This window comes from Cavia porcellus, unplaced genomic scaffold (assembly GCF_034190915.1).
Source record: "Cavia porcellus strain 051 isolate PalLab524CR breed Dunkin Hartley unplaced genomic scaffold, mCavPor4.1 scaffold_1, whole genome shotgun sequence".
NCBI classification, from domain to species: domain Eukaryota; kingdom Metazoa; phylum Chordata; class Mammalia; order Rodentia; family Caviidae; genus Cavia; species Cavia porcellus.
Window position 1 is genome coordinate 78,320,083 of NW_026947484.1, and position 144,179 is coordinate 78,464,261.

General features: G+C 36.8%; 1 long non-coding RNA gene across 1 annotated transcript; it reads right to left on the reverse strand.

Annotated features, from left to right (window-relative positions):
• Positions 1 to 7,496: 7,496 nt before the first annotated feature.
• On the reverse strand, positions 7,497 to 103,323 carry LOC134476425 (uncharacterized). Its single transcript, XR_010048053.1, has 3 exons — positions 103,136 to 103,323; positions 12,860 to 13,078; positions 7,497 to 9,313 (listed from the first exon to the last, which is right to left on the reverse strand). It is a non-coding gene; the product is annotated as an uncharacterized LOC134476425 (long non-coding RNA).
• Between the last annotated feature and the right edge of the window lie 40,856 nt (positions 103,324 to 144,179).

Genomic DNA, 144,179 nt, shown 5'->3' on the forward strand with positions numbered 1-144,179 from the left:
GTTGAAGATTGTTTGTTACTGCAGCAAAATTTAGTACTTCCTGATTGATGCCAGAATAAGTGAGGCAGCTTATTTTTCATTGTGTTCCTTGTGTCTTAACACAAGGCCCAAGGCAGTGTTTGTGATTTATTTGATGAAATTTTAAAATCAAAAGTCTAGCCCTGTGGTAGGTAGCAGGGTCAAAGGATGGGCCTCTGTGGTTTTGTGTGAGATTTGGTCTTAAATCTTCAATACATTTTAGCGATCATCCCATCTGGAGGGAGGGAGAGTGACAACTGACTTAATCACAAAGGCACATCATTTCCTTCAAAGTAGGAAGCCCACTAAAAATCACAAGTACATTTCTTTCAGTGGGTAACCTGCTACCGTGTCTCACATACACAACAAATAGCTACTCTGTTAGCCTGTGGAAAATGGTGTTAAGTAAAAGAGGCAAGGTTTTGTTTGTCTCTTAGTTAAAAAAAAATAGAGGAATAAAAAGTTTTTGATCACAGAATTCTTTAAACAACAAATACCCTATTCTATTAGCCTGTGAAAACAGTGTTAAGCACAAGAGGCAAGGTTTTGTTCATCTCTCAGCTAACAACAATCAGGGAAAAAACAACTTTTGATCACAGAATTCTGTGCTTGGAAGGGCTTTGGAATTCCTCGAGTCTACCTTTCTGCTTGCAAGATGTGCTTTATTCTCAGAAGACAGGAAGCCATGGTTTGTCTAGGAAGCAAGATGATTGGATTAACCCAAAACTATTCATATTCTCTTTGTCAAATAAATATTTTACAGATAACCATATTTTATACTATCTAAGCATAGAGACATCTAAGAGCTAAGGAGGGTACTAACCCAAATTATATCAGGACAACCTATACAAACTGATATGCTCCTAGACAGAGGGTATGAACATTTTATAAATGGGGACACATGAAGATGGATTTGATAATATATTACCCAAGCATTAAATCCCTTGTTCTATGAACAGCCAGTTCACTGAATGATGAAACAGTCAAGGGAAGGAAATATCATTTTCAATTAGGATTTTGATGAATAACATCAATTTTCCATTAGTCAATTATAACTAAACTTCCTTAAAATATGCCCTAGTGGGGTCTGTGATCCCTGAGCACAAATATATGAACTATTTGCCTGGCCTTGAAAGTCCTTTGCTGCTCAGTAACCCGCTAACACCAAGATCTAAACTAAATGTCACTTCCTTGCAATGACTCCTCCAGCATCTCCAGATGTGACTCGCCTCTGGCAACTGGTTTCCCCCAGCACAAGGTAGACACTTCTGCAGCAGAACTCCCATATTATATTTATTTTCCATTTATGTCTACCTGCCCTTTTGGGGTGCTCAAAGGTAGAAATCATATCTTATTTCCTTTTATATCCTCCTAAGAAAAACTTATTTTTACCTAAATGAAACTACTCAATAAATTATTGAAAGATTGAACCCAGAGTACTACTCATTAAAAAAAAGAGAACACTCTGTTTATAATGATTTCCCAACTTGAGCATGAGATAAGATGAATGAAAAAAATGAATTAATTTACCAGCTGTTTTCTTATTCACAAGAAAAGAAATATAGAGTAATTTGGAAATGGGGGTAGGGAAGAAACAAAACATAGTTCTTTCATTTTAATTACATTGCACTGGGAAGCCATTTCAGGATAGAACTCACAAAGCTGTAACTGCTAGGAGCTGTGTGTTTTTTACTTAAGAGAAAACAAACGTAATATACTGATCTTTAAGAGATTTTTAAAAGAAGATGTTGTAGTATATATTCTAGGAATGACATGAAGCATAGATCCTATTTTTCCCAGTGGTAATCACAAAAATTAGAGATGCAAAGAAGTCGTCTGTTCAGGCTCCCAGAGCAGTGTGCACAATGTCACCTGAGCCACTTCTGTGTAACTCCTGCCACATCCCAGGAGTGTGCAAAGCCCTGAAAAGAGCAGAAAAGACTGCTTTGGAAATATAAAGCAGGCTCTAAATACTAGCTGGCCTTGGTGAGGAATTGGAAATTGACAGATGTTAAATTGGCAGAATTCTCCAAGTCATCAGGAGTTAAAGCTAAAGCCTGCACTACTGAGCAATCATGTATGTGTGACTTCTGTCCCAAGGGCAGGCAGTGATGTTATGAGGCAGGGGATGCTGGAGCTCTACAGGAGTAAATCTCTAGGAATTGGTGTGGTTTGGAGTAGGGAATTTCAGGAGGAGAAGCGTGAGCACAGGACGATCTCACATCTTGTAAACTGAGACGCATGTGAAGGACTCTGAACACCAGCCAGTTGTTCTGTCTTGATTTGGCCTGAGCATCCTCTCCGTGCACTGCAGACCTCATTTTTTGTTACCTTATGTGTTTGAACATGTCTGCATTCTACTTTGGCAGCTGATTTGATTGGCAATTTGGCTAAGATTACTTCTAGTCTGGAAATAATTTTCCTTCAGAATTCTGAAGGCATTTTTTAAATATGTTTTGAATCAGATGCTATGTACAATATTTGATATATGAGAAATTTTTCTTCTCAACTGGCCACAGAGTTTTTAGATTCTCGCTTTGTTCCTAGTAATTCACCTTGATGTGCTTTGTCTTACTATTGTTTCAGTGTGGTCAGATACACGGCACATGATTTACTACCTTAACCATTTTAAAGTCTACAGTTCAGTGGCATTGAGTACATTTACATGGCTATGCTCTTACTTTTCAATTCATAATTTTAAGTACTTGATGGACCTCTCCAAAATAGCAATGCATGTTTTTATTTCTTTAATTATTTTTTCTTCTGTTTTCTTTTTTCCTGGAATTTCTACTGGGTAGATGTTTGATCTTCAGAATTATCCTTTTATATGTGTGTCTTCTCTTCTGTTATCCATCTCTTTATTTGTGCTAAGATTTCTCTCCCAATTCGAGTATTTTACTGCATATGTAACTTCTGATAAGTTTAGTTTCCTATTTATTTCTTGCTTTGGATGTCCTTTATTTAAAAAATAACATCCCATTGTCTCATTGGTGCAAAGTATTTTTTCTTTAAGAATAAATTATAATGTTCTTGATATTTTTATGAGTCCTTTCTTTCCTCCAAGTAACATTTTTTCTGTTTGTCTGTCTCACTCTCATTTCAGGCATTTCCCCTAACGTCACCCATCCTTGGCTATTTGTATTTGGCTAAGTATGTGTCACTGGGAAGTTGAATGGAAGATCACTTGGATGGTTAGGGTTGCTTAGATCAATTAGGAACCTAGTAATTTTCCTGGTGAATTGCTTGTAAATATCAATAGGCTTTTCTTTAAGCTAGAATGTCAGCAATCTAAAAACTCAGCAGGAGAAGTATGGGAGTAGGGATTTCACTCCCCACTTTATGCTGTTTATGCTGTTTTTAGCACAGGGTTTCATTCCCTTCTGGACCTGATGTGCTTACCTTTGGGCCCACTCAGGTTCACACTCCCCAGTGAACCTCTCATCTGCTCAAAGCAGGAGGCAAGGAAGGTTATCTGAGTGTTACTGGTTTCTGGTACAGACTTTCAATGTATCCCTTCGCCTTAAAGTCTTCTGAGGCTCCAGGGACTCCTTATGCCTGAGCCTTTCTAGGTTTTTATCCTTAAATCATTTTCTCTGCCTATCAAATTTTCTCAACTGTACTGTCAGTTACCATTTATATATTATTTTCCAACATTCAATCTTCCTAAATTTTTTGAAATATGTTATCTATGGTTATGTTCTATTCCCATTTCCTTCATGTTACATGTGTTAGTATCTGTTGTGAGATTTTTCTGCCTAAAGTTTGACCTGTGTTTTTATCTGCCATATTTAACCAAAAATTCTTTTCCCTGTATAGGATCTTAGTTTTCTTCTCCCAACTCTCTCCAGAGCTTCCCTCATCCTACACTCTGTAATCTAATGTTTTGGTATAAAGGTTGCCAGACTTAACAAGTAAAAATACAGAATACCCAGTTAAAACTAAGTTCATACAAATAACTATTACATGAAACATACCTAATCTAAGACATTACTCATTGTTTTTCTGAAGTTCAAATTTAATTTGTTACCCTACATTTTTTTAACTTGTCTCGGTGTAGGCCATCATAACACAAAATATGCTGGCTGGCTTATAAACAACTAAATTTGTTTCTCATCTAGAGGCAGAAAGAGACTGGCTGTGTTCTGGTGACAGTCGTCTCTCAACTTTTTGTTACAACCTCAAATAGCATATAGAGAATCTGAGCATCTGAGAATCCTCTTCATGGCCTAGTTACTTTGATAGACCTCTATTTCCTAATATCAAAATTTCAACATATGAATTTTGAAATGATACAAACATTCACTTTGTACTAAACCCTAGCCAGAGAAACTTCTCATCTGAACTTTGGCTGTTTTAAGCCCAATCTTTCTGTCTAGCCCCATAGCTTGTGTCTGATTAGTCCCTCCCTGTTCTACTGCAGAAAGTGGTACAGTATGAGGTATCTACCCATGGTTCACAGTCTTCTGTACCCCTCTAGAGCAAGATGCATAAAACATCCATTCTTTACATTTTGCTTCTGTTAAACTAAACACTCTGAGTCCTGGAAAATTGCCAGATATTTTAACAATGAGAGCCATGACCAGATTTGGATTTTAAAAACAAAATTCATGTTGTGACATAGAGGCTGTCAAGCTTAGGGCAAATTAACCTTTGAGTAACTACTGCAGAAATTCAAACAAGAGAGAGTATTTGGAGCTAGGGGAGGACAGGTGAGAATGATGAAGAGAAGACGCATGGAATGTTAAAGAGGAAGGAGTTACTAGACATGCAAGCTGAATAATAGCCTTGAAGGGAAGCAAAGTGTTTCCTCCTTGGACAAAAGATGGATAAAATTTACCAAGAAAAATAATTCAAGAAAAGCATGATCTTGCGGAGAAAATGATCATTGGTTTTCTCCCAAATTGTTCTTATTTATATGGCAGATGTGAGGAAAAGGTTCTTTTGGGAATCAGGAGATGTCTTGCTTTTCCCCAGATATTAAGAAGAGGAAAGCATGAAGATGTAGTCAACATACAAATGTCATTTGCAAACTGTTGCATCTCTACTGGCTGTGAGCTCATCTGGTGGAGGAAGGTATTCCATGTCTCCTGAGATACTATCCTTTCGAGGGTGAGTATACTGGCTGGCAATGGTAAGCTCAGCACCATTAGAAATAAGTTGCATTTGCTCCGGCCCATGATGACCAACTGGAATGATGGTATATTCTATGATGTCCAACCTGAGTTGAGATAATGCATTGCAGACTGAGACTCGAGTAGGGCAGACTCTAGAGGGGCTATTTTCTGCCATCTATGAGCCATCTCCTTTGCTTTCTCTTTTAACTTTTTTGATAACATCATTTGCATCAAGTTCTTTTACTGCACTAAATCTTATCTTTGGAATAATTAAGTTAGGAATAATTTATCAGCCATAATTAGCACATATCACTTCCTGAGGAGTTAGAAGTATAAACTGTTTTTTACTCAACCAAGTCTCATTATTGAATCAAGCAAGGTGGTCAAGAGTTTAACATTAACTTTAATACCAGTACTCTGCCCTGTTAATAGCCAAGCCAATAAAGGTATCTGCTATCCCTGTTAAGCTAATGATGCAAGGGGGGAAGATTGGAAGGATGGCAGGTGAGGCTAGTTCTTTACTCAGTCTCTGCGTTGCCCTGGCAACTTATTCTGCAACTGTAAATGACAGTGTTTTGCTTTTCAATTGTTGTTTCCACCTACCCTGTGTTAGCAGACTGCCATTCCCCAAGGACTGGCCCCCACTGCTTTGTTTTCACCAGGAATCTGTAGGATGAATTGCAGTTAACCATTTTATAGCAATTTGAGACATAGATTCTTCATTAATTTCTGTTGCCATCAATTGAATTGATTTCTGATAAAGTCATACATAAATAATTGTGGAAGCACAATTTTGCGTATGAAATTACTAACACAACATAGCAAATGATTATAGTGTCTGAGAAAAGGAAAGTATAGAAAGACATTATAAAATTGGGGATGGGGGTGCTAGTTCCGTGCAAGCATATATCAACCTACTTCCAAGAAGATCATTAAATAAATAGGAAAAGGGTTTCCAAAACTTGCAGCATTACGAATTCAAAATGTATTACTGTGCCTGTTTGGCTCATCCAATACACTATTAAACATGTATCAAAGGACAAGGAAATAGCTAACCAAATATTTTTTGATGATAACTTAGGATACAAAACTTCAGTGGAAGCAAAAGGAAACATTAAACCTTACTTAGAGGAAACCAGGAGAAATGAACATTTGCCAGCTAGTATGGTGCTTTTTAACAAAAAAAGCAAATGAATTAATCATGGTATATATTGTATTACATTTAGTGTTGGGATGTCTTGCCTCCAAATGCATGCTAGCATTCACTGTATGCCAACAAGGCTGAGAGATGGTCCACTAGTTTTTATATAATGGTAAAGAATCTGGCCACTGAAATAAAAATAATTTGGGGGAAATTGCTCATTCTCTGAGGTCCCCTGTACTCCTCTGAAAAGCGTGTGGGGTGTGAGTGAAAGAAAAAGTCACAAAGCACCATGCATAGTATGTAGCCCGTTCCAGCTGCTGCATTGGTATTATCTTAGGTAACTTGCCTGTGAAGACTGAATCTTTTCCACTTCTTTGGTTCTCCAGTTGGAGAGCACCACACATTGTCCTGCTCCTTAGTTTCTTTGTGAAAAGTGCTTCTTAAATCCTTCCCCTTCTGCCCTGTGCTGCTGGCCAAGTGCAAAGCTTCCTAGTTCTGGGTGGGTGGAAGCTTGTTTATTTGTCAGACTGCTAGGAGGATTTCCCAGGAGGACTGTGTAAGAGGTGCTAATGACTCTCTGCCTACCAGTGACTGTGTGCTCCCCTGGCAATTGGGACAGAGAGAAACACCTTGCACAACAATTAGCTTTTCACAGCCATTAACAATTTGCAGTCATTAGCACAGCAGACACACAACAAATAACACTCAGGAAACAAGTACCACTGTGATCACAGCAAGGAGCCCAAGCTGCATCAGCTCCAGCAAATCAGGGGTCTGACATCCTGAGGCAATGGTGCCTGCCACTGAAGCTGATGGGTTTTGTGACCCAGGACCCAGTGTGTTTCTTTTTTTCTCATCCCATCTTTGAAAATGGCTATGCCAAGCTCATGATTTGTTTCAGTAAAATGTAAATCTTTTAGAGGAAAAGTCTGCAAGATATAGTGCATAATAAAGCAGTTCTGAATTTCTTCAAAGACCAAGAAATCCACAGAAAGTTGAAAAGAATAGTGTCAATAATTAAAATTTGGGTTGAGTGAAATGCCAGTGTAACACAATAATTTAGATCCAAAGTTGTTCACAACAGCATCTCTAAATATTGGAACCTTGTGTATCTCTGACAATGAGAATTGGTTCAATAGTTGAACTATACCCATTCAGTGAACTAGACTGCACACTTTAAAATTATATTTTTGAACTTCAGGTAGATTTCATCAAAAGGATTGTAGCACACAATTAACATAAATTTTATTGTAAAGATGACATACATCTGCTAAAGTTTTAGCAGTGATTGTCTCCAGGTGCTGAGAATGTGCATGCATCATTTTAAATTTTCATTTGTTTGTTGTTTTATTTTACTTTTTATTAAAGTGTATATGTATAATTCTTTAAAGGGAAGGGGAGAGCAGAGTAAAAAAAGTAAGTCCTGTCTAGTGAAGTAGTTGTGACATAACTGAAAAAATTTTAAGTAAATAGTTTTTGAAGCATAGTATCCAGACATAAACAATAGATACACTTTGATGACTTTTTACGCAGTATATAAGACCAAGTGAAGAATGAGTCTTGAATATCACGATGGCCAGGCTTGTGGATCCACAAATGTGAGTCTGTGTGGGAAATAGTTCAGATAGGATCAGGAATGCACACTGATAAATTAGAAGCCCACGGAAATTTTGGAAGAAAAGGTGGTAAATCTTCATTTAACAACTGTAGAAACTGAGCCACAAGTTGTTGTCATTAGTGGAGTCCATGTTTTAAAGTGAAACAGCTGGGATGCATTCCCAAGAAGTTAGGCTCTGCTACCAATGCCTCTGGATGAAGGACAAATATACATAAAATAGCAGAGGGCTAGACATCTTTAGATGCATGGTGATGTGAGAGTGGGCAGAAATGTTTTAAGAGATGAAAGGAAGGCTCATATGTTAGGAAACGGGCAGAAATATGAATTCCCAGCAGTTTCTACAAAAGGCAGATGTGATCACTGTGATGTCAGCTTGACTTGAATAAGAAATACCTAGCAGATTACAAAAGCGCTGGGTGTGTCTGAGGATAATTGATACATAGACCAAACTGAGGAGAAAGATCCATCTCAGATGTGAGTTGCACCAACCAACTGGCTTATAGCCTAGACAGAATGAGGAGGAAAATAACTAAATCTTCCCTTTCTTTCTTTGAGGAGCTCCAGTCTTTGTCATTCCCGTAGATGTTCATCTTCAATTCCTTGAGGCTTCCAGTGCAGACTCTTCAGCTTTCAAATGCAGACCCTTTTGTTTTTTGTAACACAGACTCATCCTGAATTCTGTGGTGAGATGCAGGCCTTCAATCTTCAACTGGCTCTTCCGGCCCTGCAGTATGCAGACAGGCACTTTGCATTCTTACACCCTTGATTTCATATTGTATGTTAAATCTGTTCTTTTAGTAAACCCTAACTAAGAAAGCAGACCAGTGATAAATTTAATAGCGTTCAGTTTGGTGACTTTGTGCACTTATGGTACATGTGGAACTGAGAGGTGGCCTTGAGACTGATGGGCCAATGATATTCTGCACCAGAGCTCTGGTCTTCATAGGCCATGGTTGGCTAAGAGGGAGCATGGTCTGACTTGTATTTTCTTTTTTTTTGATGATTCATAGGTAACCAAGGCACTACTCTTACTCCTCCCACTCAGGAAAGGCAGCCCAGTCAGCAAACTTGTTTTCCTTTTGAAGAGGCTCTGCTGAGTGAATCATGAAGAGGATTCCATGGCAAGGAGTTGGTCTGGAGAATGGGGAAAAGTCTTGAGGACTGAAGATGATAGTACAGTCACCTCCCAAAGCAAACTTGGCTAGGAAGGACCAAACTTGGGAAGTTTTCATAGACTTTATTTCATCGGCTTTATCTTTATTAACTCAGTGATAGCTCTGTGCTATATTGAGAGAATAGGATTTAAGACTTGTTAATACCTCCATGTGGGTCATCAGCCCTGTTTTGGCCTCGTGGGCCTTTCAAGCAAAGATGAGTGGTTGTTTGTTTATCCTTCATCTGCAGTCCACAGTGAAGTATCTAGAAGAGAGAACACAGTAAAGATATTGTACATAGACAAAATACACATTCTAAGGTTTTCTAAGGCAGCATTGCTTTAAATATTTCACAGCTTTATGTACACTGATTTCTGTACACTAAAATACTGATTGTCAGAGGATTAGGTATAAATGTGGCTGATGGGAATTTCTGGGAATTCTTAAGAGAGATTCTTAGCAATAGCTAATAGATCAGTCATTATGTATTTACCAACAGATAACTTGGTTTCTATTTACCAGCAGATGACTTTGTATGTTTCTATTGTGTATAGTCATTTTTTATGGTTCTTCCTAGTCATTCTTTTGTTCCAATAAAAGTAGAATCAGACAGAAAAAAATAACAGTTATGGCAATTGAAATTTTATGGAACCTAAAATTAGATCATGATTGTCATATTTCTGCAACTTTCAAAATTGTTGTCACCTAATATTGTTTTAATCATTTATTGCAGCCTTGATAAAGGCTGGACTTTTATTTAATGCTAAAAATACAAAAATCAATAAAACAGAACCTAGAAACATGAAAACAGATAAAATAATACAATTTGGATAGTATTTAAGTTACACAAAATGTGTTTGGTAACAAGCAATAGAAAAGAAAAAGTAGTTACAACAACAGGGATTTTTCTTCATTTCACAAATAATGAGAGGTCCAGAAATACGTATTTCCAATTTGGGTCAGCAGTTCAATGATATCATCAAAAACTCTAAGCTGTGTCTTCCAACTGTTGGATCTTTTCCCCTTTGACTTCTTGTGCTGTAGTCACAAAATGGTTGTCTTATCTCTAAGTACTTTGTTCTCATACAATTGGAGTCAGGTCAAGCAGAAAGGAAGTTGCTGTTTCTCTTACAATAGAAAACACATCTTTGCTGGTTGGGCCCCATCTAGTGACCCTGAGTGGCAGGGAAACCTCCTGCACTGAGGTGTGTGAACAGAAAACACAGTGAACACCACCTAGCTGTGCAACCTTGGCACCTCACATAGAACCTGGTAGGGCCTCGCTCAGCATCCTCAATCAGCCCAGGACCTTTGGGTAAGTCCCTCTGGGCCTGGTTGGGCCCCACTGTGTCCCCAAGTGGCCTAGGAATAACCTGCACTCAGTGAGTGAGCCAAAGGCCTTCACAGTGAACCCCACCTAGCATGCAAACTTGGCACCTCACTTGGAACCTGATAGGACCCTGCCCAATGACCCCAAACAGCTTCAGAGCGTTAGTGTGTTGTGTGGCATGAGCTGAAGGCCTGCATAGCATACTCCATCTAGCTGTTCAGCCTTAGCATGCCACTCAGAACCTGGTAGAGTCCTGCCCAGCAACCTCAAGCAGCCGGGGAGCTTCAGAGTACTACATGGGGTATGCTAAAGGCCCACCCAGTGTACTCCCCACATTTTAGGAGTCTTCAAGTGCAACTGGATTCCTGGAAAGGCCTGCCTAATGACCCCCACTAAATTGGGAAAATTCCATGCAGTATGGACAGACATCTTCAACCCAAGAAGCTACTGAGACCTTGCATTCAGCTTCTCCAGGGGAATACAGGAAAAATGACAAAATGAAAGATCAAAATACAATTCACAAACTTCCAGCCTATTCCAAACAAGCCTAGGACACATGGATATAGAAGAAAGTATCAACTATACACCTAAAACTTATGAAATGATAGCAACTGAAGTAAATAAACAACTCCATAAAGCTGTAAAGGATCTCAGGTCAGAAATAATCTCTCAGGTAAAAGAAGAAATGATAAACATAATGAAAGAAATGCTTAACACACTTAAAGAAAACATATTTTTTCAAAAACTAAGAAACACTGCCAAAAGATGGAAACCTTGAATGAACAATATTAGAAAGAAATAGAATGTATGAAACAGATTCAAAGATATCCAGGAAATCAAAAATTCCATCAAAAGCTGGCAAAACTGCCTCAATAAATGTGAAGACAGACTTCAGACTTCAAGACAAAATTGCAGCTAGTGGACAAGAAAGGAAAGATCTTTTAAAAATAACAAGGAATCAAGAAGTAACAATTGAACAGTTGCAAGATGATGCAAAGAAAAACAATATAAGATTGATAGGTATAAATGAAAAAGAAGGTGACAAAAAAATGATATGAAAAAGACATTTTACAGAAGTAAGAGCTGAACATTTCCCAAACATGGGAAAGGAAACTGACATGTAGGTAAATGAAGGATACAGCCACAACCAAAATAAATTGATATCCAGACATATAATAATGAACATTCCAGAAATTCAACATAAGAACAGAATATTAAAAGCTGTTAGAGAAAAGCAATAGATTACCTATGAAGGAAAGCCCATCAGAATCACAGCAGTCTTCTCAACACAAACAATGAGGTCAAGAAGAACATGGAGTGAAGTATTTCAAATCCTAAAAGAAAACCACTTTCAACTCAGACTGATGTACCCTGCAAAACTGTGCTTCAAAATCGATGGGGAAATAAAATACTTCCACAACAAAGAACAGCTAAAGAACTTCATGACTACCAAACCAACCTTGCAAAGAATACTAAAAGATATTCTAGATAGACATAAAAATAACTACAACTCCAACAATAACAACAGAAAAAAAAACACTAAGCAAGGAAAACAATTAAACAAAAGGGAAGGCAAAGAAACAAGAGCAGAAAGACAACTTGACAAAAGTAAGCCAATTTATATCAGTTATAACTGTTAATGTAAATTGCCTCAATTCAATTAAAAGAAACAGACTGGCAGAATAGATAAAGAAACAACATCCAACCATATGTTGTATACAAGAAATTCATCTAACCCAAAAGGAAATTCATAGACTGAAAGTCAAAGGATGAAAAACAGTACCTCATGCAACAAGATCCCCTTAAAAAAGCAGTAGGTATTCTTTTTGCAGACAATGTGAACTAAAAACCAAGAATGATCAGAAGAGATAAACAAGGTCACTACATAGAAGTTAGGGGAAAACATCAAGGGGAAGAGATAATAATACTAAATATATATGCACCAAATATGGGAGCACCCAATTAAGTAAAACAAATATTAATAAATATGAAAACTCAAGCAATAACACAATTATAATGGGAGACCATAACACCTCATTGACACAAAGAGACAGATGAACTAGACAGAAAATCAGCAAAGAAATATCAGAACTGAACTTGTGAACAAATGGACTTAGTAGACATGTACAAACTTTTTGACCCAATAGCACCAGAATGTACATTCTTCTCAGCTTCATGTGGGACATTCTCTAAACTAGACCATATACTAGCCCATAGAATATGCTTAAGTAAATGCAACAGAATCAAAATTATTCCATGCATGATAACTAGAAATTAATGTCAAAAGAAAATTCAAAAACTCCATAAACACAAATAAATTAAATAATATACTCTTGAACAATCAGTGGATCACAGAAGAAATTAAAGAAGAAATTAAACAATACTAAAAAAATACAAATACAATTCAGCCTGCATGCTGGTAGGCTCACCAGAGGCTCTGACTCTAGTCTTTCTGGAAGCCGTACAGCTTGCACAGCTTACCAGGAAGGCTGGCTAGTTGGTTTCTTGTTGAAACTTCCCGGTCTTAGCATGGCCGATTCTTGGGAGGCACTGACTTTTCTCTTCATCCAGTGCCATTTGTTAAAGAAGGTTTCTTCCAGTGAATGTATTTGGTTCCTTTACAAACAGAAGGTGACTGTGTTCAGAGTTGTTTCTGCATCTTCTAATCTTTTCCATTGACCTTTTGGTCTGTTTTTTGGCCTGTGGGACACAATGAAAGCAGTCCTCAGAGGAAAATTTATTGTGGTGAATTCCCACATCAGGAAAACAGAACAAACACAAATAAACAACCTGATGCTACACCTCAAACATCTAGAGCAAGTCAAGCCCAAAACACAAAGGAGCGAGGAAATTATAAAGATCAGAATGTAATAGCAACTAAGAAAACAATACAAAGAATTAACGAATCAAAGAGTTGGTTCTTTGAAAGAATAAATAAAATTGATAAACCCTAGCCAACATTATTTTAAAAAAGGAAAGAAAAAACTCAAACTCATGGAATAAGAAATAAAAAGGACAAAATCACTAAGACCCTGTGAAAATATAGATCATCAATACCTACTTTGAAAACCTTTACTCTCATAGCTTGATAACACAGAAGAAATGGACAGATCCTAAACACTTGAATTACCAAAGCTGGATCTAGAAGATATAAAACTACTGAATAACATAATTTCAATTAATGCTATTGAAAATATAATTATATCCTTACCAACAAGGAAAAGCACAAGTCCTGATGGATTCATTGTGGAAGGAAAGACCTAATTATAGTACTCCTCAAACTCTTTAATAAAATTGAAAGGGAAGCAATTCTCCCTCTTTCCTGGAAGTAAATACCCTAATACCAAAACCAGAGAAAGATCCAACCAAAAAAGAGAACTACAGGCCAATCTCCCTAATGAATATACATGCAAAAATCCTCAATAAAATTGTCATTGTACAAAAGAAAGGAAAAGAAACTGCTCTAAAGAATATAACTGCATATATATTTAAGTGTATAAGATAGATAACCACATAACTGAGTTTTGTTGGATCATTGAACAAAACTGTTTCCAGTCTCACTGTTTGAAAGTCCACTTTATATGCTTTAATTTTGTAACTTGAACAACTATTTCTAAGATAACAATATGTAATCTATTAACTAGTGATTTCCTACTGTTTATGTTTTCTGAAATTCTGTATAACTTGTACCCTTTTTCTATTTTTTTCTTTATCTTCTTAAATAAAAAAAAATCCTCAATAAAATACAAACAGAATGAAGCAAGTCATCAAGATGATTATATACCATGACCAAGTGGGATTCATACAGGAAGGAGGGATGGCTAAACATATGAAAATCAATAAACATACACCATATCAAAGAGCCAAAGATAAGAATCACATGACCATTTTCATAGATACAGAAAAAGTTTTCAATAAAGTCCAAAACTCATTCATGATAAGAACCCTATGGAAAATAGAAATAGATGGTCTTTACCTCAATATGATAAAAGCCATCTATCATAAACCAACAGCCAGCATCATATCAAATGGTCAAAAACTGAAAGCTTTAACTCTAAATTCAGGAACAAGACAAGGATGTCCATCATCACCACGCCTATTCAATATAGGGCTAGAAACATTAGCCTGAGCAATTAGACAAGACAGAGAAATAAATGGAATAGGGATAGGAAAGGAAGAAGTTAAATTATAATTAATTGCAGATGATTTAATACTCTATATAGAAGACCCCCAAAAGTCCATTGAAAGTCTCCTAGACATAATAACCAAATTCAGTAATGTAGTTGGGTCAAAGTAAACACTCAAAAATCAATCGCATTCCTATACACAAACAACAAACTCACTGAGAGAGAAATAAAAGAAGCCACACCCTTCACAATAGCATCCAAAAACATATAATACTTAGAAATCAATTTAAAAAATCAATTTAATTAAAACTAGGCCCAGTAAAAGATCTATTCAGTGAAAATTACAATACCCTGCAAAAAGAAATCAAAGAGGATTTCAGAAAATGGAAAGACATTCCTTGTTCATGGATAGGGCAAACCAATATTGTGAAACTGGCCATTCTCCCAAAATCGTTATACACATTTAATGCAATTCCAATCAAATTACTGTTAGCGTACCTCACAGATCTAGAGAAATCATTCCTAATATTCATCTGGAACCAGAGGAGACCTAGAATAGAAAAGGCAATTCTGGGTACTAAAGGTGAAGCAGGAGGCATCACAATCCTTAACTTTAACTTACACTACAAAGCTACTCTGATAAAATCAGCATGGTACTGGAATAAAAACAGACCTGAAGATCAATGGAATAGATTATAAGATATAGCTACAACTACAAACATACTCAGCCACCTTATCTTTGACAAAAGGGCCAAACTTTGACTGGAAGAAAGATAGCCTCTTTAATAAGTGGTGCTGGAAAAACTGGCTTTCCAAATACTGAAAATTAAAAGTAGGTCCTATCACCATGCACTAAACTAAAGTCAAAATGGGTCAAAGACATAAATATTAAAACAGAAACAGTAAATTTTCTGGAAGACAAAATAGGGAGAAATCCTGAAAACTCAGGGGTAGGCAGAGAATTCATGAACAATAAAAATCAAACTGCATGGGAAATGCTTCCCAGAATCAACAACTGAGATCCTGTCTTATTAAAAAGTTTTTGCATGTCAAAAGAAATATCCAACAGATTGAAAAGAAAACCCATGAATTGGGAAAAAAATCTTAGTCAATTGTCCCTCAGACAAAGGACTTCTATCTAGAACATATTTTTAAAAATGAGACCTTGAAATTCAAGGATCCAATCCAAAAGTGGGCATCTGAGATGAACACACAATTCTCAGAAATACAAATGGCAAATAAACACATTAAAAAATGTTCAGCATCATCTGTCATTAGAGAAATGCAAGTGAAGACAACACTGAGATTCAATCTCACTCCAGAAACAATGGTCAAGACCAAGGAAACCACCTATAACAGATGCTGGAGAGGCTGTGGGGAAAAAGGAACTCTTCTGCACTGTTGGTGGGAGTGTAGACTGGTGCAACCACTGTGGAAATCATTTTGGGGTTTCCTCAAAAAGCTGGGATTGGAAGTCCTATTTGACCCAGCTATTCCACTTATGGGCATATTTCCAGAAGAATTGAAAACATCATACCACAGTGATGTGTGTACACCCATGTTTATAGCAGCACAATTTGTAATAGTCAAATCTTGGAAACAACCTAAATGCCCATCAGGAATGAATAAAAAAGGTGTGGTATTTTTCTACAATGAAGTATATCTCAGCTATAAAGAAGGATCACATTGAGGCTTTTATAGGTAAACGGATGTGACTTGAGACCATACTCATAAGTGAAATAAATCAAATTCACATGTGTAAATACCATATTGTCTCCCTAGTATATGAAACTCAAAGAGTAAATAAGATAAAAATATTTAACAAAGGGTAAGAAACTGCTCAAAGGCAAAAAAAAAAAAATAACTCAGGGAAAAGAAAAAAAAGATACAAATTTTTATATGTACATATACACTTAAAATAGTTAAGTTGTACTACTAGTACTATTAGTTCTTGGAACAAAATAGTTAACATTCATAGCATTAGATCAATTTTGAATGTTTATGTCTAGTAAGCTGAGTAGCTCTTTTGAAGATAAATATGGAATATAATCTTAGTTATGTTTCTACCATCTGTTTTGAAAACCTACATTGTTTTGGCTTATTATTATTTGTCTCTCTCTTGTTTTTCTTATATTTTTGTTTTCCTTCATTTTATTTTCCTCTAATACAGAAAAGATAGATGTACATGTATAGGCTTATACATGCTTAGAATTTCTCCTAAACAATTTACAATAATTGATTTTTTACATGTGATGGTATGAACAGCTACTTTAAAGAAATGAGACATTATGGTAGCCATTGCGGATTTTTCTATCATCTTGTTTTGAAGTCCAGTAATACTTTTATTCTTTGTTTTGATTGGTTTTAGTCTGTTTTTTATTATGTGATTTCAATATATATGAATGAATGGACAGCTATTTTGAAGACAATAAAAGACATTATGTCAGCCATTGCTGAGTTTCCTATTATCTGGTTTTGAAGGCTGGTAATGCTTTCATTCTTTTGTTTTGGTTGATTTTCTACTATTTGGTTGTGTTTGAATTCATTGTGTGTGAAGATATGGAAAAGTATTTTGTAGAAAACAAGAGAAATTATGGTAGGCACTGTTAATTTCCAGTTTTCTTGTTTTGGAATCCTGTGTTGCTTGCACTGTTTTGTTCTGATCTGCTTTGTTCTGTTTTGCTTTGTTTTATTCTCTTTAAAATAAAAATAGAAAAGAAAGCAGGTCTGAGAATAGACTGTTTGTTTATATTGGCTAGAATTAGATTATTTCCCTAATCCCAAATTAATCATGGAATAGGGAGAATGGGGTTTCCATACTTGGCAAAAGTTGATTATGCTTCTTCCTATGAGGCTGGGAAAAGACTTCATCTCCCTTGAACATGTTTCATTGTCTCCAAAATACAGGAGATTCTGTATTCTATAGGAGATGAAAAAGGAGAATGGAAATTAACCAAAAATGTTTGCCACAGAGTACAAATAGAATTGTGTGTCACTGTACCTATTTTTTCTAAGAAGTGGAAATTTCTCATCTCTTCCTGAAGTCCAGGAGCCCAAGGGTACTGGAAAACCTTTATCTTTTTTGACACTGCACGGGACTGGACAGACTCAATGTAGGGAGAGAAAGAGGCTGTTAGACTCAACTCTTGTCCTGTCCTTGAGCTCTAATAACATTAAATTTTCATAATTCCAATCAACTCTACAACCTAGCTTGTTTAAGTGAGTCAGAGTTCGGAATGTTGGAGAGGAAGGGTGAAATTCATGTCAAAAAATGAGATTTAAAGTGATTTTCTGCCTGAAATGCAAGGTTTACCTCAGAACTCTGAACTCAGATGGCTTCTTCAGAATGAAAAGAGGAACACATTTAGGGAAGAGTAGGATGGACTAGCATAGATGTAACTGAAGGTTGTTTCGGATGAAAAACAAGCAGGCATTGGGTTCTACTTTCAATGCACATAAGGGAGCTGTAAAAGGCAATCTGAATCTGGGACAGAAAGTTAAGGAATTTACTGGAAGAGAAATCTATGGAGGATTTGACTTTGGTCAGTGTATCCACACACACTAGTTTAACAAGGCCACAATAAATACACTACTGCCTATATATACTGCCTATATACTGCACTATATAGTACTGCTACATAATTATATGTATCATACCACATTGATTGATACAATGTAACATGATATTGTTACAGACAGCTGAGCTAGTTAGAAATATTATAGGCAGTCAGACAGGGCCAGGCCCTGGAAGAAGCCAGCACAGAGGACCAGATGTCTGATGACCTTGGAGGACACACACATCTCTCCCTGTGGGCCAGATCTCAGGACAGAAGGCAAAACAAATGCAACCACACCCTTAAGTATAATCCTTAGGGATTAAATCTGGATCACCTTGAGAAGTCAGGAGTAACCATTCCAATCCCTAGGCAAGAGTCACCAATCTCTAAGAATGACCGCTTTCTACGTTATTTGCTTCCCCATTTGTTCCCAATTTAATCAGTTTTACCTGAACTATTAATCTTACTGTCTAAACATCTCTGTCCTGTCTCATGCCTCAAGGCCGCCTACCACTTCCTGCTTCTTCCTCAGCCTTAATTGCAACTCCCCTTCCTGTTTGCACAAGAAGAAAACTCCAATCAGCTGCTCCTGCATCATCAATGCCCGCCCTAAGCACCACCCCCAGTCAGAGGTTATATGTATATCAGTGCCCCGCTAAGAGCCACCATCCGGTCAGAGGTGGTAGACTGTCTATGGTCATGGACTCCTCTCCACATGCTTGGAATAAAGGCTATTTTTTCCCCTCTTTTATCGTGCCGAAAACACTCAATTTGCTCATGGGGAGTAAATATTTTACTGGCTACAGAACTAAAAGAACACAAAATATTATTTTAAGTGCTCAAGATATAAAATAATTTATAGTTTTATTGTTACAGATTATGTCTGAATGTTCTTCCAATATTCATAGGTGGGGCTTGGAGGAGGTGGTTGAATCATGAGGTGCGTTACTCATCAATGAATTAGTCCACTGATGACTTTACAGCTGGTGGTGGAAGGTGAAGCCTGGTCTGAGGAGTAGCTCACTGGGGGTGTGCCTGGGGGAACATATCTTTCTTCCTCCTCCCTGTGTTGCTTTTTGCTTACTGCCACCATGCCTCAAGCTGTTTCTCTTCCCTGCTATGCTTCCCTGCCTTGGAGCTGGCCAATCTAGCCCAAAAGCCAGCCTGAAACCTCTACAAACTATGAGCCAAAATATACCGTTCCCCCTCTAAGGTGTGAGTGTTGCATATTGTGTCACAATACAGGAAAGTAAGACACCTTGTTCCATAGATTTATGAAGAATAAAAAACAAAAAAATTACATAAATAGAAATTACATAAACAGATTATCTTCCTCCATCATAGAATCTATCCAAATGTATGCATCAATTACCAAGGTTTTGTAATTTCTTTTGCATTTTCAGCATGAATTCTGTAGCCTAGATAGCTGTTTGCTAACTCAAACACTTACTCCTTTCATTCATTCATTTACCTAGTGTTTCTTCAGATGTTTATGCAGACTCTTTCATGCACTAGGTACCAAGGGTAATGGAGCCTTAAGAATAATGGAACACTGCTTCCTACCTTACCTGGGATGGAATTTCATATAGTCACAAGATAATTTCACCTTCACGTTTACTCTCAGCTCTCAATTATCTGTGAATGAGGACTCATATGCTTTATCCTCCTGGCGTGGTACTTGTCAGGCTAAACTAGGGCATGACCAAGACCATCGAGGCAGGCAAGATTGAAGCAAACAGTAATAACATTATTGCAGACTGAGAGTGGTCAGGCCAAGGGCAAAAGACCGTTGATCCTGAGCAAGGGGTAAAGGCATGTTTTTATAGAGAGTTTACATACAGGAGGGGTAGGTCCTGCTGCGAGGGAGATCTTGCTGAGAGAGGTAAAAATCTGGGGGCTTCCCAGTAGACGAGGGTTGGGGAAGGTACAGGATATCATTGGTGGTTTTTGTCACTGAGCAAAGGGTAAAGGATGTTTTCTGTGGGCTCCCTGCACAAGGTACCAAGTGTGTATGTGGGGTGTGTGTAAGGGTTTCCTGCAAGCAAGGTGTGAAGCATGAAGAGTTTTTTGATTTGGTTTGGGCCCAGCCTATGAACTTAACTACTGCCACAATCTAGGTAGTTGTCTCTAATTGGTTGAGGACTAGGACTAAATGTTCAGAAGATGCAAGACTTAGAGTTTGGCTAGAGAAAATTCACATTGAGAGAACCTCTGAGAGAACCTGAAATATTAATATCATGTAGGACTTGAAGATATCAAAACTTCTAGGAACTGATTAACTCAGTGTGGTCCCTTGTAAGATTTCATTTCTACCTACAGAGGAACTATAGTACCAAAGGTTCCAGGGGAAATATTCATCCTTTGATTCCCCCATTCCCTCCAAAAGGGGCTCATCATCTAACTCTGCTCCTGTGGCAGATACCTGATACCCTCTCTTCTACTTCTAGCTTTTTCGCTTAACTCCTGGATCCTAGTGAACGTTCACCTCTCCAACACTTTCCATTGTATACAAAAAAAAAAAAAAGCAGCTCTAGAAGTGTTTACACTTCTATATACCTGTTATGGCTTGTGTCTAGATGTCCTCCCAAAATCTTAGAGGTCATAGGTGAGGTGGAGATTTTTTAGAGGTATCTGGATCTAGAGTATATGATACTGGGATTGATTCATGGTGCAATGCTAGGATCAAGAGTGCCAGGATTAAGGTGTGAGTACTACCCACCCTAAGTAGCTTAGTTAAAATATAGGGGATGGCAAGACCTATGGTCATCCCTTGTGTGCTTTGCTGCCTAATACCTGCCATGAATGTTTTTCCTCTGCAATGCCTGTCTGCCATGCCACCCTGCCTTGGATCCAGCTGATTACGGACTGAAATTTCTATCAACTATGAGCTAACATAAACATTTCCCCCCTTAACTTGTGGGTGTTGGTATTTTGTCTCAGCAATAAGAAAAATAACTAAGACAATACCGCTCTAAGATTCCTGTTTCACAAAGCCCCCAAAACTAGGGACTCCCCCCACCAATAAAACATCTCATCTTGATCACTAGTAATGATCTATATAAAAGTGGCTCTCTATAATTATGACAGATTACTATGTCTGAGGCCATAGGTTTCTGGAGGAGATATTTAAGTATGATGTTGCTCCAAAAAGACATATATGAACATGATGGAAAAGATTATAGAATGGGACCAAAGAGACATACCTTACAATCACTACCACCAAATCCTGAACATTTATTCCTAATCATTTCTGTGTCCAGATTGTCTCCTTTGCAAAAGAAATAGGTAAAACTAGGTGAAGCTTTAACTCCTATCAAGTTTGGACAATCTATGTCTTTCTGAGTACAGTATGTGTTATCTGGTTTTACAGATTGTGCCGAGAACTAAATTTAGAACTAAAATCAGGATTTGGCAAATCCTGATATTCATTCATGTTATATTCTGGTTCTGTGATAAGAACCGAACATGAAAACTCAGGGATATCTGGGTTTCTGGGGTGACCAGGAGACACGGCATCCCTAGCCCAGTCCCAGGGAAGATAAAGAAGCAACTTTGCGAAAGGACACTTTGGTCTCAGTAAGAGCCAGTCTGACCCCTTGGCAGAGGGGGCTCCCAAGGAGGAAGATGAACTAGAGCCCAAAGTGCTGAAGCCTGGGCAGAATGCCCCATTGCTTCATAATTCCTAGTACCCATGAATGAGATAGGAGAACAGGTAGTCCCAGCATGCATATTTGGTATCCAAAGTCCTGTTTGATCTTAGAAATCAAGAAACCTTTGGGACTTGGAAATGCTAATGCCCAGAGGCTGTGCAGTGTAGTGGAAAAAGAACTGGCTATGGAGTCAGAAATTCTGGCTTGAATGTCAGTACTGTGATTAGCTACGTGACTAGGAGCAGGTCTCCTAACCCTGCAGCGAGAGGGTTTTCTTGTCTGTCCAATGAGAAACATTAGTTCTTTCCTAATGACCTCATAGGGCTGGTTTTTCTTGGTTACTTTTCCCGCACACATTGATGTTTTAATCACAATATGACAACAGTATTAGGGCAGGACAATGATAAAATTTATATTAATTTTTGTAGCAAATATAACATAAATCACTATTGCTACTGTTTGGTTCTTATTATGTTTCAGGCACTCTGCTAATGACTATTTCATTGCACAAGGTCACACAGCTGGTAAATTTTATGGTATTACTCAACTCAGATACCTCTGAGTGCAAAGCCTATGTATTAACCCCATGTGTGCTTTAATAAATAGTCAGGTTTATTTAAATTCTGGCTTTCAGAGATTGATGACCACTGTGCTGCTATTTAGCAATGGGTTTTAAATTCTGGTTTCATCAACAATTTGTACTATGACTTCGGGCATTTCACCTCACTGGACCCCAATTTTCTCATTAATATAATGAATAGTGGAAGCCAGTGTTTCTCCAACTGTGTAGTATAGGACATTAGTTCCTCAAGATGCACTGTGAGAAATTATTGTCAGGTCAAATAGATTTAAGGAATATTATAAACTTCAAGTCTCTCCTCGAGGACTTGTCAAGGCCCAGGAGCATATTAAAGGCTCTGAAAAGTCACATAATGAGGAAACATGTTTGACTTTCTTTAGCCTGATATTTTCTAATCTTGAGAGCTGAAATTCGTATATCTAAGTATTAATCTATGGCTTTTAGTCAGCTTTCTATTACTACAACAAAAAAATCACAGAGAATCAGCTTTTTAAAAAATGAACAGCCCATTTTAGCTTATGGTTTCAAAGGATTCAGTTAATGATCAGTTGGCCCCATTGCTTTTGGGCCTGTGGCAAGGCAGCAGATCACGGCAAGGGTACATGGTGGAGGAAGCTGTGCAGCTCATGGCAGTTCTGAAGTAAAGCAAGAGGAAGATGAACTAAGGTCCTTTCTTTCTGTAAAATTCAGTATCACTCATTTGATTATTCACAGTGGCCAACCCTGTGCCAGTTCCCATGTCACCAGGAGTACAGAGAATGCAAACAAGTTTTACCACATCAATTTTAACTTTCTTCTAAGTATTTAAGGATAAAAATTGTTTGTTCTACAATGAACCATGTTTCCAGAGCAATAGAGAATTGTAACCTGGTTTCTGGAACATTTTAATAACTTTTGAATTAGTTAAGAACATAATTTATACAAATTAAATATGTTCTAGCATTCTTTTATATATAATAGCTCTATGGAAACATTGTTCATGTATCGTACCTACTTAAAAGAAAGAAATCAATATTTTTTAATATTTTCCCAGAACTGTACAACCATCAGCAAATCAATCTTAGACCATTTTTTATTACAAACAAAACCACAGCCATGTATAGAAACTCCTCATTTCCTGTGGTCTTCCAGTCTCAGCCAACCACCAAACTTTTCTCTGACTCTATACATTCACTTACTTTGGGCATTTCATAGAAATGTAATTATATATTCATGTACAAAAGATTGTGTAGACACATGCTTCCCTTCTCTGGATATAGACCTAGAAGTCAAATTGTGAGGACTATGGCAACTTTATGTTTAAAATTTTTGGAAACTGCAAGTCTGGTTTACAAAATGTCTGGCCACATATAAGAATTCTAATTTTAATACTTTAAAAAAAATTACGTTTAATTATAGCCATCCTAGTGGGTATGAAGTTTTACCTAATGGTTTTGATTTGCATTCTCTTCATAGTTAAGGATGTCTAACATTCCTTCATATGATTACAGGATAATTAATTAGAAAAGTATATTCAAATATTTTACTTATTCTTTAATTGAGTTATTTTTCTTTTACAATTGAGTTGTTTAAAGCTCTTTATACTTTATCAAATATATGATTTACAAACCTGTCCTGTGGATTGTCTTTTTAACTTTCTTAATTTCTCATAAAAGTTTTTTACCATTTCTTTTGTTGGAATTTTGGTGCTATATCTATGAAACACTGCTAATCCAAGGTCGTGAAGATTTAAATCTATAATTTTTCAAAGTATTTTCTGCTTTTGATGCTTATATTTAATTTATTGATATGAGATTTAATTTTATAAACAGTAAGCAAGAGAGATCCTACTTTATTCTTTTCCATAGGAATATCCATTTGTCTTAGCACCTATATTGAAAACCTTATTCTTTCCTGCATTAAATTGTCTTGTAATTCTAGCTGAAAGATAGTTAAATATAAATAGGAAGGATAAATCTTGATTATTTGGTTTCTATATCTATCCTTATATCTGTATTATACTATCTTGATTATTTTAAAATTAAGAAATGATAGTCCTCCAACTATTTTTCCCTTCAAGGTATCTTGGCTATTCTGGGTCCTTTGCATTTCTTATGAATTTTTGGATCATATTTTTAATTTTAGCAAAAAGCCAGTTTGGCTTCAATAGTGATTATGTTGAATCTATATAATTATTTGGGGAATATTGTCATCTTACTATCAAGTCTTCCAGTGCATGAACACAGGATGTGTTTTGATTTAATTGAATTTTCTTTAATTTCCTTCCGTACTGTTTTATGGTACACTTATGTTTTACACTTATTTTGTGAAATGTATTCATAAATATTGTATTTTTTATGTTACTGTAAATAAAGTTATCTTTCGTAATTTCTTTTTACATTACTCACTACTTTTGTGTAGGACAGCACTAATTTTTTTCATACTGACCTTATACCTAATAACCTTGATGAGCTCATTAGCTATCATAGTTTTTAGTGGACTCCTTTGAATTTTCTTTCTATATCTCTTCAAACAGTTTTACTTCATGCAGTATAATCTGATGTCTTTTAATTGTCCTAAACAGAACTTGTACGTACAGTGTTATGTGTACTAAGTTGAGAAGCGATGACAATAATATGGTCATTTTCATCTTATTCTTAATTTTAGAGAGAAATAATTTAGGATTTCTCCTTAAAGGATGTTAGGTTTGAGTTTTCCTAAGCATCTTTTTTTGGGGTTGTGGCTGTTCCTTCTTAGTTGAGTGTTTTTGTCATGAAGAGATGCTTTTATTTGTCAGGTTGTTTTTCCAACAACCAACAAAATACCTTTCATTATTTATTCTAATAATATGTATATTATATGACCAACCTTGCAATCATGGGATAAATCTCATTTGATCCTAATACTGAATCCTTTTTATATCTTGGTCATGATGTAAAATCTTTAACATAATATATGTTGGTCTATTAACTTTTATTAAGTTTTGTATATTTCTGTGTATATTTATGAGATGCTAGTCTGATAGTTTTCTTTTCCTATAATTTTTTTGTCTGATTGAATTGATTGGATATTATGATTTCCCTTTGAGAAGTTTCTTTCCCTTTCACTGTATCTATTGTAATTTTTGGAACTTATTTACTCTTTCAACTTCTTACACTAGTAAGATAATATATTTACACACGTGAGTCGGTTTATTTCATTTATGAGTATGTGCTCTACTTACACCCATAAAAGCCTCAAGTTTATCTTTCTTTACAGCCGAGTAGTATTCCTTTGTACAAAAATACCATATCTTTTTTATCCATGCCTCAGCTGATGGGCATTTAGGCTGTTTTCACAATTTGGCTATTATAAACTGTGCAGCTATAAACATGAATGCACATATATTACTGTAGTACATTTTCAATTCTTCTGAGAAAATACCCAGAAGAGTAAGAGCTAGGTCAAATTAAACCTCCAATCCTAGCTATTGAGGAATCTCCACACTGATTTCCATAGTGGTTTTACCAGCCTACACTTCCACCAACAATATAGTATTCCTTTCTCCTGTTAGCACATCAAGCATTTGGTATCTGTTGATTTATTAGTGTTAGCTATTCTTTCTGGAGTGAGATGGTATCACACTGCTGTTTTAATTTGCATTTCTCAAATGACCAGTGATGCTGAACAGTTTTTTCATATATTTATTTGCCATTTGTATTTCTTCACCTGAGAATTGTGTATTAATCTCAAAAGCCCATTTTTGGATTGAGACTTTGAATTTGGGAGGGCCTATTTTTTTTTTCAATTCTTTATACATTCTAGATAGAAGTTCTTTGTCAGAGTGAAAGTAGGCAAAAATCTTTTTGTAACCTGTGGGTTTTTTTTTCACTCGGTTGGTGATTGGTTGTGAAAAAACCTTTTAATGAGATGAAATCCCATTCATTGATTCTATGAAGCTTGTTTTTTGCTCATGAACTCTCTAATTACCTCTGTGTCCTTGAGATTTCTACCTGCTTTGTCTTCCAGTAGATTTAGTGTTTCTGCCTTAATATTTAGATCTTTAATCCATTTGTCTTTAGTTTAGTGCATAGCAATAGGCATGGATCTAGTTTAAGTCTTTGGCATATGGAAAGCCAATTCTTTCAGTACCATTTATTAAAGAAACTATATTTCTTCCAGTGAACTTGTTAGGTCCCTTTGTAAAAGATAAGGTGGCTGAGTGTGTTTTTAGTTGTATCTGTACCTTTCATTCTGTTCCATTGTTTCTCAGGTCTGTTTATTTGCCAATACCATTGACTTTTATTATAGCAGCTATGTAGTATAATTTCATGTCAGGGATTGTGGTACCTCATGCCTTGCCTTTATTGTGCAGCAATGTCTTTGCTATTCTATGTTTTTTCTACTTTTAGATGAGTTTTAGGAATTTTTTTTTGTATATGTGAGGTATGCTAATCGTATTTTTACCAGGATTGCATTAAATTTGTATAGCAGTTTTGGTGTTTGGCCATTTTCACTGTATTGGTTCTTCCTATCCATGAGAAAGGAATGTCTTTCCACTTTCTGAATTTCTCTCCAATTTCTTTATTCACTGTAATTTTCAATGTAAAAATCTTTTACTTCTTTTCCTAGGTTGATTCCTAAGTTCTCTATTTTTTAAAATGTTATTGCAAGGTATTGTTGCTCTAATTTCCCTCTCAGTGAGTTTGTTGTTTGGGTATAGGAATGCTACTGACTTTTGAGTGTTGATTTTGTACCCAGTTATACTGCTGAACTTGCTTATTAAGTCTAGAAGCCTGTTGGAGCTTTTGGGGTCTTCAATGTAAAGTATCATATCACCCGCAAATAATGATAATTTAGCTTGTGCTTTTCCCATCCTTATTCTTTTTATTTCTATCTGTTGTCTAATTGTTCTGGATAATGTTTCAAAACTATACTGAGTTGGAGTGGTGATAGTGGACATCTTTGTCTCCTAATTTTAGAATGAAGGCCTTCAGTTTTTGTCCTTTTAGTGTGAGGTTGGCTGTTGGTTTGTCATAAATGGCTTTTTTCTTTTTGTAATTTTTATTTTAAAGAGAATAAAACCAAGTAAAACAAACAGAATTAAGCCAGTCAAAACAAAATACTGCAAGTAACACATGACTTCAAAAGAGGTTAATAGGAAATAAACAATGGTCATCATAATGTCCCTCGCGATGTTCAAAATACCTGCCTATACCCTCAGACATAGTGCAAATAAAATCAAACAGAACAGACTAGAACAAATAAAAAAAAACAATGAATGCAATAAAGACTTCAAAACAAGACAATATTAAATCCAAAATGGCTACCATATTATATCTTGCCATCTTTGAAATAGCTGCCTATGCCATCAAATACAACAAAATAAAACAAGACAAAACAGGATAAAACTCAACCAAACAGAACAATGAAAATGATACAGGACTTCAGAACAAGACAATAGGGAATCAACATGGCTACCACCTTCAAAAGGAGATACCCCATAGATGCTATATTGTGCATTGTTATCCTCAAATAGATATCAGAACACCAGCTTTAGACCTACAAAGTCAGTGAAACACTAAGATTTTTATCAGATGGAGGTAAAGACCATATATTATTACTTTCTCCATTGTTTCTATCATTAATGACTGTGAGATTTTATCAAAAGGTTTTCTGCATTTATTGAGAAAATCAATGTCTTTGGTTCTGCTGTCTTTGGTTCTGTTAACTCTGTTAAGTGGTGTATTGTGTTTATTGATTTGTGTATGTTGAACCATTCCTGCATTCCTGTGAAGAATCCCACTTGGTCATGGTGTAAAATCTTCTTGATGACAGGACTGGGGACTTAGCTCAGTGGCATAAGCTCCTGCCCTGCAAGTGTGCGGTCATGAGTTCAATCCCTGGTAATATTTAAAAAAAAAAAATCTTCATGATTTGCTGCATTCTGTTTGCTAGTATTTTATTGAGGATTTTTGCATCTGTGTTCATTAGGGAGACTGGCTTATACTTATTTTCTTTGGTTGGGTATTTCTCTGGTTTTGGTATCAGGATAATACTTTCCTCCAAGAACAAGTTGGGGAGAATTACTTCCTTTTCAATTTCACTAAAGAGTTTGAAGAGTATTGGTGTTAAATCTTCCAAATAAATAATGTAATGTTGAACCTCAAACTTCTGGGGGAAAAAAGAGTAAATCAAACCCAAAACTGATATGAGAGAGAAAATTATAAAGATAAGAATATAAATTAATGAAATTGAGACTAAGAAAACAATACAAAGAATCAATGAATTGAGGAATTATTTCTTTGAAAGATTAAATCAAATTGATAAGGCTCCAGCCAACCTTATCAAAAAAAAGGAAAGAGAATACTCAAAGTCAAGCAATTAGAAATTAAAAGGGTAAAATTACAATAGATCCTGCAGAAATCCAGAAGATCATCAATACCTACTTCAAGAACCTGTGTTCTAATAACATGAAAAATGCAGAAGAAATAGACAGATTCATCTATGCATTGCCAAAACTGAAAAAAGAAGACATAAAACTTCTAAACAACACAGTATCAGTCAATGAAATTGAAAATATAATTAAAAACTTACCAACAAAGAAGTCTAGGCTCTGATGAATTCACTGCTGAATTCCAAAAGAAATTTAGAGAAGATCTAATGCCACTAATGTGGCAACTCTTTAATGAAATTGAAAGAGAATCAGTACTTCCAAAACCATTCCTGGAAGCAAATATTAACCTGATATTAAAATCAGAGACTGCCCAACCAAAAAAGAAAACTACAGGCCAATCTCCCTAGTGAACATAGATGCAAAAATCTTCAATAAGATATTGCCAAGCAAAATGAAACAAAAAATCAACAAGATTGTACACCAGGGCCAAACAGAATTCAGCCTAGGGATACACATATGGTTCAACATATACAAATCAATAAATGTAATGCGCCTTATTAACAGAGCCTAAGACAAAACACTCATGATCATCTCAATAAATGCAGAAAAAACTTTTGACAAGGTCCAACAGTCATTCATGATAAAAATAAGTCTACAGAAAATTGGAGGAGATGACCTTTACCTCAATTTGATAAAAACCTCCACGACAAATCAACAGCCAACATCACATTAAAGTTTTTAAATTAAAAACTTAAAGTTTTTACTCTAAAATCAGGAACAAGGCAAAGATGTTCACTGTCACCAAACCTATTACATATAATTCTGGAAACTTTGGTCAGAGCAATAATAAGACAACAGAAAGAAATAAAAAGAATAAGGATAGGAAAGAAGGAAATTAAATTATTATTATATGTGGGTGAGAGGATATTCTACATAGAAGACCCTAAAACTCCACCAAAGACTTGTAGATTTAGTTTTAAAAATTCACTAGTATAGCTGGACACAAAATCAATAATCAAAAATCAATGATATTATCAATAATAAACAACAAATTCAGTAAGAAACAAATTAGGGAAATCTATCCTTCACAATAGCATCCAAAAGATGAAATACTTGGGAATCAATATAACAAAGGAAGTAAAAGACCTTGATACTAAAAACTACAGTACTCTGAAAAAGATCAAAGAGGATATCAGAAAATAGAAAGCTATCCCTTGCTCATGGATAGAAAGAATGAATATAGTGAAAATGATAGTATTCTTAAAATTGTTAATGTAATCTCAATCAAAATAGCATTAGCAGAGCTCACAGAACTAGAGAAAATATTTCTAAAATTCATTTGGAATGAGAAAAGAACTAGACAGAAAAAAATTCTTGGCAACAAAGGCAAAGGATGGGGCATTATAATTTCTAACTTGAAATTGTACTACAAAGATACTGTGATAATAATAATACAGTACTGGCAAAACACACACACACACACACACACAGATATGAGGATCAGTGGAACAGAGTAGAAGATGAAGAAACAATTGCAAACACATTCAACCAACTTATCTTTGATAAAGGAGCTGAATATATTCACTGGAAGAAACATACCTCTTTAATAAATGATGCTAAAAAAATTGGCATTCTACATGCCATGACCAAACTAGTCCTGTGTCTTTCATCATACACTAAAGTGAAAATAGATCAAAGATCTAAATATTAAAACAGAAACACTAAATTTGCTGGAAGACAGAAAAGGTAGAACTCTTGAAGACACAGGCATAGGCAAAGATTTCACACTGATCACATGGGAAATAATGCAAAAATCAGTAACTGCAATCTTATCCTATTAAAAACCTTTTACACAGCTAAACAAATCACCAACAAAGTAAAATGACAACTTACAAAATGGGGAAAATTTTTTAACTAGTTGTCTTTCAAATCAAAGACATATCCAGAACATATAAATAATTGAAAAAATCAAACTCCCCAAATTTAAAGAACCGATATAAACATAGGCATCTGAGATGAATATACATTACTCAGATGAAAAAATACAAATGCAAATAAATATATAAAAAGTATTCAACATCACTGGTCATTTGAGAGATACAAATTAAAACAACACTGAGATTCTGTCTCACCCTAGAAAGAATGGCAGTCATCAAGAAATCAACCAATAACAAATGCTAGTGGGGCAGTGGGAAAAAGGAACCCTTCTCCACTGTTTATGGGCATGTAGATTGGTGCAACCATTATAGAAATCAGTAAAGAGATTCCTTATAAAGCTGTTCTCCTTCTGAGTATCTTCCTGGAAGAATTAAAAACATCATTCCACAGTAATATATGTGCACCCATGTTTATAGTAGCAGTTTATAATAACCAAATCTTAGAAACAACCTAAAAATGCATCAACCAAGGAATGGATACAAAAGATTGGTCTTTTTATATAATGAAGTACTACTCAGCCATAAAGATAAACTTGAAACTTTTATAGGTAAATGGGTGCAATTTGAGACAGTACTCATAAATGAAATAAAATCAGATTAATATGTATAAACATAGTGTCTCTCTGGTGTGAGAAACTTTCTGAAAGAGTAAATAAAGAAAAAATGTACAATAGATATTATGAAATGGGAAGAAATTGTTGGAAAGGAAAGAGGAACTAGGTTTGGGAAAGGGAGAAAGGAAACGGGAGAAAAGAGGAAAAGAGATAAAAATAAGAATAAACTATAAACAAAGCTTTGTGAATTAGGAGAATAAAGAGGAGATGGTATTGGGAAAAATCAACAGATCAAAATATATCATGTACAGTTACAAACTGCCTATAATGAATGTAGATCTAAAATGTATCAATAAATTGAATTAAATAAAAAAGAAAAGATATTCCTGTTATTTGTGACAACATAAATGGGACTGGATGACATTATGCTCAGTGAAGAAAACCAGACACTTAGAAAAATACTGTATGATCCACTATATATAAAATGTAAAAAAAGGTGAAACCACAAAATATGAATATTTTTCTAATGAAGGCATGCAAATGATGAAAAACATACTCACAAAAATACCTGCCTGGTCCTTTTAATTTTTACAAAAATTATGTATTTACTTTTTATGGACAAAATTAAAAATGTTTATGAGGTACAGTGTGTTATTTTGGGACATGTGTTTATTGTAAATTTATCAACTCAAGACATTTAGGTTATCAATCACCTTATTTATTATTTATGATGAGAACATCTTAAATCCTCTTTTAAGCTATTTTGGATTCTACACACAATATCGTTGACTATAATCACGATAACAGAACACTAGAACTTTTTCCTCTCTTGTGGCCAGGACTTTATGCTTGTGAACCAGTTTCTTCATAGCCAGCTGTTTCCCTACATTCCCTGGTCTTGCGGAAGTACTGTTTTACTATCCCTATAAGTTTTGTTTTTTGGATTCTGCCTGCGGGTGAAACCATGTGGTACTTTGTCTCTCTTAGTTTCATTTGTCCACTTTTAAACTGATTATTAATATTATTTTTTGCCATTCACTTATATGAGTTCCTTATTTTTTAAAGTATTAATTTCTTTATAGATATATACTTTGCTAGTATTTTCTCCTTCTGAAGATCACTTTTGCATTTTGTTTAATTTTTTCTTTTAGCAGGAGGAAGGCAGGGCACAGTGACATGTCTGTTATCTCAGCCCTCAGGAGAAAGCGGCAGGAGGATCCCTGTGAGTTCAAGGCCAGCCTGATCTAAAAACTGATTTCCCAAATTACATTGTGAGACTACATAAAAAAAATAAAAAATAAAAAGCTGTAATCCCATTTGTTTGTATTTTCTTTTGTTGCTCCTATCCATAAATATTGCCAAGACAGATGCCAAGACACTGCTTTCCTGATTTTTTTCTAGGAGTTCTATGTTTCAGATCTTACATTTAAGCCTCTAATTTTTATTTTTAGTTCATTTTTGCATCTAAAATAAAGGTGCATTTTCCCTCTCTCTATAAACTTTAAAAAAATTTTTTGAATGTATATATAGTTTCTCTTGCACCATTGATTCACTAAATAGAATTTACTTTCCCCTTGCATATTCTCAGTGTTTGTCAAGATTAGTCTACCATATAGATTTTCTTGAATAAACATTTATTTATTTGTATGACTTTAAGAATTTTGCATAGACTTTAAACAGTTGCTAGAGTTTTAAAAATGACTACTAGTTAAGACTGTTTGGTAGAGAAGCCTATCTCTAGAGCTTTCTTACTGCCATTCTGGGAGTCATAGCTCTACAATTTTTTTTAGCTGAAGTATAACTGATTAAGGGAAAAGAAACAAATTACTGTAAATAAAAAAAGAATAAACTTGAAGTATAGCTAATTTGTATATTAATGGTAATTAGTATTTATATATAGATCTATTAGTAGCTCATTAACTGAAAACTTGCTTCATTTGTGCTGTAATTTGTTAATCAGAAAAGTATATTTAGTGATGGGGCTATAACATGGTTTGAATTTTTAAATAAATTCCAAGATTTGGATGTCAAATTGCATTGGATCATTAAACACTGCAGGGGTTAGAAGAATTCTTGATTATATGCGTTTTTCTGTAGTACAAATACTTTGGTATTTAGGTGTCAACGGCCTATATCCTTAGTGATTAGACACATCTTAATATGTCTTCTCTAGCCTGTATCTGATATCTGTACAATTTGCATAATGAGAAATCATTTTGTATAAACTGCAAAGTATCTGAGTTGGTTAAAAATATTCAGAGTACCTGCAGCCTAGAAAATTACTGTGTGTTGGAAGATACAGATAATACAGCAAATGTAGTACATGATACCTGTCTCTTATTGAACTGGGCATATATTCTCTAAATACATTTTTAAAAATAATTTCTTAGTTCAGTTTAGTGACAGATGAGTCACACAGAAGGATCCAGAAGACAATCAGGCTCTTTTGGGTTGAAGTTGTATTTTTCAGTTAAAACAGGGATTTAAAATTAGCAGTCATTCATTTAATTCTCATAAATCTTTATTTTGGGCAGAGGTTGGTGGGAAAGGGTTATCATGCTTCCTTGCCGTGTTAATTAGGAAGTGATGGGGATGATTAAATGAAGGCTGGAGGATTTGCTCCCAACATGCTCCCTCATTCAGCTTCTTGGAATTATAAGTCAACCTTTGCCTTTTTTGAGTTCTCCTTGAATACTGATTAGATATACTCCTATGTTCAAGAAGGGGGAGTCTGAAATTTTACTTCATCCCATGTTTGTAAATCTGAATTCAGATCCTTTCAGATGATAGTAAACAGTTCCCTCTTCCTGTCTTTGTGGGGAGAATAATACTCATTGGAAATTAATTAGGAGAAAGATGAGTAACTCTGGACCTCCAGCAACCTAAAGCAGGGTTGGGGAGCAGCAAAAATATGGCAAGGAGAACAAATTTCGATTGGAATTACAATAATTTTCTCAAAAGAGCTATGTGGCTTTACTCACAATCATTTATTGAGACTGAAAACCCCATTAAAGACTGCCAATGATTTTGCCTTACTAATTGGTAGAGGGATTATTTGCTGCCAAAGGGGTGCATTGATAGGGGAGAAGACAAAGCATGACTAGAAGGCAACTTTGGTTTTAGTTAAGTTGCTTTCAACAGCAACACTACTGGTGAGATTCCTGCTTCAGAAGCTCCAGGGGGTTGTCTCTAGGGGGAAGTGACCTCAGCACCTGACCATCTTCAGTGACAAGGAAGCAGGTTCAGAGAAGCTAAAGATGTGGATATTTTGGCTTGGAAATATCAACAGGCAGTGGTGTGAGGCCCTGAAATGAAAAATAGGAACTATTCTTTGCAGGTCAGTGGTCCAGCCTGTCTCCTGTTAAGCACAGGCCTTAACACTGAAAAGAAGATTGACCTTTATTTGACTTCAAGGAGAAAGTAAGAGCATGCACAGTAAGAAGAGTACGAGCCTTGTAACCTGCTTGAGATGGGTTTGCATCCAGGCTGCATTACTTAAATGTTCCCAATTGTGATTTGTCTCAGTTTCTTTGTTACTTTTGAAAAATCATAGAATGTTACAGAGAAGCCTGAATGAGAAGAACTAATTCATTCAATAGAATATAACATATTATATAATAATTATATTCCTTCATATCTGGAACTCATGTGAAATGTAAACTTCAAATGAAATTTCAAAAAACCCCAATCAATGATTGAATCCTTAAATTGCATCATATCTTCCATGTTTCTGTAGAATTAGTCTACTAAGATATAATCTAGGAAAATTGCTAAAGTTCTAGAAGCAAGTCCTGTGCTTGTGGGAGCCAGTGCATTATTGCAAGATGAACTTGCTACTGATGCTAGAGATTTCATGAGCTGTAGAAACTGACATTCCCACAGTTCTATGTTTTTCCAACTATGACTCTTAAAGAGACATAAAGACATTAAAATTCAACTAGCGAAAGAATCTTAGTCACAAAGAATACTTCCTCCACTTAATATATGAAAGAGGCAAGCCAAATTTCTCTTAAAAATCTGCAGCTTGATTAATTTTCTTTGCTCTGTGTCTGTGTATAATAGTTAGATGTTTTGGATATCACTTTGCAATTCAAAACCTGGAGGCTTCCATATATGCTTTTCTGATTTGATGTTCCAGGTGGCTAAGAAGAAAATGGACTTTAAGTGATTGCTTGTGGCTTTGAAAGGTCATGATTCATTTCTTTTTCAGCAGGATAGAGAATGTCAATCTGCACCTGAACTTCATGCCTCATATTTTTCTGATTATGGATATAAATCATGTGAGAGTAGCAAGTAGCACACTCTCATGCATATCCAATTCTCAATTAGGGGGAGCTCAAAGCTGGTGGACACTTGTGTGACTGGCAGTTCATAGGTTCATATATTTTAGTTCTACACTGCCCTTCTTAAGTCCACAAGCAAAGAAACTTGACAAATGGTGGATGATTGAAAAAGGGGAAAGCTATTACTTTATATGTAATCATGTATACTCTTAGAGCTCTCAAACTGTATAATACATTCACAGTTCAATTTTTATATATATTTTATTTACTAAAGATAAGCTATGGCACACTTCAACAAAATATTGCAAGAATTATAAACAGTACTACTCAATGCATTATTAGATAGTACAAATAATAAAATTTATAGAGCATTTATTATTATTATTTTGGTTCTTAGCATTATGAAATATCACTTGCATCTAGAATATAATTCAGATAGCCATATAATTAAAATGTTTTCACACGCTACATCATTAATAACTCAAGTTCAATGAAATTCAGATGTTTATTTAGCAAACATTTGATAAACATTTCTTTTTGCCAAGCCTTGAACTTGAATTTTATTTTAAAAGTTCTGCTCCTAGCTAAATGTGCAAGACAAAAAATTCTGTATATATACATAATATATCACAGATATATGTATGTACAGAGATATATACAGATATATATATATAGATGTATACATAAAAATATAAATCTATATATACAGATACATATGTCAGAAATCATATAGTAAGTAGCATGCAGGAGTGAAGGAGTCCCTAGAACTTAAGTAAAGTCACATTCAACCTGAGACCTGAAGAATTAGGAGCTAACTAGAGAGCAAGAACAGTATTTCAGGTTTAGGAAAAGCAATACAGACTTGTGGCAAAGGAAGAGAATTTGGCTGGAAGTGATAAAAGAAACATAGATGAAGATTAGATTGATTTTGAGTGTATTTTCTGATTATCTTGTAAAGATGTAAGAAAAGTGAGCCTCAGAGACTTAATTATTGAGGCACACAGAGGCAATAAGTGGCAAACCTGGGCATGGAATTCTGGTTGTTATGGTTTACACCTAAAATGTTCCTCAAGAAGCCTGTTGTGTTTGGAAGGTGATTGAAACATGTACACACTGCAGTCATCATAGGTGAATTCATCCACGGATGAGTTCATTGGCTGAATATGCTGTTGGACAGTGCAGTATGATAGAACTTAAATCACTGGGGACCTGACTTAGAAAAGTATATTCTTGTCCCCAGATTTTCCCTGTTTTCTGGCTGCCACAAAATGGGCAACTGTCCTCCGTCCAAGCCTTTTTACCATGCCATTTCTTCCTTGCAGTCAGCCAACCATGGACTGAAACCGTAAGCCAAACTTGAGAGTTGTGGTCCTGTGCCCCTTCCTCTGGCATTGTTTCCTCTCTGCTCCCTGACTGCCAGGAAGAGAGCAGCCTTACTCTGCCATGGTATTTCTGCCTCGGAGTCAGCCAGTCACGGACTGAACCCCAGAGCCAAACCTTTCTTCCTTTAAATTGTGGGTGTTGAAATTGTGTACCAGAAATGGGAAAGTTGATTGAAACTACGTTTATTATTCAGTTTGTAAAACCTAAGCAAGTAGACATATACCTAGGAGTACTGGTTTCTGAATCCCTTGGTATTTTGTCTTCATTTTGACATAAGATAATTTTAATTAAAAGATGCTTCTGGAATTAGATATTATCAAGATGCCCCCAAAACATGTCTCTTTGCAGCAGAGAAATGGAATAGTGATAACCCCTGACATGTTGCAACATCACAAATTACTAAGAAATTCACCAGTGGCCAAGAAGGGTGGGATACTGGTACTCATAGACTTCCCAGTGCATTAGAGATGGGATACTAATGGCAGTTGTAAGAGTTATGAAGTTAACAGGCTTAAGCTGATCAACTCTTAATTTAGGGCATAATGTACAAACTCAAAGACATTTTAGACCACTGCAGTCAGAAGACTGTTTTGCCTGAAAAGCAGACCATGACTTGACGGTAAGAGTCAAATTGCAGAGAAGGTTTAATATGAAGCCTTATTAAACCTCATCATCTGAAGTCAGGGCCTTGCTAGGAAAAGACTGAGACTATTAGACCAGGGTTGAGGATATGTGGGTGGCAGAATTTGAGAACACTGAGTCCTCAGAGTCTTTGAACTTCCAGGCCTCTTGAAGGATCTATAATTCTTTACCTCCAAAAATCAGGCACATCTTGAGGCAGTCACTTTACAATATCATAATATTTTTTCAACAGATATGTCACTACCTCTCATGACATGAACTCTTTCAGAATGATTAATGTATGATTATAATCAACAAAATGCAAAATAATCTTTCCAATACTATTTCCACTTTATACATCCAAAATGTTTCTGTTGCTCAATACAATTTTAGAACCCCACTAGTGGAACTGCTTTCACATTTTTGTGGTGCTTATGTGGCACTGAATGACTACACCGTGACTTTTTGTGAAGGCGACTGCTTAAAAGCTCTGGAAGTCCAGAAATAAGACCAGACCAACACAATATTTACTATGACCTCACAAAAACAGATCCTTTCAATGACAATAAAATGTTGTACCTTAGTTCCTAATATTATATTTATGTGAAGTCACTAAGGAAGACTAAGCTTTTTTACTTTTCTGACTTGACTTTTAGCTCTTCTGTAATATAATCAGGTTCTCCTGGATAATTCTATTTCATTTTTAAGGTATATACATTATGTTGGTGGATAAAGTGAGGTATCCATATGCTGAGCACAATTTTACAATGTTCTTTGGCATGACAGATACTACAGAAACAAAAGAAAATACTTAGAATAAATGGCAACATACAGGCATAACTTCCTTTGGAGCTTTTCAAATCTGGAAATACTATGTTAGGGAAAAAAAGAGTTTCATGGAATTAGTATGTGATTCAGCCTATTACCTGGATTGTTCTCTTCTATCTTAAACCACATCAAATAATCCAAATACATAGGATGGTTCAGAGAATACTGGAAACAAATTTAGGTCAATTGTGGAGTAGTTTGTGGTTTTCTTTTTGGGGGTGGTGGAGATTTTATCCTTATCATCACAGGATGGGAAGTATTCCAGCTTGCTTTGGCAGGGCAGAAAAGACTCTATAAATACTTGGTGAAAAATTCAGGTCAGACAATGTTCCCAGTGTGGGAATACAAAGATAAATAAGACACTTTCTACCCTGGAGCACCTCACAGTTTGGCAGAAAAATTAGAGAAGCTAACAAAGGGAATAATAAATATGATCTAAGTAAGTTTCTTTGGAAACCTAGTATTGACTAAGATTAATTGTTAGGTAGAATAGGGCAGGGTTCAGAGGAAATGTGATATCCTTAGAGAACCATTAGGAAGAGAAGAGAAAGAGGAGGAATTTTAGGAAGCATCAGTGAGAGAAGGACTGAGTACATGCATGGACCTTTAGACATCTTGGTTTGAATGAAGCAGGAAGATGTGGGAGGGGGGATAAATTAGATCTGGGAAAGCAAGTTGAGGCTGGGCTGTAAGAAGCTTCATAAATCATGCAAAGGAGTTTGCATTTCATTTTCCCCTCTGGAAATTCAATTTTGAATGCTCCAGATTGCCTATAGGACTGGGGTTTCTGAAAGCTATTCCTGGGCATGCTACCTCTGTAGGATGTTAATAAGTGCCCTACTATGGCACCTGGACAGCTTTTAAATGAAGGTAAAAGGAGAATTATCTGAAGCAGAGAGTAAGGAGCAGTGGTTGTAAGAAAAAAACATTCATAGACAATTTCCTGAAATGTTCACATCTTGTACATCACCTTGGACAAGTTAAAGCAACATTACCTTCATAACCTAGACCCAATAGTTTGCTTCCTCCTGGAAGGGGTTTTACAAAACCTTCGTATATTTATTTGATGATACTGAAGGCAATTTATGTCCTCTTTCATCATCTGGGGGGATGCTGAAATTTTTGAGAGAGACTCCATCACAGGTCCTGGCATTAGTACATACCAACTGTTGTAGTTGGGGATTGCAAGAACAAGGCAATGCGAGACACATTAATTTATAGTATTATTATACAATGGTCACCCAAAGAGTTAAATACAGTAAGTGCAGGAAATGGATCCACACACTAAGATCCAAAGGATTCCTCTGAGGGCCTCAATCCCATGGTAACATCCTGCATGAGTCTGTTTGAAGACTTTGAGCCCATGAAAATGATCCCATGAGTCTAGCTGGAAGCCTAGATCCCATGACAATGTCTCATGCAAGTCTGTTTCACAGATCTGCACTGGGAAGCCCCAAAGGTCAGTGATGGAAGCTAAAAAGTCATGCAAGTATGGTGAAGAATCTGTGCCAGTAAGTTGAGGGTTCTGCTCTGGAGCCAAAAAGCAATGCTCAAAGTAAGGACCAAGGCTCCCCAAAAAAGTACTGCAGCCATTCTCAGTGACAGTGAGGTCCCAAGCTCCTCTGATGATGAGAACGGCTGAGTTCATATTAAGAAGCCAGCATGACAAACTTCTCCTAGAGCTTGAACAGCACACTATCTTCCTCTATTGAACCAGGAAGCAGTGAAGACCAGAGCTCTCCCAAAGTGAATCACAGCCATTCTCAGTGACAACAGGGTTCCAAACTCCTCTGGTGATGACAACAGTCAAGTTCATATCAGGAAAGAAGCTGGACAAGCTCCTCCAGGAGAAGCAACAGCAACAAGAGAACCTACAATACCCTAGAGAACTAACAATACTCAACTCTTCTCCAGGTCTCCTTTTTGATCTTGGCAACAGTCCTCAGGTGGGTCATTTATGCTCAGCACCACACGGATTCAGTTTAGCTGCTATTACAAGTTGACCACTTGTAATAATTCATCCCACAACCAATATTTTTTTTCTAGTATGGTGATTTTTATCAAGCCCTCCCACTCCACTGCAGTCCCCCACATTGACAGAAGGGAAAATGTGAAGTGTCTGACCTCCTCAAGTGTTTCCTAAATGCTCTGAAGTACCATTAAGGACATCAGGAAATGCACAGAAATTAGTTAAGCAGTTACAAGGCCCTGAATCTTGTGCCACAAAAAAGTGAGTACTCTACTTCAAAGAGATGGTAAGTGGAACTTCTAATTTGATTAAGGAGATCACTATGAACCTTGGGATCCTCATCTGTAGAATGGGAATAGCAGTGCAATCTAATGCATGGGTGATTGTGAGGATTCTGAATTTATACATCTGAAGTGTCAAGAGTAGTGCCTGACATATAATAAGTGCTCAGTTAATATCAGCTATATAAATAGCTACTACTACTTTTAGTTAACTTTCTATGTGGGCACCATCAAAATACATAGGTATTAGGGGCTTGAGGTATTCAAATAACAGGTAAATCATTTCCAGATCAAGCCATTCACTAACGCTTAGGTGAGATTTGATTTGGAACTTGGGTGATGGAGACAATTCAACAAGGCAGAGAGGAACATGGAAACTGGTCCCTTTAGGTAGAAGTCTAGTGAAACAAGGCAGGGGGATAGTGTCCCATCAGGAAGAGCTCTCACAGGATTAGGGATTCAAGGAGATTAGTGAGTAGCAGGCCAGGCAACGCCCCTGCCCTCTCCTGCCTCATCAGTATTATTATCCTGCTTCCTCAAGGCTTCCCTTACCATGTCCTGAAAGAAAATTCAGTGCTGTTCTCTGAGACCTCTGAGCTCTCTCCTGCATCCTCCATCTATTTTAAAACCAACAGGAAAGTTATCATGGGGTGTGGTAATTATAGGAAACTACATATTCTATCCACTCTCTCATGGAAGCTCTACACACAGACTTGAAAAAAAACCTGTAATTCTATTTTGTGCAGTTGAATGCTTAGCAAAAGGTACAGGAAATGTTAAATAAGAAGGTGGCAAAAGAATTTCCATCTGTGTCTTCTGAGAGGCCTTTACTAGGAACGCAGTGAGTTTCTGCTGCCATGGCTGTGCTGACTTTGGGGGACAGGGTGCAGAGATGGTGGCAGCTGATGCCATTTCAAACACAAGCACTCCTTTCCACACGTTTATCTGTTTGTTTAAAGAACATGAAATGTGTTGCTTTTGAAATGTCCCAGAGTCTGGTATTTTTAGATTTCTAAAAATTTGGAGGGAAAAATCTTACCAGCTCAGAGACGTGCACATAGATAATTAATCACCATCCTCGTCCTAAAAAGGAAAACCAGTGTAGAACTGTAGTGGTAAAGTGTGAACAAAGTGTGAGTCCATAACATGTATGGAAGACTCGATGGTGTGTGCAAGGCAATAAGATTACACCCTCGGGTAGCAGAGCCCTAAAGCTGATAAGGAACGAAGAGTGAAATTTCCTTCCCAATGTGTTTACTTATACTCTGATTAATTCCAAAATTATTTGAGCTTGCTGAAACTCAAGTTAAGGATTCATACTATCTGAAGAACACCTGTGACATTATGGAGGCGCATGTATTTCTTAAAGCAAATGCTACTGAGGAAATTTTTGTTAAAATTTCGCTTCCTGCCATGGGATAGCATTCTGAGAGGAAAAAGAACATCCATCTAGCTGGCATTTCACTTCAGTCAAGTCTGCACTCTATTTATATGACTGTCCTAAATACCACAGAGAAACATGGTATTTACCACGAACTAAACTTCTTAAAATTAAAATTTTAGTGAAAGTTTCAGATACAGAAATGGACACAAATCATTAATAGACAACAATGTAAATTTTTCAGTATGAAAATGTCCATGTATCCAGCACCTACACTAAGAAATAAAACATCACTTTGGTGCCAGTTGCTCGTATCAGCTACTCTGTCTTTCAAGAAACTACTCTCGGGAGTGAATTTTGCCTACTTTTGAGCTTATATGAATGGAATTATACATCATTGATATTTTGTCTTTTTTTTTTCACTTAGCATCACATTGCCACATGTAGATGTATGATTCATTTTCAGTATTGTATGGATTTTACTTAGTTTAAATGCCATGATTTACAATTTCATTCTCTGACTAAAGTGATTGCCAGTTTGGGGTGAATACAAAGAGCACTGCTGTTAACATTGTTTTACATATCCTGCCAGTGCTGGGATTATACCTACGAGTAGAGTTGCCAGATAAAATTTTGCTGCGTGTTATTGACCGGAAACTATGCACCTAGGGTGGTGATTGGAGTAAAGGCTCAGGAGCACAGGAGGCAGTGAAGGAGAGCCACAAGCCAGCAGACACTACTCAGTGTTATTATGGGTTCTATGTGAGAGCACCTTGAGCTGAAGCGGGGAATAGTGGTTAAAGTAGACTCAGGCTGGTCTTCTCCGTAGATATGACACTCAAATTGGTTAACAAAGCATCAGATGGCATCCCCTAAGGGTAAGTGGAGAAGTCAGAGAGAACTGCATCTGGAAGAGGGAGATGAATGAAAAGGCACGTTAGGTTTAGAACCCTGGGGTCAGCGTAAAAGAAGAAGGTGGGACATGGGTAGAGAAGATGAAGACAGCTCACAAGTCGGGGGCCCCCCATGAAGAGCCCTGCTTGCCATCTGTGGAATACATACTTTATCCTGAAGATGATGGGAGCTACAGATAAGTCCTGGAATGGCCCTGTAGGTGTATTTAGCTGGCTACGTGGAGTTGGAGCTGGAGAAACTAAAGGGCTTTTTGTGGAAAGCAGGATGTGGTGTTGTTAACAGATGGAGAGTCCTGTGGGGTGTCCTTTTAGGTTTTTGCTATTTCAAACAAAGAACTGGGCAATGCACACAGGAAAGGCAGCAGAAGCATACATTTATTGAAAGCAGAAAAGCAGCAGAGTCAGAAAAGCCCTGTGGAGAGGCCCACAAGTTTTCTCAAGGACAAGGAAAAGGGGTCTTTTAGTTTTGATTGAGTCCAAGTCCCTCCCAGAGGGCTGTCCTGGATTTTTCCAAGCTCATACTGTGTCATGCCCTCTTGTTAACAGCACAATTCTGTTAGAATTGTATCCATGAGACACAACTCATGTGTGTGAGTAGAGAATGAGTTTGTCTGTGGTCAAATGTCACTTTGGGGTGTTTCTGCGCCTGTGCGAGAGTTGGAGATTTCCCCAAAGAACTGATTTATGAGCTCCTATTTTGACTGTGGCTATTGTTTGGGAGTGAGAGAGGCGTGTCCCTAAGCAAGCTTAGGACCTTAAAGATTGATGAGGAGGTGTTCCTTAGCCTGTGACTGATGGCAAGGCGTGCTCTAGCCTGGGCTAATTACTGCTCTAGTGTGTTGTTTGATAATGGCAAGTAGGTGATTCTCTGAAGGAAGCCTGGCTTTGGCCCAGCATCCACACCAAGAATCTGCATAGTTTCTAATGGAACACAGAGTATGTAGCGGGGGTGGGGGGGGGAGAGAGAGAGCACTCACATGCATAAGCCAAGTTTCCATGTGCAAAAGCTATAGACAGTAATTCATGCAGAAAGCTTTAGGGGCCAGAAGGCCACCTGCTGTCCCCCAGCCTGGTGCAGATGAGGAGCCTCTGCTTGCGAGCAGAAGGGCAGTGCACATTTGTAAGGATGTGAAGCCAAAAACACGAATGCATCAGAATACAGGGCCTGCAAGGAGTGCTGGGACCTTCAGCAGCTCCCACCTCCTCTTGGGTCTAAGGTAGGAGGCTGAGTGGAGAGGAGAAACATCTACTCCTACCCAGCTTCTTGTCTGAGCCAAGAGGAGGTTAGAAGGTCACAAATTCAGTAGGAATGTAGTGTGAACATGTCCCATTTAATGGAGTGGATTGGTGGGGCCCCCATGTGTGTGTTAATAGCTACTAGAGATATTTGGTACAGCAGAGGGGTACACAAAATAAAACAGAAAGATGATATTAACTGACTAAGCTCAATTTTACATTTTAAAAATAATTTTTTTTTGGTTTTGCTAAGTATAAATTTGTTAAAATATGACACAGGAAGAAAATTTATAAAAGTAGAAACCATTTTCCCAAATTCTACCAGCTAAAGAAAGCAGTTAGTAGGAGAGAATTTCCTTCCCTTTTTTGGTGTAACATTGTGGATTGAATTCTAGGTCTCTGCACTGGACTGTGGCCTCAGCCCGTACCTTTTTAAAGCTGTCATTGACAGGGTCTTAAAGTTGCTAAGTTTCTCAGGTTGAACTTGACCTTGTAATCCTCCTGCCTCAGCCTCCCAAGTGCCGAGGTAGCAGGTGTGTACTACCACACTCCACTTGGCATTTATTTTTAATAATGAAAATCTGAAACTGTTTAAAAATATCATACACTAGGAACTGATAAAGAAATTAAAAGACATGACAGAATATTTGACAGGTAGATTACATAGATCTTTTCATACTCCTGGGGAAAGGGAGCTAAAGATATGCGTCACTGTCATGATGAAGTCTGAACTGGCAAACTGCTTCAGCTCAGATCCCTGTCTCGGGCTGTGTGACGTGGAGAGAACAGCTTCCCATCTCTGGGCCTCAGTTTTCACACATAAAAAATGAGGAAACCACTGAGGTTGCAGGATCGTAAGCATCAGAATTAACTCATGGATAAAGTGTTTATAGCAAAAGCTGATTAACAGCCAGGTAGTAGGTGAATGTGAGCTATTGGGGGTATTAATAATTGCAAAGCAAGCTAATGTCACCTGCTTATGTCTGGGGGTTGAACTTGTGGTGCTCGAGGTAAAGGATTACTTTCATTTTTCAGTTTATACAGTTTAGATTGGTTTTACTGAATATAATGATTTTATTTAAACCAATTCATTAAAATTATTTTAAAATGTACTGGATAAAAGACGTAGCCTGATCACTCATGGAAACCGAGGCAGGATCTCAAGGTGGGTACTGCCCAGGCAATTTAGGGAGACCTTGTGTCAAAGTAATAAATCAAAGGGGCTGAGGATATAGCTCAGTGATAAGATTACCCCAGGGAACAGACTCAGTATTGCCAAAGCTAAATAAACATATGTATGAGGGGCTGGGGATTTAGCTCAGCGGCATAAGCGCCTGCCTTACAAGCAGGCAGTCGTGAGTTCGATCCCTGGTACCGATAAAAAGGAAAAAGACAAAAAAAAAAAAAAAAAAAAAACCATATGTATGTATAATATACTAGATAAGAGACAGTTGTCCTAAAAATTTGGTATATAATAAGGATTTTCTAAAAAACAAATAACAATATTCAGTCCTCTGGAGGCTGAGGCAGGAGGACTCCTCTCAGTTCAAGGCCAGTCTGGTTCCCAGAATAAGACCCTTTTTGAAAAGAAAAAAAATGACAATAATTACTGACGAATGTATAATTAATTCATTATGAGCTAATTAATACAGTATATCTATAATGCATTTTACACTTAGCAAAACTATTTCCATATTTACAAAGTCATATAATCTAACAATTTGCTTGTGAAACAAATTTTCATTCATATTATGAGAGCAAAAGAGATAGAACACTAATTAGCTAGTTTTTTTTTAAACTTATACAAAAGCTGAGTAGTCCATAACATTGGAACTTGTAGTTTTGAGGCCTTCTAATTTTTTGAATAACAGAATTAGACAATAAGAAAAGTTTCCAAGGTGAAAGTTCTTTCCTCCAAACCATAAGAGATCTCTGATCTGGGCCACTATAGCAACAACAGCAACAGAAAACACGTTCATAACTCATCCCGTCATATATGCTATTTGGTAAAATGTGAGTCTTGGAGAATGCACAAAAGAATGCTCAAAATACAAGTTCTGAAGGTTTGTAAAAAAAAGTTGTGACTGACTCAGGATACTGATGGCCTGACCCATGACTGATGATGGGTATAACAGAACGTGTATCTGGCTTTTGCCCATGGTGCCCTCAAGCTTGATAACATCAATGAGACTAAATGTTCCCCGTGGCTCCAAAGAAAATAAACTGATCAAATTTGGTGGAACCAAGAGGAAAACTAAAGATAGTCGTGATGTGATACAGATGAGGGCCCTGCAATAAGGAGCAAATCTAAAGTGGACCAAGAGCCTCCTACCAACGTGGTTGTTGGAAACTCCTTTGTATATCTGCTGTCTGGTTTTCTTACTGGGAAAATGAATAAATCAATAAATAGACAAACAAGCTAGGCAAAGCAGCTTCTATAAGGAATCCCACCATCATACAAATTTACCCATTCAGTAAATAGGTACTGAGCGCTTTCCTTGTGCAAGCCATTAATGATGCTGTGTTTGATGAGGCTGATTAGGTCCCTGTTCTTACGGAGATTGTATTCTGGTGGGGGAAAGACAAGTTAAAAATAAACAAGTAAGTAAGAAATGTGTTAGATATGTTATCCCTAGATGAAACACAGGCTGATGGGAGAGAAAATGACTAAGTAGATGCTCTATATGGGAGTCCCGAGAAAGTCTCCCTGAGGAGGTGACATTTTAGATGGAATGACAATATAGGAAAGAATGTACCATGTGTATAGCATGAAAGAACCACAGAAGAGCTGGTTCAAAGACAACATGGAGGAACTGAGTTGGTGTTGTGAGAGACCAAATTTGGAGGGTTACAAACAATGGCCAGTGCATGGAAGTTCCAGGGGTCTCAGAGACCTGGGAATGGGGATGATGGAGAAGTTGATATTACACAATGATATGATAGGATTCATGCTTTAAAAAGTTTGTTCTGGTTGCTATACAGAATATTGGAAGGAGAAATGTCACATAAGAAGGTACTTCAGAGGCCCAGAAGAAATCTCATGCTTCAATAAGGTAGCTGTCATGGAAATGCAGAGAATGGACATGTTCTAGGTATTGTTTGGATGTCGAATCAAGTGTTGATAGATAAATGACATTTCTGGGTTGAGTAAAAGAGATTTTTGGCTTGAGCAATTGGCTGGATTTTAGTAAAAATTTCCAAAGAGGGAAGAAAGAGGCATGGAAAGGATATTCAGATAGGAAAGACTGGAGAGCTCAATATTGGTCACACAAAATGTCAGCTGCCCCTGAATGTCCTACATGAAGATGTCAAGCAGGCAGTGAGGATGGAAGGTTTGAGGCTGTGACATAATGAAAAGACAAGATCTGGAAGTTATAAACATATAAAAATTGGATTGATGGAATCCCATAAACAGACTGGGTAGAATCACATACAGGACAAGAGACAGGTGATGAGTACAGAATTTTGGTGCATTTTCTCATTAGGAATCAAGAGGAAGAGATGGACCTAGCAAAGGAGACTGAAAAGAAAGGTTAATGTGATAGTAGACTAGAAACCCAGCAGAATGTGGAATCCAGAAAAACTTCTGGAAGGAGAAGACAATATAGTGTATCAAATGCTGCTAAGAGATCCAACAAGGTAAGAATAGAAAACAAAGCATTCGATTCCAAAAAAAGAAAAGCACATGTAAGAGTTCAGCAATATCTGCAACCATAATATTCTTTCATTATTTAAGGGCTTTGGGAGGACTCTAAAGAGTCCTAAGTTAATATCATCCAACAATATCGTGGTTTCTCAAAAAACTATAAACATAGAACTACCATTGGATCAAGCTATCCCACTCCTTGGTATATACCTGAAGGAATTAAAACCAACATACCATGCATCCTTATGCATACCCACATGTATTGTAGCACAGTATACAATAGCCAAGATATAGAACTAGCCTGGTACCCATCACAAATGAATGGATGAATAAAGCATGGAATATGTACATACGGAAGTATTATTCAGCTGTAAAAAGAACATAATTTTGTCATTTGCAGAAAAATGGATGGATCATCGAGTGGAATAAAATAAGCCAGAATCAGAAAGACAAGTATTACATGCCCTCCCCAAGATGTGGAATCTAAGAAAGATGACAAGACAGAGATGGGAGGCTATTATTAGGAAGAGAATAAAGAAGGAAAAAAGGAGTATAACAATGAGTCCTCGGGGACATGAATGTGCTCACAATACATTATATACATTGAAGATCTCCAAAACACATGGGGAGGGAGTAATGGGGGGTTTATTAAAGTATGTTATACAGATGTACCAATCTGCCAAAATGAAGGCCATTAATCTACTTAGCCAACATGTACTAATATAAGGTAGGAAAACTATTATCCAAGAAGTCTAGAGACTTAAATTGAAAATTAATAGGACTTTTTTATATGGCTTACTAGATGCAAAAATGTCGAGTACTTTCAGCAAGAAGGTAAACATATGCTTTTGGCAGAGTCACTACAACAAGTGGATTGATATAACAACTAGAATGATATAGCTCAAGAATGTAAATGTAATTATCTCTATGAGTCATAACAAGTCGAATAAATGCTACATGTAATTACAGCACATCATCAGGAAATAAGAAGTATACGTAAGTTGGTACCAATCTAGAAAGTAGGCTTATCAATAGCTATCTTATAACTGTTAGAGTCATTATTGCAATAACTGGTGTTTGGGTATGTGGCACACATGGAACAATAATTCTGTTTTCATTAAGTGAAAAACTAGAAAAGCTGATTCAGGGTGGTAAGAGCTTTGAAGACACAAGTCAGCATGAATGTAACAGCTCTACATTAAAAACAAACAATAATTTTCCAGTGGGGGAAAAAAGAAGACAGAAGACCGTACTAACAAATATTGCTGGGAAGTAGAACTCAATTTACAGAGACATCAGAGAGTCTGGGAACCTTCAGTATCTCACATTGAATTTTAAAGTTATAATGCTATAATATAAATTGCCTCATTCTTATCAAAACCCTAATATAATTTGATACAAGTAAGTGCCTCATGTTCCAACAGAAAAGATCTGTAGTTTCTAACCTTTAGGGATTTCCAAATTATAAAGCCAATTCATTACCCAGTTATTCTACAGTTTAACTTACAGTTGAGGAACCAAGTACAAAGAACTTGCTATCAGCATTTTTAAAATCTAACTTTTAATATATGAACAGATAACCAAGAAATGCCATTTAAAAGAAAGCCTGTAACACAAAATATAAAAATATCAGAACAGAAGAAAGACTGTAACATAAAAGATAAAAACATCAAAGCAGAAAAAAGGAACTACTAAAGAAATACCAACAACACACTCGAAAGAATACTTTAATCAAGCTATGTTTAATGACTTCAGAGAGATAAGATAAACTATTGTCCTTAAAACAAGGTCAGAGTGTTGTTAAGAAAAAAAGAATAAGCAGATAGTGTTATTAGAAAAAGAGTTCTTAGAAATTTAAACGTGATGGCTAAAATTGCGTGTGTTAGGGGACTGCGTTTGAAAGAGAAAGCAACAAAAAGACAGATTTAGGAAATCTTCACACACAGATTTAGGAAATAAAGCTTAGGAAATGGTTCAAAGTCATTTTTTTTAAGAAACAGAAAAGAGATGATATTAGAATGCCAATTCAGGAGATCCAACATTCTACCAAGGAGATCCAGAGAGAAAAAAATAATTAGAGATGTCTCTTGTTATTTTCAGGATTGAAAGGATAAAATTCGCTGAACTAAAAAGACTCACTGAGCACCCAGCAAAATACATGAGAAATGACCCATTACTTTTACAAACATTCGGTACACCAAAGAGATACTAAACATTTCAAGACAAGACACGATAGGTCACTTGTAAATAGAGAGGAGGAAAAGAGGGAAAAGAAAAGGGAAGAGGCATTTAGATGTGTTATATATGTGTACCAATTATCTACATTGAATGTAATGATTGTGTACTATGAACATGTACTACTAAAACTTAAATTTTTTAAAAGAATAAGAATGTCCACAAATCTCCCTGTTGAAGGAGAATACAAATGTTTCCTGACATTTAAGATCTATTTTATTTATTTATTTGGTACCAGGAATCAAACTGAGGACCTTGTGTTAGCCAGGCAGGCGCTGTGCCCTGAGTTATATCACTGGCTCTTAAAATCTAAAAGAATGTGAGTACTCAATGCAACTCTCTCATGAAATCCTCTACAAGATGGGCTTCACCTAAAGTGAAAGAAACTAGGAAAGAAGAAGCAATACCCAGGAAACAATGAACTAACACTGGATGAGGATGAAAAAATCCCCTATACAATAATGAAAATCAGTTTTAGCATGATGACAATGCCTAGGTTTAGGAAACAAGTGATCCAGATATAACCAAAGGGCAGAGTTATACAAGAGAAAAGCCCAGTTAAGCAAACATCAAGCTGGTTGGATTCTCTGAAAGATCTGCTGGTGTAGAGAGTTATGTATCAAGCAGCTGTACTGTGCCTGGACATGGACTCAGGAGCCAGATTGCCTGGGTTCCAGTCCTGTTCTCAGGATCTTATGCAAGCCACTTAAATACTCTGTGCTTCACGTTTTTCATCTATCAAATATGAATCAGAGAGTTAGCCTCAGAGCATTACTGTGAAAATTAAATATAACACTATATATAATGTGTTTTAAAAGTGCCTTGGATATTATGGGCTATGGAAGAGCTGAGAAAACTGAATATGCACAGAGAAGACTGAGTCATTTTTTAAAATAAGCACATTATCAGCTCTAAGAAAAATGATAACTGAACAAGAAAGGAATTGTAATGATGGTATGATTCTTGGCTCAGCAATATATATTTCTATTGTAAGAATAAAGCAAGTTCTGAAATTAGAATACAAACAATATGGAAGGATACAGAAAGGGTAAAAGGATGTAAGAAAGAAAGCTTTGTCTACCATAATAGGAAATGAACACAGGTAGCATTATATTTAGATAAGGAGTTAAATAGTAAAATGAATGGCTCAAAATGTTTGAAGTAGGGCTGAGATATAGCTCAGTGGCACAGCACCTGCTTGGCAAGTGCGAGGTTGTGAGTTTGATTCTCAGTACCAAAAAATTGTGCGTGTGTGTGTGTGTGTGTGTGTGTGTGTGTATTTGAAGTAGTCACAAGAGAACAAGGTTTGGTTAACTATGGCCATTTGCTCACAAAACATAAAAAGAAAAAGAGATGCAGGAGGACTGAATTCTGTTACAGTAATGCCACAGCAACAAGTTCCTCAAGGTGAGGAGCTGGTGAAATTGTTTGTCTACAGTGGGGTTTTCACTGGTATAGGATAATGTCAGGAAGGGAAAGCTGCTCACCTTCAGAATTCACTCCACAGGTGTGTTAGTTACTTTTCTCATTGCTGAGACAAAATACATGGCACTCAAAGTTAAGGGAGGAAAGGTCTATTTAGCTCACAGTTTACAGAAGTTTCAGATCATACCTGGCTCCAAGGCAGGGTGGCACATGACAGAGGGGCAACAATTTGTGGCAAGAAAAGGCAACAAAAGCAACAAGAGTAATAAGGAAAAACGAGTCTCTTTCTGCCCTTTTTCTGTATTGAGGCTGCTGGAATTTGGGGCAGTGCCAATCCAATCATTGGACTGATCTAGCCATCAGTCACCCTTAATTCCAGCACCCTTAATCCTAGCTTTGAACCATGAATCAATCGCACACTTTAAATTCAGCTACCTTGGGAAAAGCCTTATCTTAATGTGCATGACCTTTGGGGTAACATCTAGGCACAAACCATGACAACAGGTGCAGTGATGGTTCACTGCCACGCATTACCCTGGAAGGTTGTTTTCCAATGTGAAACAGGAACCCACAGGGATAGCTTAATCTTGAGTCAGGGAAACCTTTTTTCCTTTTCTGACTTCTACCACACAGGACATGAGTTTGATTTATTACTATAATTACTCCTAAACCAAACAAAAAGAATACATTTTGGCTTAAAATGGACATTTAAAAGCACCTGACTAGCATATAAATAAAGGAATAAATATCACAGATATTCTCTGACATTAGATGGAGAAGGAAAGATTCTGCCAAGGAACAATTACAAGGATGAAAGAAAGGCCACACAGGTTGTCCATGTAAGGACTACGTGACAGGAGGGCCAATTTTGCCTGAGCTCTCTCTCTCTGTGTCACTTCAAGGTCAAGCTGGGCTATGGACACTCAGGGGTTGGTGGCATATTAGCACCTCTGTGATTCATCACCAGGTTTCTTTATCCCTAGCAGCTCCCTCTGAGACACTTGGTTCACACACTATTGTTAAGAGCTGAACAAAACTGCAAGACTAGCCAGTATAAGCTAGTCACTTCATTAGACATTTTCCTGCCTGGGGGACAGATGTGTTTGGATTGCAGTGAAATTGCTGATATTTCAACAGCTGAGCTAGAGACAGCTGCTCCAGAGACCCAGGGGCAGATCATGAATGGCATCTTGTATTTTATGTGGCAGCATGGCAACACTCTTCCAGCTGCTAGCTCACAGCAGAGGCCCAGGACCTCTGTGATGGGCCTTGAGATGATCATATTTCCAGCTGTTTCCAGAAGAAACCATTTGATTTAGTCTCAGAGATGTCTTGCTTGGGTCATAGAAACAACCAAGAAACCACATGAGAATAAAATCCCGCAAAAATATAGGACAATATACATTTTATAGCAGCTATAGGAAGTGAGGATTTATAAGAAGCAAAATAAATGTAGCTGAAGTATTTTAAAGATCTGAAATTCTGAGTATACACATGGCCCTTAGATTTATATTTCTCATGGATTTTGGTGTTTTCAAGAATAAGCAGGAGCTCTGAGCTTTGGGGGCTAATTCTTCTAGGAACTTTTTATAAAATCAATTCATGCTGACCCTTTTTTTCAAGGAAAACATTGCGGTTTATGGCCTCATGTTTTCCTTTTTACTAGAGTTCATGGTAAAACCAAGGGATATTAGGGAAGAAAACAGAGTTTTTATCTTTTATAAAGAGCGCACCATGACCTCCTGCATCCCTTCATTTCTTTTTTATTATTTATCATTTACTTATTGTTATGGACTCTTTGACCACATAATCATAGAAAGCTCTCATAATTCTAAACAAGGAATGCTTATTATGATACACATTTTAAACATGGAAAAACTAAATATCAGTTTACAATATGTCTAAAATTATAAGGCTGATGAAGAAGAATATAGCAAGATTAACACAATGTCTTTATGAATCTTACATGTTCGTTTTGACAACTTTACTCCCATGTTCACTGTAACTATTGACAAACAACAGAAACATCCATCATCAAATGCATAGAAAATGTAGCATACAAAGTGTAACCAAAACAGATGGTGAATGTTTAAATAAAAATAAAAAACCTAATTACAGTTAAAAAAATTGCCATTAATCTCTCTCAAAATATTTCCCAAGGATTCAAACACATTTAATACCATAATTCTTGCCACTTAGTTCTGGAAGTCCTCTTCTATGAGTGTTTTTTGGTGACTGCCTTCGAGTTTTGAATGGATTAAAAAGGTTTATGGTAATTTTTGTCAAATAAAAACATAACTAGCAAGGCAAAGTGGTACATGCCTGTAATCCCAGCTCTTAGGAGGCTAAGAAGCAAGTTTGAGGTCAGACTGAGCTACATAGCAAGACCTTCAATAAAACTAAACAATATTTAAAAATACAAACATCACAGTGTAACCTCGTCCACTTTTTTTCACCAGATCTGGTACCATGTTATTTCTGGCTCTTTGCAAAAGCCAAACTGACCATGAGAGGTGAGTACAATAAATTGATTCAGGACATGAAGGCAGCCATGCAGCACAACTAAAGATGATCATGAAAGAGGATTTCCAAAATGGCTTTAGAAAGTGACAAGAACATTGGAATAGGTGTGTTCAAAGAGAGGGGGATGAGTGCCATACTCCAGAGATGTGTCCTCACTAGCTGTACAGTCCAGAGGTTCTCAACTCTACCCAGCTAGGTGCAAGCCCCCAGTGCCATAGTTTGGGTGTGGGCCTCAGCTAGTCATATGGGTCCTATAGGTTCTCAACTCCACTCAGGCTGGTACAAGGCCTGACATCACAGTCTGAGGGTGTACCCTGTTAGCTGTGTGAGTCCTAGAGGTTCTGAACTCTGCCCAACCAGGTACAAGGCCCTGACACCATACCAAGCTCTGCCTAATCCAGAATACCAGAACCATTCATCAGATAGCACCACCAGCTTAGCCAATGGGTCATGGAGATTTCAAGATCTACCCATCACAGTGCAAGGCTTCAGCACCATAGTTCAGGGGTGTGCCCTGGCTAGACCCATAGTATCAGAGAATCAAAGCTCTGCCCAGCCCAGCACCCCAGTGCAATCCATCAGAAGGGGGCCTGGCCATCTGCACAGATGCCAAAGGGAAATGACAAAATAAAAGAGGAAGATGCAGTCTCAGTCTTCCAGCCCATCAAGAACAAACTCAAGAGACACTGAAATAGATGACACTGGAAATCACACAACTGAACTTTCTGAAATGATAGAAATTAAAGTAAAGAAACAACTCCATGAAGTTATAGAGGAAATCAGATCAGAAATAATCTCCCAGGTTTAAAAAAAAAATGAAATGGCAAACGTATGAAAGAAATGTTGAGTGTATCTAAAGATCTAGATTAAAAAAATTAGAGGAACATAGAAAAATGATGGAAACCTTGAATGAATAAAATAATACAGAATTAGAATGCATGAAACAGACACTTCGGAGAACATGGTGGACAGATAGCAGCAGCTACAGAGGCTCTCTGAAAGACATAACTTAAATTCAGGAATGGTGCAGAGTAAGGAATCACAAGCAAGAGGAGATATGCCCTGCTGACCCAAGAATGAAATGGGCTAAGAGAAACCAACTGGGAACACAATCCTGGTGCTATAACAGGAACAGAAAAGCCTCAGCATAGAAGCTGAAGCCCGCACCACTGGAAGCCGCGATTTGGGTTTCCTGCCACCACTGTTGCGTCTGCATCAGCTTGGCAGGGAGAGAGACGTGTGAGAGCTCTGAGAATGGGAATCGGTGAATGGAGTTGAAAGCAGGACAGGCAGGGAGCTGTGCATCAACCTGTGGTGAGTGAGAGAAACTGGGACTCTTCCACGGTCTAGGAGGCTCCAACAGAGGACATTCTGGGACCGGGCAGACTTGCAGTAACAGGTAGCTGTAGTGACTTCAGTCATGTATCCCCCTCTCAAGCGGGATTGGTGAGCAGTGCCTAGCCTACATGACGCTGCTGGCTGAGACCCAGTAGGCTAGCACAACCCAGGTCCCAGCGCCTGAAGGTAGGTTGACCTGGAGGGGTGGGCCGCGCATAGGCTGCCTGGTCTGCAACTTCCTGGTGTGCTGCAGTGGGCGGGAACACCTAGCCAGCGAAATTCAATCAGACTGTGGCTGACAGGGAAGGAAACTGGGCCTCCTATATACGCTTGCATATATGAGGAACAAAGAATATGGGAAGAGGGAGCAACAAGAAAGGCTCCTCAGCCCCCAATCCTGAGAAAGAGGCAATAGCAGACACAGCACCAATAGATATAAAAGCGCTATCTCCAGAGCCTCCTAGACGAGTTCGGGAATGAAGTTATTAATGACCTGAAGCTAGACATAAGCAGAATAGTTAGAGAAATGCTAAGCACCACCAAGAAAAAACAGATGGTGGAATGGAAAAACAGAAAAAGAGGGGAGAATTGTTTGATGGAGAAAATAGAGAAAGCATAGAATACATGAAGCAGGTTCAAAGAGATTACCAGGAAACTAAAAACTCTATCGAAAACTGGCATAACAGCTTGAAAGAAACTAAATACAGATTATCTGAACTGGAGGGTAGATTTGTAATATGGGAGCATGAAATGAAAAACTTCTTAAAAATAACAAAGAAACAAACAGCAATAATACAAAGACTAGAAGATGACAAGAGGATCTATAACTTAAGAATTAAGAACATAAAAGAAGAAGTAGGGACACAAACAAATGAACTACAAAAGCTACTCACAGAAATAATCCAGGAAAATTTTCCTAATTTAGCAAAAAGCAAAGATACTCAGTTGTATGAAACATACAGGACCCCAGCCACCTACAACCCAAACAGAGCTACACCCAGCCATATAATAATCAAAATTCCAGAAATCCAATACAAGAACAGAATATTAAAAGCTGTCAGAGACAAGAAACAGATCACTTACAAGGGAACACCCATCAGAATTACAGCAGAGTTCTCAGCACAAACCATCAAATCATGAAGAGCGTAGGGGGAAATAATTCAAGCTTTGAAAGATAATAACCTCCAGCCAAGATTGATATATCCTGCACAACTATCCCTGGAAATTGATGGAAAAACAAGATGCTTCCAGGATAAAGAGGAACGAGGGGAATATGCAACCACCAATTCAACTCTACAGAGAATAATGCAGGATATTCTAAAAAAGAAAAATACAAAGAATCCAGAAATAGTGGCAGAGAGGCCACAATGAATGGAACAGAAAACAAAATGAAGAAGACAAACTGACAACTAATGACAGAAAAAGAGCTCAACAGAAATGAGGCAGAGAAGATTGGATGACAGGAACAGCTATTTTGGAGAAAACGATGTCATAATAGGTAATACTGATTTAATATCATCTTGTTTTGAAGTCTCATCAAGCTTTTGTTCTTCTCTCTCCATTGGTCTAAACAGGTTGTATCTTATTGGATTTTATTATATATGATAGTATAAACAAAAACTTTTATAGACAAGGAGAATATACAGAAACCATTGTTCATTTTCTGTTAGTTGATTCTAAATACCCTGTAATATTGTCATTCTCTTAAATGGTTTTACATTGTTTTGATATATTTGATGCTACAGTATATGAAGTTATACTCAAAGATTTCAAGGAAAGAGACAACATGGAAACTACTTTTATGTTGGGATTATCCTGTGGTGAAACACTATTTTGCTTAAATGGTTATGTTTTGATCTGCGCTGTTTTGCTGTTATGCTCCCTTTTATCTCAATCTCTATTTTATTATTTACTTTTTAAATTTTTATCCTTTTAATTAAGGGAAAAATAAATTTAAAAAATAGCAGGATATATTATGTAACCCACTTTGACTTTCCATTATCTTGATTTGAAGCCCTGTATTCCTCTCACCATCTTGTTTTGACTGATGCTCCTCTATTCTGTTTTGCTTGATAGTACCAGGTTTGAAAGTTTAGGCAACAGCTGTGAAGATAGTGGGATTCATTATGCCCATTCTGGTTGACTATTATCTACTTTTGAAGACCTGTAATGTCTCCAATATTTTGGTTTTGTTGGTTTCGTTCTTTACTGCTTTGTTCAATTTTTATTATAACTGATGATATAGGAAATTCTATTATAGATAACGGGAGACATTATGGTAACCATTGTTGATCACCTTGTATTATGTTTTTACATTATCTATTATGTCCACCCTTTTGATTTGACTGACTCTGTTCTGTTATGTCACATTTGGTTTTCCTCTCTTCCAAAAAAGTAATAAGAACTGTGGGAGCAACGAAACCCAAAATGTGTAATTGTCATTGTACAAAAGAGAGGAAAAGAAAGTGCTCTAAACGATATAATTGCATGTATATTTAAGTGTATAAGATAGATAATGATATTACTGAGTTTTGTTGGATCAGTGAACAGAACTGTTTGCAGTCTCACTGTTGGAATGTCCACTTTATAAGCTTTAATTTTGTAACTTGAACAACTATTTCTAAGATGACAATATGTAATCCACTAACTAGTGATTTCCTACTGTTTATTTTTTTTTCTGTAAACCTGTATAACTTGTACCCTTTTTCTGCTTTTTTTTCTTTATCTCCTTAAATAAAATTTTTAAAATGCAAAAAAAAGAATGCATGAAACAGACTCAAAGGGATATTAAAGAAATTAAAAATTTCATTAAAAGCTGACAAAATCACTTGAATGAAGCTGAAGATATACTTTCAGACCTTGAAAACAGGATGGAAGCTTATGATCACTAAGGAAAATGTCCCTTAAAAAGTAACAAGGAACCTGGAAACAATTGAACAGCTGCAAGATATTGCAAAGAAAAATAATATAAGATTGAGAGGCATCAATAAAAAAATAAGGGTCAACACAAATGACTTACGTGGACTATTTTACAGAAACAATAGCATAAAGTTTTCCAAGCATGGAAAAGGAATCTGATATACAATAAATGAGGCATATAAACCCCCATTGAGCCACAACCAAAACAAATCTTAACCCAGACACATAATAATTAGGATCTCAGAAATTCAGCACAAAGAACAGAATACTAAAAGTTGTCAGAGAAAAGAAACAGCCTATGAAGGAAAAGCCTAACAGAATCAGGTCAGACTTCTCAACACAACCTTCAAGTCAAGAAAAGCTTGGAGTCTAGTATTTCAAGTCCTAAAAGAAAACAACTTCCAACCCAGATTGATGTACCTGCAAATCTATCTTTGAAAATTGATGGACAAAGAACAACTGAAGAAATTAATGACCAACAAACCAACATTATAAATAATACTGAAAGATACTCTACAAAGAGATAAAGATAACTACAATTCCAAGAACATCAGAAAGAAGCCACTTAGCAGGGAAAACAAACAAAAATAAAAAATAGAGAACCAACAACAGAAAGTTACCATGACAAAGATAAGTCAGTACATATCAGTTATATCTATCAATGTAAATGGCCTCAACTCACCACTGGCGGAGTAGATTAAGAAACAAAATCCAACAACATACTGTATACAAGAAACATATTTAGCTCAAAAGGAAACTCACAGACTAAAAGTCAAAGGATGGAAAGCAATATTCCATGTGACAGGAGCCTCCACAAAAGCAGGGGTAGCTATTTTGTTTGTAGTCAATGTGAACTTCAAACCAAGAATGATCAAAAGAGATAAAGAAGGTCACTACATACTTGTTAGGGGAGAAATTCAAGAGGAAGAGATTACAATCATGAATGTATATGCACCAAATATGGGAACACCCAGCTATGTAAGACAAATCTTAACAGACATGAAAAATCAAATAAGCAATAATACAGTTATAACAGGGAAACTTAACACTCCATTGTTACAAAGAGACAGATCAGCCAAACAAAACTTTAGCAAAGAAATAACAGAACTGAATCAAACTTGTGAACAAATGGACCTAGTAGATGTGTACAGTGTACAGTAGACTTGCAGGCTAATCTTCCTAATGAACAATGTTCCATCCAGCAACATGAGAATACACGTTCTTCTTAGGTGCACATGGGTCATTCTCTAAAATAGACCATATACTAGCCCACAGAACTTGCATAAGTAAACGCAAAGAAACTGAAATAACCACATGGATATTATCTGACCATAGTGCATTAAAATTGGAAATTAATGACAAAAAGCCCCACAAGAGCCCCATAAACATGTGTAAATTAAATTACACTCTCTTTATCAATGGGTCACAGAAGAAATTAAATAATATTTACAACTGAATAAAAATGTAAACACAACTTGCAAGAAGCTGTAGGACACAATGAAAGTGGTCTTTAGAGGGAAATTTATCATGGTAAATTCCCATTGCAGGAAAATGGAACAAACACAAATAAACAACTTAATGCTGTACCTTAAACTTCTAGAAAAAGAAGAGCAAGTCAAGACCAAAGACCAGAGAAGGGAGGAAATTATAAAGATCAGAGCAGAAATCAATGCAATTGAAAGTAAGAAAATAATACTAAGAATTAATGAAATGAAGAGTTGGGTCTTTAAAAGAATAAATAATATCAAAAAGCTCCTAGCCAACCCTATCAAAAAGAGGAAACAAAAATCCATGCAATAAGAACTGAAAAAGGTGAAATCATTACAGAACTTATGAAAATACAGAAGAGCATCATGAATACCTTTACTTTCATAGGTTCAATAACAGAGGAAATGGGCAGATTCTTAGAAACTTATGAATTACCAAAGCTGGATCAAAAAAATGTAAAACTGGTGAATAACCCAATTTCAGTTAGTAAAATTGAAAATGTAATTAGAACCTTACCAACAAAGAAAATCCCAGGTACTGGTGGATTTTACAGTTGAATTTTAGAAGGCATTTAGGGAAGACATAATGCCAACAGTCCTGAAACACTTCAATGAAATTGAAAGGGAAGCAAATCTACCTAACTCATTCCTGGAAGCAACTATTATCCTAATACCAAACCAAAGAAAGACTCAAAAAAAAAAAAAAAAAAAAAAAGACCCACAGGCTAATCTTCCTAATGAACATAGATGCAAAAATCCTCCACAAAGTATTCGTATATAGAATGCTGCAAATCATCAAAAAGATTATATACCACAATTAAGTGGTATTCATCTCAGGAATATAGGGGTGGTTCAACATACACAAATCAATAAATGTAATACACCATATCAACACAGCCAAGAACAAGAATCATGATCATCTTAATACATTCAGAAAAACTTTTGATAAAGTACAACATTCATTCATAGTAAAACCCCTACAGAAAATCAGAATAAATGGTCTTTACCTTAATCTGATAAAAGCCATCCAGGACAAACCAACAGCCAGCATCACATTAAATGGTCAAAACCTGAAAGCCTTTACTCTAAAATCAGAAACATGAAAAAGATGTTCATCATCACCACACCTATTCAATATAGTGCTGGAAACATTATCCAGAGCAATTAGACAAGACAGAGAAATAAAAGGAATAGGAATAGGAAAGGAAGAAGTTAAATTATAATTAATTGCAGATGACTTCCTACTCTACATAGAAGACCCCCAAAAGTCCATTGAAAGTCTCCTAGATATAATAATCAAATTCAGTAATGTAGTTGGTTACAAAGTAAATACTCAAAAATCAATAGCATTCCTATACACAAACAACAAACTCATTGAGAGAAAAATAAGAGAAGCTAAGAAAGGAAGTAAAGTAACTATTCAGTGAAAATTACAATACTCCAAAAAAGGAATTTAAGAGGATTTCAGAAAATAGAAAGACATTTCTGGTGCATGCATAGGAGGAAACAACATTGTAAAAATGGACATTCTCCTAAAATTGTTATAGAGATTTAATGCAATTCCAATCAAAATACCATTAGCATACCTCACAGATCTAGAGAAATCATTCCTAATATTCATCTGGAACCAGAGGAGACCTAGCATAGCAAAGGCAATTCCAGACAACAAAGGTCCAAGGCAGGAAACATCATAATCCCTGACTTGAAATTATACTACAAAGCTACTGTGATAAAATCAACATGCCACTGGCAAAAAACAGAACTAAAGATCAATGGAATAGATTATAAGATAGAGCTACAACTACAAACACAGTCACCTTATCTTTGACAAAGGGGCCAAACATGTTCACTGGAAGAAAGATAGCTTCTTTAATAAATGGGGCTGGAAAACTGGGCTTTCCATATCTCAAAAACTAAGACTAGACCCATGTTTATCACCACGCACTAAACTAAAGTCAAATGGATCAAAGATCTAAATATTAAAACAGAAACACTAAATCTACTGGAAGACAAAATACGTAGAAATCTTGAAGACATAGGGGTAGGCAGAGTTCATGAACAAAAATCAAACTGATGAAATACTTCCCAGAATCAACAAGTGGGATTTTGTCTTATTAAAAAGTTTTTGCCTATCAAAAGAAATCTCCAACAGAGTAAAAAGAAAATCCATGAATGGGAAAATATCTTAGCCAATTGTCTCTCAAACAAAGGATTTTTATCTAGAACATATACAGAATTTAAAATATCAAGCCCCCAAAATTCAAAGACTCAATAAAAAAAATATGCATCTGAGATGAATACATACTTCTTGTGTGAATAAATACAAATGGCAAATAAATAAATATATGAAAAAATGTTCAGCATCATTAGTCATTCAAGAAATGCAAATTAAAACAATGCTGAGAGTCCATCTCTCCAGAAAGAATGGCTGCCATCAAGAAATCAACTAGTAATAAATGTTGGAGGGGCTGTGGAGAAAAGGAACCCTTCTGCACTATTGGTAGTAGTGTAGGCTGGTGCAACCACTGTGGAAATTGTGTAGGTTCCTCAAAAACTAGGATTAGAGGTTCCATTTGACCCAGCTATCCTGTTGCTGGGCATCTTCGCAGAAGAATTGAAAACATCATACCACAATAATATATGTGCAGCCATGTTTACAGCAGCACAATTTGTATTTAGCCAAATCTTGCAAACCACCCAAATGCCCTTCAAAAGAGGAATGGATAAAAACAATACAGTATTTTTATATAATGAAGTACCACTCAGCTATAAAGAAAGATTGCATCAAGACTTTTATAGGTAAATGAATGCAACTTGAGACCATACTCATAAGTGAAATAAATCAAACTCATAGATTCGATCAATTTTGCATGTCTGCATCTGATAATCTATACAACCCTTCTGAAGATAATATGTATTATAACAATCATTGTTAAATTCCTATCTTTTTTTGAAAGTCCATATTTTTATTGTTTTTGCTTTGTTGTTGTTTACATCTTTTGCTTTTTGTTTTTATTTTGTGGGTCCTTTTACCCCTTAAATAAGAAAGACAAAGTTAGGGAGATTAATGGCATTGTGCCTTTAACTCCAATATGTCTTTTTTAATTTAAACATTTACCATATTATTTGATCACATCTCAAATAGACATAACAGAATACTATTCAACTTTTAAAAAGAGAAAATTCTATCATTTGTCACAACATAAATGACATTACGCAAAGTCAAACAAGCCAGAAACAGAAAGACAAATCCAAAAAATCAAACTCATAGATGCAGATAGTGGAATGGCAGATATCAGGGCTCAGGGACAAGGAAGAGTTTGAGGAATGGTTGACTAAAGCATAGAAATTTTAGTTAAGTTCAAGAGCTCCACTGAATGGCATGGTGGCTATACTTACCAATAATGCTTTGTGTACTTGAAAATGAATGAGTGTAACTACTGTGTTCTTATCACAAAAACTATTTGAAATAATGCATATGTCAATTGACTTGATTTAGTCATTCTACACTGGATTTGTTTCCAAATATCATGTTATGTACCATAAACATATATAATTTTTAAATAGTTCATTTAAAAGATAAACATCAATAATACAGGTGGAAATAAATGAGGAAAGGGAAATATCTGCTCTTTTCTTCTGATGAACTTCAAAAGCAGACCCTTTGTCTTCTCCCAGTGTTGCCAACAAAACAATATTTTTCATTAATCCTTGCAGCAATATGGGAGAGTCCATAAATTCAAACTGTGGAAGTGAGTGCAGTTATCTCTAGTTTATCAATTAAGATTCCTGCTGCAACACATTTCTCTATTTTGCCAATATATAAAAATCTTTATTCATTGCTTCTCACCTTGCCCAACTAAAACTAGCAGCGCTGCTATCCTCACTTAATAACCAAAGTTACCAAGGTAACAACCTGGATTAGAAGCTATGATACCCAAAGCTCACAGATAAGTGCTTTGAGTCTCTGTCTAGACTCAATGACTAATTCAGAGGTCTAGTTGGTGGAAATCTAGTTAGCAGTCTGGCAGGTTTGATTGCTTTTGCGTTGTGGCTTCCTGGACACTCCCCTTGTCTATTTCCCTTTTATTGCTCTGCTCTCTTCTCCTTAGGGAAAGTCTACTCATTTCCCAAACCCTTAAGAATTGTAACAAGTTTCTGGTTCCAGTCTTCTTGATTCTCTTTCTTCATTCAGTCAAAAAACATGTGAGCTCCCATTATGTGCCTGTTTCAACTCCCTGTTGGCTTCCAGGTCTATTTCTGGATCCTGCTTATATGCCCCGATTACCCTTTAACTTCTGGTTACTTACAACGCTCCTTGTCAGCCCATCTGGGTAGCCTGTACTCCTGCCTCCTGTCAGGCAATGAGCTCTGATAACACTCTTCTTCACTGGCCCTCCAATCCTATGGGGATATCATCTTCCAGCTGTTACTAATCTCTGGTTGCTTCATTGCTCTTTGTCTGGCTTCTCAGATTTTCCATCACCATTCAATCAACTGTCTGTATTAAATTCCATCTGTTCAAAAAACCTAGCAGAAATACTTTCCTGAATGGATCCCGATGGCTATATTCTCAGTTAAAGCCATAGAAGCCAACCCTGACATGTTGGCCCAAAAGGAATTTCTTGCAAAAGATACTGGCAAGCTCAAAAAGCCTTTGAGAGTACCAAAGAGCCAGGTTTTGGAGATAAGCAAAAAGAAAGGCTCAAAAAAATCTCAGAGTTTTCCCTGAAGCCATTATTAATGCCATGCTTCAAGTCTAGGGTTGTATCACAGGAGTTACCAACAGTAGATGCTGGAAGCTATCATACCATTCAGATTGTTGTCTCTGCCATGTCATCAATAGAATGAATTCTGTGCATTCCTACTTCTTCATAACATTACCTTTCAGTTTAGAAACTGGAATGAATACAGGTCAGTAATCCTCAGTGCAAAGAAACTTGACATCACGGCTGCCACTTTTGGTGCCCATCAGAGGAGACAGCCCCCTCACAGGCAGAACACACCCTACATACAAGTCAGAGGTTTACCTGCTGGATGATATTTTAGTTTGGGGAAAACCTCAGACAGGATTCAAGTGAAAGTGGTTTGTTTGCAAAGAGGGGAAATCCCAGGAATCACTGGTAAGCAGATGGGGGAAGTAAGAAGGAAAATAGCCAACTGATGGTGAATCATCAATCAAGTTTCCACGATGGGTGATGAGTTAAACACTATGGGGACACCGGGACAGCCTTCCTTCAGAGTTACCCCCACCCAAGGCCAGGGAATTGGGGAAATTATCCATCACCTGTTATCTGACCCCTGTGAGAGCAGCTGAGGATGGAGCTCAATTCCTCCTCTTGCCCAACCTTCCTTTTCTGTGAGCTGAGCAGGCCTCACAGCAGCCAGAGAAAACCTCCAGGCAAGTACGTGTGTATGCTAACAGCTGAAAATCAGGCAGATACAAACTGAAAAGTTAAGGGAAAGAGAAACAACAGAACATCAACTACATCTAAAAGATGAATAATAAGATCAGCAAGCACTAGGACATGCTGAGCATTAAGGAAACAATAGCAAGAGAAACACATTCCTGGCCTAACTAAGCAGGTGGTCTTGAGATTCAGATGGGTAAAGAGGCAAGTGCCAACCAAACAAGGGGACAAAAGCAACAGGAGAGATACACAGGGAACTGGAGCTAGGTTTCTAGACGTCAACGACCCAGGTGATGGGGACAGCACCCTACTCATTTTTTAATCCCACCATCTAGGGTGTTACTTACTCAATTTGTGTTTTCTTACCCTACACTGAACTATCGGCATAGTACTGATGTGCCACATTCACTGTCTCTGATTCTTAACCTCTAACCCAACAAGGTGAGTATGGCTTCATTTTACAGCAGAGAAAGTTGAGACATTCCCATTTACTCCTGTCTGCTCCTGGTTGTTCTTCACATCTCAGCTTCTGTGTGATTCATCTGGAAGTCTAAACTGTGCAAAGTGCCCCATCTCTACTCAGGGTCATCTCTGTCACAGAAGTAGGTCCTGAAACTGGCAGCTCATTCTCATGTGCTCTCATGAGCTGCCCTCTCTGAGAGCAGGACCTGGGACTATCTGGTTAACAAAGTAGACTAGTATCTAGCTACCTGATGGGATGTGAGAGATGGAAACCTCATTACCTCATTTTGAATGATGTCAATAAGTGTATAGGCTCAGACATGTTAACAAAACTGACTAGTCACAAGAGGTGGCAGAACTGAGCCTTGAAATATAGTTATAGCCTGAATTTCCTGTATTTTCCTAAGCATTAAGCAACTTACCTGTCTATGTGGTAACCAGAAAACTTAAATTGCCTTAAATACTGCTATTCTAAGGTTAGAAGGCAGGGCATGTCAATAACTTCTGATAATCAGAAGGCTGAAGAATTACAAACAGAACTCTGGACTAGAAGCTAGAAGGATAAGGTACTTTAGAGACAAGGCCCCCTTTCCAAAGCTTTAGTTTGGCTGGACAAGCTTTAAAAGTTTCCTTAAATTTAATATCCCAAAATTCTAATGCTTTTAATCTAGTTTCTGGGTAAAAGGAAATTGTTCCCTCTGGCACCAGAAACTAATTGACCTCACTAGCTAAATAAAACAAAGTAATTTAAAAATATTAGTGATAAAGTAATCTTTAAACACCAGGTGCATTTTTTAATTCTCCAGGAGATATTCTGGAAAAGTCACCTCACATTATCAGTTGTCAGACATTCACACACTACATTCAAATTGAAGGGAAAGGAGGATGTGAAGGACCATCCGGGCAATTCTCCATGAAAGAAGAGCAAATATCTCTGTTTTGGCTAAACCTGCCCCTATTTCCATTTAGGGATATGTAGAGAGCTGCAAATCCATTCCATGTAGGGGTTATGCAGAGAGAGATATGAAGTCATTCTAGCAGAGATGCTAATGTGTAGTTTTTGAAACAAAGCTACAGGTTAGTGTTGTCCTGCCCCACAGTTCCCAAAAAGCAAATGTGAGCTGGGAAGAGAGGGGAGCCACATTCAGTGCTGTTGGCTGAGAAGGAGCCTTGAGGTAAGAGGCCATGACTTCCCAGCACCTAAAAAATTACGTATCAGTGCTAGAGCACCAACCCCAAAACATTAGATATTGCTTCAAGTTGTGTTACCCAGAGTACTCTTTCTGCATATCCTTCTCTCTGCATATTGTAGAGGTGATCTCTGGCCCCCGAGTACCCAGCTCACAGCACTCACCTACTTCATACCACTCACACGATGACACATCTGTGAGCCACTCCCCTCTTCATGAATTAATAAAACCTATGTTTGGTCCTGGTTTAGGGCCTTGGTTCCTGTTAGCCATCATTCTAGCTGGACCTTGGCTCCCCAAACTACAAATGTGCCTTAGTGTCTTTACTCTCACTGTGAGTTGCACTGGAAGTGGTAGATAGGAATTATTGGAATTCCAATAACTTTTCCAAGGGATTACAAATATAAACTGCCTAGACACCAATGAGGTCTGAGAAGAGCTTTCTATAAGACAATGGTTTGTCGTCTGTCTTACTTAGCCAGACAACATTCTCACTCCTTTGGCTTGTGAAGTCATAAGAATCATCCATCCTCCACATTTCAGAATAACCTCATTCTAAAATAACCAAAAAGCAGTGGATGTAATAACAGCCTTTTCTGTCCTAGGAGTCAGCATGGGAAGTACAGGCTGGGAGGGAAGAGATAGATCAAAAAGGAATGAAACTTGAAATGGCCACAATAATTATAATGTATACATCCTGATTTCAGAACGCTAAAATGAAACCCCAAGAAAACCTTTGCATTGAAAAATTATGCTAATTCCAAAAGTATCTTCAAAGAAAACATCTTCAAATGCTATTTGAATACAATTTTGCCCAAGTGATATTTCTAGACTTAGCTAAATTATAGAGCATCAACAACAGGTTTTACATAAATTATATTTTACATATCATAAAATACTTAAAGTATTTAGACTTGTTTCTAAAACTAGTAAATGAAAGCATACACACACATAATCATGTGAGCACTTTGATAATCAGTATAAACTTGTTTAGTAAGAAGTGAAATACATTCTAATTTCTACTTCAGTTCTTTTTCTTCTGGAGAAAATCATCTCTGTGCCCCATCCTCTCAGATGGAAGTCCATAAGGGCAGAAAATCAGATTAAGAGCTCACCAGTCATCCCTTGGACTTGATCATTGATTTAGAAACTCAGAGGCGAACAACGGGTGCATTTCACATTTTCCACCATTTCACTAATTTCCAGCACAGTCCTGCCACATCACCCACCAAGAGAATTCAAATGCAGCCCAAAGCAAAATAGCCATGTTAAAGGATCAATTCTGCATCCGTCCTTTAATGATCTCAGTTTCAAGCCATCACAAGAAGAACAAAGATTAGGCCAAAGACACTAAATATGTGTATATATATTTGCATTTGCATCACATAAGCTAAGGACAGAAAACAGGTGGCAATGAAACTCTGTGACCCCATCTTGTGCCTACAGTAGCTTAGCTCTCATCAACCCATCTGAACATACCTCCTTTAAAAAGCCACTCCAGATGAGTGAACATAGAACCAATCTTCGCCCACATCATTGAAGACTGAACAGATCAGGATATAAATGTCTCCCATATCCAATATATCCTGGCTACACTGAACTACTCTAGACAATTTTAAGCATGTAGAAGACTGAGGGTGAACTTTTTAGAGCTTTTTAAAAAAAATTTTATTTAAAGAGAAAAAAAAACAGTAAAAGGGTACAAGTAATACAGAATTTCAAGAAAAAAATACAGTAAGAAATCATTAGTTAATAGATTATATACTGTCATCTTAGAAATTGTTGTTCAAATTACAAAATTAAAGCATACAGTAGACATTCAAACAGTGAGATTGCAAACAGTTCTGTTCAATGATCCAACAAAAACTTTAGTAATATGGTTTTCTATCTTACACACTTAAATATACATACAGTTATATTCTTTAGATCACTTTCTTTTCCTATTTTTTTTACAATAACAATTACACATTTTGGGTTCTATTACTCCCACAGTTCTTATTACATTTTTTTGAAGAGAAAAAAACCAAAATGTGACAAAGCAAAACAGAGTCAGTTAGAACAGAAGGATGGTCATAGTACACTTTTTATGATACAAACAACCCTTTGCAGCACACATACAGCAGGTTCGCCATCAGTGAAATATCTTTGTTTATTCAGTTTCCCCTAGGTGAAAACATCTTTAATCTACTCTTCTACCTGTGAAAAGATATTTTGTAGCTCTCCACACCAATTTCCACTCTTTTGAGGCATGTCTAATTCATTACTTCTAACCATATGGATTGTTGGTAGTTGTTCACTTAGGGGAAGCGACCTAGGAATCCAAAAGAAAAGCTCAGACCAAACATCTTCATAATAATTGTCATTACTATAATGGAGCACATACTCACATATTTCATCAAAACACAAAGCTAAGGAGGGAAATATGAGATTTATAAGCTTAAATGCCTTTCCTTGCTTTTTATGAGAATATGACTTATCCTCTAAAGTGAGTCACATAAAGTTTAGTGTTAGCCTAAATTCCTATTATAAAATATAATAATGATAGAAATTCAAACATAGTATCATTTTGTCCTGAGTTATAAAACCTTCTATCAAGGCAGAACATCTTACACCACAAAAATTATTTTAAGGGTTAGCAAATGTTCTAGTTCAGTTATTCCCACACTGGGCTGATACCCAGAATCATAAGGGGAACTTTTGAAAAATATAAATTTCTTGGCTTCATACTTGTCCTATGAATCAGCATCTTTTGGGTGTGGGACTCAATATTCTTATTTTATAAAAGTTCCTCTAAGGGTTCTGAAGACCGGTTAGGTTGACCATCATAACTGATGAGTTTTTGAAATTATCTAAATTGGAGACTTTATATCCCTTACAAGTATGTGTCAGTGAATATACACACTCAGACACAAGAATATTTGGATTCCATTTATGCTGTAAATTTCAGTGGTGACACAGGCCATTAACTCATTTTGGCATTTTTATGGGAGGAGATGGGCTGCTAAAAGTTTCAAACCTTAACAGACTCTTGAAGTATAAAATATCGCCTTAATAAAATATGTCTCTTGGGTATCTTCAGTCTAAACAAGAAAATACCTGAGAAGAAAAAATTGTTAAAATTCAGTTCAATCCTGATAAAAGTTACTTTCACCTTTTGATTGATTGATTGATTTGGCATTTTGAGACAGGGTCTTGCTATATATTTTAGGCTGGCCTTGAACTCACTATGTACCCCAGGCTGGCTTTGAATTTATGGTGGTCCTCTTGCCTCAGTCTCCCCTGAGTGTTAGGATTACAGCTGTGCACTACCACACCTGGCTTTGCATTTTAAAAGAGAGTACAAAAGCCTGCTTTGCTTTTTTAAAAATTTGATTGGGTTTATTATATATAGTAAATTTTGTTTTGGATGGTTATTGTGCCAAAATAGTATATTTAAGTCTTCTGTTACATGATTCCTTCAGTTTCTCAAATGAGGAAAAATTTATGTTCAAAGAAATTAAAGTTATAATAACAGTATTTATAAAATCAGAATCCCTCTAGATATAAATTATAGCTTGTTTAGGTCTACCAATTCACACCATAAAATGAATGTTTTCTGACAATTCTTTAAGCACAGATGTATGGATAATCCATAAATGCATGATGATTAATCTCCATTAATAGTATCTATGCACTAGTTAGAACTGAGGACAGTGGGAATACAAACAGATCAGTTGATTAAAACCTAAAAAATAAATAATATGAGCAGTGGATCTGACTCTGAATACAGTAAGTTTAACTCAGCTTTATATAAAGGAAGGCCAGTAGATACAAAGGACAGAAATGTGCATTTTTTGAAATGTTATTGAAAACATTCACTTTCATTCATTTCCCTTTGTGTTTAGGAAATAAGCTTAGAAACAAAAACAAATACTAACAACCTGTGAGCTTTGGGGTTAAACCAGAAAAAGGTAGATGTTTCCCATCCTTGGAATATGTTAATTTGCCTTGTAAATTAAGATAAATGTGAGAGCACCTAGGACAACTACAAATCATGGCTGTGGTAGGGATGGGAAAGATAACAATATAATATAAAAATTCTTTGGTTTAGAGAGGAAGAGATAGAAAGAAGGTGATGAATGGATACTAAGTCATAATAAAACAACAGTAAGAAGTCATAGCATGTTAATGCACGTGTGATGTAAATGGCAATGCATAGCGAAAATGTAGCAAACTTTTCAAAAAGCTAGAAAGAGTTTGAATGTTTTTACTATAAAGAAATGATAAGCACAGTATTATATTCAACCTGATTTAAACATTACACAATATGTACATGTATTAAAATATTATATTATACTTCATAAATAACATGCACTTATGTTTTTATGCATCAGCTAATTAAAAAAAAATGTTTTGTTTCCACATAAGTATTTACAATTCTCATATGCACAAATGTAGTTGTGGAGAAAAGGTGAAATTGTAATTCTAATGTCCAACTATGGAAACTAAGAGAATCTGGCTAATTCTTCTTATTTTCAGTACAGATAACACCAGAAAGAGAGGGCTGTTTGTGAAAAATTACATATATATTTTAAATGATCACAAGAGTATTTCTGACCCCATCTATTCTTTTTGACTTTTTGTTATTTATGGGTACTGGGGATCGAACACACAACTACCTGCTTGTAAGGCAGGCCCTTATGCCGCTGAGCTAAATCCCCAGCCCCCAACCCCATCTATTCTTGTAGAAGTTGTTACTTACCCATTGAGAGTCACTTTAACAGTAAGAAAATAGAGGAAGTTGTGCTGGGTGACTTCCAGGATTAGGTCCTGAAAGCTGATGAGCTTCAACCCAGTTCTCTCTTGGGATGCTCACTGTTCAAACTCCGCCTCACAAGACATATACAGCCACATCAAAGGACCACTAAGAGTGGCTTCAGCCATAGCCTCTGACAATGCCAGCCAACAGCCAGCATCAACCCCAGACAAATGAGTTCAGGTCTTTGCAAATGATTCCACCATTCAGCCTTTTTGTTACCATGCCTAACATCAAATAGAGCAGAGGCAAAATTTTCCCAGTGTACCCCAATCAAATGCCAGATCTACAAGCAAAATAAATTTTATTATCCTTATAAGTCACTCTTTGGATAGTTCATTATGGGGCAGCTGCAATACATATCTGGCCTTATTCTGTTTGATGTTCTTGCAATAGTTTAATCATTTTTAAGCAGGAAAACAATTTTATAATAATTTAGCAGTAGTTGTATCTACAATGATTCAAATATTGTGGTATCTGTTTTTGTTGTAACACCTTGTATACAACATGTGTTGGGTCACTTTTGACCAGCAGTATGTAAGACCTGTACTTGTTCAAGTTGTACAATGAGGTTTTTTTGTAATTATAAAAGTAATACATATTCATGAAGTCCAAAGTTTATAGACTTCTCTATTTCTGTGCATCTTACACATGAACACATGTGTGCACTTACATACACTGAAATATGTCTTGCATACAACATGAATATCTTTTCAGCATGTTGGTAACAAGCCTGTGAATAATGAAAAAAGGTGATTGTGATTAATTGATGTAGATGGTGGTTGGGTAATAGTGATGATATTGCCACTTTCTGAGTTCTTACAATGTGACAAGCTATTAACTTTTTTACATGCATTATTTCACTTCATACATTGCCTATTAAAATGCATAAAAATACATAAACGAAAAGGGTTCAGAAAATAAATTTGGACAAAAAAAAATAAATTCACCACTCCTCAAATCTTTGTGATGCTGGTAAGGCACATTACTATTCCCTTATACAGAAGCAAAAAGCCCCTAAGGAAAAAATAGTGTAAACCACCATATATGTGCTAGGAAAATGCATGCTGCCTGAAGAGCAAGGTTGGTGATATAGGGTTCTCCAACTATCACTGCATGCAAATTACTGCAGAATGGCTACTCTAGGCCAGACCAGAGCCACACATCTACTTTGAAGTCTTAAAGATGCTTCAAACTTATCAAATCCAAAACATATGATACATCTTAACACACACACACACACACGCACAATGTTCTTATAGTATGGATCCAGATAGTTGTGCAAACCTCAGACAGGTAATATATTGACTACTAGCCCTTATTAAGTCCTCTCAATTTAATATCTTAAATATATCTGCAATCTCACCTCTCCTTTACATTTTATAAGCATCCCTTATACCAAAGAATGTTAACAAATTACTGATTGCCTCCTGAATTTCCATTTGAGTCAATTTCAACTCTTTATCCAACTTCAACTTCTTGTAGTTAGAGTGATGGATGTAGTTTATTTCATTATTTTACTCCGACTTAAAACTCCTCAATGGATAATCCTTGTGTTATGGTTTTGATATAACATATTTCATATGCTTGGAATGGTTTGGATTATGAGGGTGCTGCACTCACCAGTGGATATGTTTAGTAGATAAATGTGGTATTTGCAGATGGGACCTATTTGGGGTAGGTCACTGGCGATATGACCTGGAAGGGTGTATTCTTGTTCCTGGATCCTCTCCTTCTCTTTCCTACTTGGCTGTCATGTGTTGAACATTTCTCCTCCACCGTGTCTGTCTGCCATGTTGTTCTTGGAACTAGCTGACCAAAGACTGAAGCCATAAACTAAAATATACCTTTTCTCCTTTAAATTACAGGTTAAGTATTTTATCCCAGTGATGGGAAAGCTGATAAAACATCTTGCTTTTATCATAAAAATCCACAACCTTATCATAGCTTATATAAAGTTATAAGCCACAGCTTATAAACCATACAATTCCTCCTATGGCTTCAAATTGGTCACATCCTCCTTTTATTTTCAGCTCTCAGCCACAAATACTAATTTTCTCCACATACACCAACTTCTCTATTACCCCGAGCTTTTATGTAACTACAACTTATGTCTGAAATGTTCTCCCCTTCATCTAGCAATCTCCTTTTGTGCCTTAAATTCTTGACCTAAACATCAGTTTCCCAGGAATACTTCCAATGTTTCCATAATTGAGGTCATATTCATTTATTACATTTTATTATAATGCCACATTCCCTTTCTTCATCACTCACATCATATTTTGAAGTTACACTTTTAAAGAAACAATTTTTTGGATACAATGTATACGTCTCCCATTTGACCATAAGTTCTTTGAAGTCAAGGGCCAATGGTGGGCTAAGATCACACTACCTTGCTATGCATGGCTGTGCCCATATCTTCTGATCCTGCAGGACATCAACATCTTGGAATTGGTTAGCTGGGAACATTTATACCATAGAAATTGGCAAATACTACAAAATGGAAGTTTTCTTTGTTTGGAAAGCCAGTTGTTAAACAGCAAGGTCTATATTTGCATCTATGATAGTGCCCAGAACATGGAATATTCTCAATAAATATTTGTTGAATAGAAAAATTAGTGAATGAGAATTCTAATCACAGTCTCAGACAACATTCTTGTTGATCCATGCTTGCAATGAATGTAACCTACCAGTTTTATGAATGAGTATGCTTCCTGATAGCTGCTATTTTTTTCTTTTTCAGATATTTCATTTGAAAATCTGGATTACCTTCTCTCTTAGCTACCCAAGCCAATGACAGAAGTATAGTATGCAATTTACTGGGAGGCACAGTCCCCAAATTGTGAACTGATCATGGTATACTACATGTGAACTTTAACAAAAAAGGTATTATTCTTTATCCTCTCCCACTCAGTTTTGCAGCATTAAAGGTGACAACAATTTCAGAGGTAAATACATTTTTTAAAAAAGTATACTGGTAAGTTACACACACATGCACATATATATTCCTATCATATATCTATACTGGAATATGAGAATGAGCACACACATATATATCAGTCTTTTCAGAGGAATCTCTCTCTCTCTCTCTCTCTCTCTCTCTCTCTCATATATATATATATATATGATATATAAATTATATATATATATATATATATAAATGAATTGCAGCTTTATAGTCTGTCAAAGCCTGATAGCAAGCAGCAGATTGTTACCTCCTAAATTCACCTAACTACCCCAATAAATATGAGTAACATATGCACTTTAGGTTTAAAGGCACGGTGAAAACATGGTACTAATCAGTTGGGAGGACAAAAGAAGTCCTCAAAAATAACCATCTATTTAACCATTGTGACTGTTCCAGGTTTTAGGTCACAGGCAATTATTATGATTTACGGAATGATAAATGTCTATATAGACACTTCCTCAAATTCCACCTCTGCTTAAAATACAAATATTTTCGACAGCAGATTTATTTTTTCAATTAACTTTCTTATGGGCTCCAACAAATTCCGTTGGGTTAGGCTGGATCTAAAAGAGATGAAAGATAGCAATAGAAAATATTGGTTGGTTCAGTTATTTAAGGCAGTCCCTTCAATACTGGACTACAGATAGTAATAGTGTTTGGTTGAAATACTTTTTTTCTTTTTCTTTATGAAATTCCATAAAGTTTTAGAAATCTCTTGTTTCTCTAACAGCAGCCATAACAAAAAAAACCTTCATAAATTATTATAAATACTTGGTGGCTTTTGCAAGAATTTGACCTCACCACTGAACACAGATATTGTGTGGTCCTTTGCTTCTAAACTGCAGCAATAATTTCTACTATTGAAAATAAAACTATCATTCTGTGTCATTTCCAAAATTTAAGGCATTGAAAAATACAAAGAAGTTGGGAGAAAGCCTTGTATTCTTTCTGTAAAAACTAAAAAGAATGAAATTAAAGGAATGTCTAAGAAAATATCTAGCATTCCAAAACTTTTTCATGTCTGCAAAATAAATTAACTTATCAAAATACCTTAAATAAAAGATTAGAAAAGCTAAACTATACCACGTTGCAACAATCCAAAGATGAGTCAATACTAGAAAAATCTATTAGTGTAATTTACTAAGTTACAAGTCAAAACAGATTTATCCTCATTGTCCTGTTACACCTTCTTCTCTTTATGAAAAAATCAGCCAGAATCTAGATTCAAGAAGGAGCAGAAACATATTGGAACATAAATTGTGTGAGAATAAATGAAGGTGTTTTTATCATATAAGTAACTAAGGATAATGGAAAGTTTCTTATTCTCTGTAAAGGGAATAACAAATGTGGAAAAGGAGAAAACTAAGCGAAACCTCTGGAGTTAGATTGAAATCAAAGGATCAATATAAACTAATTGTGTTCTATATATGATTAGATGGATGAATGGGTGGATGGATGAATGAACAGATGGATATAGAGAGAGGATGGAAGAATAGGAAGATATACTTAGCTAATATAGAAAAGTATTCATGCACGTACACATAAACATACTTCTAAAGCAGTCAGTAAATTTTAAAGCTCAGGAGTCAGTTTGTGACCATAAAAGGAGATAGAGTTTCTTGAAAAAATTGGTTCTAGGATTGAGGCATACAAAATACCTGACGAAACTACAGCATCTTCTTGTACCAGAAAGTGAGGAAATTCTCAAAGAATGAAAGGAACATTCACAAAAACACAGAAGCCAATTTGAAAGGCCAAATCTGCAATAAAATGAGCAACAAAATGGGTAACTTTAGTAATGTATCACAGCATGGCACATTAAATGTGATGCCATGCATTTATCCTGACATAAACAAATAGATACTGGGTGAAGCGTGGAATATTTATACAGAGTACTTTTCTAGTATGCTCATGCAACATGTATGCATACACCAATTTCAAACAGAAAAAGAATAACATTAAGGGAAGAAGTGTGATCGATAACACAATGGAAATCATATGACATTTGTTAATAAGATCATAGAATCCATCCTGTGATATTTCTGATCAAGATACGTAAGCTGAATCTAATATGAGGACATATCAAACAAACTGAACCTAAGGAACAATGTATAAAGGAGCTGGCCTGAAAAATGTATCTAAGTCAATCAAATCAAGACAGACTCAAGGCACAGATGTGATGAAAATATTGTCACACTGAAACCCAGTGTTTCGTAAAAGTAATAGACACTAATAATAAAATAATGGCTAAATACTTATTCCATAATCAAGACCTAACATAAAAATTATATGAAACAAGTTTTTCAAATAACTTCTTTACCAAAGTATAATTCTTATCTCAAAAAATTAGCCCTTCAAAGAATACCATTCAATATTTTTAATATATTCATGATGTGCAAACATCATTGTCATTTAATTTTAGTGACATTTCAATTACTCCCTAGAAGAAATCCCATACTACAGAGTAGTTTCTCTTCCAACATCCCCCATTTCCTAGCTAATATTGATCTATTAGTCTCTACAGATTTTCCTTTAATATTTTGGACCTTTCCTATGAATGTAATATATGGTCTTACCCATCTGGCTTTTTTTCACTTAGCATAATGTTTTCAAGGGTCAACCATGCTTTAGCACATATCAGTATTTCATTGCTACATTGCACAGCCCTAATAAGTCTTTAGAAGGCTCTGTGTGAAGACCTCTGTTGTGCCTCAAGTCCTGCTTCTTTGTAGAGTGAGTCTAATTTTGGAAGCACATGCTTGTTTTTGATCTTGTTATTTTGTCTCTCTATACTATCAGGGAAATTTTTATGCATTGCTCCTCATTCTCTAGATCACTTGATAATGCTAAAGAATTCACTGTTAGGTGATTTCATTATGAAACATTGGCAAGTATCCTAGACAAACCTAGGTGGCACAGCACACGACATACTTAGGCTAATGGTATATGTGATATGGTAAAACTGTCATTCCTCAGGCCACGATGAACAAAATAATATGAATTAAATCAAGCACAAAATAAAATGATGCAATCATGAGTTTTGGTAAATAATATATACATGTGGAAACTTATTGATGCTGTAGCATAGCCTCCTGTTTTATAGTTAACTTTTTAAAATATAAAAAGAGGACTATAAAATAATGATAAGGAGATAGCACAGGAAATGCTGTGAACCAGCCACATAGTGTTTTATTATCAAGCAGTATTACTGTATAAAATGATATGCATTCTACTTTTGCACGACCGGCAGCTCACTTACATTTGTTTATACCACAAACACAAGTAGTGCACTACATGATAGTGCTTCTATAGCTATGTCATCACTAGTGATAGAAATTTTCAGCTCCATTATCATCTTTTTTTCAATTTTTATACATAAAACTATGCATACTTCTTTCTCTTGTTTAACTGAATACCCATTGGCCAAACTTTCCCTATTTCATATTTTCCATCAATCTTCTATTTCCTCATAACCCGTGTTATACTCTTACCTTCTGTGAGTTCAATTCTTTTAGAATGTATATTTGGGTAAAATCTCATATGGCATTTATCTTTCTGTGTCTGGCTTATTTCAATTAGCATAATTTTATCCTAACTGCTGCAAATAAAATTATTTGTTTTATGGCTGAGTAGTATTCTGTTGTATACACAGAGCCCACTTTCAATTTTCAGATTGATGGGCACTTCATTTGCTTCTGTATCTTGGCATTATGAATAGTTCTGAAATAAACATGCGAGTGTAGATCCATTAAACATAGTGATTCAACAAATTATAAAAAGCTGAAATCATATCAAGTATCTTTTCTGACCGCAGTGCAATAACACAAGAAAGACTTTAAAAACTATACAAATACATAGAAATTAAACAAAATATTCCAGAATAACCAATAGATTGAAGAAGAAATTAAGAAGGAAACTTAAAAAATTCTCAAACAAATGAACACGAAAATACAACATACAAAAACTTATAGAATACAGAGATAGTAGACAGAGATAGTAGTACTGCAAGGAAGCTTGTAGCAGTCAATAGCTACAAAAAGAAAGCACAAGCATCTCAGACAACTTATCAGCAAACCTCAAGGAACTAGAAAAATAAGCCAGGCTTAAGACTAGTAGAAAGAAAGTAATAATAAAGACTAGAAAAAATAGAGACAAAAAATCAATGAAACAGTTTTAAAAAACATAAGATTAATAACCCCCTAGCCTATGAGAAAGATGGGGGGGGGGAGAACTCAAATGTAATCAGAGTTGAAATAAAAAAGGAGATAATACAATTGACACACAAGACACAGTCACTAAAGACTTATAAACAATCATATGCCAACAGATCTTACAACTTAGAAGAAATAGACAAAATCTTTGACATACGTATCTTAAGTGATTCATGAAGAAATGAGAAACGTGAATGATACTGAGTTAGTAATAAGGTCTCTCATCAAAGAAAAAGCCAGAAAAAATGGCTTCATTACTAATTTTACCTATCACTTAAAGGAGAACTAATACCAATTCACTTAGATTATTGCAAAAAATTAAAAATGAAGAAATTCTCCCAAACTGATTCTAGGAGGCCAGCATTATTCTGACTCCAAAATCAGATAAGACCATTAAAAAAAGAGAGAAAAAAGTACAGGCCAATATTCCTGATAAACATAACTGCAAAAATCTTCAACACAATATTAGCAAACTGAGTCAAAAGATTATTCATCATGATCAAGTGGAATTCATTCAAGGAGATAAGAATGGTTCAACATACACAAATCAATGTAATATGCCACATCGCACCAATATTATGAAAGATCAAAACCATATAAGCATCTCATTAGACACAGGAAAAGCCCTTGATAAAATTCGATATCCTTTCACAAAAACTCTGAGCAAATTAGTTACAGAAGGTATGCGTCTGAACACAATAAAGGTCCCACATAACATGCCCCATAGCTAACATCACACTGAATGGACAGAAGCTGAAACCTTTCTCCCAGAAATTTGGATCAGGACAAACATGTCTACTTGCAACATTTCTATTCAACGTAATACAGGAAGGATTAGGCAGCAGAAGAATTAGGCAAGAGAAAGAAATGAAAGGCATCCAAGTTAAAGAGAAAAAAGCCAAATTGTCACTATTTCCAGATGACATGATATATTAAAAAAACCTAAAATTTCACCATACTGTTCAAATAAACAAATTCAGTAAAATTAAAGATTCAAAACAACATACAAAAATCAGTAGTGTTTCTATAAACCAATAGTGAATTATCTAAAAAAGAAATCTAGAAACATAATCTCATTTACAACAGCTACATTAAAAATAATGAAACGAAACAAAACACACACACAAAAAAAAAACACTCTGGGAAGAAATTTTAGAGAGATATCTACCATGAAAACTTTAAAATTCTTATGAAAGAAATTAAAAAAGACATACACAAGCAGTCAGCTTGATTATAATCTGCCATGTAAACTCTCCAGCATTGTTGACTGCACTCCAGCACTATGGACTGGTCATTAGAGCATTCGAGTAGGAAACTGCTGAAATTAATTTATGGGTTTGCTTTTCCTACTAGAAGGTTAACAGCCCAGTAGCAAGGTCAGTATTATATCTGTGGGGCACTCAGTGTCTTACTGCCTGGCACATATCAAGGGCTCCGTTAATGCTTCCTGGATTGAACTGAACTTGAAGGTACTCTGAGAAAAAGTAGAATTTGAGCAGCTACTCAAATGAAAAGCAAGTTATGTATATTATGGTGGTAGAAACAACAGCTAATATTTCTCACTGTCTATGTTCATTAAATGTCCTATGTCAATCAGTACTCAGACATTTCTCCAAAACATGCTGGTACTGGGTGGGGAAACCAGGACTTATTAAAATAGAGAAAAGCAAAGTAACTGGAATTACTTGCATACAGACATATCGAAATAAAATTTGAAAGTAAACTATGTTTGCAGATATGAGAAGCTTTCTGCAATATGTAAGGCTTTGCCTTAATCTCATTTACCAGCATCTCATTACCACCAGCATCTTTTCAGGAGTTTTGTGATCTGCTGAGTTTTCCCTTATGCAGGCAGGCAGACCTCTACAGAGCTGTGGGCCAGATATTCCTAGCTTGATATTAATACTTACCGACCCTATGTTGTCTGCATTCTGCCTCACTTCTCAAATGGCAGAACTTTTCACACAGAGCTCTAGAAAGTTGCCTTGCTTAGCGCCTGATACTTCCGCTATATACTAAAAAAGTGCTCTGCCTAGGCTGCTTTCTCCCATGGCTGCCCCCAGGGAGGGCAGGCCTACAGGGAGGTGAGCGGTAATTGTTGATATGTGCTCTTGTTTAAGGGAACAGAGCTGAACTGTGCCTCAGAAGAATGATGGAGATTTTAATTTTTTGTGTGTACAAAAATTCCATTATCTACAAACCACAGGAACCAGAACCACATCTGGCTTGGAAAATGAGCTGGAGAGGCAGGGCAAGCCTAGATTAGGAGACGCCTTGGAAGCAGGCAGCTGAGTTCAGATTGGATGCAGTGGGAAATAAATATCCCTGGAGGATTTCTGAGCATGGGAGTGATGTGATGAAAACAGTGATTAAAGAAGATGAAATACAAGCAGGACAAATTGAAGGGAAGAACTAGAATCTGAGAGGAAGCAGTAATCCTGGCCCAAGGGAGGGAGAGAAAGCTAGGCTAATAGGAGAGAGGTCTATGATTTTAGATGAATTAATTAACACATGCCCAACCCTAATTCACTTTAATACCAAACCACTACCCAGCTGTTTCTTTTCTTTTCTTTTTTTTTAATGCTCCTCCTGTATTTGGCAAGCAAAAACAAACCTATGAGGAGCTGAGTACTTTAATAAAAATGTTAATAAAATTTCATCTCTGTGAATATAAGGGTTTAACTGTCTAAGCACCCTGCAGAGAAAATATGCTTTCTCACAAGTGTGTGGAACATTTTCTTGGGCAGAAACAGATTTCAGAAAAATGTATATTAGGCCTTTGTTCACATAATAAACAATCACAGGGAAAACCAAACAGCTTTTAAAAGCAATGAAGCCCCGTGAGGGGCAGAGATGGTTGCTCTCAAGCCAGGGCCTCAATGCAAATGTTCCTAAATCATTACCTTACAAGACTCTGAAAGTGTCTTGGCTACCATCAGCTCCTTTTGGGCAGAAGGACAAGTTGACTCCTGTGAGTTAACCAGCTGCGCCCCAATCAGGAAGCCCTACATTCTAAGCCTTCAGATCCTTTCATTTGAGTTGCAATTTATAAGTGGTCCAGAGACTCAAAGGTTATTTGCATTCCAATTTACAACAAAGGTTATTTGTATTCCAATTTACAAGGAAAAGAACCTTGAATAATATAGTTTGAGAATATTTTTATGATATGCAATTCTTTTTGCCAATTCAATCTAATGGAAATACAATGGATCAATATTAAAATGGAGCTCCTTGGGTAAAGGAGGGGTGAAAGGCATAGCACTTCTATCGCTCACTCCCTGGCCCTACTCCCTTCTCCAGAGTACACCCACTGTAGCAGATCCGAAGGCTCTTTTCATGACCCTTGGACTATAGAAAGAAGAGTCCAAAAATATTTGAAGATGCATGTGTTTATATGTGTGTGTCTTCTTATGACAGGTGACAACCTGAGGCTCAGCTTAAAATGAGATTTCTATTTCCAACTATAGTTTACAATAAATAACCTGGAAAGCCAACCTCCCAAAATACACAGCATGCTAGTCAAATAGGAATATTTATTTGAATGATTTAATAAAATGGACTCACAAATTCATTGGTTTGAAAACAATGGACACAACCTATGACCCAACAAGCCATACCAGATTGGTGCTCTTTGCGCTGCCAATGGAGATGCATCCCTGGTATCACTTCAGTCATTGCAACTACCATTTCATTCTGAGGAAACTATGTTCTCATATATACATACATTCACACAAATGCAACACAGATGTGTGCTGTGTTTCTGTGTAGAATACCTTTTATTGTGAATATAGACAAAATACTTTAAGAAATGCTATTTTGGAAAAGCTTTTGTATGCTAAGAAGAAAATGTACAAGAGGCATTGTTTATGATAGTGTCAAATTAAAAGCAAAGTGAGCATTTACCAACTGGAGGATGGCAAAATGTAGTCTGTCCATTAAATATTGTACCATAAACAGATTAATGAATGAACTAACAGCTAAATTGCTGAAATAGAATGTGAAATTCAAAAATGGCAATTGCAGAATAATGAATGCTGTGATCTCAATTAAAGTCATTTAAACTACAGAACAATAGCATATATTGTTGAGAGATGCATGCGCACACAAAGTATGAAAGCATGCAAATTCAACACAGTGCTTGTCTCTGGGATGGGAGGAAGGAGAAAAGAATTAAGAAGGAGTCCACAAAGAACTTCAACTATGTGTGAAGCAAACCCACCAAACAGTGAAGCAAACCTCAAACTGTACATGGCACGCAGAGTCTCTTTATTTGATTCTATTTTTTGCAGTTGATTTAAAACATTGTAGAAAGTCACAGCCACCAGCATGAAGCTGAGTAGCTGATTGCTGGAATATTCTAGACTAAACCCCCCAGAGCAGAATTCTTACTGATTCTAGTTCAGTCTTTCTACATATTTCCCAGTTCATGATCTGTTTGAAAATTGAAGGATTTGCATCATTTTCAATCCTCATCTTAGTAAATTTATTTTTACCTGAAAGATATTGTCCCCCATAGTCTATCAAGGCCACATCTGTGCTGGCCAGAAATAGCGCAAAGCATGTTTGTTTTGTGAATGCTGAGCTGTTACTTCACAGTCTGACGCTTGGCTCTGCCAGTGCATGGCAACAAATGCGAAGCTACTGAGAGGTCAGGAGAGAGATGATCTAAACATGAAAAAAGAAAAGAAAAACAGAGAGAAGGGAAGGGAAGGCAAGGCAAGTCAAGAGAGCCAGCTAGGGTAAGAAAGTGGGAAGCAATCAATGCAAATTAGAATATTGCTGAGAAACCATATAGCACAGGGGTTATTTTAGATAATTGGAATAACTTGAAATAGTAGCATTTTATATTCTTTAATCATAAATATATAATCCAACAACTGGAGCTCATTAACCTTTTTAGTTCTAGTCCTTCGTAGGGCAAAACAACAGCATAAATGATATTTTGGTTACGACTAGAAAAGCCTAACACAGAAAGATTTATGATATTCTGGAAAATTCAAGGCAGTGGTTTTATCACCAGCTCCTTCAAGTTACACTGGTACTTCTCAAGCTATATAAGAGGCTCTCACTTCTGTTTCTTGTTTCAGACTGAACAGTTAATGACAACCTCCAGGTTAGCTTTTGTTTTTCAGGTGGGCAAGCTAGTAGGGTGGAAATAACCCTTGGACCATATAGTTGGAAGTAGATCAGTCTTTGGAGCTAAGAGAAAACTGCATGCAGTTGTACCTTCTGGATACTCTCACCCTGGAAAGTCCACCCATTGTCCTGTACCATGAACATGTTCTTATTATACTTCTGGGAGAACTCAGATCCCAGAGCTCCTTCACTGGGTCAAGAGAAAATGTATAAACAATTAAAATGTATTTAGTTATCACTTTTCTAAGCTGGTTACTCCATTTCACTGCATTCTCAAGAATGTTCTATTACCAGATCCATTTTACAGATGAAAAAAAAAATTAGACACAGGAAAGTTAAGTTATAATGTACCCAGCACAGCCTTTCAGTTAGCACACTAGGTCTGGAAGGTGATATTTAAAATATATACATGGAGCTAGTTACTGAGTTGATACCTCCTCAAATTCCATGAACAGTCAGGGACCCTGCTCCCACCAAAGGGGAAGGGTCTAGAAGTACTCGCACAGAGACAGTGAGGGTGTGGTATTAAAAATCAGAATCCTTTGTTTACAGTGCCTAACAGCTCAAAATACCTGCTTCAGGAATGGGGCAGAGGCTGTACAGGGTCTGCCAAAATTATATTTAATTTTTGCTATGCCATCAGCCTCCAGAAAATAAAAATGAAGATAGACTTGGATGACTCCTCTCTCTCTCTCTTTCTCTCTCTGTCTCTTTCTTTCTTTTTTTTTCCTTCCTTCCTTCTTTCTCCTAGTCTAGGAGGACTGAATCTAAGTGGTAGGCTGGGCACTTCTAGGCAACCTTGCCCTCCCTAAGAACAGTCATATCCCTAAAGTTCCACCAATCACACAGGATGCCTAACTTCCTAAGATACAATTACAATACAATTACAATACAATACTTCCTAAGATACAATACAATTTCCTACCATAGCAGAGTGGAGAGCCAATTTTGCAGACACTGCTATAATTAGGTGTGTGTGTGGGGGGGGGTGTTGACATTCCAACACTTTTGTTCCAGGCAATGCCACTCACATAAGGAATGTAAGTCAGCACGAACTTTGAGAAAGATTTGACCCTGTGACCACATGTGACTGCTTCACTGATAAGCATCACTTGAAAATGGTGTGGGTATGACCAGCCACAGCAGACTCAGAACCACTGCAGGCTCTGAAACCCAGCCAGGACCTTAAACAGACTCCCTGCCTCCCTAAATTGGCCTCTCCACCAGTGACTCTCAGCAAGAGATAATATCCCACACTGGCAGCTGTGACTGTAGGGCGGGGGTTGGAGTGTGGCCTGGAAACAGCTGTGTGCCAGCTGAATGCTCTGCCAGACCCTCCAGAATGGGGCTGACCCTGTTCCAGAGGAAGCCAGGTGAAACACAGGCCTTTAGGGAGCTGTGGCTGAGGGCTGATGGGCCCATTCTTAATGAGAAAAGACAGAAGAAATCAGTTGCTTGGGTCTGAGAGTTCACTATTGCAGCAAATCCCTTCCTGTGGGCTCTGACAGCCTGTAGCAGATGTTATGGAAATTCACACTACCCAACACAGCTCAGGCAGCAGCCTTGAGAAATATCCTGAGGCCAGTGAACCAGCCAGTGACAACAAGATAAGCATGGGTGGCTTTCCTAATCACCATGCAGTGTGGCACCCATCAATAATTTATTCTGTGTATCCAGTAAGCCATGCCCACTTACCCTCCTTGGAGATTCCTGAACTGGCCTCCCCCTCTTGAGTGGCCCTGGGGTCTTCCTCAACTGGCATCCTTTTGCAATTGGAATCTCATTTCAAATACCAGTTTCTTAGGTCTTGTATATGGCCTCTTCAACAATCTCTCACTAAATGACCCTATTCTATGTTCTTTACAGAGCTTTTCACTATCTGAAATGACCTTGTTTATTTAATTTACATCGTCTATTTTCCCTTTAAGATGGTTTGCTTAGTGAGAGTCAATGTCTTTGTCTCCATTAATCTAGCCTTTGCACTTAGCAGATATCAAGCAATAATGAGGAATCAGTAAAAGTCAGTAAAATTAGTTAATTAATTGTATCTCTGACTGGTATGTATCGGTACAAATAGTTTTCTCTATTTTGCAGCACTTGTGGGACTGCAATGCTCCTGGGTGGCTTGGGTGTACACTTGCAAGTATTTTCTCATTTCATGAGCTATTTCCTACTCTCTCTCCCTTTAAAGACTGAGAATCACTCTGATTCATAGGTGTTGGGTCCTGGTACTCATACAGAATATGTTTTTGTAAGTAAAAACAATTCCTACACTCTGTTGTAATTAGGATTTGCAAGGAAAACAATTTAATGCAGGACACATACTTGATAGAATTATTTTATGACAGTTACCCAAAGAGTGAAATACTGAAAAAGGTATAGGAAATATGTCCACACAGTAGAGTCCCAAAGAATCTAGCTGAGGCCCTGGATCCCATGGCAATGGACTCCTGCATGAGTCTAGCTGAAGTTGTAGAACCCACAACAATGACTCATACAAGTCTGTTTCACCGATCTATGCTGGGAAGGCCCAAAGGTCACTGTTGGAAGCTATAATAATTGTGCCAGAGATGAAAGATCTGTGCCAGTGGGCTGAGGGATCTGTACTGGTGCCAGGAAGCACTGCTCAAAGTAAGGACCAGAGCTCCTCCTAAAGTACCACAGCCATCTTCAGTGAATGAAGTCCCCAGATCCTCTGACAATGAGAACACCAGAGTTCATATCAGGAAGCCAGAGTGACAGGCTTCTTCTGGAGACTGAATAGCATACCACTTTCCCCTCCAGAGCCAGGAAGTGATGCTCAAAGTAAGGACCAGAGCTCCCTCAAAGTGAACTACATCCATTCTCAGCAAAACAGGTTCCCAAAGTCCTCCAATGATGACAACAGTCAAGTTCATATTAGCAAAGAAGCTAGACAAGCTCCTCCAGGAGAGCCAACAGCAATAGGAGAACCAACAATACAACTGCTTCCTCTCCAGTTCTCCTTTTTATGTTATTGGCAACAACCCTCAAGTGGGCCATCTACACCCAGCACCATGGTGACCCAGTGGACCACTTGTCAGTCCATCCCACAATCTATGACAGTGCACTGTGGTTTTTTTTTTTTTTTTTTTTTTACTTTTTCCTTTTTATCGGTACCAGGGATTGAACTCATGACTGCCTGCTTGCAAGGCAGATGCTTATGCCACTGAGCTAAATCCCCAGCCCCTGCACTGTGGTTTTAACAAGTAGATTTTCATTTTGCTCCAATAAGAGCAGATAAGGAAGCATGCACTCCAGGGTTAGTGTGGCAGCCTGGCAAGGGAAGAACGGCTCCTTCACCTTTGTGTACTGTATTCCTAGCATTCAGCTTTTAGTTCACGTTTGTCATGTTATGATCACAAGATAGCTGCTGTACTGCTATCTGCATTCCGGAGACGAAAAAGAAAGGCAAAGGAAGCAAAAGGGCATTGGCTGAATAGTTTTTTTTTTTTTTTTTAATAAGGAAAATAAAAGCATTCTCAGAATAGTATCCAGCCAATGCCGGTGATAGAAAGGTCACATGGGCAATTACTGACAAAGGAAAATGGGATTACCATGACTAGGATAGGCCTATAATTCGTCTCCTGAAACTAGAGAAGGGTCTGTTTTTCATGAGGTCAAGCTGTTGTCACACTCTCCTGAAAAATTCAAGATTTTAACAGGAAAGATGAGAAAGAACTGTTGGATATGTCATAGCTAAATGGTGTGGAGAGCAAACATTTGACACAAAACTGGGCTTTAAAAGTCTATTTTTCAAGAATTACAGCTGAGACACACAGAAATTGAATTTTAAAGTTATCTCTTTTAAGCTGTCATGTTTCTGAACCTCAATGGGTATTTAAATTCTTTAAATTTCACCTTATACTTAAGAATCTTCCCCCCCCAAGTAGCCTTTTATTCGTAAGCCAGCCCAGAGTAGTTTCTGTGGTTTAAAAACGAAGGCTCTTTACAACAAGAGTGCCTACCTGCCAATATCCTGCACAGCTCAGTCAGGATGGGCTGTGCAGTTTCTACAGAGTGGCAGGTAACATTCACAGTTCCTTCAGGAAACTCATGTCCCTATGGACCAAGTACTCTGCTCTCCTGGGAGGTGACCCAAACAGTGTAGACATTATGTCATCAGCCTGACAACATTCTCTTCTTCCTCTTCACCTTCAGACGGTGGATAAAGCCTGTGTCTGACAATGGACGGTGGTTTGCAGTAGCACCCACACTAACAAGGGGAACACTGCAGGCACTGAATATCACAGCACAGAACTATGTTAAAGTCCAAAAGTGCATTATGCCTTATAATTACTAGCCCAGTGCTTTTGTTTTGTTTCAAGACACTGGTTATCCAGGTCAAATACACACAGTCTTACATCCTCACATTTAGAAAAGACTAGAAGAGAGGAACAGTCTGACTGGTCAACTTCAGGCCTCCAATCCTGATAAACCACAGCAATAGCCTACGATAGATTCTCAGGATTATCACTCTTGTGACTCACCTTCATGCTGATGGTTGTAGATTGCTGCTTCATCATCTGTGCACTAAATCTAAGTTCTTTTTCAATGTATATCTCTCTTAGGCTCATGCAAATGTTAAATAGAATTTAACAAAATATGTTACTTGCCACATGCAAATTTTACATGAACAAATGGTACAGCAATTAGAAAACTTTTGGAAACACCTGGTTAAAGTGAAATGGCTTCATCGCTAAGAAATGTGGCAAAGCTTTTAATGTCCAAATCACTTGATAAATATCTAAAAGGAGATGAAACATGAAGTTGCTTTTCTTGACATATATTTACAGTGTGATGATCCAAAAGAAACAGGCTTTAGGAAAAACTGTTAGTGGGAAGGAGAGCAGCAGTATACCATACAATTTACTTGGCACCTTTATTGAGCACCAAGAAACATATTCTATGATACAGGTGAGTAGGTCACATCCAAACCTAACTGTACTCTGAGTGAATGTTGTCAGATATCACTGCCCCTTAGTCCAAGGCTTTTGAGTTTTGCATCACAGATACCAACCAAGAACAAAGCACATTGTTCCTTGATGATTTTGCATTGTGCTTTTGGATTATGTTATTTCTCTCACCATCAGGTTATCCTCCTTCAAAATAAGCACATATGATCATGAGGGAATAGGAAGAATGGAGTCAGAGTTGAATACTATTTTTCTTCTATAGCAATATTTAATCAAAGTAAATTGTGTTGATGTGAAGGTGATCAAGCCACACTGACCTCAATAACCGGGTATGTGAACAAAAACTGATTTGTCTTGTTTAGATCTGTCTTCCCCCCAAGGCCATTTGCTGTAACATAACAAAAATATCCCTCATACCAAATGTGCAAACATGTTTCTGAGGCATTTTGCAATTTGGATGTTTTTTAAAGTTTACATGCTTTAAGCATCTCTAACCGACAAAACATTTTAGGAGAATTCAGTGCCTCGATTGGCTATAGTTCTGCTAATGCCTCACCCAAGGTCATCTGGAAAGAAAGGCTTACTCACTGACAGCCTTTTAATCCTCAAGATGAATAGTTTCAGGCTACATTAATAAGGCTCACTACCCCCTCAATTTACTCTGGTCTTACATTTCCCTATCTGAATTCTTTGAAGTATTTGAGAAAAGTCTAGATTCTAATCACACACTATTCTATGCTACTCCAGTGAGAAAAGAATGGCCTTCTCTGTACTGATGGGAAGTAAGAAAATTGACAGTAATATAATAGGAGAAAACTAACAGTGGTGATCAGAGAACCCAAATCCTACTCTCTCTTCCGGCAGTTGGTGTTATGAGTTGAATTTTTCTCCCCATATAAATTCTATGTTGACGTCCCAACCCTTACTCTTTCAGAATATGATTTAATTTGTAGATAAGTTCTTTAGCAAAGAGGTAATCAAGTTAAAATGAGGTTGCTAGGATGTCCCTACTCCATAGGACCGGTCTATTTATAAGAGGAGAAAATCTGGACATAAATATGTCTTGAAAGAAGGTCACATAAACCAACATAGTGAGAAGACAGCCACCAACTAGACAGAGAGTGAGCTGAGCAACAGAACTTTCTCCCACAAGAAACTAAACCTGCCAATACCTCATTCTGGACCTACAGCCTCCAGAACCAAGCCAGTAAGTGTCTGCTGTGTAAGCCCCAGAGTTTGTAGTACTTTGCTCTGGGATCCCTGATAAGCCAATGGTGCTGTCTTTCTGGGCAAGTCTTTAATAGCTCATTACCTCAGCCTCTTCATCTGGCCTTTGGGGGTACACAGCCTTTGAAATCACTTCAATCTATGAAGGTTAATGATCAAGGAAGAAGGCAGCTTCTTGCCAGTTCTCCTGAGATGCAAACATCACACTCTTCTGAGGAAAGCTTTCCCTCTTATCTACAGATCAATAGATCGTGGACAGGTTGAAACCCACTTTGATAATCTTGTCTGGCCATCCTAATTTATACTTCAGTGATGATTCTAGAAAGCAAAAGAAAGAGGCAAAAAGACTCAAACTTGTATGTTCATATCTTTTCACCAGAAACTCATTGTTTGAAAAAACTGGCTTAGGGCAGATTCTGATGGAAATGGTGGGGCTGAGATGAGAAATACCTCAGTAAAAATACAAATTTTATGACGTAGCTCTCCATGGCAGTCCCTCTGTAAAGCAAACAATAAGAACACATTTGTTCTCTCTTTAAAGACTATTTCTGGTCTGTCTCTTACTAGAATGTTTATAATGAAAGGAAACACATTTCAGGGACAACTATTAAACTTCAGAGCACTGCTGTCCTGTTTTGTATCACAGATAAAACAACAATGACTTTCTGCAACATTTTTCAGCCTCCCTTCAACATGTATCACCCCCATATAAGCCCTGATCATTAATGCATCTTCAAAGCCTTGAATACAAAATTAATGCTGGAATCATAATGGGTAAAAGGTCCATTTTGGCAACTGAAAGTACAATTCTAAATGCTATTAAACAGAACCAATGTTCTTGTTCCTCTTCTCTACCTCATTGAATGTATATTTCTCTACCAAAGGAAATAGGAAAATAAGCATTCTACTTTAGGATATGATTTTATCATTGTAACCCAGAGTGACCTTCTTATGAGCAGCTGAACTGTTGGCTTAGTATCAACTATGCTAAAATAAGATCAACATACTTAGAAAACATAAATTCAGCATTTAAATACACAGGGCTTGCACTGATCAGAGTCCCAGTGAGAAGAAACATTCATATTACTTAATTAAAAGATGATGGAATTTTGTCTACATGTGTGTACACAAGGTATAAGAGTGTGTGCACTAACCCAGGTTTAAAAACTGAAACACCTTTAGCACCACTAGGCACAAGCAAACAAGGAAAAAGAGCAGTATCCAGGACATGGAACAAGAAAGCCATTCTGAAAAAAATGTTGCCTTGCAAGAAGACAGTGAAATGTGGCCTTGCAGGGAGGAGAGAAGAGGACCCAATCCCCTGCCTTCAGTTTCTTCCTTCTATTCAGTTTCCTGTCAGAAAATCCCACTGATCACTGCTAACCAGAGATAAAAACATGGTGCTCACTGATACAATGCACAAGGGTCAGTCCTTGGAAAGCAAGGTACATGGATGGAGGGGTAACTGGGTGGTATAAAGAATAGTGCTAAATAATCCAAACAAACTCATTGGGGGTGCCTGTGTACTTGGAGAACAGAAACTTGTATGATTTTGTTCACTGTTCTATCCCCAGCCACATCCTTCCAATATCACCCAGTTCTCTGGTTTGCTAATACCAACTAGGTGGCCAGCAATTCAATTCAGTTTAGATGCCACTCATTTATCCTAAAAGTTAAGGACATGGTTCAGGAAGATGCTATCACTTTAGGGAACACCGTGAATAGGGTTTTCAGGCTCGTTTATTTCTGCACCTATCACAAATATGGAGGTTACCACCATGACCACTGTCACATTCAGTAACTGTAGAAAATGACTCACAAAACCCAGCAATCTCCTACTTTCTGTTATGCCTTAATTGTAAATGATGCAGTGTGAGAAGCACTCTACAGAGCAAAGCATGGGAGAGAAGAGCCACAGAGCTTCCATACCATCGGACATTAGTACAGAGAGGATACTGGGGGTGGGGGGGAGGAATTCACATCTTTCCACCCAGTTGAGCTTGGGCACCACTCGAAGACCATCCCTCCCTAATCACTTCTCTCACCCACTTGAGCTCCTATACCACCTTAGGGACACTGTATATAACCCCAGACCCAAGAACATGCAAGCTCTATTTTTTCCTATCTCACTCTTCAGCCCAAGAGCTAGTTTATCAGCGCAACGTGTAGTGTTTCTTTTTTGTCATCCATTTCTCTGTTCATGACCTCTATAAATATAGCTGCTTTTTTCCCTACCATTGAATGCACACTGCAACCCACTGCTTGCCAGTGAGAACTTGGATCTGCCAGGTCCACCCTGTGGTAACAGCATGCCATTCTCCCAGTAGGTCACCGTGTTCCAACCAGAAGTTTCCCAGCATCATTGTTTCAGAGATTTTCTGGAAGCTTCATTACATAGGCAGGATTTACAAAGTGTTTGGCTAGTGGTGATAGAACTCTCTGGAAGTGGTGCTGGAGTACAGAACGGACAACTCTCAACTTTGTAGTTGGGTGTTTGGCTCCTCTGGTTTCTGGCCCTTATCCTGAAGCTTTTTAAGCCTGTTCTCTTGTAGTTGTTTCATTAGCATACAAAAGACACTTCTGTCATTCAAAAAAAAAAAAAATTCCAAAAGTAGAAGCATGGTGCCAAAAACTGTCTGTCTGTCTGTCTATCTATCTATCTATCTATCTATCTATCATCTACCCTGTTACATCAGCACATTGAATGACAGTGCCTAGCACATGTCATTTAATATTTATTTACAAATAAGTAATATAGCTCTCAGTAAGCCATCATAGAGATCCTCATTCTTCCCATGATACAAGTGAAATTTTTTTAAGTCTACACTCTACATGGCTAAAGTCCTCCTTCTCCTCTACCTATATAACTGAGAGGAGACAAACTCTACTGGCTCCCAGGCATCATATCGCCCACACCCCCAGTACAGGCAGTCTCAGCAGAAGCATTCACAGTGATGTGTTAGAGAGAAACCCTCCCCTAGTGTTTAACTATCTTACTGTTTCTTGGCAGTTTCATTCCTTCCTCCATCCACTCACAGGTTATAATGTTCGTAAAAAGAGGAAGACACTGGATTTTTAATGCTTTTTGAGATTGACAGGTGGTAGGATTTTCAGCATGGTTAGAGAGAGAGAATATAAAGTAAAAATGGCTTTTATTCTAAGAACATGGAGAGAAACTCCATGACCACCAGGGTCTGGCTTTCTCTGCTGGACATGTGGTGTGGGGGGCATACATATAGCTTTGGTCTGGGGTAGTTCCTAAAGGTGGCATTGCTGATGCGGAGTAGCTGATTGGAACTCTTTTCATGCCACAGGTAAGTTGCCTAGGGGCGGGGATGACCTCAAGGTAAATGTCCCTTGGTCCCGCCTCCCACTGCTGTAAAGTCCTATTTAGGGCAAAATTCTTTCAGTAGGATGGTTTTTTCCCCTAATGTCACGGAATACCATCAGGAATTTATATTCTGGATAATTCCAAATGATAGGAATCCTGACTTAACCTTTTAAACCCCCAGGAGATCAACAGTTTACATATCATAGGGAAAACAAAGTTTTTAATCAAGAAAAGACTTAAAGCCAAAGCTAAGAAAAACAATATGGAGTCAGGCTATTCTGAATTAATTTGAAGAAAAAAATGAAAATGCACAACAAACGTGGTCTGATCTGGACTAATATGCTTTGAAAATGTGATATAAAATTCCAGAAATTAAGGAGGCATGGGCTGGGGGAGGTGTTCAAGTTTTCTCTTTATCATGTGGTTGGATGTCATTCAATGAACCACTAGGCTTCTCAGTGACTAGGAAAAGCTTTCTAATGTTAAAAATGGACAAAGTGCCACATAAACTCTGGGTTTCCAATCTGAGTAGGACCCAAGGACTTGAATAGGTCCTTCTGGAGAGCACTGTACTCTGTTTACACCGATACCTTTCAGTGGAACCAGGGTACCCTTTAGCCTGAGCAGAAACACAAAGGAATTTTCTCAGCTGAGTGTGTCCTGGCTAATGTAGCCTCTGTGGTGTGTGTGTGTGACAACTCCTTTAATCAGCAGCACATAATATTGTTACTTGACTCACTGATTAGAAAATGGATCCAAGAACAGATTGTGATATACAGTTTATTACATTTAGCTGAAGACACCTTATGTGGAAAAATACTGTCTAAGGCCATTATCGTAAACTGAACCAATTATCATCCTCAATGACCTGGGGGCAGAAGTAGTTGGAAACAACCACTCTGATATATAAAAGAAAGACGGCAGCAAAAAATGGAGTGTGTGCCTAGACCTGCCCAAGGAGTATGGAATATAGTTTCCTACAGTGTGGAATCTTTTTAAAGCCACATACCTACCTTTATTCAATGACAAAAAGCACACTAATTATCTTAAATTGAGAACATTAAATATATTAAGTACTAGACCTGCCCTGCCCATCCACCAATGGCTATCCTTTGGATAAGCCTTTCCTGTGGTGTCCTATGCATTTTAAAGGAGCTCACCAGAGGTCCTTCCTTTATGCCACCCTGTCTACAGCTGAGATTCATAGGGAGCCAATCTGTATCACCCTCAATCACTAAAATGGAATGTACTTAGTTCATATATCTTAATTTCTTGCTAACATATCCCCACGGAGTTACTATTTAACCAATACACACTTTGGTGATCAGTGCCTTTTGGAGTTAATATACTTGAATTTTATATCGTTATATATTGTGGAAAATCATGTTTCACATATCTGATAGGTTATTCAACATCATTATATAACCACTTCTCAGAATTCCATGTCAGAAAGGAGATCGTCCCTCCAGCGGAACATGGTTGTGGCTTTATAACCTACAATGATAATTAGATGTTGCCAGGCATAGCTCCTGAAACTTAGCTGCTAGGAAACAGTTTTTTTTGTTTTGTTTTTTGTTTTGTTCAGTTCAGGGCCTACAGTATTAGCTAAATGTGGCTAGTCAACACCATGTGACTTATGAAACTAAGAAACAAAAGTTTTCAATTTTATTAAAATTTTTCATTTCATTTAATGTCAACTAAATTTCTGTAGCCACATGTGGCTACTGGCTACATTGAAAAGGACAATTGTAAGCTTTTTTTTTTTTTTTAAACTCGTGGTTAATATTAAGTACAGCCATATTTTTCAAAGAAGTTTCAATTTAGGTGCAAATGCTATATTTAAATGGTAAACCTGTCACTGGCTTATAGCATTATTATTTGAAAGAATTTGTGCATAACTGGCCTTGACTGTAAAGGACAGATCACTGCCCATAAAAGATAGGAAGGAAGAAAGGAAAGAAGGAAGTTCAGGTCCTTTCTTGGAAGCAACCCAATTAGGCAGACATGCCCCTGGCCTGGACTGTCACAGAACTGCTGGAATCTGATCTCAGAAGCACTAACCTTCCTACTAGCAAACCCTACTTGAATGGCGGGGAAAATCCCCTTACATTCTTCTCTATAGTTCCCACACCACCTGGTAAAGGGAGGGCAGGAGGCATCTCTGAATCTGCTTCACAGGCAGAAGGGTATGTTTAAGGAAGATCCCAATGAATTTGTCGCTTGGCTCAACCTCTGCACAGCCCAATCTGATAATTCTTGATTGGGGTGGGAGGTGGCTGAGTTATACATTGCGGGATATTTAGCAGTATCTGTCCCCACCTGCTAGGCACTCCAACTTTTCCTATCTCTGCCAGCAGTGATAACTAGGCATTTTCTCAGACAATAAGAATCACTGACATAGACGACAAGGTCAACTCGGATGGTGGACAATTTAAGAAAAGAGATCAAATCTTTCTTAGTGTTTTGCCTTAGTACTTAAAAAAAAAATCTCTTGTATCTAGCAAATACCTCATGTATCAGATGCATTTGATTCGATGAATATGGCTTAGATGAATAAACGAGTAAACAAGGCCACAAATATTTTTTAACTTTTTAAATGTCTGCCTCAGTGCCTTGCATAGCATAAGATGCAACCAACAAATGTTTTCTTACAAGCTTTAACCAAATGCAAGAAAAGCTACTAACAATTATGTAAGGAAGACAAATGAAAACTAAACTGTTTACATATTTGCATATGTATGAAGTTTGGGAAGCTGATGCAGAGGGTAAATCAGAGGTCAGGGCCAGTCTGGACTACGTAACAAGACCCTGTCTCACAAACACAATGAAAATTGCATGAGACAATCCCCAGACGGTTAGGTTTTTAAGTAATGAGTATAAATATGAAGATGTAGACTCATCATTTCCCAATTAAGTGTCACAGTGTCTGTGAGTGAGAAAGCCAGGCTCCTTCACCTCTCTGCCTCCTCTCTTGACCAAAGTTCATCGCATGCTGGGGTGGTGAGATTCCTTCCTCTCTGTCTGCTCCCCAAGGAAGCTCAGCTGCCAGCCTCCCCGCATGGTTCCTGAACCTTTAAATTGCATTTGCCAGTAGATAATGCTTTTATTTCATCTGTCACAATCAGAACCCAGAGAATTACTCTACTAACTGAAAGCCAAATCTAAAATTTAGGGCACATCTCACTTCTGACTCCTTAGGAAATTACATAACTGAGGCAAACTGAAGGTATTCAGGCCCACCATGCATATATTTAAATTCACAGCATATTTAGCACAATCTGCCCTTCACTGCCTATTTATCTTAACTCTCTATGGTACTTTAAGCTTCTGGACACGATTTTTAATTTAATGGGAAATAACACTTTTGAAGTTTCTATGGCTGCACATTTAAAGGACTGCTGCATTCAAAAATCATTAAGTCACGTTGCTATTTTACTAGAGACAAGGTCAGAACATTTATGATAATTAAATGAAAAAGGTGGAAGAGAAAAGAGTTTGTCTGTAGAGGCCAACTTCCCATCGAGTAGTGGGTGGCTGGATGCAAATTAGAACCACATTGGGAGCCACTAAAAATCTTAAAGGTCACACCACTCCCTGGACCAATTAAATTAGAATCACAGGGGTAATATGCAGGCATTGCAAACTTTTCTACATGTTTAATTCTAGAATAGTTTTAGGATTACAGAAAAATTACAAAGATAGAGTTTTTCCATTTACCGCATTCCTGGTTTCCTCTGTTGTTAACATTTTACATTAGGTACAAAGGTAACATTTTATCTTTATTACTCTTAATGAGCAAATAAGAATACTTTATGCATATTTGGTACTTTCTGCATATTTTCTCCAATTTTCCTAATGTCCATTTTTCATTTCTATTATCTCCTCTAGCAATCCCATCACATTTATGCAACATGATTCTTCTTAGCTGTGACTGTGTCTCAGACTTTCCCTGGTGTTGGTTTTGGTTTTTTTAGTACTAGATTGTGGAATCAGAACCCAGCTCTATGATTGTGTTAAATCCTCAGCCCTTACGTTGAGACAAGTTCTTGCTACCTGGCTCGGGCTGACCTCAAATTTGTGATCCTCCTGCCTCAACCTTGCAGCTCACTGGTATTTCAGGTGTGCACTGTGAGGTCCTAACTTCTCTTAGGAGACAAAAATGTTCTTTCTCATGCTCACATCTGGCACTCTATGTCCTGTAATACTGCAAGCCAACAGTTACCTCTTGAGGAAACAGACCCCAACCAGCTACTTAGTGTTGCTTAACCCAGCAACCCCTTTGGCCAGTAACACCTTGGTGTAAAGAACCCACCAGCCCAATCCAAGCAGACATGGTTCTACAAAACCAAAGGGGCTTAGATGTCTTTCCTACCAAGAAAAGAGGCTTCTATTTATTCTTACAGAAAGAATGCTGTTTTTTGTCAAATCGAAATTTTTCTCCTCAAGCTAGTTTTTCCTTGAAAGTCAGGAGTGAGGAGAGAACACAGTACCCCTCTTCCAGGCAGACAGCACTGTCACTTCTGAGAGACAAAATCCTCCTTTTTGGAAAGTAGAATTTTATTGACCTTGACCCAGTGATGTCATTTTGGAAAAACAGAAACTTAGAACCACAGAACTCAACTTAACCTGTCATCTTACCCAGGTTACCCTTCTCCAGTTACCCTTACCCACATTTCCCAAACCCAGGGCCCTACGTGTAACCCCAAACACCTCTAACAGGGGTGAGAATGGGGGTGATAACTCTTGGACTCAAGACCCAGGTATATGATTGCCAGAGGCAATAAAACTTTAAATGTTCTGATTATCTTACTGGTTTCTCTAGGATCTTCTTTGACCTAACACGCACCACCATACCAGGCCCGATTTTCCTTGTTTTGCAATATCTTGATTTTTTATGAACTGATCAGGTATTTCATACAGTGTCCTCCAACTGGGGTTTTTCTGATATTTTTCTCATGATTCACCTGGGAATGGGAAGATGACAGAAATAAAGTACTACCTCATTACAGCCAGTCAAGGGTACATCAAGTAACTCATCACACTGATGTTGCCCTCAATCTTCTGGCTGAGAAAATGTGGACATCTGGTTTCTCTAGCATAAAGTTACTTATCTCTCTCTTTCCACTCTGAACTCTTTGGAAGGAAGGGATTATATTCTCCTCTATTTGTTTTTTCAAAACTTACTCCTTTGGCATGAACACACGTATATTTTTGCTTTGCATTTCAAACTAATATTTCTTTCTTTTGTTCAAATTCCCCATCTTTGGCCATTGGGAGTTCTTTAAATTGGCTGCATGTTCCTTTGAAATATCTTCATTGTTGCATGTGTGTACACACATGTGTGCATTTTCCATGTACTTTCTTACTTGTGGAGCCCCATGCTTATCTTTTACACATCCTGGCCAGATCCAGGTCACTTATCCAAGCCATATTTTGTTTTGGCTGGAAAGTTATAGTAGAAGCCAAGATCTTCATGCTGGGTGTACTCCTCACAAATGGAACAGTATTAGATCTAGGTCATCTCATGACAGAACAAGGAAATATATTTGTGTGTATACTAACTAATGCATATAACATATGTATACCTATTTCTACATTTTATCTATAAATATTTCTGTATGGAACCATCCATATCGTGGGACAGAAGTTCATACTGATATCCCCAACTCTAATCTATTACTACTTAGGTGATTTCAGACTCCTCCTCTTGTTTATCTGTGACCTCTTATAACATCAGTGAGAAGCTTGGCTTTCATTATGGTCTGGCCATTTACTTAGTGGTTTGGCTCCAGTATTCCTGTGTAGCAGAACTTGGACTTACATGAGAAATAACTATCAGCTAGACAACAGTGCTTATGGACTGTTCTTTTAACCTTCAGTCTTACAGACAGCACTCTTTCCCCAAGTATTAGATTAGCCTCTTTTTTTCCTCAGTCCCTTTGGAGAGGTTGTTTAATCTATTTTCCTTGAATTCCTCCTTGCTTTGAACACACTTCCCCCCTCCCATTCTTGCCACTTTCTGAAGCAGTTCTGTAAATCTGCTCTTATGCCTTTATAAGGGGTAATAAAAAATATGGTGAATGTGCCTGCCAAATGCCATCCAAAAAAAGGCAGGCTCATAAAAACAATATAGCATGTCCTCATTAGCTTTGGTCACCATGTGACTTCTGGCACTTCCCCAAAGTCAAAATGACTATGAAATGTAAATATTTTGAATCAGTTCAGGACATCAAAGTAATCACGATATTGCAGCTGACACTCACAAATGAGGACGTCCAGAGCTGCTTCAGGAAATGGCAAGAATAGTAGGCTAAGTGGGTTTGAAGTACGGGGAAATATTAAAGGGGATCAGTGGCAATGTGTCTTTTACGGTAATTTTTAAAAACTTAAACATTCACTGTATTTTGTAATCACACATTATACAACTAGATTTCTGTGTCACAATTCTGCATTTCATCAGCATGGGGAGATCTCCCAATTTACTAAATGATTTTTTAAAGCATACATAGAATTTCATTCTTTGTGCTATAAAGTTCTAGGGGTTTTGATAAGTATATAATGTTATGTAACCACAATTATATTTCTCTATCTCAAAGTATTTTCTGTGCTTCACTTATTCAAAGCTCTCCCCCTTCTCCTAGTCCCTGGAAACCACTTACCTTTATATTATCTCTAGAGATGTGCCTTTTCCAGAAAGTCATATAGCTTGAATCACATAAATCATTTAGCTTTTGCACACTTTCACTTAGTATCATGTATTTAAGATCCACCTGTGTCATTTTGTGGCTTGATAGTTCATTTATCACTGAACAATATTTCACTGTATGAATGCACTGAAGTTTGTTCATCTTTTGAAGAATATCTTATTTGCTTCTGGTTTAAGCAGTCATAACTAAAGTTGCCATAAATACTTCCATACCAGTCTTTGTGTGTACATACAACTTCAAGAAGTAATTTAAGCATTCAAATCAGCACTTTGAAGTTTAATTACTGGACAGTACAGTAATAAATTTCTACAGTATCCTCCAAAGTGGTCGAACTATCTTACATTCCTACCGACAAAAATAAGAGTTCCTGTTACTCCACATATTTATGAGCAAGTGATGTCAGGTTTTTTTTTTTTTTAATTTTAGGCATTTTACAGGTATGTAGCTATCTTCTGATTAACAATGTCTTACTAACAAGTGATGAGTACCTTTTCACATGCTATTTTACATCTATTTTGTTTGATGAAGTATCTTTAGATGATTTATTCTTTTTTAATAAGGTTATTAATTTTCTTAGTATTGAGTTTCCTTGCATAACATGGATACAGGTACATATGTGTTTATAAATATATTTTCTAGTCTGTGTCTTGATTTTAACAGTGTTTTTCACATAATTTTAAATTTAATAATGTCTAACTTATCAATTTCTCTTTTATAAATCATGTTTTTGTTCACATGGTGAAATCTCATTGTGGAACCAAATTATATACATAGATTTTTCTCCTATGTTGTCTTCTAATGCTTCTATGATTTTGTGTAATATGGTCGGATCTATTAAATTATCTATTTTCAGTTCATTTTTCTGAAAGTGTAAGTCTTGGTTAGGTTTTTCTTTATAAACATAGGGACTTTCAGTTGTTTCAGAACCATTTATTGAAAAGCTTACCGTATCTCCACTGAATTACCTATCTTTTAATTATTTAGGGAAATAATGAGAGTGTAGTAACTGTATAGAAATATTAATAAGAGATAGAAAACAGCACAAATGATTATTGAAAGTGAGAATAAAGTGCTGTTTTAAAAATTAAGGCAAATAGGAAAATAAACAGAAAGCATATTTTTGAAGCAACAATAGATCTTACTATTACTATATCTTTGTTTGGATCATTGTTTTAGTACATGGTTACACCAGTGAGATTATTAGATAAAAAAAATACGCTTCAAAGATTTTTGTAGGTGTGTTATTTTGCTTTCAAAAGTCCCATCCTTAATTTTATAGAATAGAACACTCATATATGAACAACAAAGTAGGCAAACAACAGTTAAATCAAATGTCTGAGAGAAGAAAGCAAGATATTAAAGAGCTAACATTTATCAAGGGTGTATGTGTTCCAAGTTCCACAGTAGGAATTTTACACATTCAAATTACTTAGTCCTCATGACAAATTTAATACCAGCGCCACTTTCCAGAGTATCAGAAAAGCTATGTAACGTGCTACAAGGCATTTAGTTAACATAGCAGAGCCACGATGTTCCCAAGTGTGCCTCAAATCCAGGTGCTCTGTTCTCATTCCAGTCTTTTTCACCATAATGCTCTAAATCTTTAATTTCTTAACAGGAGGGATAGCATGGGAAAAAATTTAATTTCACAGAAATCTCCTCAAAGTTTCTGGATATTTTATAGGCTGAATCCTAAAGCCTGCTTATACACTTAGATGATATCCTCAGGACCCTGGCACTGCTCTTTCAGCATTTATAAAAGGAAAGAAATCGCATTCGTTGCAGGACAGGCAGGCACCTTTCAGCCTGGCACCTTTCAGCCAGACAGGTGTGCCCCACTGCACCTCCCTAGTATCATCAGTGAATCCTAGGGTCTCCATTCTCCTTTCCAAACACCTGCCAGCCCAGCAGTGTTGGCAGTAATGAAACTCAGCCACAGCAGAACAGGCTGGCGATGCACAGGAGAGAGGAGCCAGGCCCTACCAAATTCCTCACAATAAAACTGATGACAAAACTCAAAGAAACGAAAATGTCAGGAGGTCGGAAGTGGTCAAGAAACCCATTGTAGAATCCAATTGAAAATTTGTTATTGCCCAGTGTCTCTTGTGACAGTGACTTTTGTGCACAGCTCCTTGTCATTTGCCTGAGGAGCAGGAATGAGACAGAGACCAACAGAGTGGAAAACATGGCTCTGAAAGAGGAACTAATATAGAAGTCGCAGCAGCCAGTGCAAAGCAATTCCAGGGCAATTAAAGCCACCAGAGAAAACAACCCTGTATAATGTAAACTAGCAGATGGGGAATTTCAAGACTATTTTTTGAGACAGGGTCTCACTATGCAGTTCCAGCTGGCCGTGGGCTCACCACATAGTCCATGCTGCCCTCAAACTCACAGTGATTCACCTGCCTCAGTCTCAAGAGTGCTGGGATTACAGGCATGCACCACCATGCTTGGCAAAACTTCTTACAATAAATTAAAAATTCTAATTGCCTAATTCTAATTCTAATTCTCATTGTACATCTTTGTGGGCTATTACTATATGATAATTTAATTCATGCATACAATGTGTACTGATCAAATCAAGGTAAGTAGCATTTCCATTTGTTTACGTTTATCATTTCTTTGCACTGGGAACCTCTAAACTCTTCTCTTCTAGTTCATCAAGAGTCCCTTGTCTGGGGCTGGGGATTTAGCTCAGTGGCATAAGCGCCTGCCTTGCAAGCAGGCAGTCGTGAGTTCGATCCCCGGTACCGATAAAAAGGAAAAAGACCAAAAAAAAAAGAGTCCCTTGTCTTTCCCCACACAAATTCTGCAGGACTCCCAGGCAGCAGTGTTTTGAAGATCACTAGTCTTGGGTTACATTCTCCATCCCACAAGTCCAAAAATTCAACTTTATCCATTTATTTGGAGCTACACAAGCTCATAGGAACTGCCATGCTCACTGACTTACTAGGTCCTCAAACACACAATAGTAGTGCTAAGCTTTTTGTTGTTGCTAGTTTTTAAATCATATTTTTGTTTTAACTCATGATAAAAATTTTCTATTTGTTATAACATTCATACTAAGATACACTCAGATTATCAATTAGCTATTGCTCCATAACAACCATGTCGAAAATTCAGAGACTTAAAACAAGTAATATTGCTTTTACTCACACAACAGAGGTCAGCAGGGAAGTTCTGCTGATCTGCGCTGCGTTCAGTGCTGTCTCTGGGGCTCTTTTGTTCAGCTGGTGGTTAAGGGTGTGGGCTAGCTGAGCTAGAAAGGACTCACACGTGTGAGTCCTGATATTGTCTGGTGATCACCTGGAGCAAACAGGGATAATGGTCCTTGTTTTTCACCAGTAAGCAGGTTTGATGTAAACGTATCATCACAGTGATTGTGTAGGATTCAGAGACAGAGAGGCACTTTCAAGGCCTCTTGTGACCCAGGCTCTGAACTGGTATACTATCATTTCTACCATACCACCTTGCCCAAAACATGCCACGAGCCCAGGCCAGGTTCAAGCAGTGAAGAAAGAGCCTTCACCTGTGGAGGGGATGAATTGCAAACTCACACTGCATGGGGCCTGAATTCAAGGAGAGAAATAGTTATAATCACTTTAGCATCAATCTATCGTATTTCTCTTTCTCATGCTCTTGGAAACTGAAATAAGCACATTTTACTTGGTGAATATAAAGTCTAATATAATTTGATGGCACTCAGTATTACTTAAACCAACCTTCAAAAGAACTTGATGACTACAGCATTCTGGCTTCAAAACCATAATACTAGATATTCTTTCTTACTTTTTCTGTCCCTGTTCCTGTCTCTGTCTCTGTCTCTGTCTCTGTCTCTGTCTCTGTCTCTGTCATCTCTGCCTCCCTCTGCCTTTCTCCCCACTTCTCACTGTCCAAATGTCCATCTGGAGATCATTTCTCAGGGAGGGGTCTTTCTGTAGATGTATCTCAATCTATTGGTAATTTCACCTTTCTGGTGGCACTTTTTTCTACATAGTAGATTTACTTTATGTGATCTCTACAAAAATCTTCATATTTGGCTTTTGTCCATAAAATTTTAACCACCACTTAAGTTATTTCAGGGAAAGACAGAGGAGAGTATTTCCTCCTACCTCCCTCTGCCTTCTCAGGAGCACAGAAATAGTAGCACTCAGGGAACCCCAAATGAAAACCTTTGCTTTTCTTTCGTTAGCTATCACTAAAATGATCAAGAATTTCTAGTCCCATAATTCGTAATCCAGTGGAAGAACCCAAACATCTGTGGCTCACAAATTTACTTCACACCTAGGGATATCTCCTGAAATGATCTGCAACTGAAAGCTAATTGTTTTATGGAAATTCAAGAGGTGTAAACTCTGTTACAGTAAGTTAAGAATTTGGTTTTTAATGTGCCTTTGGAATGAGTTTTACTGCAGAAATTAGTTTTCTATGTCATTATTTTGTCATACAGTGCTTTCTTTATAAAAGCCCAAGGGACAAATTTCTCTCTGATTTCAGGATGCAAAATGTGTGTTTCTTGTTAGCATGCTTTTGTGGTGGCTTTTACTCCAGACAGTGAGAATCCTGTATATTAGTACTCTCCTTTGCATTGCTTGCTGGCCAAACCTGAGGTCCAACTCTGGCAAATTTACAGGTCTTTTTGGTGAGTGAATTTTAGAAGTTAACCTCATCTGATTTTGCCTTACATTCTTAATTCTAAATGCATTTGGTTCTGCTTCTTCAATCAAATATTTTATATGTATTTGGTTCTAGTTAATGCATTATTTTAAGCAGCCTTAAATGCTTTATAGGACCTCAAAGAGAGTAAACAAATATTGATTCCCAAGAGAGCTATAGCTTAAGTTTTTAAATATATCTTTAAAATCCTGTTTCTTCTATTTTGATGGGACTCTTAGCTTTTTATTTTAGATTCTGAGACTGAAATGAATCACATTTCAGAATGGTTCATTAGCTTCTCGGGTCCAGCAAAACCCATCTCATTTTCTTTCTTTCTTCCCTTTTATCTCTTTCAGGTCTTTGGCTGCCCCAAGGCAACTATTACAACCATATCTTTTCATTAGTAAGTATTATAAAGCATATATTAGCTTTATACACATGGGTCTTAAATATAGTGAATTTTATTGTTATAAAACAGTCTGTTCCTTTTTCCACTCTGCAGTGTTTGTGAGACCAATGTTTTTGGCATTGTTACTTTGTTACTTTTCTCTACCAAATAGCAAACACCCAACACGTTTTGCCTCTATCATCTGCAAACAACCTCCCACCACCACAAATGTGGTAAGATAGCCAGCCTCTCATACACAGGGTAAACGCTCTTGAGAATGAAAAGGTGATATTAATAGTCACACAAGGACAGAACCTATATACTATGACTCTCCCAGTCAAGGTAGTAAACCTTGTCATCTCATACAGCAGCTTAATGAACTCTTCGAGAATTCATTTGTGACATGGGTACCTGGGAATATATTTGGCTTGAGCCATGAAATAAACACAGACCTAGTTTTCTATCACCCTCAACACCCTCTAAAGAATTTCTACAAGTGTATGCAACCCCATCAGCAATGTATAAGGGTTTGCATGGCCCCAGGGACCCATCAACAATTGGCAGTACCCAGTTTGGTAAGTTTTGCTGTCTGATATATGCAAAATGATTTCTTATTGTTTATTTGTTTTCCATTTTTCTGTAAACAATGAATTTTAGCATCTCTTCATATTCTTCTTAGCTTTTTACGTTTTCTTTTCTCTTAAGTTTTATTCCATCTTTGCCCATTTTCCATTTGAGTATTTTTTATTAACTTATAGGAAATAGAACTTTTTCTAAAGTGAGCACACATTTCTTGTCATTTTTAATAGTGCATATTGAACATGACTATGCTGTCTTGAAGAACAGGGTCACATGATAAGTACTGATGCTGTGATTATACATTGCTAAAGAACCAGAGTTAAACATATAAAAACCAGTCAACATGTAGGAGTCATCTTCACAGGTAGCCATTTCCCAAAGTAAATGGAAGATGCCTGGCTATAAAAGATATACTGGACACTGTAAGAGATTTGTCCTTCTAAACATCATTCACTGAATCAGAGTTAGATGAAGAAGCCATATCCAGAATGATTTTCACATACTCTGGCAAGGTTTTTTTTTAAATACAGCTATCAATGTCATCTGTCTTAACAATATTTTCCAAAGTGGCACGAACAATAGACCACTGGTACTGCCTGTTGCCTTCCTCCTCTTCTTTTATGTAACTTATCCTGCTTATTCAAGGTATGAGAGAGGATATTCTTTCTTCATTTGTGACTCTGATTGGAACTTCATTAGGTGGAGTTTACATGAAAACTTAGAAGTTCTTATCCTCCCAGGAAAAATACTACTTTTGAAGACATGTTACTGGAAGAAGAATGAATAGTAATTTGTCTTTCACCAAATAGCAATGGAATTCACAACAGTTTCTCAGAAGATTACATTGAAAAAAACTCTGGAGGCTAAGTGTAAACTTGGTGGGGTAAAAGTGTCAGGATGGTGACCAGCCTACTGTATGGGAAAGTGGGTCCTAGCGGAAGGAAGTTAGGTCCCTGGGTGCACGCCTTGGTACTCTGCCTCACCACAGGCCCAAAGGCAAGGGAGCCAACTAACCATGAAATGAAACTTTGAAAGCCAAAATGAACTTATTCTCCTATAAGCTGATGCTCTCAGTATTTTGTCACAGTGATGGAAAGCTGATTAGCACATTCACCCATCTTCTTTACAGCATTCCTTATATTTATTGTGACATTCCCTGTGGTGATGTTTACATCTCTCATTTAACCCTCCAAACTATCCTATGAAGTAGTCATCTCTATTGTATTCATGAGGAAATGGAGGCAGATAAATAAAGTAACTGAAGTAACTAAGGCAGTCTGTCTCCAAAACCCAAGTCTTAAATCTGCCATATTATTCTTTATTTAATATTTATAAACTTTTACTTTAGGTTTACTCTGGGTTAAATATAGTTGAAATCTAAGGTTGCTTTAATTACTTATCTTGTTATGTACTTGGGAGCAATGAAACTTGTGAATGCTTTATAAAAATTAATTAGTTGCATAATTTCTATAGAATGGCTCAAGATATAAAATGTGCTCAGAAATCAGGAATTTGCTTCTCTGGAAAAGTCACTGAATTCTGCAGTTTCATAATTTCTATTTTTCTTTGTTTTAAGCTTATTGTCCAATATGGTGACCTTTTCTGATACTACCAAGTTCTGTTGAGATAAAATACACATGAATGAAATGATTATGCTGCTTTCAAAAAATTTTTGCTTCTTCAATTAATATAGGACCAAAAGAATTGGGGCAAATTTATAATTTTCCCATGTGAGGACTGTTTGTCATAGGTTCTGTAAGATAATTTTGGTGATGGCACTGATTATTTTGCTGCCTATATGTATGCCATTGGTCATTCATATAATTTCATGTTGTGATCACTACATAAAAATCTAGTAGGGAGATAACTGAAAATTGCAGTGATAAATTCACTAGAAATTATTTATAATACCTAATTAGTAACATGCAACCGTATCTTATGGAACTGAGATTGTCTTGCTTAACTATGCACTATTAGACATCAAATCTCCAAGTTTTCAAATGTTCTAGAGTAGCCTCTTGAATGGATAATAAATATCCTTTGACTCTACAGAAGCGGATAGGATGTGGTCTTACTTTTCGTAAAAGGTGTCCTACTTCCCTTTCACCCCAACCCCACGTCCCCATTGCAAGTTCACATTCCGTCCTTTCAGGGCTGTATTCTTCCTTATACTTCAGATACCGACATGACTCATTCTATTTTCCCCATTGTAGTGTTGCTTTATTCTCTTTGCCACTGTATTTTTTTACTGTAATTTTAATATTTGCTATTTATAATCTTTAAGGCCACTCTGCTTTCTCCACCCGCTACTCCTATTTATATCTTTTCACTTTCTCTATAGACTTCCCCTTCTACTAATCTCCTGCTCCTTGCTCTGGGCTGAATAGAGTATTCATTCAAGTGATAGTTTCAACTTGGCACTGTGGAGTAGGTGCTCCCCTGCCCCCAACAAAGTTAGCTGAGAACACTCTTGAAATTGCCTAGCAAGTAGGGCATGGATTTGTATGTCTGTGTGCAAATGCACAGATTTTTCTAGGGAAGGGGCTGTGTCAAACCCTATGGATGGTTTGGCCCCAAATAGTTTATAATTACCCTTGTCTTGACCTGTCTTACTGAAGATGATGAAAAGTTGGAATTTTTAATTTCTCAACTTTTCTTTGACCACTGAGAAGGAAGACATCTCTTTTTGAATAGAAAGCAAAGCTTTCATAGGACAAAACCATTTACTCCTCCTTTCCCCCTATTATTCCTGCCTGGAATATGGGTGTAAAGGTCAGACACTCCACAGCTTTCTTGAGAGCCAGAAGGCGGTGCCTGCATGAGAGGGCAGAGAAGCAGGAAACTGGAAAAGGCCCTAGTCTCTGGGGTCATCACCCCAGCACAGGACTCCAGACATGTTTGTACATATTATGAAAGACACACAATATTTTTTTAAAGTTAAAAATATAAACATGAATTCTTAAAGTTTCCTTCTGCTCCCTGATATCCCTTGCATACCTTAGGAGCTAGTATCTATCTCTTTCCAGACACCTTTGCTAAATAACTAAGCATCACTATTAGTGAAAATTAACAGAGTTAAATAACACCAAGGAAAAAGGAGGGAAATATTGATATAAAATAAATGATATAAAATGTGATTTAAAATAAAGAAGCAGTGTGACCCCATTTTTGTTTTACATAAGAATGAAAAGACATACACAGACAGTGGTGGCACCCATTAAACTATTGTGTGTTCATAGCTCTCTGTGTCAATCACACATTAATTTTCAATTTAAAAACACAAGAAAAAATATTATTTTGTGCCTAAATAATTCAAGACACCCTCTAACTGCCTTCTGACACTTCCTTTTTCCTTCACACCCCCCTTGTGGTACTGAATGTCGCTTTGCCCTGAACCAACATGTTCCACATTGACATCTCACCTTGATGACAGCCAGGCAGGTGTTGTGGTCAGGATGGGAAGTAATGGCTCACTTCAGGTGACTTCAGGATGCTGTGACAGAAGAGAGGCTTGGGGAAGAGGAAAGGAACTCCTTGGAGGACATTGCTCTTGGCAAATACACCCATCTTCCCTCAGGTCAGTGGACTTCTACCATGATTCATTGTTTGTATAATGAACTGCCCTAATTGTCACACCTGGCAGAGAAGAGAAGGGCTCATGGCCTGGAATAATATATAGGCCACATTGGCCTTTTCAGAAACAGGGCAGAGCAAGCCCTGTAAGATTAAGGGTACCAAGAGCAAAAGGGTTAATTAGCAGCAGAGTAAAGACTAGAACCGTCAATCATTCACCACCTCCATTGCTACCATCTCGACTGCCATGCACAATCCTTCCAGAAGCCTGATCTTGGGAGCTTCCAATGTAGGCTCTCATTGTTACAAAACCCTGCCTGGTAGGTGTTGTCATTCCCATCTTACAGCTGAAGAAACTCACATGATCACATGACCTTCCAAAGCCAGCAAAAAGAGATTCAGGAGTTGAGCATAGCTCTGTCTGGCTTCCAGTTCTAGGATTTCCCCACAATTTCAGTTAACTTTAATCAGTATACTTTTCTGATCGATTAAAGAGGTGCCTATGTAACATTTTCCCATAATCCATGTCCTTTCTTCAAGAGCCTCAGAAAATCCATTTTGGTGCCACATTCCTCTCCCCTTTGGTGTGAGAGGTGCTTTTTGAAAGAGCCTATTCTCTCAGCAGCTGGTGATATTTGATTTGATTAATACCATGGGACCTATCACCAGGCTTAAAGATGATGCCTAATTAATTGCTTACACTAAAGAGCTGGCACTTGCGGCATTTGGTTCACACTTTCAGCCTCAATCATATTTTCATTTCAGCAATAATATTTTTATGATTAGCAAATAGTTCATACTCTGGTGTAGACCTAAACTCTGCATGGGACTTCCCAGAGCAGATGTCTTTGACACACCTATCAAAAGATAAATTCTGGGTTTTTTCACCAACAAGAGCCATGATCAAGACTCTCTCTGTATTTTTCAATAAAAAATCATGCTTGGGTTAAAAATATTCACTGATGGACAGTAAGAAGTAGGAAGCCAGATCTTTCTCATATGGAAAAAGGAGTAAGAGATGAAGGAAGAGGGAGGGTAAGGTGTTGAAAAAAAGAATTAAGATGTGTCATGTACTTGGACCAACACCCCAAAAGGAATGTGACCATTATGAGTTAGAGATATGTATAATAAAAATCCTGAAAAAAATATATTCATTGAGCACCCACCTATGCCATGTGCCACACATTTCCAAGTTCCTCTGGAGGCAAAAAGAAGGAGAGGGAGAAAAAAAGGAAGAGAATCACTGAAAAGTCATATAAGACAACTCAGGTTTTAATCCACTTTTATTTTATCATTTATTATATACTTATGTATTTACTTAGGTACAAGATCTAGATGCATAGGCCAAAGACATTCTATATTAAACAGCTGAACTTGCAAAAGGCATTTGCATAGGTCTCCCAAGACATCTGCAGGCAAAACCCAAAAATACATGGTTTGGATGATACTATAAGTTTGTATATTAAATGACTTCTATGATGTGACTGGAGGCTAAAATGGAAAAAAACACAGTCACGAAAATGTTCTATGTGGTATTTTAAAATATTAATTTTGATATTGATATAGGAAAGCAAGATTAGATTTTTTTGGTAACAAAAGTTGTAAGGAATAAATCAGCATACTAAATGACTAATTTCTGGACAGACTGGACCATGAACTGAATCCTATCATCATGACATTCGGTAAGGACAGATGCAAAACAACCATCAGCACAAGTTTTCCACGGATGATGTGATTTCTGTCATCAAGTGTGGGAAAGACATGCAATCAGCCCAGGCTTATAATGAGGCAGCAGTGTGATCTGTGGCCCAAGTCACAGATGCCTCTATTAGACTACACTTGTGAAGTACACTCAGGATGGTGAGAGCACTGCTCTAACTTTTCTGAGTTAGACACCTTTGCATAACACACTCAGTGCAGTTTTAGGTAATGTGATCATACAGGGATTATATTCCAGACACTTTTAAGAATGGTCTATTATCAGAAGGTGGGTCTTCTTTCCATGGTCTCAACAAAGATTGCACTAGACACAGGAAAATCAGCAAGGGTGTATACTTATTAAAAAGGGAGAAGGAATATGCTCTGCAGGAAGAGAGAGGGCAGGTGAAAGAGTTCACAGAGGGTCCAAGAATAAGGGAAAGAGGTCTTTCATATCCAAAATACCTGGATTGACCCTTCCTTGATGCAAATAAGGCACTGGCACAGGTATCAAAAACTGACTTGGCCTCATTCCAGATGTGAATAAAAAACAACAAACAGAGTCTTTTCATCGGTTGTGCTCACATGTAATTAAGGATTGAAAAGAGCGTCTTGTGATTGGTTCAGTACCATATTCAAATGAAGGACTGAAAATGTCACATTCTGATTGGTTCAATGTACAGTGCTTGGGAATCAAGGAAGCATTTTGAGTCCTGTATTCTGTGCACGTCCCCTCTTTTCAGGGAATCTTCTTGCTCAACTCGTTAACCATGAGTTTTTATGACCTTTAACATATTTTGCCAAGTTAGTTGCCTGGTGTGCCCTGTCCTGATCACCTACCTCAGGGCTGCTAGTGATAATTAAACTTGAGGAAAAGGCAAAATCTAAGACTCCTCGGTAATTGGGAGCTGTGTTATATAATTGTAAAAAATATAGACCAACTAGAGAATATTCAGAGAGGATACCAAGGAAAGGCAGAACCTCAAAGATAATGATGTATCATTGAAGAAAAAGTGTCCTGTCTGGAGAAATACTCAAGGTTTACATACTTGAAAGCTTAAAATATATATATATATATATATATATATATATATATATATATATATGAAAGTAGCATATAGGAGAGGGATGGAACTTGTTCTTGAGGTACATGATAAGGTGTCCAGACCTAGAATGGCTTCTTCTCATAGAACTCCAACACACATGGAGGGAAATAAAAAGATGCCCACCTAGATACTTTAACGTGATTTATCTCTCCCACTTCCAGCTCCAATGTAATAGTGATTCTTTTATTGTAATTATTCCAAGTGTTGCCAGGATGGACATTATAGGAGTTTTTTGAAACTCTACTTGGGTATATTCATCAGTACCTATTCATGTGCCTACTTACTTCTTCACAGACTTCCAATAAAACAGCAGTAATTCATTCTTATTTTTTTTTTTTTTGTCTTTTTCCTTTTTATTGGTACCAGGGATCGAACTCACGACCACCTGCTTGCAAGGCAGGTGCTTATGCCACTGAGCTAAATCCCCAGCCCCAATAATTCATTCTTAAAGAATCCCAGTCAATGTTCCTTTAAAATGTTATTTTGTTTAAATATATGGTGAGTTTTCTTTTTCATGGATCAGAAGTTGGGTTTTATGAAAATTAGATATATATAATTCTGTGATTTAATAGATTGCCTCTACAGTTTTATGTATGCTTATTGTGGTGATTAAGCTAGATTGTCAACTTGGTTTGAAAGATGCCAAGAAGATTAGAAAAGCATACATCTGGGTATGTCTGGTTGGGTCATACAGCTGTGCACCTGGTATTATATCTGGTTCCTGAATCCTCCCCCAGCCCACTTTTTCCTGGTACTATTCCTCTGCTCTGTTTCCTTGCTTCCATGAACTAAGCAGTTTTGCTCACTACATATGGCCACCATGATGTTTCTGTCTTAGAGTCAGCTGACCATAGACTGAATCCTCTAAAACTATGAGCCAAATTAAACCTCTACTCCCTGAAATTTTGGCTACAAATATTGTGTCTCAGTGATAAGAACGATGATCAATGTACTTATTTGATTCTAGCTGGTAATTATCAAAAAAATATAGTAGTATTTGGAGTTGAAAATTTTTTTAATAATTTTCCCTTATGAAGTCCAACACAAATACAACATTACACTGAATCTAAAATAGTTATAAATTATGAAGACATAGGAGAATGAGAGCTGTAATAAAAATCACTGTATTATGTACCACTAAAAGAGGAAAAAATGCTGCCAATTACACTCCATCTCAACCTTCACATTTAGAGTCAAACTCTCTGGAGTCACTTTTCAATTCAGATTTGGCATATCTATTCCCATTCCTATATGATATTCGTATCTGTTTCATCAAGAACGTTAAGAATGCAGCATTTTAAAAGCACTCTACTATTATCTCCAGAATTTCCTTCCATCCAACTAATAATCAACTTTCTGTTTTAAATTTAACCAGCAGATGAAGACAGTAGGTTCTCAGATAACCTTTCAAATAAGCCATGTATTTTTTCTGACTGAAATGCTGAAGGATTGAAGTTGTCCAGTAATATTACCATCACTGACACAAAATTTGTATTGTATGAAAAAAATAACAATTATCTCCAATGTCACCACGGCAACAGATGCTAAGATGTTAAAATATTAAGTATAGACATTTTAGAATTGATAAATCTGGAATTTTTTCATATCTTCCCATTGTTTTAGGCTATCTCATTTACCTGAAGGACCAGCACCACTTTTACAACTGGACGTGGAGACTTCCACTGGCTCTTTTTTACTCTAGTGAGTGTCCTCCAGGCCTGCACTGGGTTGTTTTTGTTTTTATTTCTTAACTAACCTACTGCATTCTGGAAAGATTTCTAATCTTTTTATCTCAATAGTTTTCAATTTTATATCCATCAACTGAGAGAAAACAAAGCAAAATTGAAAAGTGCAATCAAGATTTTGTATTTTGAAAGAAGACGTGCTTCGCAGGAAGAGCCATACAGCTTTACAGCCAAGAGGCAGTTCTTACCTCTGGCTGGCTAGTGAGATAATTTGTAAAGGTTTTCAAATGTAGATCCCAGCAGCCTATCCCAAGACTCACTGACACTGCATCTGAGATTAAAAAGTGGGGCTAGGACAACAGGGAGTTATCTTTTTCAAAAAGTGCTACGGATTAATGAGAGATACCATCTAAATTTTCAAGTAGCAGAAAGAAAAGGACACAAGACATTTTCCAGTTCATCTAAAGACAACTCTATTGGCAGATACTAATGCAAATTTGAATTAAGAGGCCCAGTTCTAAATGTGCCTCTTAAAACTGTTCATAGGTATAAACCACAATTCTATTCAAACCACTATGTTCATTACATCCTGTGCTCAAAGTGATTTACCAAGAAGTGTGAATGACACCACGACAAGTGGGTATGGGGAGGGAGATACATGCAGAAAACAGGGATGAGATTTTTCAAGTTACAAAGGCTGCTTAGTCTGAGACCACAGAGAAGGTGACCTTTTCCTGCATTCTTCAGCAATAACTTTGATGTGCTATTTCAGGGGCAAGGTAATCTGAAACCTAATTAATACTAAGCCTAATTAATATTCTATAGGCTTTGCATAGAGGGCTACTTGCATCCCTTAATAACAAGAGCTTCTGTTCAGAAAATACACAAGCCCTTGCATAAATAGTTCTGAAGTCAGTATTTATGACTGCAGTGAGGACCAATATTCTCCCATAATCATTTCCATTTTTAGCAAAGTTTCTGCTGAATTCTACATGAATGTGAATTCTCCCCCTTTTATGTAGGTGAAAGTAGATGAGCAGTGATTCTACTGCTTCCTCTATGGCTTTTTAATCATGCCAGGAAGTTCTGAATGCAGCTTCTATACAGAATCCCAATCACTTCCTGCTCAGTCATGGACGCAGGCACCTCTAGTTTATAAGCCTGATCATCTTCTATCAGTATCTTTTGCTTGTGGGCGTAAAATGGAGACCGAGAACAAGAACACCAAAAACACACTGCAAAAACAGTGCTGATAGCTGCGATACTGATATTGTCCTTTTCCTCTTGCTGCCTGGTGCAGACCCATACCATGAACCAGGACCTTCATATACATAATCTCACTTAATCTTTGCCACACTCTAGGCAACAGGCATTGTTGGCTACCTTCATTTTACACATGGAGAAAAAGAAGTAGGTGAAGTAACACCGCCAAGGTCGCACAAGAAGTAAGGGTTCATTGCAAAAATGAATCCCAGATCTGACTTCGTAGGTCTCACAAAGACTGGCTGTATTTAAAAGTCTGTAAGGTGGGCTAGAGGGATAGATAGATAGACAGGTAGCATGAATGTAACAGATTATGTACTATAGAAGCCAGTAGAATAGTCATTAGCTAAGTTTTCACTGAGTAATTACTTAAATTGTTTTGTATGTTTGAAAAAAATTGAAATAAGTTGGGGAAAAAGCAGAAAAGCAATGAAGGAATCTAAGACTATTCAGTTAAACATCTGTTCAAGCATCTATCCGTCTCATGCTCTTCGCTAGCTTCATGTTTTAGAATTTTAAGTTCAGTTTCACTTGACAAATACGTATTAAGGCTGTCTTATATCCCAGGTACTAAAACAGCTAGAGTGTAGGACGGTAAATTCGTGGTCGATGCTATGGACGCAAAAGATGGAACACTTCTGGGGTCACATCCCAGCAGCTGACATCAATTTAACCAATCACCTGTGACACAAAGGTGATTTTTGACAGAGTTAAATGAAGTGTGGAGGTCTGAGGCAACAGGAAAGGGAGTAAAATAATAATAATAATAATTATAAATAGAGAATCAAAAAATGTCTGGGAGAAGGTCAGATTTGCGTTGTGCTTTGGAAAACGGGGACGATGTAAAAAAGACAGAGAAGAGGAACAGTATCCAAAGTAAGAGCTATGTAAGCAAAGGTGCAGAGGCTGCAACCAGCAAAGATAAAGGAAATGCTTTGGGGAGAAAAAGGAAGGCAGAACGTGGTATTAGTTACAAGGACTGTGGACCAGCATTCACCGTGGAGACGCCACAGAATGATTAGGGTTCTCAAATTTCTCTCTGCTGATATTTAATTGGTTAATAGTAAAACATGCATTACATTTAATCTAACAGCTATTGTTTCAAGGATTAAATAAAATGATAAAGGCTTCTAGGAGAGAGCGTCCCACAAAGTCAGCACTTAATAAGCAGAGTTGAATGAGATATATGCAGGATCCCAGGAGGTTACACACAATCTAGCTACACGGTCATTATCAAGATCTGGGTTAGGGTTCATAAAATTCTCCTAAATTCCAATAAAGAAGAGCTGAATAGTTTTGTCACATATATCTAATTTTTTATTGATTGATTTTTTGAGTTCACATTTCAGTTTATAAACTGTACAAGAAATACAACTTTATTTTTCCATGAGGATTTATCTGTCATAACCATAATTTCACTCAATTCTACACCCTTACTCACATCGCTGGGTCCCCAGGGTTTCACACTGTACCAGGGAAATGGAGACAGGCACATCTTGTACTTCCTGGGATGCTGCCTTTGTCCCAGCCTTGACTGAGATGTCCTTGCTTCTAGCAGATCTTTGCTGTTGAGCTGTTCTCTGACCCAATGCTCTTCCAGCTGTTGGCACAGGAGACTTTATTACATTGCTTTCAGGCCACAGGGATGCCCAGACAGTAATGATTCCTTTGTTACTGCTCTGGTGGCACTTTGCAGCTCAGAAGACTCATTCATGTTTGCGTGCTGAGCCCATGTCTACTGGACTCCTGGAAGCTGGTTCAGACTACCTGCCTATACTCTATACAGTCTCAACCACTTCTCCTCTAGAGTTCTGCAGCCTCTTTGAGCACTTTCATTTCTGTAATCCACTGCTCTTTTCTCTGGGGAGTCTCTCTGAGAACAGAAGGGTCACCACTGTCTAGGAGGGCTCCCTGTTTTCCCTCAACCCCTCTGCCCCATTTCCTCATCCTTACCTCCCCTTACAACCCTTGACCCAGCCCCCTTACAACCCCAACTCAGAATCTTCCTACTCTACATGGACTAAAAGCCTTCTCCAACTCATATTATGGTTTCTAAGCCTACGTTTTAAGTGTCTGAGTCAAACTTTTGGAAGCTTTAAACATCAAAAGCCTTTACTTCCTGATCTCTGTTTTGACTCCTTCTTTCCTGATACAATAAATGATACCTGAATGGGATTAGGGGGAGGAGAAAGGCAAAAGGAGCTAGTTCCCGAAGGGAAAAAACTAATTAATATACTTAAAATATTCTGCAACAGTGTTCTCCCCAACCGTTTAAATTCAGGCCATCCCTTAGCAAGGAGGGAAAAATTACTCAGCATCATCCTTTGTAGCAATGATTTCTCTTTGCTCCTATGTCTTAGAATTTCAGGTTCAGGTGACCTGTTCTAGACTGGGCTGCAGGTAAAACCCTGAACTAACCCTAAAATCTGAAGATGATGAGTTTCACTCCTTTAGTGTGACTATTGACTCTGTGGAGGGTTTCTTAAGAAACTCAGCAGAAGAACTCCAAAGCAACTAACATCAAAGTTGTGTAACGCTTTGGAAATACAACAATTTACATGAGCTGATGTATTTGTGACACAGTCACTGAAAACCTATCATTCAAGATCTAAGTGTCTGACGAACTTCACATGCAAGATCTAAATGTTTGACAAATTTCACATACTCATACTCACAACAGGGAATTCAACATTTACCTTCCCAGTTGTACATGTCTTGCATGTGTCTGGCTCCCTCCATCGAACTGAACATGCTTCTCATTTAGGAGGTCATGCCTTTAAGTGGATGCTGCAGTCATGTCTTTGGCGTCAGTTACCCTCTCTGGTTCATACAATAGTTTTTTCTATAACCATGCAATCTGAAAGAGAAATAATTTGGTTTAAAATAAAATCAAAGCCAATGATGCAGATGTCTGAGAAAGATACTCTCTTGATTCTTTTCTAAGCCAATTGTTTCCCTCAATGAGATGTGAAGGAGTGTCTTTTCTAAAAAATAACTGTCTGTATTAAAAGATTCTTTAGTTCAAGTCAGTAAATACCCATAGGATCTATTCCCTCCCTAAGCCCATACTAGTTAAATATTAAATATGTCCTTCTCCATTGATCATAAGGAAACTTTCCTTGTAACAAATTAGAACTCTCCTTTACAAATTATGGACTTATCAGAAAACTTGCTTGTAACGATTATCTAATAAATGGTGATTTGGACTAATAAATCATTTTCTTCTGATAACAACACTGCCCACATTGATTCAAAATGGCAATGGGTTAGTGATATTTCTATGGAAAAAGTGGACAGGTGGATAATTGGAGTGGGATGGAACCCATATTTCTGATATCTGAAGAAAAAAAGTTTAGCAATGTACATATCTTTACTATTTTATATGTTATATAATATCCACAAAGTATATGGACCTCAGACATGCTGAGATTTCACTCATTTTCACTCATCTAATAAACTTTAATTATTTAGTTGAACTTTTATTATTAAGTAAAAAATAAAGTACAATAACAACAAAACACACAAGATCATTCAGAGAGTATGTGTATGTCTAAACCCCTTCTGTTCCTCTTTCCCACCAATGAAGAGGAAATTCCTTTTACTCCAAAAATAAAAATTTAGGCCATCAAACTATAATGCTAATATACAATGGATATATTGATAAAGCTTGGAATTCAGAAAATAATAAACCACTAACCGCTCAAGCAGTGATATTTTTAAACAACATCAGGAATATATTTATTTAATTTGGTTTTGTATTAGTTACCACCTCTGCCTTTTTCAATTTGTATAAAATGCACGGAAATTTCTCTCCCAATGTTTGTCTTCAAATAAAGCACAAGCTCACCAAAAAACAATCCCTTACCTTCTCAAATATTTTCTAAGAAGCATGCACAGATATTTTCACTCAAGGCACCATTTAGACCAATTAAATATTTTTCAATTCATCTGTAGACTTCATTAAAGTACGGAGAATCCATATATTTTCTTAGTCTGCTTGACTTAAACTAGTGCAAGGCAAGAATCATGTGGAGTTAAACAATGACATTTTCTAAGTATACACATGCTGTGAGCATCAATAACCTCTTCTCAAATCAGCAAATTAGTTTCAAGTATGCGGTTCACTGGTTACATCCAACAGCCGCAAATAAGAGGCCACCTCCCGAGAGAAAGGGATGGTGGAGATGAATTCTTTAAAAATGTGTTCTCATCAGAATTCTGTTCTTCTTACTTCACGGATGGTATTTGTAAAACTATTTGAAAAGAATTTTAATGATAAAATTTTTCAAAGTTCTGTGTATTTCCTGAAAATAACTCATGACAATGTAATTGCTTATTTAATTAGATATTTACTGGATTTTAGATTTGTCTTAACATTGCAGCCCCACCCTTCTTTCTAGAATAAAACTAATATTCTCTAGAAAGGTTTACTTGCTATAAATGGACCTTCTCCAGAACTATGATGTGTGAGTATTTGTCATAAAATCTGGTTTGGAAAGCAGACCGCCTGTATCCTGCTCTCAGGCAGGTAGCCAGTGTTTTTTTCTCCTTTATTTCTTCCTTTTCATTTCTTGAGGACATCCGTCCTTCTCTCCAGGGATGAGTATCTGCCATCAGCTCCACAAATTGCCTCTACTCCTCTGCTCTCACATGGCTTCTGAACCCATTTTATACCTCTGGAATCTCCTCTCATGCTCTCTCTCTTGTCATAAAGTATTTACAAAGAAATTCTTGCTCAAAGTGTGACCACTTCTATAGTCTGGATGAAAGAAAGGACTTTCCCCAAGAGGGTAGGTCATATCTTCTATCTAAACACCTCTACTTTCAAAGGGACACACTGGAAAGGAAGGGGGATCTAATCTGTACCACAGAATCACCTGGCTTAGGGGGAACTTTGTCTTTGAAGGTCCCCAAGGCTTTCCTCAATTCCTCTCCTCAGGCACATGCTAAGTACCAGAACTGCAGACTTCGAGATGCTTCTGTGTGCATCTGTCTTCCATGGAGCTTTGGGAGTTACTATCAGCTAAAGGCCTCTTTCTTCCCATATGTCCTGTATCTGCTCAAGGCTCAGAGGGGCTTAGTAGATCTCAGGAGTCACAACTACCACTTTAGGGGCACAATAGATTTAACAGGGCTCTATGTGATGTCCTAGAGTAATGTTACTGTTAATTATTTTTCATTTACTGATGAACGTATTTCTTTTCAGAAAAAGGATTTTAGGGTTATTAATTACATTGTTCATGAATAGTATGGTATCTAGCAGAAACTATGAGCTATAAACAATTGAATTATATACCAATCTTTGAGAAGAATAAGTCTACAGCTGAAGTTTTGGGATTTGTTGTTCACTTTTATACATATTTATGCAGTTAGCAAATATTTGGTAATCCTGTTAAACATATCATTAGATGGTATGACCAAAACAATAAAGCAGAGATTCCTACCCTTGTGAAGTTTAGTCTAGTGAAATAGGCAGCCAGGCCAATAAGGCAGAGGGGGAAAAAGAACAAAATCCCTTGGTTTAGTTTAGATCTAAAATGTCCCCCAAAAGTCTTTTGCTTAAAAGTAGGGCCTTGTCAGGAGGGGCAGGTCACTGGGATATGATTTGGAAGAGTATTTTCTTGTTCCTGATTGGCTATCTCTGTCTCTGTCTCTGTCTCTGTCTCATTTTCTGTTTTTTGACTGCCATCACCTGAGCACCGTTTAATCTGACATGCCACTCTGCTATGCTGTTTCTGCCTTACAGTCAGCTGCTCATGGACTAAAACCATGAGATAAAACAAACCTCTCCTCTCTTAAGCTGTGGGCACTAAATATTGTGACCCAGCAGTGGGAAAGTGACTTAAGTACTGTTACAATGACAAATGGTAGAAAGGATGTATATGGAGAACTATACTCAGAGAAATCCATCCAGTCAGAGAGCCCACACAAAGCTGGAGAGAAAGGAGAATTTTACAGGAAAGGAAACCATGTGTAAAGGCCCCAGTGCAGAGGGAGCCTGGCAAGACAAGGACCCCAAAAGAAGCCCAAGTCAGGTTTATACAGAGAAAGTGACAGGCTCCTTGGGGGACAGGGAAGGATACCACTAACAATTTTACCTGGAAAGGATGACCAGGATTGGTCAGAAATTGTAGAAAACCTCTAGTCACAGCAGGGACAATCACTGGTGGCAAGAACCGCTTCTAGTGGTCGTTGCCAGAAGTCTCATGAGAATTAATGGCCACGTGTATTAGGGTAGATGGAGACAGACTCGAAAGATCATTCCATGGAGCGATGCACAGGATGTGGCCATGAGTTCAGCAGGAGGGCAGACCTCTGGCAAGCACTAAGGAATGACTCAGCTTTCTTATGTATTCTTTTGACTATTTGATCCTTTCCTTTATTGGTAGCAATTGTCTATAGCTTTGAGGAACTTACTATTTTCCTCTCTTCATGCTTCTACTACATCTTAAAGGAAAAATTCCCTACTGCTTCCACAGTAACAATGCGGAGATGTTTACGGTTGTTCTACCATTCCTTGCAAGTCCATTTTCAGTACTATGATTCCAAATTATATGAATGGCTTTGGATAGACCACAAGGTCTTGCACGTGTTGGGCAAACATTCTACCACTCAGCCATATCTTTAACCCTGTTTATCATTTTAGAAGTATATTTGGTCATAAGGAGATAATATAAAAACCATTTTTATTGTTTTCTGTTAGTTGGTTCTAAATACCCTGTAATACTTTCATTCTCTTGAATGGTTTTACACTGTCATGTTGTGTTTCATGCTATAATATACAAAGTTATACTCAAATATTTCAAGGAAAGAGACACTATGTTAGCTACTGTTATGTCACGTTATCTTGTGGTGAAACACTAGGTTGCTTAAATTGTTCTGTTCTGACCTATGTTATTATGTTGTTATGTCCTCTTTTATCTTAATCTCCTTCTTTCTTTTAATTTTTTTAATAAAAAAAGTGTATTTGGTCTTTTCCCTTCATATGTATTTTTCTACCAAGTATAATTTTCTTGATTAAAATAGGAAATCTAAAGGTTCTATATAGCATTTTTAGGTACAAATAAGTGATGTTAAATGGAATTTAGTATAATAATGTGAGGTTATGTGATGGAGTTCAGTAAGAAATGCAACCAAGGTTTAGGAATGGGTTGGAATTCCCCACGTTGCATTCTACATATTCTGTGTAGTGGTTTCAGTACCCTAACTTGAAAGACTGGGTCTTCTCCTCCCTAAGTCACTGAAATAGCCTGCTTATCTATAGGATCTGGGCTTAGTCACAAAGCGTGGACCTTAGTCCCTTAGTCTTAAATACGGGAATTTATCCCAGCAATAATCAGGTGTTCAACCCTGGTCAGTTAACCACATGAGTGGGTGGATATGAGAGTTCAAGGAAGGACAATCTAACACCAATTCTGAGTTTCCAGAGAAAGGAGAATTGTTATGAACTTGGCAGACGGCCCATATGGAAAAGAAGAAACAATAGCTCCTTTACTCCAATCAACACATGTCACCACCAACCACGTACCAGGGCCAAAACAGACTTACAGATACAAAAACTAGTGCAAAAAGTCCTGCCTTCTGAGAGAGTAATGACTAGTACAATCCTTTGGCCTCTATATGTGACCACTTACTTATATCATTGACCTAAAAGTGTGCTATAGAACCAACATGTATGACAGTGATACTGTGGAGTCAACATTAACTCTCAACTTGAATAATAACAGACAATTTGTAAACAATGGCAAAGATTCAAAGTTTTATTCCTAGCTACTATCAGATACTAATGAATAAGCAGGAAACGAACTGTAACATTTATAATGAAGATACCTTTAGTACTTCTTTTAACCATCATTTATCTATCCATACAGTAAAACATATCAACATACACATTTATCAGTAGAAAAAATGCACACCGAACCAGATGTGGTGATGCACACCTGTAATCCCAGCTTTTAGGAGACTGAGGCAAAAAGATTATGATCTTGAGGTCAGTTTAGACTACACAGAGAGACCCCATTTCAAAAAAAGAAAAAAGCCAAACAGAATGAAAGGAAGAAAGGAAGGGAGAGAGGGAGGGAGGGAAGGAGGGACAAAGGAAGGAAGGAAGGAAGGAAGGAAGGAAGGAAGGAAGGAAGGAAGGAAGGAAGGAAGGAAGGAAGGAAGGAAGGAAAGACACTGACTGATAACATTTTAGTCCAGTTGCTCCATAGGTCCAGAACACAGAAGTAGAGAATGGATCAGATTTTGAGTCAGATATGGATTCTGGTCATACTGTCTCTGTGGCCTTGGGGAGAGGGGTTATGTGCCTCTCTAAGCTTCACCTATAAAGTGAAGCTTACAGAGTCAAGTAAGAAATGCAACCAAGGCTTAGGAATGGGTTGGAATTCCCCAAGTTGCATTCTACATATTCTGTGTGGTGGTTTCAGTCTCCTAACTTGGAAGACTGGGTCTTCTCCACCCTAAGTCACTGTAATAGTCTACTTATCTATAGGATCTGGGGTTAGACAAAGCCTCACTCATTGTTCATGTGGGGAACTAAGCATTAAAGTAAAAACACGGTAGAAAGTGAAGTATGAAGGAGACAGTCCAAATAGAAGTGTGGATTATGAAAAAATTAAGTGGGACCCACAAGAACTATTTGGAGTTTGGGAGGTTGCAATGACAGGAGCACAGTATCTACGTAGACGTCGTGGAAAGGGATAAGGGTGAAACTCAGGCCAGAGTTGTCATCTGAGGATCTGTAATCCTGAAGACGGGGGATGCAGCTCAGTGTCAAGTGCTTAGCTGTTGTGCAGGAGGCCCTGGTTCAGTCCCCAGCAACCCCCCACTGCCATCTCGGTGCGAAGCAGGAGGCCTAGGAGTGAGGAGCAGAGAGAATTGATATAAACAGGCCAGCAGTGCAAAGATGCTGAAAGATCTGGACCAGGTGCTTGACTGCTGGCAGTTACCCTATAGGCTACACGGTTCCAATTTTCCCCAGTGTTACAGGCATCTCACTTTGCAGGCTAGTTGGGTCTCATCTTTCCTTTTCAAATAAAGCAGAAAAAACCACCTAGCTCTTATAGTACTTTGACCCACACAAAAAAAGAAAGTCTCTATTATTTCCTTCAGTTTCTTTATCACAATTACCCCTCCATCTTATTGCACCTCAATTTTTTCTTTCATATTTCCTTTTTATGAGAAACAGACATTCAGATTAGCTGTCTCTCCAGGAAGCTTTAAACTCTTTTTCAATTTCCCATATTTTTGGCATCTATCAGATTTTATTTTTGTACTTTCAGACTTTACTAAATCTCTTATCATCTGTATAAGAACTTTGTGTTTTTGAGTTTTCAACTGCAGCCTCAATATGACCCCCCAAACATGGAAAATATGAAGCTGCTTTTAATTAATAAGGTACTTAGGGGGCTGGGGATTTAGCTCAGCGGCATAATCGCCTGCCTCGCAAGCAGGCAGTCGTGAGTTCGATCCCCGGTACCAATAAAAAAGAAAAAGACAAAAAAATAATAATAATAAGGTACTTACACAACATTTTTAAAAAGCCACTTTATTTTCAGAGTTCATTCTTATTTAATTTAGAACTTTATTTATTTATTTATTTATTATACCAGAAATTGAAATCAGGACCTCGCATCTGCCAGGCATGCACTTGTGCCACTGAGCTATATCCACAGCCTAATTTAGAACTTTAATTCTCAGAGGTGCTGATATTTCTCCAAGACAGTAAAACTTGGTTCTTGGATGGCTAAAAAAAAAATCTTAGTAAGGCTATCACTTAAAATTTCTTGGAGGATAGTGATAACTAGAAAAAAATCTAAAATGTCCCTTTTTGGGGAAATAATGAAAAAATAAAAAAAATAATGAAAAAGGTTACAAAAACAGATTTAGAATTGTATCTACAGAGTATCAGTTTATAGTTAAATACCATTTTTTGTTTGACTTTCTCAAAAAACTTGGTGAAGTGGATACTGTTAATCCCCTTTTCCTACTATAGAAAGGTGATAAGGGAGGTAACATTTTGGTTGTATAACTTCAATGGCATCTTCTTCTATGACAGCACAGTATATACATATTTTTAAAGCAGTTTGGGTACTACCGACATTTGGGCAGGATAATTCTTTGCATGTACACTGTGCAACGTTCAGCAGCATCGCTGGCACTTGCCTGCTGGATCCTAGTAGCAAGCCCCTATCACTACCATTAAAAATGTTTCTAGATTATTGCCAAATGTTCCCTTGGAGGTGGTATGAGGACATGACTCCTGATTGTGAACTACTCATTTAAAGCCTATTCATAAGGACCAACTGGTATCCATTGCTTTTACATTCATATAGTTGTCATGATATCTAACAGCTATTGAATACTTACTACTTACCACGCACTTTATATGCATGGGTTCATTGAATCATCCTGACAATTCTATGAAGTAGATGCTAGTATGTGAACACTGGTGTTTCATTTATTGCACAAAGAAGACCTTGAACTATTATCCCAAATATAATTATTGCACTTACAAAGTAACCTATTGTGTGCATGATTAGTATGCTGATTTTGAATTTAAATCCAAACCTGAGCATTGAACCATCATATACTATACTACTGCGCAGAATCATAATGGCCACAGCTATTCTCAATTCTAAATTATTTTCCCTCTGTTATTCCATTTTATTTACAAATTTTGTGTGTACTGTAATGTAAATATTCACACATATTCACTTGTATACACAGTAAAAGGTAAAAAAGATTGAAAATGTGCATATTTTAACAGGATTCACCTATAGGAAGTGGGAGAAGGAACACTTCTAACCTATCTTTTTGCTAATATTTTCAATCTTTTCTATGAGTACATTTTACAGTTATACAAGTGTGGTGAAATAAATCACACAGAAGCTTAAATATTGCATGGTTTCTCTTATATGAGAAAACAAAAGTATAAATACAGTTTAAAACAAAAGACAGATAATAGGAAATAGGAAGATAGAACTTTCTCAAAGGAGGAGGTGATCAAGAGATAGAAGGAGAGGGGAAGAAGGGGAGAGAAAGGATGGAATTAAGACATTTTAGGTATTCATAGTAAGTCATCAAAGAAATATAAAAATTATGTACTATAAATGTACTAATAAAATAAAGATTTTATGAGTTAAGTGAATAAAGATAGCAGTTTGGAGTAGAAATAAAATATTTTATGTTACATGAGGTCCCTAATTTCAAATTGCTTATGCACTTACAGAAGAGGATAGCATGTCCACAGGTAGCTGTACACTAGACAAAGGGATCTCAATGCTACAATTCTCTAATAAAGACAACTAATATCCATTTACATATGTAAATATTCACACATATTCAATTGTATACACAGTAAATAGTTAGAGAATTTAAAGTTTTTCTTACATTTTCCATAAGTAGATCTCCGCTTCTGCTTGTTTTTAGCAAGATTACAAAAAAGCAATGGAGTATATGAACAAATTAATGAATAGCAAGTAAGCATTGGGGAAGCAAAATTTGGACACCTAAAGTAGCTTAAAACATACTTATTTTATGGGGTTAGTAATCATGCAGTCATATTATTCCTACTTTAGTGATATAATAAAAAGAGCATAACTCATGACTTCTAAACACTGTTAACAGCTAAATAAAGTGAACTACATTGAGTTTCAAAGTAGATCTGTAATTTGTTTTTCTTAATAACTCTCACTAACTGGCATGTTGTGAAAACTCAGTGTGGGCTTTAATAAATGAATAAATGCAGACATGATTAAGTATCTTAAGAAACATAAGAAAACCAAATGATATTGGAATGTAAAGGAGAAATTTCAGGTTGAGTTGTATGTACAGAGATTAATCAGTTGTTTTCCAATTTCTCTTTTTTCTCCTTGGGCATACAAAACTCCTAGCACACTTGGATCTAGGTATAGAAATTTGATCAATTTATTCCCAGGGAATGTGGGCTGAAGGTAGGGACAGACCTACAAACTATTAGTTAAGGGGAGAGGGCTCTGAGGACCTGGAGAAAGACAAAGCCCTAAATGGAGGTATCATGAGCTTCTCAAATACTGCCCAGGCGAAAACTGTTCAGCTAGGAACTTCTTTGTTGGACTGCTCGTGAGCTCATAAGTCTCTGGAATTTGAAAACTGTTGCATCAGTGAATTATCTTAATACACTTAGTTCATCCCTAAGGCCACAATGTTTAGAAATAATTCCAGAACTGGAAGCTTTTTAAGATAAGCTGCATCATAAAACTCTTAACTAACTTGCTTCCAATTTGTGTTGCCTCTGGAGACAACAGAGCCACCATTAAAAGGATAAAGATAAGGATGTAAATAAAGCACTTAAGGTCACATCTGAACTGAGATATGTGAAATAAGAAAATTTCCTTCAATCAAATGTACTGAAAATAGTCTGTTTTCATTGCTATGTACTTCTTAATACTATAAACAAAGGGTATATTTATTTTCATCCTGGGAAAGAGATAAATATTAGCAGCCAAGAATACAATATAAATAAAAACTAATCTGTCAAAAAATATGGACAAGTCTGCCCAACAGACTCAAAATATGTACGCATGTTCCCCTGCATTTTCAGATGTTGATTGAGCATTTTCTATGTGTTAGTCAATATACTTGTAACTAGAGATATAAACACAATAAAGCAGCTGTGTACTGCTCAGGAGATAAGAATGTACAGAGTCAATTCTATAGTGTGAAACTGATATCAACCATATGCCTAGTCTAGCCAAAAAGGCACAGAGGACACCAAAGAACAAGTGCTGGTTGGCTCCCACCTAGGTGACGTCACAAAGGCAGCAGTCTTTCCTAAGAGTCCTAAGGGCACCTTCTGCTTACTTTTCTCCCATCCATGTAAATTAAGAGCATTACCAGAACACCAGATAATTACCCAGATAAGAAGATGCAATAAAGAATATGGAGGCCCCTTATCAACAAGAAGTTGAACATGTGCCACCTGTTTATCTGAGTGTTAGTCAACTTCTGCTCACACTATGTGAATACTGTGCTGTGTTAAATTAAAATAAATTTATTTTTCCCTTGAGTCAACAAATATCTTGGGGGAGATACTCTGAATCTATGAATGTTCCTCCAATAATTATCACGGTAGAGACTGCCCAATGACAATTTGCTATGTCTCATATTCTTTTCTCATTTATTTATTGAGTTATCTACTGCAAAAAAGAGCTGTTTTTTCTCCATACACAATTTGTCATTATCCATGGATTGTATATTTGAGAATGGATCTATTGCTAAGACTTATTTATAAGTCCAAAATGAATACCTATGTCCATGTGTTGACCATTCACAAGTGTGTGCAGAGTAGCAGAGTCTGAGTATCCAACGTGTGCATTCCCCATTGAGGTTGAACAATGCATTCCTGTTTCAACTTTCGTGTAGGCTAGCACATATTTTCCACACATTTGTTCTGTTTGGTCATTTTCTGTCTAATGGATCACCAACTACATTGCCGAAGTACATTCCCATATAGGGAAGCAAAGAAGGATGGGATGATCTTTTCAGAGAAAATGCATGTGTTAGAGAAGCTTCATTCAGGGAATGAGTTGTATAATGTATATTGCTGTTGGTCCTGAGTTCAGTGTTAATAAGTCAATACAATTTATCAATGATCAGTTGACCTCAGGATCACAGGAATGTAAACCTATATGGGAAATGAAGCAATGGTTCAGTATTTGCTAATTTAGTGTTCTTGATGATTTTATAGAGCATTACATGAGTAAATAGAACACCTATTTAACTATTTAGGTCCTTGTGAACTCATGAACACATACAGCATGCTACGGGTTACAATGAGTACTATACTTATGTATTGCTATTCAAAATATTCTATTTTTGATCATTAGAAGAGAAACATAATAGTGGAAAACTTTAGTGGCAATCATCTTGACCAGGTGACAAACATGAATATCGCCAATAAGAACATATATTAATGTGAATGCTGTGATTTGATGCATAGAGAAAGATGAAGAATAATTCTGGGATGCCCTTGATGAGGGTTGCATATTTAATAATGTGATGATTTCAGACCAGCCTAAATTGAGGTGCATTCAGCAAAAGAATGGACCGATAGTGCTTATAGTAACAAAGTCACGAAAGACAAGGAACAACAACCTGCTGCAGTTGCCAGGAGATCAGAGAGAGAGGACAACTGAACACATTGTGGAATCCTGAACGGAATCTAGGAAACAGTAACAATGGTGACACAGGTGGGACCCTCACAGTGAAGTTCAGAAGAAATTTTCAGCTGATGACACTATATCAATGTTAATTTTTTGATTATGATATCTCTGCTATGGTATGTAAGATGTTAATAGTAGAATTACTGGGACAGGAACATGCAAAAACTTTGTATTATGTTTGGAAATTTTCTGTAAGGATAGAAGTAGTTTTTAAAAAAGAGAAACAAGTATCATGTCAAGACTGGAATTCAGTCTGTGGTGTGTTATAAGCATATTAATTCTCCACCCCATGTTATGAAAGGTAAAAACTATACTTGGTTAAGAATCTTAAAATTGTATATTTTCAAGCATAATCAATACATATTAAATGATCTAATCAAAAGCTAAGACCTCATTAGTTTTTAAAATATTCTACTCACTAATAAATTCAATTTAAATAATTACATCCAAAACTAATTTTAAAAAGTAAGGCAACCAAATTTGCATAGAATTGATACCCCAGGTTCTTGTCAGCTTAGGTTTTCATCCCCTCTTACCTTAGTGGAATAACTTTGTTCCTTATGCCGTATTTCATCATTTTTAGAATGGAAATAATATGTCACATCGTATGTGATGATAGTACAATTGAAATTAATGCACATAAAATGCTCTGTATTATATTCAGTAACTATCCCATACAATATGCTGAAACTATCTAACCACAAATTATAAGTGTATATTTCTGTAATTAATAAATTTATGAAGAAACAGGAGAAAATAAAAAATATTAAGAATAAAAAATATTATGGTCAGGCAAAAAGGTATGAATGAACAGTTTGCTTGATTTTGATTGGAGCTAGGGTGGGTTTTTTTGAAGGTTTCTTCATGTACAGAAGTGAAAATGATGAAAACAATTAATGGATAGCAAAGCAAGGAGTAGAAAAAGAGAGATCCTCAGACAGTGACACCACTTATCAAAATTAGAGACAGGAGAGAAAGAACTAAGCAACTGAGCACTGGTAAAATTCTCATAGATCAAAGAGAAGATACCAGCAGAGCATCAAAAGAAAGGACCAGATTTCTATTGTAGAGTATTTTGTGAAAGAATTACCCACAGGAATTTTTAAAAATCTGTTTGAGACTTTTGTACTCTGTCTGAACGTACGCGAAGCTTGGAAATTGCTGCTCGATCCTAACAGTGAGTGAAAAGCTGAACAAACTGAAAAATAAAGAACTCTTCTTAAATTTGTAAGAGAACTGAGATCACACACAGGGAAAATTGCTGTTCCTCAAATTGTAAAGGTAGACAGTTAAGCACTGAGAATCACAACTTACCAGAGTAGAGCTCATGGCAGAAAAGTTTGCAGGAATAAATGCAGGGTTAGGAAAGGTAACTATAATCGGGAATTGCTGAAGGCTCACTGTGGACAATTCTGACAGTTAAATACACCAGGGGATCTGGTCATAGGCAGTGCCTTATACTTTCACTAGTTTTAGTTCCTGAAACTTTATCAGGTTCTTGTGGTGAATTCAGGGAGAAAATCTCATGCTTCTGGAAAGAGGATAGAAAAAGAAAACATCCTGAAATGTGTCAGAACGTATTTGTTTTAATAAATTCTTCATTCAGAAGAAACTATTTAACCAGAGTAACCTTCTGATGTTTTATCAGAGACAAACTGATCTGGGGAAAGGTCATTTTCAGTTCCCGTCCTGTCTAGTCATCTTATCACAGCTAGCAGAGGGGAAAAACTTGGGACATTTACAGTGTAAAGGAAGTCTAACTATAGATTGAGACTTAATCAAAGAATGCTTACCCTTTCCACACATCTCACCTCGAAATTAATAAAAGCCTATTTATGGCAGTTTAGTTAGGCTATCAGGAAATTATTACAAGGCAAACTATATGACAAAAATACAAACATTAAAAAGAGAATGCAAGCATCAGAATCAGATGACTCAGATATGGCAGGGAGGTTGAAATTGTGAATTTAAAATAGTAGGAATTTAAAACAATTATAATTCATATGCTAAGGGCTCTCATGAATAAAATAGCATGCAAAAGCAGATAACCAATATAGGCAGATAAATGGAAATTCTAAGGAAGAACCAAAAAAGCATATTAGCACTCAAATGCTATAATGGAAAAGAAGAGTGTTTTTGATGGACTTACCTGTAGACAACACAGCTGTGGAATGAATCTCTGAGCTTCAGACTATTTCAACAAAAATCTCAATAACTGAAAGGCAAACAGAAAAAGAGGTGGGGGGAACAAGGGAAAATATCCAAGATCTCTATAGGGCAACTACAAAAGGCAAAATACACACATAGAGAAAATATCAGATGGAGAATAAAGGTTTTGAGCTTTCCTTAGTTGGAAGTGTTTTTATTACTGTTTCAATTTCATTGCCTATTATTGGTCTGTTCAGGTTTTATATATCTTCTTGGCTCAATTGTGCTATAGCGTATATGCCTAAGAATGTATCTCTTTCCCCTAGATGCTCTATTAGAATATAAGCTTTTGGAATAGTTTCTTATAGTCCTCTGAATTTTAATTTTATCTGAATTTTGTTTTAATTTCTTCATTTTCATTTCTAATCAGATTGGTGTGGGTCTTTTCTTTCCTGTCTTTGGTTAATTTGACTAAAGGTTTATCGGTATTATTTACCATTTCAAAAATCTAATCATTCGATTCACTGGTCCTTTGTATTACTATGATTGTTCTAGTATCTGTCTGTCCTTTTAAGTCAAGTAAGCTTTATTTTTTGTAAGTGGGTGTGGTGATATTCAGTGCACACAGATTCATAACTGGTTACTTTTTTCCAGAAAATTGCTCCATTTAGCAATATTTAGTAACCTTTTTTGACTCTTCTGGTAAGTTTAGTGTTTGAAGTCAAGTTTGTCAAAAATGAGACAAGCTGTTCTCGGTTGCTCTCTGGCTCTGGCTGCAAGGAGTATAATTTTTCATTCTTTCACTTTCAGTTTGTGAGTTTCTTTGAGGATGAAATGTGTCTATTTCAAGCAATATATAGTAGAATTTTGATTTTTGATCCAGTCTACCTATTTGTGTTTCTTGTTTGGGGAATTAAAACAATTTACATTGAGTGTAAAGTTATTGTTGAAAGATAGTTGCTGAATCTTGTCATCATTTTTCCAGTACTGGTTTATTTATTTTTTTCTCTCCTTGTTAAACTACTTTCCCAGTTAGACCTATTTCTTGCTTTCAGCTTTTGGTGATGTTGGCCTCACTGTTTCTCTTTAGGATTCTTTTGAGTACTTTTGTAATGCTGGTTTGTCAGTCACATTTTTTTTTTAGATTCTGTTAGCCATGGGGAGTCATTATTTCCTTAATTTTGAAAAATAATTTTGCAGGATACAGTCATCTGGATTGGCAGTTATTTTATTTTGAATCAGAAAAACTGTACTACATGCTCTCTTCACCTTTAACATGTACACTGAGAAATCTGTTATTCTGATATGCTTACCTATAAATTACTTGATTTTTTTCTCTTGTAGTTTTAGAATTGTCTTTGTTCTCAGTTTCTTTGTGTTTGACTATGATATTTTGTGGGGACGTTTTCTGGTAATGTCCATTTAGAATTCTAAATCCCTCATTTACTGGGATATGTATTTCATTTTCTAAATTTGGAAACTTTTCAGCTATTATTTTGTTGAATAAATTTTTTATACCTTTAGTGTCATCTTCTAATCTTTCTTTAACTATTACATAATTCTTAGTATTTTTGGCAGGGGGAGTCATCTAGTAGCTATTAGATCCAGCTTTCACAGTGCCTTGATTTTAGGTATCACTGAATGCATAATCTACTACATCAAACTTCAAAGTCTTGGTACACTCCCCTCTGATTTGTTGTGCCTACAGCCAAAATGTCCGAATGAATTTTTATATCCAGGATTTCAGCCTGATTTCCTTTTCATATTCTCTAATTTTTTAAAAGAGGACATTTACTTCCTTAAATCCTTCAGCTATTTATGTATGTCTTCTTCAAACTCACTGATTCACTTATTAACAGAATCATTTATCTGTTTATTTACATCTTCTCTGAATTCATTTAACTTCTTACTAATTCCTTTTCGAATCTGTTTGCTAGTCTCAATTTTGACCTTATCAATTATTCTACATATTGGAATTTTGAGTTCTTTGCCTGAAAATTCCTTCATTTCACTGTTTGTGAGCTTAGCTTTTGGGAAGTTGTAAGTTTTTAGAAGAATCTTATTGCCTCCTTTCATCCTGATTCATGTGTTCTTTATATTGAATACTGGAGATCAGTTGAGATAGAAAGCTTTGCCACTATTGTAGAGATATCTTTGGTATGTAAAATTCTCCCTGTCCCGTTGAGATAGATTAGGGAGTGGCAAAAGCTGGCTGGGGAAGTACACCAGACAGGGAGACTGCTAGACTCTTTCTGTCCTGTTAACTGTAAGATCCAGGACGAAGGCACAGAACAGTTCCTAAAGCCCTCCACGTAGACTTCTTCCAAAAACACAAGCAGGTTTTCAATAGGATGTCCTAGACCTGATGTCAGCCTGAGGCATGGAATTCAAAGACTGCCTCTCAGGACTCATATGTAGAAGTTCTCACAGTTTCCTCCAGACTTAGACAGTATAAAAGAATACATCATGCCATGAAAACTTTGATTTCCAGCTTTGTACGATGGACTATGCTGTGTCTTCCAGATGCGATGTGCACTTTTATCTCTGCTCTTGCCCTCTTTTTCTCTTTACTCAGCCCAACCTTGCTCTGCAGAGAAAGTTTCTCTCCCACTCCTCACTTTTACTTTCACAAATAAATTTTGCCACAGCTTTTTGCTCATTTTGTTCAATTTTTTGCTTGATTGGAAAAGAATCTGGAATCCAACTCCGGAAGAAGAGGCAAACAACCATATATCTAATAACATTTAATTGGTGAGCTGCTTTTTAGAAGCAAGTTACTTGATAACAATGTCTTTGGTTTTGGGTATGAATCAATGTTCCACCAGTTCAAAGAACCGGGTTCATTCTTCATCATCGCCTTGTGATGAGAGAATAATTATCAATAATGCAACATTCAAAGAACTAATCATATATCAACACTGAGTTTAAGACTTCTTTAAAACTTATTTAGTAGCTCAAAAAGGTGAAGGAGAAGTAGTAATGGAGTAAAGGCTGAGAACTAGGGAAAAGAAAACAAGAAAAATAGGAGAACTAGAATAAAATATAAAGATTTAATGCAAAATAAAAACAAAAAATGGAAAAATAAGAAAGTAGATTCTGTTGTTTTTATTATGTTATTGTTTGCCTGACCAGTACAGAGGGAGAAGAGGTTACAAAGGCTATGTGAGGGGGAAGGTAAGGAAAAAAGCAAAAGAGAAAATACAAGTAGAAAATTTAAGAGGTTTTATGGGTGTTGGAGACAAGTAAACGTGTATTCATGCTTGCAGAAACCACTGTAGACACTAAAATATTGATGCATACCAGTACACAGTTGTTGCTTATACCCTCCCCCCCATACACACACACACTTTGACACTTTGGGGTAAAGCAAGTCTGAGAATGCCAACAGGCCTTCAAACCTGTTTCACAAGCTGGCTGCAGGCAGCTTTTAGGGAAAATCAAATGCTATACCCAAGTCCATACCCAATGAGTTTAGTCTTCTAAATTCCAAAGCATCTATTTTCCCCAGTCTCTTTGGTGGGGCATTTATTCTTCTCTTGAGTTTCAACCTGGCATTCTCTGTCTGCCTTGAACTTTCATACAGCACACAGATACACACACACACACACACACACACACACACACACAACACACACCATTTTCATACTATCTCTAAAATACCTTTTCTCAGTCAGTTTAATGACTTTGGGACTTAGAGAAAAGGTTTTCTGTTAGTGCAGTCTGTTTGTCTCTATCCACCCTCCTGCACCTTACCCCTGTAGCCCACTCAGCCTAACTGCCCTCTGAATTTATCTTTGGCATCCTCCACACACACACCAACATAGAAATTACGATGCTCTACTTGCAGTGGGATCAGTGGTGATCAATAAAGGCATCCAGGTATAGTCACTCCTATGCATTCTTCCCCTGAAATTTTCTTAGCTTTTCACAGGATTGCTAAGATTGTAAACCAGGTATAAGTCTCTGATCTTGTAGACTGGGATTCTGTTTGCTGTTGTTAACATAAATTCTGGGCTGTGTCTTAGCAGGAAAACTGCTATGCTTACTCTGGAGAGCAAAGGCTTTTGAAGTAAGCACCATTATAGCTGCCTTCACACCCACCTCCTTTCCTGGACAGTTTTGTGCACTTCACAGAGTGGCTCAGTCTCTGTATTTTGACTATGACCTGCACCACTGAGTTGAGAGACTCTTTGCTAATCACAGATTCTACCTATGTCTGGGTAAGAATACCACATGGCTCCCACACCCTGTGAACAGTGGCATCTCTGGATATAAGCTGAGGTTATATAAGACATTGCTTCTTATTTTATGTTTTCCATATTCTGTATTTCATCTGATAGCTATCTAGTTCTAGTTCTAGTTATATTCCAGTGGTTGGTACCTGAACCACTTCTTTTAGCTGCTTGAAGCTCTTTGTGAATGCTGCTTCCTCTATATCACCTTGATGGGGAATTTTGAAATTCCTTTTTTTATTAATGGCTGTATAATATTTAGTTGTATAAATAGATCACTTTTTAAAAATCAAGTCATCCATAATTGCACACTAACTAAAGTTGCTTTCTTATCTTGGTTATCATGAATAATATTTAAGGGAAGATAAGAATACAGCTATCTTTTTGCAAGTAGATTTTAATATTTATGGAATACATCCAGAAGCTAGGTCATATCATATCTCTGTTCCTAAGGGACCCTTGCAAACCCTTAATAGGTATGTAAGTTAATGTAACCATTTTGAAAAATAGTATTGAATATCCTCACAAACAGAATAGAAGATGATACCAAAACTGGACAAGGAAACACACACACACACATATACACACACTGTAGCTCAACACTTTTGTTGAATTAAAGATGCAAAATCTTTAACAAAATACACAAAAATCAAATTCAGCATCACATGAAAAATACCATACACCACAATCAAGTTGTCTTCATTCCAGAAATGCAAGGATGGTTTAATGTACCCAAATCAATCAACATAATACACTACAGCAACAGAATCCAGGATAAAAATCATACAACCATTTCAATTGATGCAGAACAAAGCTTTAGGCAAATTCAATATATTTTATTAATAAAACTCTAAAGAAACTAGGTATTGAAGAAATATTTCTCAATATAACAAAAGCTAAGTATAACAAACGAACATTATTCTGAATGGGAAAAACTGAAAACATTTCCTTTAAAATCAGGAATAAAGAAAGAGTGCCCATTGATTCCCTCTCTTATTCAATACAGTTTTTTAAAAAAATTTTAGCTAAAGCAATCAGGCAAAGGACAGAACAAAATGCATAGATACGATACAGAGAAGTCAAATCATCTTTGTTTGCACGTGATGTGATCATATACTTGGAATACCCTAAAACTTCAACAAAATACTTTTAGAATTGACAGAGTTGGCAAAGTAGTGAGACATAAGATAAATATTTAAAAATCAATAGCTTGTCCTTACAATAATAAAGGTCTAGCTGAGGAAGAAATCAGTAAAACAATTTCATTCACAATAGCATTTTAAAAAGTAAAATACATAGTAAACAATCTAACCAAGGAGATGAAAGATCTCTTCAATGAAAATTTCAGAACATTGTAGAAAGAAATTAGAGACATTAGGGATGGGTCCCTAATGTTCATAGATGGCAGCATTAATATTTTTAAAGGGGCCACACAACCAAAAGCAATCAATAAGTTTAATGAAATTTCTTTTAAAATACTAACAACATTTAAAATACTAACAGCAACATTTTAAAATACTAACAACAACATGTTCATAGATGGCAGCATTAATATTTTAAAGGGGTCACATAACCAAAAGCAATCAATAAGTTTAATGAAATTTCTTTTAAAGTACAACATAAAAATTAGAAAAAAAAATCTAAAAATTTATATGAGGCTAAAAGAGACCCAGCACAACCAATGCAGTCCTGAGCAAAAAGAACAAAAGGGACAGCATTACAATCCCAAATTTCAAGTTACGGTACATTGGTCTTGTAGCAAAAACATATTGATATTGGTACAAAAATAGACACATATACCAATGGAATACAATAGAGGACACAGAAATAAATCCATGCAATTATAGTCATCTGATGCTGGATAGCAGAGCCAAAAATATATGCTGGAATAAAAGACAGCCTATTAATAAATGGTACTAGGAAAACTGGTGTCCTTTTGTTGAAAATTGAACTATAATCCTATATCTCAAGCTCTAAAAATCAACTCAAAGTGAATTAAAGACCCAGATATAAGATCTGATACTCTGAAACTCATGCAAGAAAATACTATGGAAAGACATATAGCCATGGGCACAAAGACTTCCTAAACGGGAACCAATAGCACAAGAAATAATGGCAAGAATCAACAAATGAGACTGTATTAAATTTTAAAATTTCTGTGCAGTAAAGGAAATAACTAAGAGTTAAGACACAGCCTCCAAAATTGGAAAAAAAATCTTTGCCAGCTGTTCTTCTTTAGAATATATAAAGAAGTCAAAAACTTAACAATAAAAAATCAAATAGCCTAATCAGTAAGTGGTTAAATGAGTTGAACAGACACTTCTTTAAAAAAGTACAAGTAGCCAAAAGAATATATTTAAAAAGACTTAACAATTAAGGAGATTCGGATCAAAATTTGAGATTTCATCTCACCCCAGTTAGAATGGATACCACCAAAAGTACAAAACAAAACAAAATGCAAATCCTGGTAAGGATTAAGGGAGAAAGGAACTCTTCTACACTTCTAGTAGGAATTACATTAATACAACCACCATGGAAATTAGTATGGAACTATTAAAAAAAACTAGAAATACAGCTACCATTTGATCCAGCTATACCATTCCTTGGTATACATTTGAAGAAATTAAAGTCAGTATACTATAGTGACATCTGCATATTCATATTTATTGTGAACCGTGGTTCACAATATGGAACAAATTAAGAATCTGTCAATAAAAAAAGGACAAAGGAAATATGTTATAAATACATAAAAGAGTATTATTCAGTCATAAAGAAGAACAAAATTTGTCATTTTCAGAAAAATATGTCTGGAAATTATCAGATTGAGAAATATAAGCCAAACTCAAGAGACAAACACTGCATGTTCTCCCTAATATGTTGAATCTAAAACAAATGACATTAGTGGAGAGGGGAGACTATTACTAGACACGAAAAAATAAGGGGAGGAAAAGAAGGTGAAAAGACAGATAAAAAGAGGATATAAATATCGTCAAACTATACTATATACATTGAACCAAAAAATGTGAAACTAGAGGGTAGAGTCAAGTAAGGAGCGTGATACAAAGATGAAAATGATCAAACTATGTTATGTGTTTGTACAAGTCTGCCAAAATGAAATTGATATATCTGCATAATCAATAAGCACTAAAAAAAGGAGTGCACACAACATGTTAAGGAAGGAGATAAATGTATCATTAAAAATACTTAATTCAAACTATAATACCCATGTAAAAATGAAAGGCAAAAATGGAAATGAAAAATAAAAGAGAAAAACAGAAAACAGTAAAAATAGTAGGTATTGATCCAAAACTCTATCAATGACCATACTGAAAATCAGTGACCTAAGTCGAGTTAAAAAAAATTGCCCACATGCACTGAAAAAAAGAACCAACTATGTTGCCCATAAAAATATACCTTAAGTAAAAAGATATATATACATTAAAAGAAAATTGGTAGGAAAAAATATAACACTCTAACACTTACCAATAGAAAGCAAGATTAGCCATCTCAGTTCCAGACAAAAGACCTCAGAGCAAGGGAAGTTATCAATGATAAAGTGAGATCACATGATGACAAAGTGGTTAATTTTTCAAGAGGACATAATAATCCCTACATTTACAAATCAAGCAACAGTGACTTGCAATATGTGAGGCAAAACTGATATGAAATGTAAAGAGAAATAGATGACATCACCATTATAAAATTCAATATCCTCAGTATGCAGTGGATAAATACAGCAGACAGAAACACACTGAGGGCACCATTAAACTCAAGAATACCACTATCAAACTGAACATAAGGAGCATTATAGGATATTTCATCCATTGATAACAGAAATATATTCCTTTCAAGTTCATGTGAACCATTCATCAAGACAAAGCATAATATGTACCATAAAACATGGCTTACCAAATTAAATAAATATCATAATGGAATAAATCAGGGCCAGCAACAGAAAAACAGCCAGACATAGACACAAAAATCTTCAACAGTATATTAGCAAATAAGTACAAGAATAATCATACACCATAGTCAAGAGAGAACTATTCCAGGTTCATACCTTTATGTCTCCCCAAAACCTCATGTGCTGAAAGGCAGAACCATTGGAAGGTGATTGGATTATGGGGACTCCTAGCTGACATGCTATTAAGAAATGGGGTCTGGGCAGAAGAGGCAGGTCTCTGGGCTCATGGCCTAGAAAGGTTTATCCCTTCACCCTGTCTGCGATGCTGTGGGCAACTCCTCTTGGCCATGACCCTGTGCCATGCTGTTTTGCTTTGGATCCAGTCAAGTATGGACAGAAAACTCTATAACTGAGTTAAAATAAACTATAAGTTGCAGGTGTTGGGCATTGAATCTCAGTAATGGGAAAAATCATTAAGAAAATAAGATACCAAGTATACCAAAATATTCAGTATTCAAAAATCAGTTTCTGTAATGTCATATCCAGAGGCTAAAAATAGAAAATCACATGATCACATGAATAGATGCAGGAAAAGCATTGGGAAAAATCTAACACATATTCATAATCAAAACTCTTTGAAAACTAGAACTGTAGGTAGACTTCCTCCACTTGAAAGTGAGAATAAACAAAATCTATCACTAACACCATACTTAAAGACAATAAATAGAAACTTTTCCACTAAGTTTAGGAACAAGCCAAGGGTGGTCTTTCTTCCATTGCTTCTCAATGTCACACTGACAGTTTCTAATTATTGCTAGTGCAGTAAGACAAGAAAGAAATAAAAGGCAAGCAGATAGTGTTATGGTCTGTGTTTAGATAATCCCCCAAAGCCTCATGTAGTCATACACTGGGCCTTTTCAGAGGTAGCTGGATCTACAGTGTGTGATGCTAGAATTGATTCATGGCACAATGTTAAAATCAAGGACACTGGGATTAGGAGTGTGAGCATTACCTGGCATCAGTTATCTGGATGAAGAAGCAGCTACCTGAGATCCGGCCATGTTGGGGCTTAGGCTGCTGCACAAGAAGGCAATTTGCTCGCCCTCTTAGTAAGCACCCCTGGCGCCACCAGGAGGAGAACCAGTCAGGTGTTCCCATGAGCCTACCAGTGAGTGGGCTGAGAATCAAACATTCCCCCACCCGGCCATCAGCAACTGGGTACAGAGTTCTGAGCATCTCTTGGGAGGATGACCATATGCAATATAGCAAATATGCGGGATTTCCTTCTATGTTCTGTTTGAAGGCAAAGGTTAATTTCACTGTTATTTTTTGTAATGATTGTTATGCTCTATTCAATGTTCTCCTTCCATTGGTCTGTTATTGGTTTGATTTCACTATACCTAATTGGCTGTACAACTATTGTGAAGATAATGAGATAGACTATAGTACCTATTACTATTATCCGGGTATCCTGCTTTGAAGTTCTGCACCAATGTCACTGCATTGTCTTGATTGGCTTGTTTTAACCTGTTCTATTGTATTTTTGCTACATTCTAAATAAAATTTAAAAAGTAATCTGGATAGGATATAAGGAATATAAAGAGCTGTGGTCAACTTTTGTTGCTTTGCTATCTTCTGCCTACCATGAACTATTTCTCCTCTGCAGTGCCTGTCTGCCATTCCTCTCTGCCTTGAAGCCAGCTGATATGCACTGAAAGTTTTACCGACTGTGAGCTAAGTAAACCTTTCTCTTTTTAACTTTGGTTGTCACATATTTTGTCTCAACAATGAGAGAAAAGTAACTGAGATAGAGAAGGAAGGAAAAATTAAAACTGTGTTTGTTCATAGAGGATATGATCGTCTATGCATAAAATCAAAATGAGATAATAGCAAATCTTCTGGAACTAATAAATATTTATATTATGCTTTATAATACAAGGTTAATGCATACACAACAATCATTTGTTCTCCTACAGACCAATAATGAATATGTGGAATTCAATATTAAAAACAGACTACCATTTAAATTGGCACACAAGAAATAAAATACCTAGGTAAAAATATATCAAAATATGTATTTTTTAGTTAAGGAAAACTACAAAATCCCAAAAAGATAAAGCAAGAAAACACTGAATAATAGAAACAGGGTCAATATTTGTGGATAGAGGAACTCAGTATTATAGTACTATCAATCTTTCCAAAATTCATCTTTGAATTCAATATGATCTCAATTAAAATTCTATAAAATTATTTTTACATATAAATGAACTAATTCTGAAGTTTACATTTTCAAGTTTAAATCCAAAATACCAAGAATAGCCAATAAAATAATTCTGAAGTTTACATTTTCAAGTTTAAATCCAAAATACCAAGAATAGCCAATAAAATATTAAGAGAGAAGAAGAAAGTTGCAGGGTTGAAATTATTAACTAGAATACTTACTATAAAGCTATATAGTCAAAACAATGGGGTACTGGTAAAAGTATAGAAACACAGATCAATGGAATGGGATAGGAATTCAGAAACAGATCCATATACATACATAAAGACAACTGGTCTTTGAGAAAGAAGAAAGAAAGACGTTTCAACAAAGGGTACTTAGTCAACTGTGGATCCACAGGCAAAAGTAAAATAATGAATCTAGACACAAGCCTTACTCTCTTCAAAAACATGAACTCAAGGGGATCACAGAACTAAATACAAAATGCCATGCTTTAAAACTAGAAGATAACATAGGAGAAAATCTAAATGGTCTTAGGCTTGGATGTGACGTTTTAGATACAACATAAAGATATAAGCTATTAAATCAATAAACTTGACTTCATTAAGACTACATACATCTTCTATATAAGAGGTACTGTCAAGGGTATGAAATGCCAAACCACAGGCTGCAATACCTGTGAAAGACATATGTGATAAAACACTATTACCTAAAATACATAAAGAACTCATGACTATTAAGCTTGACTGTATCAATTTGATTGGCTTACAAAATGCCCAGGGAATTAGTAAAATGCATTTGTGGAGAGTATAACTCAGTGACAGTATCAGGCCTTCTGACTTCTGTTGGTAGATCAGAGAGATGTGACTTTGGTGCTATATATTTGGTGCTTGGCTTCCTTTTCTCTAGCACTGCTGAATTACTCTGCTTTCCAGACCCCATAAATAAAGGATTTTTGTTCCATTATGCACTTCCACTCTGATATTTCTGCTTCAGAGCAAGATTACCATGAATCTCTTGAAAGTCTAAGTCAAATTAAATCCCTCCTATTTTGAGGTGGGTATTGGGCAATGTGTCCACTAATAGGAAAGCTGGCTGATACAGAAAATTGGTTCCAGAAAATTTGAATCATTGCTGTGACTGTATTTGACCATGTGTAACAAGTTTTTGAAGTTTGTGGGAAGATTTAGAGATGTGGACTAGAGAGTCCTAAAATGCCATAGTTGCTTAGGTGATTCTGGTTGGAATTCAGAAGATGAGGATGCTAATATAAGTGCATAGAGTTATAGCCCAGACTCAGGAGGTTTCAGTTGGGAACAAGACCTCCATTGGCAATTGAACATGTGTTACACTCTAATAGAAAATTTACCCCCATTTAACTCACATCTAAGTCGTAGTGGGAGACCAAGATTAAGCATGGTAGACTGATTAATCTTGTGGGAGAAATTTCAAGGCAGCCCAAAGCCAAAGCTGTGTCAAGAGTACTAATAGGTGTCTTAGCCAGATTTACAGAAAATGGAGCCAAAACCTAGAGTCAAAAAATTGAAAACTTAAATTTGGATACATCAGGAAGCATGTATAAAGTTGGAACCAAAAGTGGCTGCTAAGAGACTAGTGCCATTAAAAAGAAAACAAGTACTTTTTACAGACAGGACCTCAGAAATAAGAAAGACCTTACCCCTCACAGACTTCTAGTTACAAAAGTGTAAATTTTTCATTTGAGAAGAGAATCTGTGAGACCCCCTGCTCAAGAAGAGTCTCTTAGGGAAATGGCTTCCTGGAATTTATTTCACTCTGTTCAGTTATCTAAGTAGCTGCTGTAGCTTGGCTACTGCCTAATGTAGACCTTTGTATCATCCACATGATGCTGGTTTTACTAGAATATAGAATGCAAATGTTGTGTGGCCAGAGAGACTTGCACTCAGATTTCAAAGGAAGACCTGCGAGTCTAGGCAAAGAGCCTCTGAAAGGGCAACATGTGAAGCTGCGAGGAACCCAGGAAGTCAGAAATGCCAGGAATGTGGAACATCTGTTGAGGAGCTGCACATTGTCAAGGTGCCAAGAGGAAGCCACATGGGCACCCACCAGAAAAATCACAGGAATGGGGTAAAAAGTAAACATGTGCCCTGGATTCTGGAGCTACAGGACATAATGTTTACTCTGCTCACTATCAGTCTTGCTTTGGTCTTACTCACGTAGATTTATCTATTCTTCCCTTTTGGAATGGGAAATGTTTACCCTCTGCTATTGGATTTTGTAATATTCTTCTTATTTTTACAGAGATTCACAGCAAAGAATTTGCCTTGAATCTCAGAGATGAGGATTAAACTTGAAATTTTGAAAAATTCTGAAACTGTGGAGACTCAGAGAAAGGGATTAATATGTTTTCAGTCGGAAGCAAGATAATTGTTTAATGTTTGGAAAAATTATGACCTTGTATTCACTTGGAAATTTAGTATGCTTTAAGAAGAAATATTTAGAGGTCAAGTTGAAAGTTAAAGAATAAAAGTATATTTCTAAGTAAAAGAAGTCACCCTGAA